The 137,200-nt window shown below is 36.9% G+C and overlaps 2 protein-coding genes across 2 annotated transcripts; one reads left to right on the top strand and one right to left on the bottom strand.

Annotated features, from left to right (window-relative positions):
* Positions 1–2,105: 2,105 nt before the first annotated feature.
* On the bottom strand, positions 2,106–101,953 carry LOC138326784 (amyloid beta precursor protein binding family B member 2-like). Its single transcript, XM_069272787.1, has 16 exons — positions 100,048–101,953; positions 71,467–72,004; positions 53,149–53,362; positions 43,031–43,082; positions 37,944–38,065; positions 29,941–29,984; positions 26,187–26,220; positions 25,352–25,479; positions 22,425–22,669; positions 14,784–14,870; positions 13,824–13,939; positions 12,794–12,867; positions 11,621–11,729; positions 11,243–11,308; positions 6,603–6,861; positions 2,106–4,929 (listed from the first exon to the last, which is right to left on the bottom strand). Exons 1-15 carry the CDS (start codon positions 100,295–100,297, stop codon positions 6,622–6,624), a joined length of 2,319 nt encoding a protein of 772 aa, XP_069128888.1. The 5' UTR covers positions 100,298–101,953; the 3' UTR covers positions 2,106–4,929; positions 6,603–6,621.
* An 11,772-nt stretch (positions 101,954–113,725) lies between these two features.
* On the top strand, positions 113,726–114,187 carry LOC138326785 (nipped-B-like protein). Its single transcript, XM_069272789.1, has one exon. It carries the CDS (start codon positions 113,726–113,728, stop codon positions 114,185–114,187), a length of 462 nt encoding a protein of 153 aa, XP_069128890.1.
* Positions 114,188–137,200: the final 23,013 nt, after the last annotated feature.

Genomic DNA, 137,200 nt, shown 5'->3' on the forward strand with positions numbered 1-137,200 from the left:
AGCGTTTCCATGAACACTATTAGCATGGCCGTGAAAACTGTCAGCATTTCTAAGAACACTCAGGATTTTCATGAACACTGTCAGCATTGCCATGAACGGCTGTCAGCATTTCCATGAACGCTGTCAGCATTTTCATGAACGCTGTCAGCATTTCCATGAACACTGTCAGCATTTTCATGAACGCTGTCAGCATTTCCATGAACACTGTCAGCATATTCATGAACGCTGTCAGCATTTCCATGAACACTATCAGCATTTCCATGAACACTGTCAGCATTTCCATGAATGGCTGTCAGTAATACTTAGTAAAAACTTTTGAAAAGTAAACAACCTTCATATCAATCTCACTAACAAATATGTATAAACAAAATGCCACAAATACATCAACTAAATTCATGTACAGAGTAATACTCATATATAAAATAATACACACAGTGCTAAACAGATCAACATCCTCAGTCATTATGTAACAGTAATACTCTTACAATAGGCAGTATAAATATGGAGTATCAACATATAACAATAAAATCAGATGATGATTATATCAACATATTAGTCACATGATTATATACTAATGTGTCATTAGTCACATGATTATATACTAATGTGTCATGTCTAGTCACATGATTATATACTAATGTGTCATATCTAGTCACATGATTATATACTAATGTGTCATGTCTAGTCACATGATTATATACTAATGTGTCATATCTAGTCACATGATTATATACTAATGTGTCATATCTAGTCACATGATTATTACTAATGTGTCATATCTAGTCACATGATTATATATAATGTGTCATTCTAGTCACATATTTATACTAATGTGTCATATCTAGTCACATGATTATACTAATGTGTCATATCTAGTCACATTATTATATACTAATGTGTTATATCTAGTCACATGATTATATACTAATGTGTCATGTCTAGTCACATGATTATATACTAATGTGTCATATCTAGTCACATGATTATACTAATGTGTCATATCTAGTCACATGATTATATACTAATGTGTTATATCTAGTCACATGATTATATACTAATGTGTCATGTCTAGTCACATGATTATATACTAATGTGTCATATCTAGTCACATGATTATATACTAATGTGTCATATCTAGTCACATGATTATATACTAATGTGTCATATCTAGTCACATGATTATATACTAATGTGTCATATCTAGTCACATGATTATATACTAATGTGTCATGTCTAGTCACATGATTATATACTAATGTGTCATGTCTAGTCACATGATCATATACTAATGTGTCATATCTAGTCACATGATTATATACTAATGTGTCATGTCTAGTCACATGATTATATACTAATGTGTCATGTCTAGTCACATGATTATATACTAATGTGTCATGTCTAGTCACATGATTATATACTAATGTGTCATGTCTAGTCACATGATTATATACTAATGTATCATGTCTAGTCACATGATTATATACTAATGTGTCATGTCTAGTCACATGATTATATACTAATGTGTCATGTCTAGTCACATGATTATATACTAATGTGTCATGTCTAGTCACATGATTATACTAATGTGTCATGTCTAGTCACATGATTATATACTAATGTGTCATGTCTAGTCACATGATTATATACTAATGTGTCATATCTAGTCACATGATTATACTAATGTGTCATGTCTAGTCACATGATTATACTAATGTGTCATATCTAGTCACATGATTATACTAATGTGTCATGTCTAGTCACATGATTATACTAATGTGTCATATCTAGTCACATGATTATATACTAATGTGTCATATCTAGTCACATGATTATATACTAATGTGTCATGTCTAGTCACATGATTATATACTAATGTGTCATGTCTAGTCACATGATTATATACTAATGTGTCATGTCTAGTCACATGATTATATACTAATGTGTCATGTCTAGTCACATGATTATATACTAATGTGTCATGTCTAGTCACATGATTATATACTAATGTGTCATGTCTAGTCACATGATTATATACTAATGTGTCATATCTAGTCACATGATTATATACTAATGTGTCATATCTAGTCACATGATCTATACTAATGTGTCATATCTAGTCACATGATTATATACTAATGTGTCATATCTAGTCACATGATTATATACTAATGTGTCATGTCTAGTCACATGATTATATACTAATGTGTCATATCTAGTCACATGATTATATACTAATGTGTCATATCTAGTCACATGATTATATACTAATGTGTCATGTCTAGTCACATGATTATATACTAATGTGTCATGTCTAGTCACATGATTATATACTAATGTGTCATGTCTAGTCACATGATTATACTAATGTGTCATGTCTAGTCACATGATTATATACTAATGTATCACCACATATCTATGTTACATGTGTATGTTAAATACCTTTACCCTAATCATATCTACTGCATACTTTCCCTTAACGTCTCAAGGGGTAAAAAGCATTTTAAGTTCTGGGCTGGTTTTGAAATGAAACAGTTTATATTTGACAGACATTCTAAAACTCAAATGAACAAACGTGATACCATTTTCTCCGGTTTAGAAATGAAGCATATCTGTTTAGATTTTAAACATATCTATTTTCTGCTTGTACAGAACATAGTTTAACATCAGACAAAACACATACAGATACACAACAACCAAAGAACCATTGGCTAGTATGTTATCATGTAAAATGCACATACCTAAGGCAACCTAAAAAAGCAGTAAATATGTATATAACAAGGATGTATGGCACAAGACAATCCTGGAAGAAATTAAGAGAAAATCGTAAAATATGGAAGAAATTTGTAGAAAATTAAGGGGAAACTTTGTGAATAGGAGGAACAAATATAAACGTTTGAAAAGTAACACCTCTTTTTAAAGGATCCTCTTATCAATACTAAGTTAAAGATTCAGCTTTTAATTCATATGGAAAGCTAAAAACATTTTATAACTCTTCAATTTAAATCAAGCTATTTTTCATAAAAGGTTAAATGTAATGTTAAGTACAAATGCTGATAAAGACCAATGCAACCTTATAAAACAACTCATTAATCTATCATAATCTGGAATGCAAATACAAATACATATTTTTATATGTAAGATGTAATGAGACTTTCAAGTGTAACTACAGAGGCAAGAAAGGGGAGATAACCTGGAGTCCTAATGTGTCAAGTGATTAAAGGGAAACAACTCATGCAGGTAAATCTGACTGAACGACTCTCTATCAGAAACTATTACATAGCCTGCTAATTTATCTACAACATTATCACAATATTTAATTCAGCTAGGTCAGCAAAGCAGTTGTAACTGGTTGTTCAAATTAAACGATAAGGTAAAAGTGAACTAACAAAGAAACCAATACACCTACAGTACAATTTGCTTGCATAAACATATGACTGACCTCAGAAAATGCACAGGATTCATTGGAGAGTAGTCACATGTTTCTGTACCGGGGCATATATCACTTATGACCAAAAAACATGGTAAGTTCTAGTTATAAACTTTAAAAGACGACAAATATTGATTTGATAAAAGTCTACTAAAGACTGTGCAGTTGAAGAGTAAAATCTGTATCAGTAATATGAAATATTTCATAGATGCTTTAAAAATCAAATAAATAGCCAAAGATGCGATAAAATGCCTCCATATTTAAAAGAAAAAGATATGCTGGTATGATGAAAACATCACAAGGTAAAAATCTATACACTTTATGGTAAGGCTACAGATCTTTATAAAAAATCTAAATATCCTTAGGATGTAAAATAATTCTACAGGATCATAAAGTTTAAAATAAAGATAATATTACAAGTGTGAATAAAATAGTGAATGATCACATATACTATCACAATCCTTGGGAAGCAGATCTCTATAATGTTACAACACTAACAGGTAATGAGGGTGGGATAGCCAGGTAAATGATGGATTATTCTACAAGAATCGCAAGGTAAATACTGCACAATAGGATGGCTACTTCTACAAGAATAGCAAGGTAAATATAATACAATATGATGGCTTATTCTACAGTAATCGCGAGGTAAATATACACGACATGGCGGCTAATTCTATAGATACCAGGAATTGGTATTTAACTAAATATTGCACAAAGACAGATGTAACCAACAGCTATTACTACACAATAAACCTGCTGTGTAACGGTTCATGTAACTGGTCACCATTATCTATCACGATCACTTTACAGTATATCTGAGTAACACATCATATCTTTATGTTTGCTCACGAATTACAATTCATATCAAATATTGCAATGTCCTAATCTATCCTGTCTATAACCAAGTAATGACGATAAGTTCATCAATGCTCTTAAATAAACACATCATAACAAACAGCATGATGATACAGATCATACAAAATGTCTCCACAACAAGGTTTACATGGTAAATATACTTCTGTATTTAGATGAAATGCATCAAGCTAATATGCATCAAAACAACAAATCAAAAGTTATTTAAATGTTTGGTCCATTTCATGTGAGAAATCAGTGTCATGTAAATGCTTTAAACATTAACATCCAATAATGGTGTCACTGAAATGCTTGTGATGTTCACAACGTCACATTAAAATCAAAAGCATTATCATACTTAGTTATTCCATGTATATAATACAATAATGGCATTTTGATTGGCATATGTCTGACTTATATTCACCTAGTGACTAATCACATGTCTAAAGCTATAAATAGTGTCACCTGACCACAAAAAACATGTGCATTACATGACTGGAACTCTATAAATAGTCTGATGTTCCCGCAAGACAGCTTGGCTGTATTTGGCAGGGTAACCACCCTAGCAGCCATCGTCATGGTTACTTGGTGGGAGACTTGAGAGTTTCAATCATATTCTGGACACTGTGTCTGAAGCAAGCACCGAACGTCTGAAAATCAGATAATCAAATCAATTAGTACAAATTCATCTTCTAGAATGCTAGGACATTTTACATTAAATTCAACTTTACTTGAAACAAGCATTTTCATTGGCTTAAAATGTTCTTATCAGCCTAAAAAGCAAAATATGTCATCACCGTTTGTAAAATTGCTTCTGATTGGTTCAGATAATAATATAATGGTTTCAAAGAAAAAAGTCCCAAAAAGTATTCTGAATTTTGAAAACATTATCTTCTTACTCTCATCATAAATCATGAAAGCTTGAGATTGAAATGTTATATCTACTCAAGTTAATCCTTACATAAATAAATGGAAGTGATAATTAGGTTCATAGTCTGATAACTTAACACTTCCTGAATTCACCTTTCATGCAAACCTAAATAACAACAAAACAATCAAATAAAAAATGATTGCAAAGCGTAATATTTCTAAATTTGGACTGTTTTAGACTTGACAACAGACATCATAAGAGTTTTGTAGCTGAATGATAGTACTGGAATGTCTTTGCAATCAGACAATCACAGACTATCTCCCCTTAATGAAACCTTGGATCAGACAATCACAAACAATGATGATGATCTCACCTTACTTTGTAAACAATCACAGTAAATGAAATTCTAAAGCTCAATTTTGTTAATATTGTTCAATTTTCTAAAGGCTGGTGGCCATTCTCAAAATAAGCACAAGCATATCAAAGATGGAGCCAGTTTAAAGTTAGATAAAACCACATCACCTTTGGTAACAACAAAGCTAATGTTTTCACCAGAGACATATGCTGGAAAAGGTGTTCCATGTAGATTAAAGTTCTGATAAAGCTATAGGCCTCATCTCTTTGTCCATTGGAGCAGTGATCCTCATATAAGATACTTTCAGGGACTATTACTTGTTAAGATGTTTAGAGATGACCGGTATAGGAGAAGTTTTATCTATATGGGAATATATTGCCAGGAAATGGAGGAAAATAAGGTAGAGGAAGGGATCTTTATCTAGGCACTAGTTAGAGAAAATACAATGAAGGATTATTGTTACATGTAACACAGGGTGTAAATACAATGAAGGATTATTGTTACATGTAACACAGGGTGTAAATACAATGAAGGATTATTGTTACATGTAACACAGGGTGTAAATACAATGAAGGATTATTGTTACATGTAACACAGGGTGTAAATACAATGAAGGATTATTGTTACATGTAACACAGGGTGTAAATACAATGAAAGATTATTGTTACATGTAACACAGGGTGTAAATACAATGAAGGATTATTGTTACATGTAACACAGGGTGTAAATACAATGAAGGATTATTGTTACATGTAACACAGGGTGTAAATACAATGAAGGATTATTGTTACATGTAACACAGGGTGTAAATACAATGAAGGATTATTGTTACATGTAACACAGGGTGTAAATACAATGAAGGATTATTGTTACATGTAACACAGGGTGTAAATACAATGAAGGATTATTGTTACATGTAACACAGGGTGTAAATGAAATAGGTACTCATTAGGATATCTTTGAATGTTTCATCGCTACAAGCATTAGATTCTATTTCATCAATGTTATTTTCACAATTAATCACTGTTGTGAAGTATAAATTGTTAATTCTAGAATGTTCATTTTATCTTACCATCCTAATTACTACCATGCCTTACATTTAGTATACATCTTGTCTCAGCTTCCTGACTGGGTCTCCTCCTTGGGACTCAGCGTTTTATTTTTTAACCGTGAAAACACACTATGTACACTTGATAGTCCTGCTTTGACCCCGGCCTGCACCGTTAGGGCACCTGTTTTGACCCCGGCCTGCACCGTTAGGGCGCCTGTTTTGACCCCGGCCTGCATCGACTGCGCCCCTACTTTGACACTAGCCTGCACTGTCTGGGCGCTGGATTTGAGAGCTTCACTTATTGTCTATATGGGTAGAGGATATCAAACAGAGAATACAACACAATAAATCATACAAAATAAAGTAGAAAATCACAAATAAATGATACAAAACAAAACGTTTTACAGAAAAGAAGAATGATAAAAAGAAAGAAAATAAAACTAATTACAAAGATGAATATAATTTTCATAAAATAAAATAAAATATGCATCAAAATAATGTCAGAAAGAAATCACAAAAGATAAGATAACGGAATCCTGTCCTTTGTAAATGCAGAATTATCCCCACTTGTTCATATATTCTTATTATGATATTTCATATTTCTGAGAATAGTGACATCTGTGAAATTATTTTCTCATCCAAACTGATGACTTAAGCCAGCGTGAGTAGATAACTCTTCACCTAAACTGATGACTTAAGCCAACCAGAGTAGATAACTCTTCACCCAAACTGATGACTTAAGCCTACAAGAGTAGATAACTCTCACCCAAACTGATGACTTAAGCCTACAAGAGTAGATAACTCTCACCCAAACTGATGATTTAAGTCTACAAGAGTAGATAACTCTCACCCAAACTGATGATTTAAGTCTACAAGAGTAGATAACTCTCACCCAAACTGATGATTTAAGTCTACAAGAGTAGATAACTCTCACCCAAACTGATGATTTAAGTCTACAAGAGTAGATAACTCTCACCCAAACTGATGATTTAAGTCTACAAGAGTAGATAACTCTCACCCAAACTGATGATTTAAGTCTACAAGAGTAGATAACTCTTCATCCAAACTGATGATTTAAGTCTACAAGAGTAGATAACTCTCACCCAAACTGATGACTTAAGCCTACAAGAGTAGATAACTCTCACCACTGTACTAGACTTAAGCCTACAAGAGTAGAGATAGTAACTCTCATCCAAACTGATGATTTAAGTCTACAAGAGTAGATAACTCTCACCCAAACTGATGACTTAAGCCTACAAGAGTAGATAACTCTTCATCCAAACTGATGACTTAAGTCTACAAGAGTAGATAACTCTCACCCAAACTGATGACTTAAGCCTACAAGAGTAGATAACTCTCACCCAAACTGATGACTTAAGCCTACAAGAGTAGATAACTCTCACCCAAACTGATGACTTAAGCCTACAAGAGTAGATAACTCTCACCCAAACTGATGACTTAAGCCTACAAGAGTAGATAACTCTCACCCAAACTGATGACTTAAGCCTACAAGAGTAGATAACTCTCACCCAAACTGATGACTTAAGCCTACAAGAGTAGATAACTCTCACCCAAACTGATGACTTAAGCCTACAAGAGTAGATAACTCTCACCCAAACTGATGACTTAAGCCTAAAAGAGTAGATAACTCTCACCCAAACTGATGACTTAAGCCTACAAGAGTAGGATAACTCTCACCCAAACTGATGACTTAAGCCTACAAGAGTAGATAACTCTCACCCAAACTGATGACTTAAGCCTACAAGAGTAGATAACTCTCACCCAAACTGATGACTTAAGCCTACAAGAGTAGATAACTCTCACCCAAACTGATGACTTAAGCCTACAAGAGTAGATAACTCTCACCCAAACTGATGACTTAAGCCTACAAGAGTAGATAACTCTCACCCAAACTGATGACTTAAGCCTACAAGAGTAGATAACTCTCACCCAAACTGATGACTTAAGCCTACAAGAGTAGATAACTCTCACCCAAACTGATGACTTAAGCCTACAAGAGTAGATAACTCTCACCCAAACTGATGACTTAAGCCTACAAGAGTAGATATCTCTTCATCCAAACTGATGACTTAAGCCTACAAGAGTAGATAACTCTCACCCAAACTGATGACTTAAGCCTACAAGAGTAGATAACTCTCACCCAAACTGATGACTTAAGCCTACAAGAGTAGATAACTCTCACCCAAACTGATGACTTAAGCCTACAAGAGTAGGTAACTCTCACCCAAACTGATGACTTAAGCCTACAAGAGTAGATAACTCTCACTCAAACTGATGACTTAAGCCTACAAGAGTAGATAACTCTCACCCAAACTGATGACTTAAGCCTACAAGAGTAGATAACTCTCACCCAAACTGATGACTTAAGCCTACAAGAGTAGATAAATCTCATCCAAACTGATGACTTAAGCCTACAAGAGTAGATAACTCTCATCCAAACTGATGACTAAAGTCTACAAGAGTAGGTAACTCTCACCCAAACTGATGACTTAAGCCTACAAGAGAGGATAACTCTCATCCAAACTGATAACTTAAGCCTGCAAGAGAGGATAACTCTCACCCAAACTGATAACTTAAGCCTACAAGAGAGGATAACTCTCACCCAAACTGATAACTTAAGCCTGCAAGAGAGGATAACTCTCACCCAAACTGATAACTTAAGCCTGCAAGAGAGGATAACTCTCACCCAAACTGATAACTTAAGCCTACAAGAGAGGATAACTCTCACCCAAACTGATAACTTAAGCCTACAAGAGAGGATAACTCTCACCCAAACTGATAACTTAAGCCTACAAGAGAGGATAACTCTCACCCAAACTGATAACTTAAGCCTACAAGAGAGGATAACTCTCATCCAAACTGATGACTTAAGCCTACAAGAGAGGATAACTCTCACCCAAACTGATAACTTAAGCCTACAAGAGAGGATAACTCTCACCCAAACTGATAACTTAAGCCTACAAGAGAGGATAACTCTCACCCAAACTGATAACTTAAGCCTACAAGAGAGGATAACTCTCATCCAAACTGTGATGACTTAAGCCTACAAGAGAGGATAACTCTCATCCAAACTGATGACTTAAGCCTACAAGAGGAGATAACTCTCATCCAAACTGATGACTTAAGCCTACAAGAGAGGATAACTCTCATCCAAACTGATGACTTAAGCCTACAAGAGAGGATAACTCTCATCCAAACTGATAACTTAAGCCTACAAGAGAGGATAACTCTCATCCAAACTGATGACTTAAGCCTACAAGAGAGGATAACTCTCATCCAAACTGATGACTTAAGCCTACAAGAGAGGATAACTCTCATCCAAACTGATGACTTAAGCCTACAAGAGAGGATAACTCTCATCCAAACTGATGACTTAAGCCTACAAGAGAGGATAACTCTCTCATCCAAACTGATGACTTAAGCCTACAAGAGAGGATAACTCTCATCCAAACTGATGACTTAAGCCTACAAGAGAGGATAACTCTCATCCAAACTGATGACTTAAGCCTACAAGAGAGGATAACTCTCACCCAAACTGATGACTTAAGCCTACAAGAGAGGATAACTCTCATCCAAACTGATGACTTAAGCCTACAAGAGAGGATAACTCTCATCCAAACTGATGACTTAAGCCTACAAGAGAGGATAACTCTCATCCAAACTGATGACTTAAGCCTACAAGAGAGGATAACTCTCACCCAAACTGATGACTTAAGCCTACAAGAGAGGATAACTCTCACCCAAACTGATAACTTAAGCCTACAAGAGAGGATAACTCTCACCCAAACTGATGACTTAAGCCTACAAGAGAGGATAACTCTCATCCAAACTGATGACTTAAGCCTACAAGAGAGGATAACTCTCATCCAAACTGATGACTTAAGCCTACAAGAGAGGATAACTCTCACCCAAACTGATGACTTAAGCCTACAAGAGAGGATAACTCTCACCCAAACTGATGACTTAAGCCTACAAGAGAGGATAACTCTCATCCAAACTGATGACTTAAGCCTACAAGAGAGGATAACTCTCACCCAAACTGATGACTTAAGCCTACAAGAGAGGATAACTCTCATCCAAACTGATGACTTAAGCCTACAAGAGAGGATAACTCTCATCCAAACTGATGACTTAAGCCTACAAGAGAGGATAACTCTCATCCAAACTGATGACTTAAGCCTACAAGAGAGGATAACTCTCACCCAAACTGATGACTTAAGCCTACAAGAGAGGATAACTCTCACCCAAACTGATGACTTAAGCCTACAAGAGAGGATAACTCTCATCCAAACTGATGACTTAAGCCTACAAGGTAGATAACTCTCACCCAAACTGATGACTTAAGCCTACAAGAGAGGATAACTCTCATCCAAACTGATGACTTAAGCCTACAAGAGAGGATAACTCTCATCCAAACTGATGACTTAAGCCTACAAGGTAGATAACTCTCACCCAAACTGATGACTTAAGCCTACAAGAGAGGATAACTCTCACCCAAACTGATGACTTAAGCCTACAAGAGAGGATTACTCTGTAGTATGTATAGATTTTTTATGTGTTAATTCATAACACTCTAGCTACAAAACTGCAGAATTCACAAAATAAAATATGTATCTGAAATCAACAGAATCAGAAGTGCTTTTGTACCCCGGGTATCTGTCTTACCTTGCCTGTGGGTTGTTTGGGGGTAGGGGTAGTTGGGTGGGCATCCAAACATTTCTGGTACCTCAGCTAAATCAAGCAAAAATTCTCAATTTAAACATTTTAAAACTTTAGTTTCAGGGATAAATTAAAGCTATGGTCACTGACAGATTACTACCTCTAAATTAGTGTTTCTAATACATGTATTCTACATGTTTTAACAGATCAATTTACAAAACAGAGCTAACAGAGCCAAATACATTCATGTGGGTATATAACCTTGAAAACATCCAAAATGTATTGGATAATCAAGTATGGTTTTACATGGAAACTTTTACTCTATAACATGAACTGCTTATTGGTACTTACAGGCGTCCTTGATGATTTTTATAAATACCTTACCTTACATGCTGCCTCAATGGTTTTACACAATGGTCCAGCGGTCGGTTCACAGTGGAACACTTGGGCATAGAACTGATCCTCAGCACCATGGTTAATGAATGCACACACCCTACAAATATAGGTCACAAATAAGGTCACTAAAACCTCCAAATATAGGTCATAAATAAGGTAACTAAAACCTACAAATATAGGTCACAAAAAGTCATTACACCCTACAAATATAGGTCACAAATAAGGTCACTAAAACCTACAAATATAGGTCACAAATAAGGTCATTACAACCTACAAATACAGGTCACAAATAAGGTCACTGCAACCTACATATATAGGTTATAAATAAGGTCATTACAACCTACAAATACAGGTCACAAATAAGGTCACTGCAACCTACATATATAGGTTATAAATAAGGTCATTACAACCTACAAATATAGTCATTACAAAATACAAATAAAGACACAAATAAAGTTACTACAGCCTAGGTATATAGGTCACAAATAAGGTCACTATGACTTAGAAATATAGTTTAATAGAAAAAAACAATATAGTAAAACACAATCTACAAGTATTCTGTATTAGCATATTTGAGAGTTATATATATCTGCCCTTGTAGGTATTGGGTAGATATTGATTGTGATGTCGTGTGTTTTCCAGTGTAATACCATACTTTTCAGAGAAAACGATGTGAATTTTGCTCTCAAAATAATGATATCTACTTGCAATGGAGCTCGTAATTTTGTTAAAATGTATACAATGACGGAATAGGCAAAATTTTACCAAAAGTTAAATACAGTAGAACCTGCCTTAGCGGCCACATCAGTATAAAGACCACCTTTTTAATAAGGTCCCAAATATAAAGTTCATTTGTTGTGTAAAAGGACCATTTGGTTACAAGTGGTCCCAGAGGGATTTTTTTATTTTATTTTACAGCCGAGGGATCTTGGCTCCTACCATTGAATGATTAATGTGCGTTGATGGAGACAGACCTTTTCTCTGCTTTTCCCCTATTTCCTATGAGTCGGCCATCTTGTCTCCTAATTGGTCCCAAAATGCAATGTGTATGATAACTTAAGACACCAAGGGGAACCTTCATATGAAATTTTTTGAGAGAGATCTTTTAGTGTTTTCTGAGAAATAGTGATAACAAATTTCATTTGTCATGATCCGACTTACTTTGGGTTGGTTACAGATATCCCCATGAAGGAAAGGTATCTCACACGGCATTCATCTATTTTATTCTCAGGTTTCTGAAATAGAAGAATGTTACAATATATATTACAAGGTTTCTATGACAATTCTGATAAAGAAAAAACACATTTTGTGATGAGATAAAAATTAAATGTCTGTCACCACATGATTATAAGTCATCCTGTGTCTATCACACATCACATTCAGGGTTAGTGTATTTATAAACAGATACTGCCTATCACACATCACATTCAGGGTTAGTGTATTTATAAACAGATACTGCCTATCACACATCACATTCAGGGTTAGTGTATTTATCACACATCACATTCAGGGTTAGTGTATTTATAAACAGGTACTGCCTATCACACATCACATTCAGGGTTAGTGTATTTATAAACAGATACTGCCTATCACACATCACATTCAGGGTTAGTGTATTTATAAACAGGTACTGCCTATCACACATCACATTCAGGGTTAGTGTATTTATAAACAGATACTGCCTATCACACATCACATTCAGGGTTAGTGTATTTATAAACAGATACTGCCTATCACACATCACATTCAGGGTTAGTGTATTTATAAACAGATACTGCCTATCACACATCACATTCAGGGTTAGTGTATTTATAAACAGATACTGCCTATCACACATCACATTCAGGGTTAGTGTATTTATAAACAGGTACTGCCTATCACAAAGGTGTAAGACTTCATTTCAATGATAAGACAAACTCAGCCAAACCTTATGACAAACTGCTTTATAATCTCTGATGAGCAGACTCTGTTTCTGGGTGTCAAGTCGCAGAATCGTGAGGTTTATCAATGTATACTCACCCGGCTTCACCTGAATATATAATATCCAAATGACCTCTAGTGGTAATATGCACCTGAACCACTCAGCCAGCGTAGCCCCTGTATATACCTACATTGAACTGGACGTAGATTTTCCCCTTAGTTTTATGGAGTGTTTGACTGAGATAAAGCATACATTACAGATAACACTAACCCCATGTTCTGAGATCGTGATTGTGGAGGGAGCAATATTCACGTTGACAAAAAGCCATTTCTCCGGTGGAACCCTCATGAGAGCGGCGTCAATAGCACTGTTGATTATCTCCGTCCCTGTAAACATAGTGTGTCATTTTATAAGACTTTAGAAAATCTTTGGCCAAGGAAATCCCTCAAGCTATTTCCTTTTTCAATTTTGTTCCTTGATGGAATCAGTTGAATTTACATTGTACATGATTTAAGAATTCAGTAATTTCTGTTTTTTTCCTGAGAAATGTAAAGGGAGAACATGTTAACCTAAACCTATCTTGAAAAGTTAAAGAATATGAAATTTATCTGTGAATCATAAAATCAGTAATTTACCTGTGAACTATAATATCAGAGATTTACCTGTGAACAATGATATCAGAGATTTACCTGTGAACTATGATATCAGAGATTTACCTGTGAACTATGATATCAGAGATTTACCTGTGAACTATGATATCAGAGATTTACCTGTGAACTATGATATCAACAATTTACCTGTGAACTATGATATCAGAGATTTACCTGTGAACTATGATATCAGAGATTTACCTGTGAACTATGATATCAGAGATTTACCTGTGAACTATGATATCAGAGATTTACCTGTGAACTATGATATCAGAGATTTACCTGTGAACTATGATATCAGGAGATTTACCTGTGAACTATGATATCAGAGATTTACCTGTGAACTATGATATCAGAGATTTACCTGTGAACTATGATATCAGAGATTTACCTGTGAACTATGATATCAGAGATTTACCTGTGAACTATGATATCAGAGATTTACCTGTGAACTATGATATCAGAGATTTACCTGTGAACTATGATATCAGAGATTTACCTGTGAACTATGATATCAATAATTTACCTGTGAACAATGATATCTAAGATTTACCTGTGAACTATGATATCAACAATTTACCTGTAGGTCGTGTGACACACTCCAGCCCAATGTAGTGACAACGGATGATCTTCTTCGGCTCTTCCATTGGGGTGGGGAACGAGGCATCTAGAAATAGTAGAGGCATTGTTGAAACTTCGGACATTTCTCTATAAAAGTTATACATAGATTGATTTACATCATACTACACCAGTGTATGGCTATACTGGTCTACACTGGAAAGTTTTCTACAGCCAAAACCTTGTTTTATCACTTCAATTTTTTTCAATATATCTAAAGTTTATCAATTGTAATACATGGAATGTATCTCAAGCCTTCCTCCCCCATAGAGAGTATACATAGTCCCTTATCTAATAGAAAGGTATATTCCATTTTATAAAACAGGGCATGTTAGGTTAGAGTACCCAGGGGACTAGACTAGGTTACTGTGAATACAATATCAGTCAAACACAATGAAACGTATTACAGCAGCATTAATGTATCATCAGATAATAGAACACCGTACACATAATTCTGCACTAATTCTACTCCAAGTTCTTTGTGAGAATCAATAAATAATCAAAAATAAAATGATGTTTGAAAATATGTGATGTGTCTCGTAAACGGGGCCCTTAAAACATGCAGAAAGAAATAAGTTAGATGTTCTCACTTTTACAGATTGAGAACCAGTATCAGGATGTGATCATGGCTTTCACATTGAGAGAATACCACTGGCCCTTGTACATATTGAGGAAATACCACAGAGTCTTGTACACATTGAGGAAATACCACAGGGCTTTTACACATTGAGAGAATACCACTGACCCTTGTACACATTGAGGGAATACCACAGAGCCTTGTACACATTTGAGGGAATACCACAGAGACTTGTACACATTGAGAGAATACCACAGGCCCTTGTACACATTGAGGGAATACCACAGGCCCTTGTACATATTGAGAGAATACCACAGAGACTTGTACACATTGAGAGAATACCACAGGCCCTAGTACACATTGAGCGAATACCACAGGCCCTTGTACACATTGAGAGAATACCAGAGTCTTGTACACATTGAGAGAATACCACAGGCCCTTGTAAACGTTGAGGGAATACCACAGGGTCTTGTTCACATTGAGCGAATACCACAGGGTCTTGTACACATTGAGAGAATACCACTGACCATTGTACACATTGAGGGAATACCACAGGGTCTTGTACACATTGAGAGAATACCACAGGACCTTGTACACATTGAGAAAATACCACTGACCATTATACACATTGAGGGAATACCACAGGGTTTTGTACACATTGAGAGAATACCACAGGCCCTTGTAAACATTGAGGGAATACCACAGGGTCTTGTACACATTGAGAGAATACCACAGGCCCTTGTACACATTGAGGAATACACAGAGTCTTGTACACATTGAGGAATACCCTTGTACACATTGAGGGAATACCACTGGGTCTTGTACACATTGAGAGAATACCACAGGCCCTTGTAAACATTGAGGGAATACCACAGGGTCTTGTACACATTGAGGGAATACCACTGGGTCTTGTACACATTGAGCAAATACCACAGACCCTTGTACACATTGAGCGAATACCACAGGACCTTGTACACATTGAGAGAATACCACAGGGTCTTGTACACATTGAGAGAATACCACAGGGTCTTGTACACATTGAGGAAATTCCCCAGGCCCTTGAACACATTGAGCGAATACCACAGGACCTTGTACACATTGAGAGAATACCACTGACCATTGTACACATTGAGGGAATACCAAAGGGTCTTGTTCACATTGAGCGAATACCACAGGACCTTGTACACATTGAGAAAATACCACTGACCATTATACACATTGAGGGAATACCACAGGGTTTTGTACACATTGAGAGAATACCACAGGCCCTTGTAAACATTGAGAGGGAATACCACAGGGTCTTGTACACATTGAGAGAATACCACTGACCATTGTACACATTGAGAGAATACCACAGGCCCTTGTACACATTGAGGGAATACCACAGGGTCTTGTACACATTGAGAGAATACCACATTGTACACATTAGAATACACATTGTACCATTGAGGAATACCACAGGGTTTTGTACACATTGAGAGAATACCACAGGGTCTTGTAACATTGAGAGAATACCACAGGGTTCTTGTACACATTGTGAGAATACCACAGGCCCTTGTACACATTGAGGGAATACCACAGGCCCTTGTACACATTGAGAGAATACCACAGGCCCTTGTACACATTGAGGGAATACCACAGGGTCTTGTACACATTGAGGGAATACCACTGGGTCTTGTACACATTGAGCAAATACCACAGACCCTTGTACACATTGAGCGAATACCACTGACCATTGTACACATTGAGGAATACCACAGGGTCTTGTACACATTGAGAGAATACCACAGGGTCTTGTTCACATTGAGGAAATTCCCCAGGCCCTTGAACACATTGAGCGAATACCACAGGACCTTGTACACATTGAGAGAATACCACTGACCATTGTACACATTGAGGGAATACCAAAGGGTCTTGTTCACATTGAGCGAATACCACAGGACCTTGTACACATTGAGAAAAAAACCACTGACCATTATACACATTGAGGGAATACCACAGGGTTTTGTACACATTGAGAGAATACCACAAGCCCTTGTCACATTGAGGGAATACCACAGGGTCTTGTACACATTGGGGAATACCACTGGGTCTTGTACACATTGAGCAAATACCACAGACCCTTGTACACATTGAGAGAATACCACAGGACCTTGTACACATTGAGAGAATACCACAGGGTCTTGTACACATTGAGAGAATACCACGGTCTTGTACACATTGAGGAAATTCCCCAGGCCCTTGAACACATTGAGGAATACCACAGAGTCTTGTACACATTGAGAGAATACCACAGGCCCTTGTAAACATTGAGGGAATACCACAGGGTCTTGTACACATTGAGGGAATACCACTGGGTCTTGTACACATTGAGCAAATACCACAGACCCTTGTACACATTGAGAGAATACCACAGGACCTTGTACACATTGAGAGAATACCACAGGGTCTTGTAAACATTGAGAGAATACACAGGTTCTTGTACACATTGTGAGAATACCACAGGCCCTTGTACACATGGAGGGAATACCACAGAGTCTTGTACACATTGAGAGAATACCACAGGCCTTGTAAACATTGAGGAATACCACAGGGTCTTGTACACATTGAGGGAATACCACTGGTCTTGTACACATTGAGCAAATACCATAGACCCTTGTACACATTGAGCGAATACCACAGGACCTTGTACACATTGAGAGAATACCACAGGGTCTTGTACACATTGAGAGAATACCACAGGTCTTGTTCACATTTGAACACATGAGCGAATACCACAGGACTTGTACACATTGAGAAAATACCACATTGGGGTCTTGTACACATTGAGCAAATACCACAGACCCTTGTACACATTGAGAAAATACCACAGGACCTTGTACACATTGAGAGAATACCACAGGGTCTTGTACACATTGAGAGAATACCACAGGGTCTTGTACACATTGAGGGAATACCACAGGCCCTTGTACACATTGAGGGAATACCACAGGGTCTTGTACACATTGAGAGAATACCACAGGGTCTTGTACACATTGAGGAAATTCCCCAGGCCCTTGAACACATTGAGCGAATACCACAGGGTCTTGTACACATTGAGAGAATACCACTGACCATTGTACACATTGAGGGAATACCAAAGGGTCTTGTTCACATTGAGCGAATACCACAGGACCTTGTACACATTGAGAAAATACCACTGACCATTATACACATTGAGGGAATACCACAGGGTTTTGTACACATTGAGAGAATACCACAGGGTCTTGTAAACATTGAGAGAATAACACAGGTTCTTGTACACATTGAGAGAATACCACAGGCCCTTGTACACATTGAGGGAATACCACAGAGTCTTGTACACATTGAGAGAATACCACAGGCCCTTGTACACATTGAGGGAATACCACAGGGTCTTGTACACATTGAGGGAATACCACAGGGTCTTGTACACATTGAGCAAATACCACAGACCCTTGTACACATTGAGCGAATACCACAGGACCTTGTACACATTGAGAGAATACCACAGGGTCTTGTACACATTGAGAGAATACCACAGGGTCTTGTACACATTGAGGAAATTCCCCAGGCCCTTGAACACATTGAGCGAATACCACAGGACCTTGTACACATTGAGAGAATACCACTGACCATTGTACACATTGAGAGAATACCACAGGCCCTTATACACATTGAGGGAATACCACAGGGTCTTGTACACATTGAGCAAATACCACAGGCCCTTGTACACATTGAGCGAATACCACAGGATCTTGTAAACATTGAGAGAATACCACAATGTCTTGTACATATTGAGGGAATACCACAGGCCCTTGTACTCATTGAGGGAATATACCACAGGGTCTTGTACACATTGTGAGAATACCACAGGCCATTGTACACATTGAGGGAATACCACAGTGTCTTGTATACATTGAGAGAATACCACAATGTCTTGTATATATTGAGGGAATACCACAGGCCCTTGTACTCATTGAGGGAATATACCACAGGGTCTTGTACACATTGTGAGTATACCACAGGCCCTTGTTCACATTGAGGTAATACCACAGTGTCTTGTATACATTGAGAGAATACCACAGGCCCTTGTACACATTGAGAGAATACCACAGGCCCTTGTAAACATTGAGAGAATACCACAGGGTCTTGTACACATTGAAGGAATACCACTGACCCTCATACACATTGAGAGAATACCACAGGGTCTTGTACACATTGAGGGAATACCACAGGCCCTTGTACACATTGAGGGAATACCACAGGCCCTTGTACACATTGAAGGAATACCACAGAGTCTTGTACATATAGAGACAAGAGATCCCAGAGGGATCTTGGCGCCCACCAAAGAATGATCTATGTCTGACAATGGAAAGATGGATCTTTTCTCTGCTTTTCAAACTTTTTCAAACATTCTACAAACAAAATTTGAGACAGATCACTTCAGTACTTTCTGAGAAATAGCAGTAACAAACTTCAACTAGCAAAATTTATGATGGCTCCTTGGTGGCCATCTTGTTGATGGATCGGTCCCAAATCGCAATATGCCTAAATAGGGCCCTAGGGAAACCTACATATAAAATTTGAGACAGATCCCTTCAGTACTTTCTGAGAAATAGCGATAACAAACTTCAACTATCAAAATCCAAGATGGCTGCCTGGCGGCCATCTTGTTGATCTATCGGTCCCAACATATGAAATTTGTGACAGAACCCATCAGCACTTTCTGAGAAATAGCGATAACAAACTTTAATTATCAATATCCAAGATGGCTGCCTGGCGGCCATCTTGTTGTTCGATCGGTCCCAAAATGCATTATGCACAACTAGGGCCCTAAGGGAACCTACATATGAAATTTGAGACAGATCCCTTCTGTACTTTCTGAGAAATAGCGATAACAAACTTTAACTATCAAAATCCAAGATGGCTGCCTGACGGCAAACTTGTTTAATGATCAGTCCAAAAATGCAATATGTACAACTAGGGCCCTAGGGGAACTTGCATATGAAATTTGAGACAGATCCCTTCAGTACTTTGTGAGAAATAGCAGTAACAAACTTTTACTATCAAAATCCAAGATGGCTGCCTGGTGGCCATCTTGTTGATCGATCGGTCCCAAAACACAATATGCACAACTAAGGCAATAGGGGAACTTTCATATGAAATTTGAGACAGATCCCTTCAGTACTTTGTGAGAAATAGCGATAACAAACTTTAACTATCAAAATCCAAGATGGCTGCCTGGCGGCCATCTTGTTGATCGATCGGTCCCAAAACGCAATATGCACAACTGGAGCCCTAGGGGAACCTACATATGAAATTTGAGACAGATCCCTTCAGTACTTTCTGAGAAAAAGCGATAACAAACTTTGAATATCAAAATCCAAGATGGCTGCCTGGTGGCCATCTTGTTGGTTGATCAGTCTCAATATGCAATATGCACAACTAGGGCCCTAGGGGAACCTACATATGAAATTTGAGACAGATCCCTTCAGTACTTTGTGAGAAATAGCGATAACAAACTTTAACTATCAAAATCCAAGATGGCTGCCTGGCGGCCATCTTGTTGACCGATCGGTCCCAAAACGCAATATGCACAACAAGAGCCCTAGGGGAACCTACATATGAAATTTGAGACAGATCCCTTCAGTACTTTCTGAGAAAAAGCGATAACAAACTTTGACTATCAAAATCCAAGATGGCTGCCTGGCGGCCATCTTGTTGATCCATCGGTCCAGAAACACAATATGCACAACTAGAGCCCTAGGGGAACTTTCGTATGAAATTTGAGACAGATCCCTTCAGTACTTTGTGAGAAATAGCGATAACAAACTTTAACTATCAAAATCCAAGATGGCTGCCTGGCAGCAATTTTGTTGACCGATCGGTCCCAAATCACAATATGCACAACTAGGGCCCTAGGGGAACCTACATATGAATTTTGAGACAGATCCCTTCAGTACTTTCTGAGAAATAGCGATAACAAACTTTGAATAACAAAATCCAAGATGGCTGCCTGGCGGCCATCTTGTTAACCGATCGGTTCCAAAATGCAATATGCACAACTAGGTCAATAGGGGAACCTACATATGAAATTTGAGACAGATCCCTTCAGTACTATCTGAGAAATAGCCATAACAAACTTCAACTATCGAAATCCAAGATGGCAGCCTGGCGGCCATCTTGTTCACCGATTGATCCAAAAATGCAATATGGACAACAAGGGCCCTAGGGGAACATACATATCAAATTTGAGAAAGATCCCTTCAGCACTTTTTGAGAAATGGGGATATCAAACCTTAACTATCAAAATCCAAGATGGCCGCCTGGTGGCCATCTTGTTTTTCCTATCAGCCTCAAAATCTGTATGGCACAACTAGGGACCAAGGGTAACCTCCATGTGTGAAGTTTGAACAAAATCCCTTCAGTTGTTCTCAAGAAATATCAATAACAAACTTCAAACTGCCAAAAATCAATGATGGCTGCCTGGCGGCCATCTTGTTTTTCCGATCAGCCTCAAAATCTGTATGGCACAACTAAGGACCAAGGGTAACCTCCATGTGAAGTTTGAACAAAATCCCTTCAGTTGTTCTCAAGAAATATCAATAACAAACTTCAACTGCCAAAATCAATGATGGCTGCCTGGCGGCCATCTTGTTTTTCCGATCAGCCTCAATATCTGTATGGCACAAATATGGACCAAGGGGACCCTCCATGTGAAGTTTGAACAAAATCCCTGCAGCAGTTTTTAAGAAATAGTGATAACAAGCATTGTTTACGGACGGACGACGGACGACGGACGACAGACCAAGGACGCAGGGCGATTTGAATAGCCCACCATCTGATGATGGTGGGCTAAAAAATACCATACGGTCCTGTACACATTTAGAAAATACCGCAGGACCATGTGCCCACAAAATATTTAAGGAATAACACAGGACCTTGTACATATTTAGGAAATAACACAGGGTCTATTAAACAGAAATATTTGTGACTGTGACTCACTGTTGTACAGGGACTGGAAGGACAGTTTTTGTCCATTAGGTTCTGTAGATTTGCCGAGGTTAGGTAGGTCTGTGGGTCGACTGAGGCGCTGTACGACGGCGTTCTCCTGTAGGCGTCGCTCCATCATTATCTTTTTACAGATATCACGCAGACAGTTGGCTATTTGTCGTGCAGGTGTGTCACATCGGAACACATGACACATGTGTTTCTTTGTCTGTTTCTCTCGGGCCACGTAAGCAAAGTCTCTGGAAGTTTTCAAATCAAAATTAGGACCAAATATGTCAGATGTCCAAAACAAAACTTTAATAAATCTTTATATATTAAGTGCAAACGCAAACCTGGTTAACCATTTACTACAGAAAATCACACATTTTATCTTGACAGATCAACCCAGACAATAGTTTTATTCTATTTTGTATAAAAGACAATCTCACAGACTGTTTAAAGTTTAACTGGTTATGGATATAGTCACATTAATTTACAGACACTAATTAGAGACATAAGCATAATAGACCAAAAACTGAAATCAGAGCCAAAACAAAAACAAAAGATGAAAAACAAATGTAAACTGAAAGAGAAAACAACACCGATAACCGAGTGTACATGTATATATTGAATATCAACATTTCATTGTTCAGCCTTCAGTTAGATTGTCTGAGAAAATCATTTTCCAAAATTAAATCTTGACATTAATATTATAGAAATCCATTTAATTTTTGTGCAGTCAGAATAATTTGATCTGTTTAAGGTAAATGCTTTACCACAAAAATCAATATTATCTAATTTCACATAATGTTTAGCAAAATTCACATGAAATTTACACCATTTCTCCTCCATGAGATTATAACATTTCAGAAACATTTCAGAACCAAACTAGCCCTCGGCTAAACCATATTTTATCAAATAACTTCACATTTTATTTAGTGTTCAAAGTATTTACGGGATTGGATGTTGATAGACCACTGGACATATATGATATCACAACATGATTACACTGCCTCCAGACATATATATATGATATCACAACATGATTACACTGCCTCCAGACAGACCAACCCTCCCCATTACCTCTTCCAATCTAAAACCAACAGTTTTATAGGACTGTATGATATAAATACCTTACACCAAATTCTAGCCACGCACGATGATGAAATTTCTAATTACATAAAATGCCTGAAAACATCTGTATTGGAAACTTTTGTTTTATACTTGGAGCTGAAAGAACAATATGAGATAGCCTATAGCTAGGTTAACTATGATAGTCTGTATATTACTGACACATCATGCAGAAACCACATTCTAATAATGAATAGCTAAAATATTTAGTAAAAACTGTGGTCTAAACTAAATATTTCAGATTATTTTACCTAATAACGTCATTAAGGCCATAAATACATTCTGATAATCAAAATAACTGTTTATAAGATCCACTTTATTTGTATTTTCTCCCGATCTAACAAGTCTCATCACAACAACTGAGAACAGAACAGTAATTACTATAAATGCCTCCTGATAAAATTGTAATAAAGAGAAAATTTCAACAAGGCTGAGCAGTGAAATGACATTAATATTTTGTGTGAAAACGAACAGATCTTGGAAAAAAGATTTTAAAATATTTAATAGAATAATCAAAAGTAAAACTGCACTAAAATTGAACACATTTATTGAATTTCAAGACAAGGTCTTTCATACAAAAAACAAAAATGAGAGAACAAACAGAATTGTGTCGTAAGCGATACATTCAGTCGAAGCATTCAAAATTGAATTTCTTCAAAACATGTCTGTAATAAATTGAATTTAGTATGTGAAAATGTGTGTCCGATGAGGCTGATTAAATTCCCCTGGTAGTTGTGCTAACATGATAAGAGATATGAGAATCTGAGGGTACAGAACAAACAACAGGTGACACACACTGACGACAATAAAAACAGGATCATGCTGCCTATTTTACCTTTCCCTGTCAACGGAAAGCACAAAATTGGAGATAAAAACAAATATAACAATTTAGTCAACAATGTATTGTTAGTCAACAATGTATGGCCCCTAGTAACAGTGAGGCTGGCACCAAGGGAGACAAATCATGTTATTTATACATTACAATCAAATTAGAGTAATTCATGTTCTGAACATAACACAAAGGTGATGTTTTCCTAGACTTGGAAGACGCCAAAGGTTTGTGTTTTCTCCTTCCTTTATCCAATCAAATCCTAGCCTGAAGAATTTCTAGTGAAAATTTAATGTGTCTGTGATCACTCTATACTTAAATCAATTATCTAAATAATGTTACTGTTTTTAATGTTAACTCTAGAGACATGAAATTGATTTATAAAAAAATTATAAAAAAAATATTTCTTCTAAGACAAAACTGATATTTCAAAATTATTTCCAATCAATCATTTTTACAATTAAAATCGTTTCTGATGCTCTAAGCTGTCACTATCATAGCTGAACCTCCGACTCCCCCCAATTCATTATCACACCTGAACCTCCGATTCCCCCCAATTCACTATCATAGCTGAACCTCCGACTCCCCCCAATTCACTATCACAGCTGAGCCTCCGATTCCCCCCAATTCACTATCATAGCTGAACCTCCGACTCCCCCCAATTCACTATCACAGCTGAACCCCCAACTCCCCCCAATTCACTATCATAGCTGAACCCCCAACTCCCCCCCCCTCCCCTAATTCCTTTGCCTCTTTCTTCTTCCACTTAAGCTTTGAAAAATTGTAATACATGCATGTAGTTTACCATTATCATGGTTGATCCCCCCAGACCCTGATGGACTAGAGAGGTTGTGCTGCTTACCTGCCATTATCACGGCTGACCCCCCAGACCCTGATGGACTAGAGTGGTTGTACTGCTTACCTGCCATAATCATGGCCAACCCCCCAGACCCTGATGGACTAGAGTAGTTGTACTGCTTACCTGCCATTATCACGGCCGACCCCCCAGACCCTGATGGACTGGATCGGTTGTGAGTTAAGCGTGGAGAAGTCCTGGGTGTCCACCAGCCGGAGACTGTGTCTGTCCAGATCCAGGTATAGATCCTTACCCTGTCAACAATATCAAAGTTCTGGCTCTAACATCATATTACCAACATTTAATTTGACTTTAGACATTCCCTAAAATTCATGACCTTGACATTAAGTTTCTGATGATGACCTTGACATTGATTCTGGCTATAACCTTAACACTTATTATAACCCTCAAAATTCCGAAGAGTCCATTTGTATATCTTAAACTCAAAGTCAATTGTTCAAAACACTTTATTACAATTCCAAGTGCTTTAATTGACAGTTTCCTGAATTTATTTTTATTATTTACAATTTTCAGTGCTGTATAATAATCTTTTTGCATTGTACTCATTTCAAAGCTCAGTAATATAGGAATTCAATTAAAAATTAAAAACTTTTTACCATATTCACTGTAATTAGCACCCTTCTCCTATAAGCGCCCTTCCCTTTTCTAGGGAAGAGTTCAGTTGTATATATACTCCCCTTTTCCATGAATTAAACAATCATTATCTTTTTCAGCATGTGATACTTCTAACATTAGCATTGTACATGTGAATCATGACACAATAATGAACTCAGAGGATAAAAAGGCATATGCATGTTTACTGCAACAGATTAATGTACCATGTGTACAGTAAGATTTTAAATATTGCTGACTTTTTTCCTTCACAACTTACATTTGGTTCACTTAAGTCATAAAAGACTATCACTTACATCTCCCTAGCGTCCCAGCACATCATACTTACATCTCCCCAGCGTTCCACCACATCGTACTTACACCTCAACAGCAACCCCTAACTTTGTACTTACATCTCCCTAGCATTCCACCACATCATACTTACATCTCCCCAGCGTTCCACCACATCGTACTTACACCTCAACAGCAACCCCTAACTTTGTACTTACATCTCCCTAGCGTCCCACCACATCATACTTACATCTCCCCAGCGTTCCACCACATCGTACTTACACCTCACCAGCAACCCCTAACTTTGTACTTACATCTCCCTAGCGTCCCACCACATCATACTTACATCTCCCCAGCGTTCCACCACATCGTACTTACACCTCACCAGCAACCCCTAACTTTGTACTTACATCTCCCTAGCGTCCCACCACATCATACTTACATCTCCCCAGCGTTCCACCACATCGTACTTACACCTCACCAGCAACCCCTAACTTTGTACTTACATCTCCCTAGCGTCCCACCACATCATACTTACATCTCCCCAGCGTTCCACCACATCGTACTTACACCTCACCAGCAACCCCTAACTTTGTACTTACATCTCCCTAGCTCCACACATCATACTTACATCTCCCAGGTTCCACCACATCGTACTTACACCTCACAGCAACCCTAACTTTGTACTACATCTCCCCAGCTTCCACCACATCACAGCAACCCCTAACTTGTACTTACATCTCCCTAGCGTCCACCACATCATACTTACATCTCGCCACGTTCCACCACATCGTACTTACACCCACAGCAACCCTTACTTTGTACTTACATCTCCCTAGCGTCCCACCACATCATACTTACATCTCCCCAGCGTTCCACACACATCGTACTTACACCTCACCAGCAACCCCTAACTTTGTACTTACATCTCCCTAGCGTCCCACCACATCATACTTACATCTCCCCAGCGTTCCACCACATCGTACTTACACCTCACCAGCAACCCCTAACTTTGTACTTACATCTCCCTAGCATCCCAGCACATCATACTTACATCTCCCCAGTGTTCCACCACATCGTACTTACACCTCACCAGCAACCCCTAACTTTGTATCTACATCTCCCCAGCTTTTCGCACACACATCGTCCATCAAATATACTACATATACAGTTTAATACTGAGGGACACTACACATCAACTGTCCGTTGGCCATCCATGCTCTGTTAGATAGCGTCCCAAACACCTATTTACATCGTACTTACTAGAGGGTTACCACTACAGAACTTACATCCTCGACAGGGTGCTCTATTAGATAGAAATAGTCCATCAAATATACTAATATACAGTTAATACTAAGGGAAGGGAGAAACAAATAACTGGTACTGGTCCCTACAGGGTGCTCTGTTAGATAGAAATAGTCCATCAAATATACTAATATACATAATCCCAAGGACACTACATAGAACTGGTACTGGTCCCTGATCCCAGGGTGCTCTGTTAGATAAAATAGTCCATCAAATACATAATAATTACAGCAACCTAGCCCTGGGGAACCTAATCAGAACTGGTACTGGTCCCTGACAGGGTGCTCTGTTAGATAGAAATAGTCCATAAAATATACTAATATACAGTTAATCCTGAAGTTCCCACTGGAACTGGTACATCTGGCTACTGGTTCTTACATCCGACAGGGTGCTCTGTTGATAGAAATAGGCCCATCAAATATACTAATATGTAATACTGAAGGGACATATAGAGAACTGGATCCCCAGTACTTTCTGGTGCAAATAGCGATAACAAATTAAGTATATAAAAATAGTCCATCAAGATCAAATATACTGCCTGGCCACATCTTGTTAACCATTATCCCACTGGTCCCTGACAGGGTATATGAAATATGCACAACTAGGCAATATTATTCCTAATATGAAATTTGAGAAATTGAGTTAATAGAAATCAGTCCAAAATCTGAGAAATAGCGATAACAAACAAAAGTATCAAAATCCAAGATGGCACTGGCGGCCATCTTGTTCATCCGATTGGTGCTGGTGTCAAGATATGCATATGCACAACTAGGGCCCTAGGGGAACCTACATATGAAATTTGAGAAAGGGAAATGTGAAAGTGCTTGTTGAATAGAAATTGTCTTCATCAAACTTTAAGTATCAAAATCACCAGGGTGGCTGCTGGCGGGATCAGAGAAATATGGTCCCCATGCAAATATCACAACTAGGGCCCTAGAATACATATCCCCAAATACATATGGAAATATGAACAGAACTATGCAGTCTTTCTGAGAATGAAATAGCGATAACAAAGTTAAGTATGAATAAAGACGTATCTGATATAATAACAGAAACCGATTGGTCCCTGGACATCGATATTGAAAGCCCAAATAACTTTTTATAGAAATAGTCCATATAAATATATAATATACAGTAAATACTGAGATGACCTATAGTTAACTGGTACTGAAGGAAATGTCACTGACAGGCGGACACGGTTGAATGTCCATTTGAATGAAATAGTCCATCATCTATTAATGGTAAGTTAATACTGGAGGCACATCTACAGAATGGAAATGGTTACTGGTATGACAGGGGCTTGTTGATTAGTCCCATAGAAATAATAACATTACATGGTAATCTCTGAAAATGGTACTGGTCCCCGACACTGGTGCTCTCTGTTAGATAGAAATAGTCCATCAAATATACTAATATACAGGTGATACTGGGGAACACTACAGAACTGGTACTGGTCCCTGACAGGGTGCTCTGTTTAGATAGAAATAGTCCATCAAATATACTAATATACAGGTAATACTACAGAACTGGTACTGGTCCCTGACATGGTGCTCTGTTAGATAAGAAATAGTCCCATCAAATATACTAATATACAGTTAATACTGGATGGACACTACTGGGTCCCTGACAGGGTGCTCTGTTAGATAGAAATAGTCCATCAAATATACTAAAATACAGTTAATACTGGAGGGACACTACAGAACTGGTACTGGTCCCTGACAGGGTGCTCTGTTAGATAGAAATAGTCCATCAATATACTAATATACTAAATAACTGGAGGGACACTGTACTGGTCCCTGATACAGGGTGCTCATGTTAGATAGGTCCATCAATATATACGAAATATACAGTTAAATACTGGGAGGGACCCTACAGAACTGGTACTGGTCCCTGACAGGTGCTCTGTTAGATAGAAATAGTCCATCAAATATACTAATATACAGGTAATACTGGAGGGAACACTACAGAACTGGTACTGGTCCCCGACAGGGTGCTCTGTTAGATAGAAATAGTCCATCAAATATACTAATATACAGTTAATACTGGAGGGACACTACAGAACTGGTACTGGTCCCTGACAGGGTGCTCTGTTAGATAGAAATAGTCCATCAAATATACTAATATACAGTTAATACTGAAGGGACACTACAGAACTGGTACTGGTCCCTGACAGGGTGCTCTGTTAGATAGAAATAGTCCATCAAATATACTAATATACAGTTAATACTGAAGGGACACTACAGAACTGGTACTGGTCCCTGACAGCAGGGTGCTCTGTTAGATAGAAATAGTCCATCAAATATACTAATATACAGGTAATACTGAAGGGACACTACAGAACTGGTACTGGTCCCTGACAGGGTGCTCTGTTAGATAGAAATAGTCCATCAAATATACTAATATACAGGTAATACTGGAGGGACACTACAGAACTGGTACTGGTCCCCTGACAGGGTGCTCTGTTAGATAGAAATAGTCCATCAAATATACTAATATACAGTTAATACTGAAGGGACAATATAGAACTGGTACTGGTCCCCGACAGGGTGCTCTGTTAGATAGAAATAGTCCATCAAATATACTAATATACAGGTAATACTGAAGGGACACTACAGAACTGGTACTGGTCCCTGACAGGGTGCTCTGTATAGATAGAACTAGTCCCATCAAATATAAAATAGATACAGGGTAAATACACTGGAGGGACACTACAGAACTGGATAACTGGTCCCTGACAGGGTGCTCTGTTAGATAGAAATAGTCCATCAAATATACTAATATACAGTTAATACTGAAGGGACAATATAGAACTGGTACTGGTCCCTGACAGGGTGCTCTGTTAGATAGAAATAGTCCATCAAATATACTAATATACAGTTAATACTGAAGGGACACTACAGAACTGGTACTGGTCCCTGACAGGGTGCTCTGTTAGATAGAAATAGTCCATCAAATATACTAATATACAGTTAATACTGAAGGGACAATATAGAACTGGTACTGGTCCCTGACAGGGTGCTCTGTTAGATAGAAATAGTCCATCAAATATACTAATATACAGTTAATACTGAAGGGACAATATAGAACTGGTACTGGTCCCTGACAGGGTGCTCTGTTAGATAGAAATAGTCCATCAAATATACTAATATACAGGTAATACTGAAGGGACAATATAGAACTGGTACTGGTCCCTGACAGGGTGCTCTGTTAGATAGAAATAGTCCATCAAAAATACTAATATACAGGTAATACTGAAGGGACAATATAGAACTGGTACTGGTCCCTGACAGGGTGCTCTGTTAGATAGAAATAGTCCATCAAATATACGAATATAATATATACTAATATACAGGTTAATACTGAAGGGACAATATACAGGGTAATACTGAAGAACTGGTACTGGTCCCTGACAGGGTGCTCTGTTAGATAGAAATAGTCAATCAAATCCATACTAATATACACGTTAATACTGGAGGGATAAATAGAAACAGGTAAATCTATTGTAGGGTGCTATGTTAGATAGAAATAGACAAATATACTAATATGGGGTGGAACTCAGGGTAGAATGGTTCTGGTCCCCGACAGGGTGCTCTGTTAGATAGAAATAGTCCATCAAATATACTAATTACAGGAATAATACTGAAGGGAAAATATAGAACTGGTTCTGGTCCCTGCGACAGGGTTGCTCTAGTATAGAGCTGGAAATAGTCCATCAATCACCCGTATACAGAGTATACTAATACACACAGGTATAATACTGAAGGGACAATATATAGAACTGGCACTGGTCCCCAACAGGGTGCTCTACATTACATGAACATAAAACTGAAATAAAAATAATACAGAAAGATACATAGGGAAATGACAAAAGAAACTTTTGTCCATTCAACATGAATGGGAAATGTCACACTGACTTTTGACACAAAAAAGGAAATGTCACATACATGACAAGGGAAATGTCACATTACATGACAAGGGAAATGTCACATTACATGACAAGGGAAATGTCACATTACATGACAAGGGAAATGTCACATTACATGACAAGGGAAATGTCACATTACATGACAAGGGAAATGTCACATTACATGACAAGGGAAATGAAATTTATGACTAGGGAAATGGTCACATTACAAGGGAAATGTCACATTATTGGTAAGGGAAATGGTATGACAAGGGAAATGTCACATTACATGACAAAAAAATGTCACAAAATGACAAGGAAATGTCACATTACATGACTAGGGCACAACATTGCACTTGTCTGATGGAAAGTCCAAAGTTTCAGGACAAGGGAAATGTCAATATTACATGACAAGGGAAATGTCACATTACATGAAGGGAAATGTCACATTATGGACAAGAAAAAAAAATTTTAAAACTGGAAATGTCCCATGACAAAGGGAAACTCAAATTATAGGGAAATGTCATTCAAATTACTAATATAATGTACAATATCAATGGAATGGTCATGAAAAGGTTGACATGCACAACAAATTAAAAAACATCACATGACAAGAGAAATGTCACATTACATGACACATGACAACAAGGGAAATGTCACATTACATGACAAGGGAAATGTCACATTACATGACAAGGGAAATGTCACATTACATGACAAGGGAAATGTCACATTACATGACAAGGGAAATGTCACATTACATGACAAGGGAAATGTCACATTACATGACAAGGGAAATGTCACATTACATGACAAGGGAAATGTCACATTACATGACAAGGGAAATGTCACATTACATGACAAGGGAAATGTCACATTACATGACAAGGGAAATGTCACATTACATGACAAGGGAAATGTCACATTATGTCACTTTACAAGGGAAATGACAAGGGAAATGTCACATTATTATGACAAGGGAAATGTCACATTACATGACAAGGGAAATGTCACATTACATGACAAGGGAAATGTCACATTATATGACAAGGGAAATGTCACATTACATGACAAGGGAAATGTCACATTACATGACAAGGGAAATGATGGAACATGTACATTACAATGAACATAAGGTGTAAAAATCATTGACTTAACAATAATGCAAAAAGTCAATACATGACAAGAGATTATCATTGGGGTACAAGGAAATGTCAAAAAAGGGAAATGTTAAATTAATGACTAAGGGAAATGTCAAAATCATGTAAACATTATGACAAATTATCAGTCATGAAGAAAATTCAGTTAATGGTACAAGAGAAAGTCACATTACACAAGGAAGAAAATTTTACATACACAAAATCATTTTATGCTGGATCTTTAATTCGATATTAGATAATCCTTATTAACAAGCCAAGATTTTAATAATTTTTTTACATGACAAAGTGAAATTATTTCAATACAGACAACAAATGTCACATTATCATAAGTTAAATTTCACATTACATGACAAGGAATATCTCATTGTACAAAAAAAAGGATACACTCACATGAATCAAGGGAAATGTCACAAATATAGACTGTCATGGTAACAGAAATGTCACATTTTGACAACTGGGAAACTCTGTAATTCAAGACATGTCAATTATGAAAAAATTAAATGACATATTGGATAATTCACACATCATTTCTAAAGTTCTGTAGTTGAATTACATGACAAAGGAAATGCAATATTCAATGTGAACTGTCATAACTAATGACAATCTCCTCACATTACACATGGACAGATCTAAAGTCACTTTTACATAAGTTCTGTCACAATTAATGACAGTGTAATTTAAACATTAACAGACAAGGGAAAGTCTGATCTTATTGAGGGAAGGGATATCTCCAAAGATAAATGTACATATGACAAGGGAAAAAGTGTAACTGAACATGACATTGCAAAACTTTCAATTGGTCATTGAACTGAGGGAAATGTCACTACAAACTGTAAATGGTACAGAAATGTCACATTATTGAGGTGAAATGGGCAGACCATTAGAATGGACTGAGGGAAATAGTACTAAAGTTCTGTAAGACCATTGGAAGACAGAAATGTAAATTGAAGTGGTCAGGTGGGCAGAAATGACCATTGAAAGTGGGATAAGTGGACTGAGGGAAGAGTATCTAAAGTTCTGTAAAATAGACAGTGTAACTGAAGTGGGCAAGTGGAGACCATTGGAGTGGACTGAGGGAAGAGTATCTAAAGTTCTGTAAAATAGACAGTGTAACTGAAGTGGGGTGGGCAGACCATTGGAGTAGACTGAGGGAAGACTACCTAAAGTTCTGTAAGATAGACAGTGTAATTGAAGTGGGGTGGGCAGACCATTGGAGTGGACTGAGGGAAGGGTACCTAAAGTTCTGTAAGATAGACAGTGTAACTGAAGTGGGGTGGGCAGACCATTGGAGTGGACTGAGGGAAGAGTATCTAAAGTTCTGTAAGACAGACAGTGTAACTGAAGTGGGGTGGGCAGACCATTGGAGTGGACTGAGGGAAGAGTATCTAAAGTTCTGTAAGATAGACTGTGTAACTGAAGTGGGGTGGGCAGACCATTGGAGTGGACTGAGGGAAGAGTATCTAAAGTTCTGTAAGATAGACAGTGTAACTGAAGTGGGGTGGGCAGACCATTGGAGTGGACTGAGGGGAAGAGTACCTAAAGTTCTGTAAGATAGACTGTGTAACTGAAGTGGGGTGGGCAGACCATTGGAGTGGACTGAGGGAAGGGTACCTAAAGTTCTGTAAGATAGACTGTGTAACTGAAGTGGGGTGGGCAGACCATTGGAGTGGACTGAGGGAAGACTACCTAAAGTTCTGTAAGATAGACTGTGTAACTGAAGTGGGGTGGGCAGACCATTGGAGTGGACTGAGGGAAGACTACCTAAAGTTCTGTAAGATAGACTGTGTAACTGAAGTGGGGTGGGCAGACCATTGGAATGGACTGAGGGAAGGTACCTAAAGTTCTGTAAGATAGACTGTGTAACTGAAGTGGGGTGGGCAGACCATTGGAGTGGACTGAGGGAAGACTACCTAAAGTTCTGTAAGATAGACTGTGTAACTGAAGTGGGGTGGGCAGACCATTGGAGTGGACTGAGGGAAGGGTACCTAAAGTTCTGTAAGTAAGTAACTGAAGTGGGGTGCAGACCATTGATGGACTGTAAAGTTCTGTAAGATAACTGAACTGAAGGGGTGGGCAGACCATTGGAATGGACTGAGGGAAGGGTACCTAAAGTTCTGTAAGATAGTCTGTGTAACTGAAGTGGGGTGGGCAGACCATTGGAGTGCACTGAGGGAAGACTACCTAAAGTTCTGTAAGATAGACTGTGTAACTGAAGTGGGGCGGGCAGACCATTGGAATGGACTGAGGGAAGGGTACCTAAAGTTCTGTAAGATAGTCTGTGTGTAACTGAAGTGGGGTGGGCAGACCATTGGAGTGGACTGAGGGAAGACTACCTAAAGTTCTGTAAGACAGACAGTGTAACTGAAGTGGGGTGGGCAGACCATTGGAATGGACTGAGGGAAGAGTACCTAAAGTTCTGTAAGATAGACTGTGTAACTGAAGTGGGGTGGGCAGACCATTGGAGTGGACTGAGGGAAGACTACCTAAAGTTCTGTAAGATAGACTGTGTAACTGAAGTGGGGTGGGCAGACCATTGGAGTGGACTGAGGGAAGGGTACCTAAAGTTCTGTAAGATAGACTGTGTAACTGAAGTGGGGTGGGGGTGGCAGACCATTGGAGTGGACTGAGGGAAGACTACCTAAAGTTCTGTAAGATAGACTGTGTAACTGAAGTGGGGTGGGCAGACCATTGGAATGGACTGAGGGAAGAGTACCTAAAGTTCTGTAAGATAGACTGTGTAACTGAAGTGGGGTGGGCAGACCATTGGAGTGGACTGAGGGAAGACTACCTAAAGTTCTGTAAGATAGACTGTGTAACTGAAGTGGGGTGGGCAGACCATTGGAGTGGACTGAGGGAAGACTACCTAAAGTTCTGTAAGATAGACTGTGTAACTGAAGTGGGGTGGGCAGACCATTGGAAGTGGACTGAGGGAAGACTACCTAAAGTTCTGTAAGATAGACTGTGTAACTGAAGTGGGGTGGGCAGACCATTGGAATGGACTGAGGGAAGAGTACCTAAAGTTCTGTAAGATAGACTGTGTAACTGAAGTGGGGTGGGCAGACCATTGGAGTGGACTGAGGGAAGACTACCTAAAGTTCTGTAAGATAGACTGTGTAACTGAAGTGGGGTGGGCAGACCATTGGAGTGGACTGAGGGAAGACTACCTAAAGTTCTGTAAGATAGACTGTGTAACTGAAGTGGGGTGGGCAGACCATTGGAGTGGACTGAGGGAAGACTACCTATAGTTCTGTAAGATAGACTGTGTAACTGAAGTGGGGTGGACAGACCATTGGAGTGGACTGAGGGAAGACTACCTAAAGTTCTGTAAGATAGACAGTGTAACTGAAGTGGGGTGGGCAGACCATTGGAGTGGACTGAGGGAAGAGTATCTAAAGTTCTGTAAGATAGACAGTGTAACTGAAGTGGGGTGGACAGACCATTGGAAGTGGACTGAGGGAAGACTACCTAAAGTTCTGTAAGACAGACAGTGTAACTGAAGTGGGGTGGGCAGACCATTGAAGTGGACTGAGGGAAGACTACCTAAAGTTCTGTAAGATAGACTGTGTAACTGAAGTGGGGTGGGCAGACCATTGAAGTGGACTGAGGGAAGACTACCTAAAGTTCTGTAAGATAGACTGTGTAACTGAAGTGGGGTGGGCAGACCATTGAAGTGGACTGAGGGAAGGGTACCTAAAGTTCTGTAAGACAGACAGTGTAACTGAAGTGGGGTGGGCAGACCATTGGAGTGGACTGAGGGAAGACTACCTAAAGTTCTGTAAGATAGACTGTGTAACTGAAGTGGGGTGGGCAGACCATTGAAGTGGACTGAGGGAAGACTACCTAAAGTTCTGTAAGATAGACTGTGTAACTGAAGTGGGGTGGGCAGACCATTGAAGTGGACTGAGGGAAGAGTACCTAAAGTTCTGTAAGATAGACTGTGTAACTGAAGTGGGGTGGGCAGACCATTTGAGTGGACTGAGGGAAGACTACCTAAAGTTCTGTAAGATAGACTGTGTAACTGAAGTGGGGTGGGCAGACCATTGGAGTGGACTGAGGGAAGACTACCTAAAGTTCTGTAAGATAGACTGTGTAACTGAAGTGGGGTGGGCAGACCATTGGAGTGCACTGAGGGAAGACTACCTCAAGTTCTGTAAGATAAACTGTGTAACTGAAGTGGGGTGGACAGACCATTGAAGTGGACTGAGGGAAGACTACCTAAAGTTCTGTAAGATAGACTGTGTAACTGAAGTGGGGTGGGCAGACCATTGGAGTGGACTGAGGGAAGAGTACCTAAAGTTCTGTAAGATAGACTGTGTAACTGAATGGGGGTGGGCAGACCACTGAAGTGGACTGAAGGAAGACTACCTAAAGTTCTGTAAGATAGACAATGTAACTGAAGTGGGGTGGACAGACCATTGGAGTGGACTGAGGGAAGGGTACCTAAAGTTCTGTAAGATAGACAGTGTAATTGAAGTGGGGTGGGCAGACCATTGGAGTGGACTGAGGGAAGACTACCTAAAGTTCTGTAAGATAGACTGTGTAACTGAAGTGGGGTGGGCAGACCATTGGAGTGGACTGAGGGAAGACTACCTAAAGTTCTGTAAGATAGACTGTGTAACTGAAGTGGGGTGGGCAGACCATTGGAGTGGACTGAGGGAAGACTACCTAAAGTTCTGTAAGATAGACTGTGTAACTGAAGTGGGGTGGGCAGACCATTGGAGTGGACTGAGGGAAGACTACCTAAAGTTCTGTAAGATAGACTGTGTAACTGAAGTGGGGTGGGCAGACCATTGGAGTGCACTGAGGGAAGACTACCTCAAGTTCTGTAAGATAGACTGTGTAACTGAAGTGGGGTGGGCAGACCATTGAAGTGGACTGAGGGAAGACTACCTAAAGTTCTGTAAGATAGACTGTGTAACTGAAGTGGGGTGGGCAGACCATTGGAGTGCACTGAGGGAAGACTACCTCAAGTTCTGTAAGATAGACTGTGTAACTGAATTGGGGTGGGCAGACCACTGAAGTGGACTGAGGGAAGACTACCTAAAGTTCTGTAAGATAGACTGTGTAACTGAAGTGGGGTGGGCAGACCATTGGAGTGCACTGAGGGAAGACTACCTAAAGTTCTGTAAGATAGACAGTGTAATTGAAGTGGGGTGGACAGACCATTGGAGTGCACTGAGGGAAGACTACCTCAAGTTCTGTAAGATAGACTGTGTAACTGAAGTGGGGTGGGCAAACCATTGGAGTGCACTGAGGGAAGACTACCTCAAGTTCTGTAAGATAGACTGTGTAACTGAATATAATATCAGCTACCAATAATGTAAGAATAACGCAACCTTAAAAAAAAATTGAAATTTTTTTTGTTGTTTCTTTTTTTTTTTTTTTTTTTCCAAACGGATAAAAATAATTTCACATCGGAACCGTTTACAAATATTGACATACTCACACTATCACTGTTGACAGATATCGATCTAAGAGTCGTCGGTTTGGTCTCCGGAGGTGCTGGCGACGGTGGCTCCCTCTGGATGGTTCCACTCTTGACGTGCCAATAGTACGGTCCGTCTTCATCTGTCAATCAAAACACAAGTGACGTGAAACATATGAACCACTAAAAGCTAATTGCATTTCAATGTCGGTGGCCCGCCTGAGGACTGAGCGGGGAGTACAGACCTATAGCCTGTGTACTCGTGACGAATTCATCAATGGAAACATTTCCTCCCATTACCAGCCCATTATCAGCTTTACGGCAGGGTAATGTTTCTTGGAAAATACTACAAGATGCTATCACTGTCCAAGAAACTCACAGGAATGCCTGGTAACAGATTTTTTGTTCCAGAATTTCCAAGGAAAAACTTTGGAAAAGTAACTATAGATGAAGCTTTCCTCTGAAGTCTGATCAGCATATCAATCGTTCCTATAGGTGTATTTAGTTGGTATCAATTCCATGGAGCTCGAACTGCCACTATATACATAGTACAGCAAGGAAGATTTTCATAGGGAAAACACAATCAATATGTAAACCTAACTTGAATATTTGATAAACCAGAACTAATACTTATACAAAAATAATGCTTACATTCAGCAGTAGTGCCAACTAACACCAGTTTTTTGTTTCAATGAGAACGACTTTATTTGCCCTTTAATCGAGAATCAGCTGCTGACTGGAGGCCTCTAGACATTTCCATTTCAACCATCTTCTTATTTTATATGTATTATAGATTTACAAATAGTATAAAGGACAATGGGAGTCCTTATACACATTCTGGGGTGGCCATATTGGCTCTAATGCATGGTATTATAAAAACCTCTTACAAGGAGCCATTACATGGATCTTGTCACGTGATCCACCACAGGTAGCCATAGTTACAGCATTAACTGATGTGCTATTTTGACCATGACTAAAGCATTATGGAAACATCAGATTTGGAAAATTTCACATCAAGCTATCAATCTCATTGGAAAATATCAAACTAATTGAAAGAGGAGCCTAAATGTTACACTAATTATCTGTGTTTAATACTCTTCTTTACATGGATAAATTATATATATCAAGTGACGTCTCTACTTAAAAGTTCAGATTTGCTCTTTAAAATTTTCGTTCAGTCAAGGGCCATAATTCTTGACCACACACAACAGGTAAAAACTTTAATTCTCTTGGTTATAAAACAGACCTAATTATTCTCGTACCTCGGACAGGGTAATCTCATATGATACCCAGTGCTAGTTTTTCTATCTTGTCCGATTTGTCTGGTACCTTTAAGCGATTTTTGGCGGAATTTTACCCAGTTCGCGCATGCAACGTCATACTCTTGAATCGGTGACATCACATACTTCAGAAAATCATTATTATTAGAAATAGGTACGTTCAGTCATTCCCATGAATTGTTTGGTTATTGTTTTTAATTATAAAAACAGTATGTACCCATTGATTAACATATATAGCCAAACTAGAGTTTTACGCTGAATGACTTAATTCAAAGTGCAGATGAAATGGTTAATCAGCTTTGAATCAGGAGGCCGAAGATGGGATGATTTTACACTCTGAACGCTTACTGTATATAGATGAGTTTTATTACATATTTGAGGAGCGAAAAAAAAATCTATTACCTTTAAGTGATCTAGATCAGGTATCTCAGTCGAGGGCTAAGACTTTAAGTGATCTAGATCAGGTATCTCAGTCGAGGGCTAAGACTTTAAGTGATCTAGATCAGGTATCTCAGTCGAGGGCTAAGACTTTAAGTGATCTAGATCAGGTATCTCAGTCGAGGGCTAAGACTTTAAGTGATCTAGATCAGGTATCTCAGTCGAGGGCTAAGACTTTAAGTGATCTAGATCAGGTATCTCAGTCGAGGGCTAAAATTTTGTAACATAATCACAACCAAGGTGACTGAGATAACTTGATCCCTTACAGGTAACAGATTTTATTAATTACTAATCAGTAGATACATTACAACTTATCTTGATCCCTTACAGGTAACAGATTTTATTAATTACTAATCAGTAGATACATTACAACTTAACATTTTATCTGGTCATATTAGCACCTACTATTTCAGAATGCTGGTAAAAATAAATTTTGATTCCCTAGAAGTTCTGCAGTTTAACACTAGTGTAGCCACGCCTCCTCATCTGACCAGTAAAGGGATGTAACTCATGTAAGATAGTAACAAATGTGTAAAGGACTTTTTATAGTGAGTGGTCTGATTTTAAGAAGGAATTAATTCAACTGTGATATATTGACATGAACAGCGAGTTTTTACATAGAGGTTTCTCTCCAAGACTGTTTAAATCCTACAGCACAGCTATATAATAACCCACTGGGGACTAATGGAATCTGTTCCTAAAGTACATCTATGTAGACCTTTTTTGTGTAATAATCACTTATCCTAATCAGAAAAACGTATCAGGACCAGTTTTATCCTCAACAATTCCATTTTCTCCCTTATATGACAATCTTTCTTTGATGACTTTGAACTCAGTCCTATTTCTCTGAACCTTTGTCTTATATATCAATACATACTACATTATTTTCCAAACTTTTCTCTCGAATCTGATCAATGAACATTTACATGAATATGATACTGATAGTATCAATAAAAATTCAAGGAAAAATTACATCATATAAAATTGAGGTTTGTTTTTTTATGAATTATGCAGAGATGTTCCTTAAAGAGATTCTATCTGATGAAACAGTCTTTTGAGGATATGCAGAGAAGCCATTTAACCAGGTCAATAATTCATTGTATGGAGGGTGTGTGGAGCGTGCTATCATTTCTGTAGGTTAGACAATGTTACCATGCAGACATATCAATGCCAGGTTAGACAACTCTGTAATGTTTTACAAACAAACATAATTGAATCATTATTGATGGCACAGAATGTATAAAACTGACAAAAAATGAAGATCTGTAATCTTTAATAAAATATTGAAAAATTAACAGGAGAATATAGACTAGGCACACATATTTGGCAGTAAACTATGTAGGTGTCCTGGGCTAGACACACATATTTGGCTGTAAACTATGTAGGTGTTCTGGGCTAGACACACATATTTGGCTGTGAACTATGAAGGTGTCCTGGGCTAGGCACACATATTAGGCTGTAAACTATGAAGGTGTCCTGGGCTAGACACACATATTTGGCTGTGAACTATGAAGGTGTCCTGGGCTAGGCACACATATTAGGCTGTAAACTATGAAGGTGTCCTGGGCTAGACACACATATTTGGCTGTGAACTATGAAGGTGTCCTGGGCTAGGCACACATATTAGGCTGTAAACTATGAAGGTGTCCTGGGCTAGACACACATATTTGGCTGTAAACTATGTAGGTGTCCTGGGCTAGGCACACATATTTGGCTGTGAACTATGAAGGTGTCCTGGGCTAGGCACACATATTAGGCTGTAAACTATGAATCCTGGGCTAGACACACATATTTGGCTGTGAACTATGAAGGTGTCCTGGGCTAGGCACACATATTTGGCTGTGAACTATGAAGGTGTCCTGGGCTAGACACACATATTTGGCTGTGAACTATGAAGGTGTCCTGGGCTAGGCACACACATATTAGGCTGTAAACTATGAAGGTGTCCTGGGCTAGACACACATATTAGGCTGTGAACTATGAAGGTGTCCTGGGCTAGACACACATATTTGGCTGTGAACTATGAAGGTGTCCTGGCTAGGCACACATATTAGGCTCTAAACTATGAAGGTTCTGGGCTAGACACACATATTAGGCTGTGAACTATGAAGGTGTCCTGGGCTAGACACACATATTTGGCTGTGAACTATGAAGGTGTCCTGGGCTAGGCACACATATTAGGCTCTAAACTATGAAGGTGGTCTGGGCTAGACACACATATTTGGCTGTGAACTATGAAGGTGTCCTGGGTTAGACACACATATTAGGCTGTGAACTATGAAGGTGTCCTGGGCTACGCACACATATTAGGCTGTGAACTATGTAGGTGTCCTGGGCTAGGCACACATATTTGGCTGTGAATTATGTAGGTGTCCTGGGCTAGACACACATATTTGGCTGTAAACTATGTAGGTGTCCTGGGCTAGACACACATATTTGTCTGTATTACCATGTAGGTCTCCTGGGCTAGACACACCTATTTGGCTGTGAACTATGTAGGTGTCCTGGGCTAGGCACACATATTTGGCTGTAAACTATGTAGGTTTGCTGGGCTAGACACACATATTTGGCTGTAAACTATGTAGGTGTCCTGGGCTAGGCACACATATTTGGCTGTAAAACTATGTATGAAGGTCTCCTGGGCTAGACACTCCTGGGCTAGACACACATATTTGGCTGTAAACTATGTAGGTGTCCTGGGCTAGACACACATATTTGGCTGTAAACTATGTAGGTGTCCTTGGCTAGACACACACATTTGGCTGTAAACTATGTAGGTGTCCTTGGCTAGACACACATATTTGGCTGTGAACTATGTAGGTGCCCCTGGAGGTGATTAGAGGACTCTCTATACATCCAATATCAAGGTTCTACATACAAAACAATGTTTACAATAAACCTCTTTGTTTACTTCTAAAACAATGAGTGTTTATTACCTAAAAATTTGAAATTTAATAACGTTAACAATTGGCAGTCTTAACTCCAACAAAAATGTCCAAAATGTTTAATCAATTTGTGAGATGAGCTGATGGGCGTCAGCTAGATCACATTGGTTGTCAGGTTTTCAATAAACAACTCCTGATGGAAGAAGAGCAACAGGAAATTCAAACGAATTGATAGATGAAGAGACAATGTGAGTGACTTTGTATTCTCTTGGGGAAAACATCTGGGACCAAATAATGAAGTCAGCAAAACAACAAGCGTATGGACCAGGCCTGGCTACAGAATAGATTGCTTCCTTTACTTACAGGTCGAGTTACTTCTTCCTAGACATAGAGTAGAATATACAGTATATTTGAATTCCTAAGAAGATGAGAACTGGTCAGTAGATGTCTCTGTCCAGTACAAAATACCCTGACTGTAAAGCCCTTATCCTGACAAGTCGCTCACCTTCACATTTCTCCCAGCCAGCAGGTAACACTGTTGTGTCCTTGTCGTTTTCCTGCCAAACACAAAAATATCTGTTCTAACATGGACATCAGAAACATATTAATGCCAACTTTACAAACTAATCAATTCACAATACAAATGTACAAAAGTGGTTTCTTAATAAGGACATCTGTTTTGGATCAAACACATGATTGTAATTTTTTTCTTGAATGTAAGAATACTGTAGTGTTTTTGGTAGATGCTGTATTGTTGTGGTGTTTTAACACATGCTGTAGTGTTGTTTAGTGCTGTGCTGTGTTGGTACATGTTGTAGTGTTGTTTAGTGCTGTGCTGTGTTGGTACATGTTGTAGTGTTGTTTAGTGCTGTGCTGTGTTGGTACATGCTGTAGTGTAGTTTAGTGCTGTGCTGTGTTGGTACATGTTGTAGTGTTGTTTAGTGCTGTGCTGTGTTGGTACATGTTGTAGTGTTGTTTAGTGCTGTGCTGTGTTGGTACATGCTGTAGTGTAGTTTAGTGCTGTGCTGTGTTGGTACATGTTGTAGTGTTGTTTAGTGCTGTGCTGTGTTGGTACATGTTGTAGTGTTGTTTAGTGCTGCGCTGTGTTATTACATGCTGTAGTATTGTTTAGTATTGTACTGTGTTGGTACATGTTGTAGTGTTGTTTAGTGCTGTGCTGTGTTGGTACATGTTGTAGTGTTGTTAAGCAGTGTGCTGTGTTGGTACATGCTGTAGTGTAGTTTAGTGCTGTGCTGTGTTGGTACATGTTGTAGTGTTGCTAAGCAGTGTGCTGTGTTGGTACATGTTGTAGTGTTGTTTAGTGCTGTGCTGTGTTGGTACATGCTGTAGTGTTGTTTAGTGCTGTGCTGTGTTGGTACATGTTGTAGTGTTGTTTAGTGCTGTGCTGTGTTGGTACATGTTGTAGTGTTGTTTAGTGCTGTGCTGTGTTGGTACATGTTGTAGTGTTGTTTAGTGCTGTGCTGTGTTGGTACATGTTGTAGTGTTGTTTAGTGCTGTGCTGTGTTGGTACATGCTGTAGTGTTGTTTAGTGCTGTGCTGTGTTATTACATGCTGTAGTTTTGTTTAGTATTGTACTGTGTTGGTACATGTTGTAGTGTTGTTTAGTGCTGTGCTGTGTTGGTACATGTTGTAGTGTTGTTAAGCAGTGTGCTGTGTTGGTACATGCTGTAGTGTAGTTTAGTGCTGTGCTGTGTTGGTACATGTTGTAGTGTTGCTAAGCAGTGTGCTGTGTTGGTACATGTTGTAGTGTTGTTTAGTGCTGTGCTGTGTTGGTACATGCTGTAGTGTTGTTTAGTGCTGTGCTGTGTTGGTACATGTTGTAGTGTTGTTTAGTGCTGTGCTGTGTTGGTACATGTTGTAGTGTTGTTTAGTGCTGTGCTGTGTTGGTACATGTTGTAGTGTTGTTTAGTGCTGCGCTGTGTTATTACATGCTGTAGTATTGTTTAGTATTGTACTGTGTTGGTACATGTTGTAGTGTTGTTTAGTGCTGTGCTGTGTTGGTACATGCTGTAGTGTTGTTAAGTGCTGTGCTGTGTCGGTACATGTTGTAGTGTTGCTAAGCAGTGTGCTGTGTTGGTACATGCTGTAGTGTTGTTTAGTGCTGTGCTGTGTTGGTACATGTTGTAGTGTTGTTTATTGCTGTGCTGTGTTGGTACATGTTGTAGTGTTGTTTAGTGCTGTGCTGTGTTGTTACATGTTGTAGTGTTGTTTAGTGCTGCGCTGTGTTATTACATGCTGTAGTGTTGTTTAGTGTTTGGTACATGTTGTAGTGTTGTTTAGTGCTGTACATGCTGTGTTGGTACATGTTGTAGTGTTGTTTATTGCTGCTGTGCTGTGTTGGTACATGTTGTAGTGTTGTTTAGTGGTGTGCTGTGTTGGTACATGTTGTAGTGTTGTTTAGTGCTGTGCTGTGTTGTTACATGTTGTAGTGTTGTTTAGTGCTGCGCTGTGTTATTACATGCTGTAGTGTTGTTTAGTGCTGCGCTGTGTTGGTACATGTTGTAGTGTTGTTTAGTGTTGTACTGTGTTGTTGGTACATGCTGCTGTGTATTTTAGTGCTGTGTACTGTGTTGGTACATGTGTAGTGTTGTTTAGTGCTGCGCTTGTGTTTACATGCTGTAGTTGTTTAGTATTGTACTGTGTTGGTACATGCTGTAGTGTTGTTAAGTGCTGCGCTGTGTTATTACATGTTGTAGTGTTGTTTAGTATTGTGCTGTGTTGGTACATGTTGTAGTGTTGTTTAGTGCTGTGCTGTGTTGGTACATGTTGTAGTGTTGTTTAGTGCTGTGCTGTGTTGGTACATGTTGTAGTGTTGTTTATTGCTGTGCTGTGTTGGTACATGTTGTAGTGTTGTTTAGTGTTGTGCTATGTTGGTACATGCTGTAGTGTTGTTTAGTGCTGTGCTGTGTTGTTACATGCTGTAGTGTTGTTTAGTGTTGGTACATGTTGTAGTGTTGTTTAGTGCTGTGCTGTGTTGGTACATGTTGTAGTGTTGTTTAGTGGTGTGTTGTGTTGGTACATGTTGTAGTGTTGTTTTTAGTGCTGTGCTGTGTTGGTACATGTTGTAGTGTTGTTTAGTGCTGCGCTGTGTTATTACATGCTGTAGTGTTGTTTAATTGTGCTGTGTTGGTACATGTTGTAGTGTTGTTTAGTGCTGTGCTGTGTTGGTACATGTTGTAGTGTTGTTTAGTGCTGTGCTGTGTTGGTACATGTTGTAGTGTTGTTTAGTGCTGTGCTGTGTTGGTACATGTTGTAGTGTTGTTTAGTGGTGTGCTGTGTTGGTACATGTTGTAGTGTTGTTTAGTGCTGTGCTGTGTTGGTACATGTTGTAGTGTTGTTTAGTGCTGTGCTGTGTTGGTACATGTTGTAGTGTTGTTTACTGCTGCGCTGTGTTATTACATGCTGTAGTGTTGTTTAGTGGTGTGCTGTGTTGGTACATGTTGTAGTGTTGTTTAGTGTTGTGCTATGTTGGTACATGTTGTAGTGTTGTTTAGTGCTGTGCTGTGTTGGTACATGCTGTAGTGTTGTTTAGTGCTGTGCTGTGTTGGTACATGTTGTAGTGTTGTTTAGTGCTGTGCTGTGTTGGTACATGTTGTAGTGTTGTTTAGTGCTGTGCTGTGTTGGTACATGTTGTAGTGTTGTTTAGTGCTTCGCTGTGTTGGTACATGCTGTAGTGTTGTTAAGTGCTGTGCTGTGTTGGTACATGTTGTAGTGTTGTTTAGTGCTGTGCTGTGTTGGTACATGTTGTAGTGTTGTTTAGTGCTGTGCTGTGTTGGTACATGCTGTAGTGTTGTTAAGTGCTGTGCTGTGTTGGTACATGTTGTAGTGTTGTTTAGTGCTGCGCTGTGTTGGTACATGTTGTAGTGTTGTTTAGTGCTTTGCTGTGTTGGTACATGTTGTAGTGTTGTTTAGTGCTGTGCTGTGTTGTTACATGTTGTAGTGTTGTTTAGTGCTGTGCTGTGTTGGTACATGTTGTAGTGTTGTTTAGTGCTGTGCTGTGTTGGTACATGTTGTAGTGTTGTTTAGTGCTGTGCTGTGTTGGTACATGTTGTAGTATTGTTTAGTGCTGTGCTGTGTTGGTACATGTTGTAGTGTTGTTTAGTGCTGTGCTGTGTTGGTACATGTTGTTCTGTTTTAGTGTTGTGCTGTGTTGGTAAATGTTGTAGTGTTGTTTAGTGTTGTGCTGTGTTGGTACATGTTGTAGTGTTGTTTAGTGCTGTGCTGTGTTGGTACATGTTGTAGTGTTGTTTAGTGCTGCGCTGTTTTATTACATGCTGTAGTATTGTTTAGTGGTGTGCTGTGTTGTTACATGCTGTAGTGTTGTTTAGTGGTGTGCTGTTTTATTACATGCTGTAGTATTGTTTAGTATTGTACTGTGTTGGTACATGTTGTTCTGTTTAGTGTTGTGCTGTGTTGGTAAATGTTGTAGTGTTGTTTAGTGGTGTGTTGTGTTGGTACATGTTGTAGTGTTGTTTAGTGGTGTGTTGTGTTGGTACATGTTGTAGTGTTGTTTAGTGTTGTGCTGTGTTGGTACATGTTGTAGTGTTGTTTAGTGCTGTGCTGTGTTGGTACATGTTGTAGTGTTGTTTATTGCTGTGCTGTGTTGGTACATGTTGTAGTGTTGTTTAGTGTTGTGCTATGTTGGTACATGCTGTAGTGTTGTTTAGTGCTGTGCTGTGTTGTTACATGCTGTAGTGTTGTTTTAGTGTTGGTACATGTTGTAGTGTTGTTTAGTGCTGTGCTGTGTCGGTACATGTTGTAGTGTTGTTTAGTGGTGTGTTGTGTTGGTACATGTTGTAGTGTTGTTTAGTGCTGTGCTGTGTTGGTACATGTTGTAGTGTTGTTTAGTGCTGCGCTGTGTTATTACATGCTGTAGTATTGTTTAGTGCTATGCTGTGTTGGTACATGCTGTAGTGTTGTTTAGTGCTGCGCTGTGTTATTACATGCTGTAGTGTTGTTTAGTGCTGCGCTGTGTTGGTACATGCTGTAGTGTTGTTAAGTGCTGTGCTGTGTTGGTACATGTTGTAGTGTTGTTTAGTGCTTCGCTGTGTTGGTACATGCTGTAGTGTAGTTTAGTGCTGTGCTGTGTTGGTACATGTTGTAGTGTTGTTTAGTGCTGTGCTGTGTTGGTACATGTTGTAGTGTTGTTTAGTGCTGCGCTGTGTTATTACATGCTGTAGTGTTGTTTAGTGGTGTGCTGTGTTGGTACATGTTGTAGTGTTGTTTAGTGTTGTGCTATGTTGGTACATGTTGTAGTGTTGTCTAGTGCTGTGCTGTGTTGTTACATGCTGTAGTGTTGTTTAGTGGTGTGCTGTGTTGGTACATGTTGTAGTATTGTTTAGTGCTATGCTGTGTTGGTACATGCTGTAGTGTTGTTAAGTGCTGTGCTGTGTTGGTACATGTTGTAGTGTTGTTTTAGTGCTTCGCTGTGTTGGTACATGCTGTAGTGTAGTTTAGTGCTGTGCTGTGTTGGTACATGTTGTAGTGTTGTTTAGTGCTTCGCTGTGTTGGTACATGCTGTAGTGTAGTTTAGTGCTGTGCTGTGTTGGTACATGCTGTAGTATTGTTTAGTGCTGTGCTGTGTTGGTACATGTTGTAGTGTTGTTAGTGCTGTGCTGTGTTGGTACATGTTGTTCTGTTTAGTGTTGTGCTGTGTTGGTAAATGTTGTAGTGTTGTTTAGTGTTGTGCTGTGTTGGTACATGTTGTAGTGTTGTTTAGTGCTGTGCTGTGTTATTACATGCTGTAGTGTTGTTTAGTGCTGTGCTGTGTTATTACATGTTGTAGTGTTGTTTAGTGGTGTGCTGTGTTGTTGTACATGCTGTAGTGTTGTTTAGTGGTGTGCTGTTTTATTACATGCTGTAGTATTGTTTAGTATTTTACTGTGTTGTACATGTTGTTCTGTTTAGTGTTGTGCTGTGTTTTAAATGTTGTAGTGTTGTTTACAGTGGTGTGTGCTGTGTTGGTACATGTTGTAGTGTGTTTAGTGGTGTGTTGTGTTGGTACATGTTGTAGTGTTGTTTAGTGGTGTGCTGTGTTGGTACATGTTGTAGTGTTGTTTAGTGATGTGCTGTGTTGGTACATGTTGTAGTGTTGTTTAGTGATGTGCTGTGTTGGTACATGTTGTAGTGTTGTTTAGTGATGTGCTGTGTTATTACATGTTGTAGTGTTGTTTAGTGGTGTGCTGTGTTGGTACATGTTGTAGTGTTGTTTAGTGGTGTGCTGTGTTGGTACATGTTGTAGTGTTGTTTAGTGGTGTGCTGTGTTGGTACATGTTGTAGTGTTGTTTAGTGGTGTGCTGTGTTGGTACATGTTGTAGTGTTGTTAGTGATGTGCTGTGTTGGTACATGTTGTAGTGTTGTTTAGTGATGTGCTGTGTTATTGTAGTGTTGTTTAGTGATGTGCTGTGTGTGTACATGTTTAGTGTTGTTATGCATTGTGTTGGTACATGCTGTAGTTTTGTTTAGTGCTGTGCTGTGTTGTTACATGCTGTAGTGTTGTCTAGTGGTGTGCTGTGTTGGTACATGTTGTAGTGTTGTTTAGTGGTGTGCTGTGTTGGTACATGTTGTAGTGTTGTTTAGTGGTGTGCTGTGTTGGTACATGTTGTAGTGTTGTTTAGTGATGTGCTGTGTGGGTACATGCTGTAGTGTTGTTTAGTGCTGTGCTGTGTTGGTACATGCTGTAGTGTTGTCTAGTGCTGTGCTGTGTTGTTACATGCTGTAGTGTTGTTTAGTGCCGTGCTGTGTTGGTACATGTTGGTTCATGCCATATCTAGCAAGAACTTGTTAAAACACTTTAGTCTATTTGACCTTTGACAAGCTAATTTTCTCTGCGGCCATCTAATGTGAACATGGTAATGTATAAAAACATGGAAAGTAATTATTCATCAACTTACAACCATGAGTCGAATCATTATGTAATCACTTCATTACCATACTGAACACAAAAGTAGCATCAGTGGTCAAGTAATGAAATTTTTTACTGGCCGACCATTATATCCTCACCTAAAATATATGGTAGCAGACATTACTGGGATAGATCAGTGTCTTACTTATAACGGTCATTTGATGATGCACACTTAGCGTTTTAGATGGTTTTTTCTAGACTAATGGTACCCATGCTTCCCTGTTCTAAGACAGCGACCAGACGAGACGCGGTCTATAGAATGGTCTCCCCGTCATTAAAGGCTTAGTTTAACATGGTTTTTGGTGATTTGAAATTTAGATGTGAGTTAGAGTAATATGACTGGATGTAGGTAAGTAGGGGTATGTGGATTGGTCGTCTCACAGGATTCTATCACTACCAAGATCTTCTAAAATAAAACACATTAAAATCCGGGTTTAAGTGTGGTTTCTTTTTAGTTTTTTTTGAAAGATTGATTACTCTAGTTCTCCAATTCAAGACAAAGGCCAAGAACTGAAGAGAGTTTTGCAGAAATCAAACTATCATTTACATTGTATTGCTATATATACATGCTGACAGGACAGATTTGTAGATATATTTAAACAAGAGGCCCAAGAGGCCTTGACGGTCACCTGTGTGCTACTACAGAAAAGCATTGCAAAGTTGGTTCAAATCTGTAAAAAGTAATTATGAATTAGATTAAACTTTAAAGTTGAACCTTTTAGAATTTTTTATTTTTTGTTTTTCATTTTGATAGTGTATTATGTTACCAAAGCTTATGCTTAAAATTCCAATTTGCTTTGCCAATGTTAAACAACAAAACCAAATAAGAAGTCAGTCAATGTCAGTCATTTCATAAATTTCACTTTTTAATCTATGAAGATTTTTTGGTTCCATCAAATCTGTGTGAATTCAGAATAAGATTTTTGAAGTTTTAGCCTATTTGACCCCTTTTGGCCCCGCCCCTCTGGCCCCTGGGGGTCGGCCTGAGGCTGGACAAATATGGATATGGGTGTTAAATTCTATTTCAGGCTAATAATTCTAACCCAGTTTGACTAATTTCCAATTGAAAACAAAGCAAATAATGTTCATAAATGTGTTTTTCCTATATAAACTATACTAAATTTGATGCCCTACCCAGGGGAAAATCTGAGATCCCAGGGCGATGAGATTCACAATTTTTGTAAAGGGCCTTAAGACCTTCCAATCTATGAAGAGTATCAGGTTCCATCAAATCTGTGAATTCAGAAGAAGGTTTTTGAAATTTTAGCCTATTTGACCCTTTTTTGGCCCCGCCCCTAAGGCCCCTGGAGGTCAGCTGGACCAATACGGTTATGACGATAAAATGCTATCTCAGGATAAACATTCTAACCCAGTTTTACTAAATTCCTATGAAAAATAAGCAAAAAACATTCATATATGTGTTTTTTCCTATATAAACTATAGTTAACTTGACCTCCTCCCCAAGGGGAAACATGAGACCCAGGGTCATATAATTCACAATTTTTGTAAATGACCTCAAGACCTTTCCATGTATGAAGAGTATTTGATTCTACCCATTCCAGAATTTTAGAAGAAGAGTTTTGAAGTTTTAGCCTATTTGACCCTTTTTGGCCCCGCCCCTAAGGCCCCTGGGAGTCAGTCATGGAAAATTTGTTAATATAATTCAATGGCAATTTCATAAGGATAATTCTGACAACATTTGACTAATTTTCTATTATAAATGACCAAGTAATGCTCCAAAATGTGTTTTCACTATATAAACTATAGTAAACTTAACCCCCTCCCCAGGGGGAAACCTGAGACCCCAGGGTCATATAATTCACAATTTTTGTAGAGGGCCTTGAGACCTTTCTATCTATATGAAGAGTATTTCATTCTACCACATCTGTGAGTGGAGGAGAAGATTTTTGAAATTTTAGTCAATTTTACCCCTTTTGGCCCCTCCCACAGCCCCCTGGGGGGTGGGGGTCATATAATTCACAATTTTGATTGGCCTTATGCCTTAGAAGGTTTGTGCAAAATTTCATTGAAATTGCTTCAGCGGTTTTTGAGAAGAAGTCGAAAATGTAAATTGTTTACGAACACACGACGGACGACGGAAAAGGTCACTTGAGACTTCATCTCTGGTGACCTAAAAACTTGTCTCATGCATTTAAACAGACTTTCTGAAATAATCTTTGATATTCCTTTAAATAAATCTGGATTGTTTTTCAAAAGCGATGAAGTTTTATGCACCTATTACTTGTTTTACTTATATTGATTGCACTCTCAAAAATCTGTTAACATATATATCTATTAAGTTAACTAAATCTATCCTAAACCTGGCTTTGTTTTCAGTGATTTTGTTAGAAACTTGATCCTGATTTTTCATGCAGTGAACTTGACCTTATCTGATGTTTACTGTGTGGATTTGTTTCCATATTGTGACAATGATTTTGATTCTTTCTTATGTCTGGTGACCTTGATTTTGATTTTCTTTTCTTTTGTGTCTTATGACCTTGATTTTTTTCTATGACCTTGATTTTGAATTTTATTAGTGTCTTATGACCTTGATTTTGATTTTTCTTGTGTCTAGTGGCCTTGATTTAGATTTTTTCTTGTGTCTAATGACCTTGATTTAGATTTTTTGTTTTTACTTGTGTCTTATGACATTGATTTTGATTTTTCTTGTGTCTTGTGACTTTGATTTTGATTTTTTCTTGTGTCTAATAACCTTGGTTTTGATTTTTCTTGTGTCTTTTGACCTTGCTTTTGATTTTTCTTCTGTCTAGTGACTTTGATTTAGATTTTTCTTGTGTCTTTTGACTTTGATTTTAATTTTTCTTGTCTAGTGACCTTGATTTTGATTTTTCTTTTGTCTTATAACCTTGATTTTGATTTTTCTTGTGTCTAGTGACCTTGATTTTGATTTTTCTTGTGTCTAGTGACCTTGTTTTGGTTTTTTCTTGTGTCTAGTGACCTTGATTTTGATTTTTTTGTCTATCACCTTGATTTTAATTTTTCTTGTGTCAAGTGACCTTGATTTTTGTGTGTCTGGTGACCTTGATTTTTGATTTTCTGGTGTCTAGTGACCTTGATTTTGATTTTTTTTTGTGTCTTATGACTTAGTTTTGATTTTTTTTTGTCTATGAGCTTGATTTTCAATTTTTTGTGTCTCTAGTGACCTTGTTTTTTAATTTTTTCTGGTGTCTAGTGACCTTGATTTTGATTTTTTATTGTGTATTTTGACCTTGATTTTAATTTTTCTTGTGTTTGGTGACATTTTTTATTTTTATTTGTTTTGTGTGTGTCTGGTGACCTTGACTGTTTGTTGTGACCTTGAATGTTTGTTGTTACCTTGAATGTTTGTTGAGACCTTGACGCTGTATATGTATTTATTTATTCAATATTCTAGAACTGTTGTGTACGTCACTATGAAGTTTCCCCTACCAACTGTACATGTGGGTGCTGTTAATTGTGTTTCTATTTTGGCCTATAAATTTGTCACAATCTGGTCCCCGTGCTCCAATAAAGGTTCCTACTATATAGTACCAGCCAAACAACAATACGTTATTTCACAAACAGGGTGCACCCAAAATATCACTGTCTATAGATCTAGGCAATTTACCACTCTCATTTCTCCCTTTATTTAACACTACTGTACAGAAATTAGTGCATTACACTAGAACTACAAACGTAGGTTATAGAGGACAACCTACCCCTGTTGGTGTTTGTTCGTCGTCCTTGCTGTCCTCTTTCTCCTCGATGGAGCTCGAGGTACTGGCAGACATAGAAGAACTAGAGGACAATGGGGTCTTGTTGGACAGGCTATACAGATTGTCGTTAACAGAGCCATGATGATGGGAGCCATCATCAGATCGAGCATCTGACTGGATTCCACTGTCGTTAGAATCAGGCGAGTTCAAATCAAACCTGACAAATGAAAAAACAAATAGAAATATTGAGTGCAGAGTGTAGAGGAAGAGACTTCCAACCCGATGACTTAGGTATAAATATATATATTCATGCTTTAAATCTACACCAACACAACATTTTACAGTTTATCTAGAACGTTCAAGGAAGCTGTGCACCATACACCTTAAATCAGAGGACTTCTAAACCCTGGAGAATCAGCAGTTAGACTGCCAGGAAAATACTCTGTTTTCTAACAATTTATGACATCTAACAATAAGGCATCATGACACTGAATGATGCAACAAATGATTTGTGATCAGGAGGGTATACAAAGTGACAGAAGTGCCACCTGGTGGTATCATTGGTCAGGAGGGTAAACAGAGTGACAGAAGTGCCACCTGGTGGTATCATTGGTCAGGAGGGTAAACAGAGTGACAGAAGTGCCACCTGGTGGTATCATTGGTCAGGAGGGTATACAGAGTGACAGAAGTGCCACCTGGTGGTATCATTGGTCAGGAGGGTAAACAGAGTGACAGAAGTGCCACCTGGTGGTATCATTGGTCAGGAGGGTAAACAGAGTGACAGAAGTGCCACCTGGTGGTATCATTGGTCAGGAGGGTATACAGAGTGACAGAAGTGCCACCCAGTGGTATCATTGGTCAGGAGGGTAAACAGAGTGACAGAAGTGCCACCCAGTGGTATCATTGGTCAGGAGGGTATACAGAGTGACAGAAGTGCCACCTGGTGGTATCATTGGTCAGGAGGGTATACAGAGTGACAGAAGTGCCACCTGGTGGTATCATTGGTCAGGAGGGTAAACAGAGTGACAGAAGTGCCACCTGGTAGTATTATTGGTAAGGAGGGTAAACAGAGTGACAGAAGTGCCACCTGGTGGTATTATTGGTAAGGAGGGTAAACAGAGTGACAGAAGTGCCACCTGGTAGTATTATTGGTAAGGAGGGTATACAGAGTGACAGAAGTGCCACCTGGTGGTATCATTGGTCAGGAGGGTAAACAGAGTGACAGAAGTACCACCCAGTGGTATCATTGGTCAGTATTATTGGTCAGGAGGGTATACAGAGTGACAGAAGTGCCACCTGGTGGTATTATTGGTCAGGAGGGTATACAGAGTGACAGAAGTGCCACCTGGTGGTACCATTGGTCAGGAGGGTAAACAGAGTGACAGAAGTGCCACCTGGTGGTATTATTGGTAAGGAGGGTATACAGAGTGACAGAAGTGCCACCCAGTGGTATCATTGGTCAGGAGGGTAAACAGAGTGACGGAAGTACCACCCAGTGGTATCATTGGTCAGGAGGGTAAACAGAGTGACAGAAGTGCCACCTGGTGGTATCATTGGTCAGGAGGGTATACAGAGTGACAGAAGTGCCACCTGGTGGTATCATTGGTCAGGAGGGTATACAGAGTGACAGAAGTGCCACCTGGTGGTATCATTGGTCAGGAGGGTATACAGAGTGACAGAAGTGCCACCTGGTGGTATCATTGGTCAGGAGGGTATACAGAGTGACAGAAGTGCCACCTGGTGGTATCATTGGTCAGGAGGGTAAAACAGTGTGACAGAAGTGCCACCTGGTGGTATCATTGGTCAGGAGGGTATACAGAGTGACAGAAGTGCCACCTGGTGGTATCATTGGTCAGGAGGGTATACAGAGTGACAGAAGTGCCACCTGGTGGTATCATTGGTCAGGAGGGTATACAGAGTGACAGAAGTGCCACCTGGTGGTATCATTGGTCAGGAGGGTATACAGAGTGACAGAAGTGCCACCTGGTGGTATCATTGGTCAGGAGGGTATACAGAGTGACAGAAGTGCCACCTGGTGGTATCATTGGTCAGGAGGGTATACAGAGTGACAGAAGTACCACCCAGTGGTATCATTGGTAGGAGGGTATACAGAGTGACAGAAGTGCCACCTGGTGGTATCATTGGTCAGGAGGGTATACAGAGTGACAGAAGTGCCACCTGGTGGTATCATTGGTCAGGAGGGTATACAGAGTGACAGAAGTGTGCACACCCTGGTGGTATCATTGGTCAGGAGGGTATACAGAGTGACAGAAGTGCCACCTGGTGGTATCATTGGTCAGGAGGGTATACAGAGTGACAGAAGTGCCACCTGGTGGTATCATTGGTCAGGAGGGTATACAGAGTGACAGAAGTGCCACCTGGTGGTATCATTGGTCAGGAGGGTATACAGAGTGACAGAAGTGCCACCTGGTGTATCATTGGTCAGGAGGGTATACAGAGTGACAGAAGTGCCACCTGGTGGTATCATTGGTCAGGAGGGTATACAGAGTGACAGAAGTGCCACCTGGTGGTATCATTGGTCAGGAGGGTATACAGAGTGACAGAAGTGCCACTGGTGGTATCATTGGTCAGGAGGGTATACAGAGTGACAGAAGTGCCACCTGGTGGTATCATTGGTCAGGAGGGTATACAGAGTGACAGAAGTGCCACCTGGTGGTATCATTGGTCAGGAGGGTAAACAGAGTGACAGAAGTGCCACCTTGGTGGTATATTATTGGTCAGGAGGGTATACAGAGTGACAGAAGTCTGGTGGTATCATTGGTCAGGAGGGTATACAGAGTGACAGAAGTGCCACCTGGTGGTTATTGGTCAGGAGGGTATACAGAGTGACAGAAGTGCCACCTCGTGGTGGTATCATTGGTCAGGAGGGTTGTAAACAGAGTGACAGAAGTGCCACCGTGGTATCATTGGTCAGGAGGGTATACAGAGTGACAGAAGTGCCACCTTGGTGTATCATTGGTCAGGAGGGTATAACAGAGTGACAGAAGTGCCACCTGGTGGTAATATTGGTCAGGAAGGGTAAACAGAGTGACAGAAGTGCCACCTGGTGGTATTATATTGGTCAGGAGGGTATACAGAGTGACAGAAGTGCCACCTGGTGGTGTATCATTGGTCAGGAGGGTTATACAGAGTGACAGAAGTGCCACCTGGTGGTATTATTGGTCAGAAGGGTAAACAGAGTGACAGAAGTGCCACCTGGTGGTATTATTGGTCAGGAGGGTATACAGAGTGACAGAAGGGCCACTGGTGGATCATTCAGAGTGGTAAGAAGTCATTGGTCAGGAGTCAGGGTATACAGAGTGACAGAAGTGCCACCTGGTGGTATCATCAGAGTCAGGAGGGTATACAGAGTGACAGATGTGCCACCTGGTGTGGTATTCTTTACTGATGTGTCAGAATGTGCCCACCTTTGTATATTATACAGAGTGACAGAAGTGGCCACTTGGTGGGTATCATACAGAGTGACAGAAGTGCCACCTTTTGGTATATCATACAGAGTGACAGAAGTGCCACCTGGTGGTATATCATACAGAGTGACAGAAGTGCCACCTGGTGGTATCATTGGTCAGGTGGGTATACAGAGTGACAGAAGAGCCACCTGGTGGTATCATACAGAGTGACAGAAGTGCCACCTGGTGGTATATCATACAGAGTGACAGAAGAGCCACCTGGTGGTATCATACAGAGTGACAGAAGTGCCACCTGGTGGTATATCATACAGAGTGACAGAAGAGCCACCAGAGTGACAGGTGCCACCCTGGTGGTATATATACAGAGTGACAGAAGAGCCACCCTGGTGGTATCATACAGAGTGACAGAAGTGCCACCTGGTGGTATCATACAGAGTGACAGAAGTGCCACCTTTTGGTATATCATACAGAGTGACAGAAGAGCCACCTGGTGGTATCATACAGAGTGACAGAAGTGCCACCTGGTGGTATATCATACAGAGTGACAGAAGTGCCACCTGGTGGTATATCATACAGAGTGACAGAAGAGCCACCTGGTGGTATCATACAGAGTGACAGAAGTGCCACCTGGTGGTATATCATACAGAGTGACAGAAGTGCCACCTTTTGGTATATCATACAGAGTGACAGAAGTGCCACCTGGTGGTATCATACAGAGTGACAGAAGTGCCACCTTTTGGTATATCATACAGAGTGACAGAAGAGCCACCTGGTGGTATATCATACAGAGTGACAGATGAGCCAACTGGTGGTGGTATCATACAGAGTGACAGAAGTGCCACCTCTGGTGGTATATCATACAGAGTGGACTGAAGAGCCACCTGGTAGGTATATCATACAGAGTGACAGAAGTGACCCACCTGGTGGTATATCATTACAGAGTGACTGAAGAGCCACCTGGTGGTATAAATACAGAGTGACAGGACAGCCTCTTTTGGATATCATACAGAGGACAGGAAGAGCCAGTGACAGACAGTGGTTTATACATACAGAGTGACAGAAGGAGCCAACCTGGTGGTATCAATACAGATGACAGAAGTGACACCTTTTGGTATATCATACAGAGTGACAGAAGTGCCACCTGGTAGGTATCATACAGAGTGACAGAAGTGACACCCTTTTGGTATACTCCTACAGATGACAGAAGTGCCACCTGGTGAGTATATACAGATACAGAGTGACAGAAGAGCCACTGGTGGTTATTATCATACAGAAGAGTGGTATATCATACAGAGTGACAGAAGAGCCACCTGGTGGTATATCATACAGAGTGACAGAAGTGCCACCTGGTGGTATATCATACAGAGTGACAGAAGTGCCACCTGGTGGTATATCATACAGAGTGACAGAAGTGCCACCTGGTGGTATATCATACAGAGTGACAGAAGTGCCACCTGGTGGTATATCATACAGAGTGACAGAAGAGCCACCTGGTGGTATATCATACAGAGTGACAGAAGTGCCACCTGGTGGTATATCATACAGAAGTGACAGAGTCATACAGAGTGACAGAAGTGCCACCTGGTGGTATATCATACAGAGTGACAGAAGTGCCACCTGGTGGTTATCATACAGAGTGACAGAAGTGCCACCTTTTGGTATATCATACAGAGTGACAGAAGTGCCACCTGGTGGTATATCATACAGAGTGACAGAAGTGCCACCTGGTGGTATATCATACAGAGTGACAGAAGTGCCACCTGGTGGTATATCATACAGAGTGACAGAAGTGCCACCTGGTGGTATTTCATACAGAGTGACAGACAGAAGTGCCACCTGGTGGTATATCATACAGAGTGACAGAAGTGCCACCTGGTGGTATATCATACAGAGTGACAGAAGTGCCACCTGGTGGTATATCATACAGAGTGACAGAAGTGCCACCTGGTGGTATAATCATACAGAGTGACAGAAGTGCCACCTATTTGGAGTATCATACAGAGTGACAGAAGAAGAAGTGCCACCTGGTTGGTATATCATACAGAGTGACAGAAGAGCCACCTGGTGGTATATCATACAGAGTGACAGAAGTGCCACCTGGTGGTATATCATACAGAGTGACAGAAGTGCCACCTGGTGGTATATCATACAGAGTGACAGAAGTGCCACCTGGTGGTATATCATACAGAGTGACAGAAGTGCCATCATGGTGGTATCATACAGAGTGACAGAAGTGCCACCTGGTTGTTATATCATACAGAGTGACAGAAGATCATACAGAGTGCCACCTGGTGGTATATCATACAGAGTGACAGAAGTGCCACCTGGTGGTATATAATACATTACAGAGTGACAGAAGTGCCACCTGGTGGTATATCATACAGAGTGACAGAAGAGCCACCTGGTGGTATATCATACAGAGTGACAGAAGTGCCACCTGGTGGTATATCATACAGAGTGACAGAAGAGCCACCTGGTGGTATCATACAGAGTGACAGAAGTGCCACCTGGTGGTATATCATACAGAGTGACAGACAGAGCCACCATTGGTGTATATCATAACAGAGTGACTGAAGTGAGCCACCTGGTCGTTATATCATACAGAGTGACAACGATGTGCCACCTTTTGGTATATCCATACAGAGTGACAGAAGAGCCACCTGGTATTATATACAGAGAGACAGAAGTGCCATCTGGTGTTATATCATACTCAGAGTTGACAGAAGAGCACCTGGTGGTATTTTCATACATAGCCAGAGTTATATCATACAGAGATGACAGAAGTGCCACCTGGTGGTATATCATACAGAGTGACAGAAGAGCCACCTGGTGGTATCATACAGAGTGACAGAAGTGCCACCTGGTGGTATATCATACAGAGTGACAGAAGTGCCACCTGGTGGTATATCATACAGAGTGACAGAAGAGCCACCTGGTGGTATATCATACAGAGTGACAGAAGTGCCACCTGGTGGTATCATACAGAGTGACAGAAGTGCCATCTGGTGTTATATCATACAGAGTGACAGAAGAGCCACCTGGTGGTATCATACAGAGTGACAGAAGTGCCACCTGGTGGTATATCATACAGAGTGACAGAAGTGCCACCTTTTGGTATATCATACAGAGTGACAGAAGTGCCACCTGGTGGTATCATACAGAGTGACAGAAGTGCCACCTTTTGGTATATCATACAGAGTGACAGAAGAGCCACCTGGTGGTATCATACAGAGTGACAGAAGTGCCACCTGGTGGTATATCATACAGAGTGACAGAAGTGCCACCTGGTGGTATATCATACAGAGTGACAGAAGTGCCACCTGGTGGTATATCATACAGAGTGACAGAAGTGCCACCTGGTGGTATATCATACAGAGTGACAGAAGAGCCACCTGGTGGTATATCATACAGAGTGACAGAAGTGCCACCTGGTGGTATATCATACAGAGTGACAGAAGTGCCACCTTTTGGTATATCATACAGAGTGACAGAAGAGCCACCTGGTGGTATCATACAGAGTGACAGAAGTGCCACCTGGTGGTATATCATACAGAGTGACAGAAGTGACACCTTTTGGTATATCATACAGAGTGACAGAAGAGCCACCTGGTGGTATCATACAGAGTGACAGAAGTGCCACCTGGTGGTATATCATACAGAGTGACAGAAGTGCCACCTGGTGGTATATCATACAGAGTGATAGAAGTGCCACCTGATGGTATCATATGTAAGTAAGTGTAACATAGATCTAAATTTTATATTTTTGTCCTGTGACCTTACACTTTGAATCCCTACTCCATTTTAGATTCCAAGTGTCGTAAACAAGTAGTGTCATAATCAAGGTTTTGTCCTAATGACCTACAGTACACTTCTGGTAAACATGTAACTTTGAGAAATATTCATGAGATACATGCTTTACATATGACCTTGAATTTTTATGTCTTGTCCTACATGTTATGCATTTGACCTTGAATTTTGATGTCTTGGTCTACATGTTATACATTTGACCTTGAACTTTGATGTCTTGGCCAAGATCTTTGATAATAAACTTTACAAGCATTCCCTTATATGAATGTCACAGAATAATCAGGAACCATTTTTAAAACCTTTCCTCTGTAAATGGAATCTAATATGAATATTAAACAAAAATTAGAAACAACACACACATAACACTAGCTTGTATCTAACATCCTCCAATATTAATCTAATCAAACTCTCTTTATTGACAATAAAATGTAGAGAGACAGCTTTCTGTCAGTGTTCTCCTCACTCAGCTGACTGGGTGATCAAGCGAAGCATTACCATATTATAAATCTATAGGCTGGGTATACCCTGGTTACTATATCTATAATACCCTGATACTTCCTAGCTCTGGTTACTATATCTGTAATACCCTGATACTCCCTGGTTACTCTATCTGTAATACCCTGATACTCCCTGGTTACTACATCTGTAATACCTTGATACTCCCTGGTTACTATATCTGTAATACCCTGATACTCCCTGGCTCTGGTTACTATATCTGTAATACCCTGATACTCCCTGGTTACTATATCTGTAATACCCTGATACTCCCTGGTTACTATATCTGTAATACCCTGATACTCCCTGGCTCTGGTTACTATATCTGTAATACCCTGATACTCCCTGGTTCTGGTTACTATATCTGTAATACCCTGATACTCCCTGGCTCTGGTTACTATATCTGTAATACCCTGATACTCCCTGGTTACTATATCTGTAATACCCTGATACTCCCTGGTTACTATATCTGTAATACCCTGATACTCCCTGGTTACTATATCTGTAATACCCTGATACTCTGGCTCTGGTTACTATATCTGTAATACCCTGATACTCCCTGGCTCTGGTTACTATATCTGTAATACCCTGATACTTACTCCCTGGTTGCCTATATCTGTAATACCCATGATACTCCATGGCTGGTTACTATATCTGAAATAATACCCTGATATCTAAAAACCCTGGCTCTGGCTCTGTTACTATAACTGTAATATATATGGTAAATACCCTGATACTCCCTGGCTCTGGTTACTATATCTGTAATACCCTGATACTCCCTGGTTACTATATCTGTAATACCCTGATACTCCCTGGTTACTATATCTGTAATACCCTGATACTCCCTGGCTCTGGTTACTATATCTGTAATACCCTGATACTCCCTGGCTCTGGTTACTATATCTGTAATACCCTGATACTCCCTGGCTCTGGTTACTATATCTGTAATACCCTGATACTCCCTGGCTCTGGTTACTATATCTGTAATACCCTGATACTCCCTGGCTCTGGTTACTATATCTGTAATACCCTGATACTCCCTGGCTCTGGTTACTATATCTGTAATACCCTGATACTCCCTGGCTCTGGTTACTATATCTGTAATACCCTGATACTCCCTGGCTCTGGTTACTATATCTGTAATACCCTGATACTCCCTGGCTCTGGTTACTATATCTGTAATACCCTGATACTCCCTGGTTACTATATCTGTAATACCCTGATACTCCCTGGTTACTATATCTGTAATACCCTGATACTCCCTGGTTACTATATCTGTAATACCCTGATACTCCCTGGCTCTGGTTACTATATCTGTAATACCCTGATACTCCCATGGCTCTGGTTACTATATCTGTAATACCCTGATACTCCCTGGTAACTATATCTGTTACTAATACCCTGATACTGCCCCTGGCTCTGGGTTACTACCTATCTGTAATACCCTGATACTCCCTGGTTACTATATCTGTAATACCCTGATACTCACTGGTTACTATATCTGTAATACCCTGATACTCCCTGGTTACTATATCTGTAATACCCTGATACTCCCTGGTTACTATATCTGTAATACCCTGATACTCCCTGGCTCTGGTTACTATATCTGTAATACCCTGATACTCCCTGGTTACTATATCTGTAATACCCTGATACTCCCTGGCTCTGGTTACTATATCTGTAATACCCTGATACTCCCTGGTTACTATATCTGTAATACCCTGATACTCCCTGGTTACTATATCTGTAATACCCTGATACTCCCTGGCTCTGGTTACTATATCTGTAATACCCTGATACTCCCTGGTTACTATATCTGTAATACCCTGATACTCCCTGGCTCTGGTTACTATATCTGTAATACCCTGATACTCCCTGGTTACTATATCTGTAATACCCTGATACTCCCTGGCTCTGGTTACTATATTTGTCCATACCCTGATACTTCCTAGCTCTGGGTTACTATATCTGTAATACCCTGTTTACTCCCTGGTACTACTATACTATATCTGTAATACCCTGATACTCCATGGCTCTGGTTACTATATCTGTAATACCCTGATACTCTGGGCCTGGTTACTATATCTGTAATACCCTGATACTCCATGGCTCTGGTTACTATATCTGTAATACCCTGATACTCCCTGGCTCTGGGTACTATATCTGTAATACCCTGATACTCCCTGCTCTGTTACTAATATCTGTAATACCCTGATACTTCCTGGCTCTGGTTACTATATCTGTAATACCCTGATACTCCCCTCTGGTTACTATATCTGTAATACCCCTGATACTTCCTGGCTCTGGTTACTATATCTGTAATACCCTGATACTCCCTGGTTACTATATCTGTAATACCCTGATACTTCCTGGCTCTGGTTACTATATCTGTAATACCCTGATACTCCCTGGCTCTGGTTACTTTATCTGTAATACCCTGATACTCCCTGTTACTATATCTGTAATACCCTGATACTCCCTGGCTCTGGTTACTATATCTGTAATACCCTGATACTCCCTGGCTCTGGTATACTATATCTGTAATACCCTGATACTCCCTGGTTACTATATCTGTAATACCCTGATACTCCCTGGTTACTATATCTGTAATACCCTGATACTCCCTGGCTCCGGTTACTATATCTGTAATACCCTGATACTCCCTCTGCTCTGGTTACTATATCTGTAATACCCTGATACTTCCTGGCTCTGGTTACTATATCTGTAATACCCTGATACTCCCTGGTTACTATATCTGTAATACCCTGATACTCCCCTCTGGTTCCTGTGTTACTATATCTGTAATACCCTGATACTCCCTGGCTCTGGTTACTATATCTGTAATACCCTGATACTCCTGGCTCTGGTTACTATATCTGTAATACCCTGATACTCCCTGGTTACTATACTCTGGTTATATTCCTGTAAATACCCTGTATAGGTTACTATATATGTAATCCCTGTAACTGGCTCAATATCTGTAAATACCCTGATACTCCCTGGTAACTTATATCTGTAATACCCTGATACTTCCCTGGTTACTATATATCTCCTGATACTACCTGGTACTATATCTGTATATCACTGTATCCTGGTTTAACTATATCTGTAATACCCTAATACTCCCTGGCTCTGGTTACTATATCTGTAATACCCTGATACTCCCTGGTTCTGGTTACTATATCTGTAATACCCTGATACTCCCTGGTTACTATATCTGTAATACCCTGATACTCTCTGGCTCTGGTTACTATATCTGTAATACCCTGATACTCCTGATACTCCTGGCTCTGGTTACTATATCTGTAATACCCTGATACTTCCTGGCTCTGGTCACTCTATCTGTAATACCCTGATACTCCCTGGCTCTGGTAACTGTATCTGTAATACCCTGATACTCCCTGGCTCTGGTTACTATATCTGTAATACCCTGATACTCCCTGGCTCTGGTAACTGTATCTGTAATACCCTGATACTCCCTGGCTCTGGTTACTTTATCTGTAATACCCTGATAACCCTGGTTTTATCTGTAATACCCGATAACTCCCCCTGGCTCTGGTAACTGTATCTGTAATACCCTGATTACTCCCTGGCTCTGGTAACTGTATCTGTAATACCCTGATACTCCCTGGCTCTGGTTACTATATCTGTAATACCCTGATACTCCCTGGTTACTATATCTGTAATACCCTGATACTCCCTGGTTACTATATCTGTAATACCCTGATACTCCCTGGCTCTGGTTACTATATCTGTAATACCCTGATACTCCCTGGCTCTGGTAACTGTATCTGTAATACCCTGATACTCTCTGGCTCTGGTTACTTTATCTGTAATACCTAAGATATTACCGTGAATCATCACTTGCCTCACAGCTCCGTACACAATAGCATGTGTGGCGGCGCTTATTTTTCTAATATTCCAAGTTTATTAAACACAAGAGGCTGTGGATATTTCTTGTTTGGTTATCAGTAGGCAAAGCTATTTACTCACTTTACCTTGCATGACCAAGCCCATATTTCTGTGGAATATTAAAAACTAATCTCAACCTGGACATATTTATTGTATCAAACCTGCATCATTATCTGGCTTATAACCTAGTGTGACAGAATCTTGTAAACATTGAGAGTGTAAGTGGGCCGCTACAGCCAATATATGTCTGTCTGGTCAATGGTCTTAGGTCTGTTTGTCATTGTCTGTCTGACACACATATTACACTGTACAACACGATGTCTACAGGAGATAAAACTGTATACAACATGCAATTCAGATAAAGGAGGAGACAATTTCTAGTTAGATGTGTTGTAGTCACATTCAAAATAATTCAGCAAGGTAGATATACTTTCTAAAATATATCAGACTGACTGATCACCAGACAGTATATATAACCATGCCTTAACCCATACCGAAATAAAGTACAAAAAAAGTACACTAAAAAAAGGTCAAAAAAAGCATGCTTTTTTTGACTCAATTTGGAACCGAACTTACCTCCCGGTTCCCAAAATGAGTCAAAAAAAGTACAAAAAGTACTAAACAGGCTCATAAAAGCCATGCTTTTAGTACACTCTATTGTTTTTACAACCATAACAGAAAAAGTACAAAAAAAGTACTCTGTGGGAGGAAAAAAGTACAAAAAAAGCACATAATGACCGTGGCATGTGTACTTTTTTTTGTACTTTTTTTCATCCAGAAAAAGTACTATAAAAGTACAGTACTTTAATAGTATTTTGAAGGTAGGCCAAAAAGTACTAAAATAGTACAAAAAGTACAAAAAAAGCACACTGTGTACTTTTTTTTTTTGACCTTTTTTTCATCTAGAAAAAGTACTAAAAAGTACAGTACTTTTTTTTGACCTTTTTTTTCCATCCAGAAAAAGTACTAAAAAGTACAGTACTTTTTTTTGACCTTTTTTATCCAGAAAAAAGTACTAAAAAAAAGTACAGTACTTTTATAGTACTTTTATAGGTAGGCCAAAAAGTACTAAAGCAGTACAAAAAAGTACTTTGTGGCGGAAAAAAAGTACAAAAAAAGCACACAGTGTACTTTTTTTGACCTTTTCTTTTGTCTAGAAAAAGTACAAAAAAAGTACAGTACTTTTTTTTAGTACTTTTCTTATGTAGACCAAAAAGTACTAAAAACAGTACAAAAAAAGTACAGTACATTTTTAGTACTTTTTATCAAGCTCAAAACAAATTATAAAACTGTATGAAAAATTTACTTCTGATTGTTGGTGGAAAAGTACCAAAATAATTAAGAATACAATATGAAAACCCAGGTGTACTCTTTCACTAATTTCAGAATACTATGATAGAAATCTTATTTATTGATGGTTATAGGTGCCTCAGCTCACCTACGATGGACCTAATTAGTATCTCTTATAACATAGAAAAAGATTAGCAATGTTTTTCTTAAATGAAGATGCAATTCCAAGGTTGGTTTTTTTTGTTCAAATAGACTTGTCTTAGTTAGTGCAGTGATTTTTATGTGACACACAATCCAACCAAGATGGACCCACACATCAAGTTTAAAGATAGTACCTGGACATGGTTAATGCACAGAAGAAACAAATAAATTAAGGGCCACACTCTGTTCAATATTTACAACACAGCATTGTATTCAGAGATAAAACATGTGTAAATTGTTGAACATTGGCATCAGGTTTTGTCACAATGTTGTCTACAATATAAATTTCAATATGTCAATGCAATGAAATCCTGTCCAAATCTTTTCGCCCCTTGATCACTGTCCAGTGCAATCCATTACATGCTGTTTTTTCATTCCATTTTCCTGGCAAGTGAAAGCCTGCAAAAAAGACAAAGACATTGTGCTGGAAACAATAATGTTTATGGATATATTAAAATGTCTTATGTTTTTTGTTTGGCTCAAATAAACTCTTTGCTTTAAATTTTATACCATGCCCATGTGTATGTTAAATGTAACAACGTAAATTCCTCCAATATATATTTTCAAAGCACCCGCCTAAAATGAACGCACACACTGAAGCCAGATACACTCCACCACAGGATTTACCATAGAGTTTTAGTGTCTAAAATGGCATCCATATTTTTACATAATTGCTAGTAATAGCAAATCTGAAACAAATAGGATAGATTGAAATATTTACCTGCAAAAGTGGCTATGATGACAGCAGTGGATTTTCAGTCTCTTTGAAGAGGTGTATTCATTTTCAGTCATCAGCTATTCATTTGTTTTTGTTGACTGTTTTTCTTCTTCATAATTACTGTATTCTGAAAAGAAAGAAAAAAAATAGGATTGTGCAATATGGATACAGTGTGAATGCATATGGTACAATATTAATACTCATAAAAAGTTCACACATGGCTAGATTAATTAATCAAAAATAAATTTACAGAACTAAATTATTTTAGTGTTTTTATGTGCGCATGGCGCACGCCGTGCCCTTTTTTACCTGACGCCATGGCCTCGATCTATAACCCAGCCCTGTTTGTCCCCCAGTACAGTTTTACTAAACATACCAAAATACCAGGCAGTCGCTAATAATTATGTAAACAAAAGAGGTGTGACCACTCCCTGACCCTGATCAACACCCCCCCAGTGACCCTACTGCCATTCTGATAAATGACATTTTTCTCAGAGTGTTAATTCACTTAAATTGTAAGTCTCAATGAAATATTACTTAACAAAAAAGGAATGCAAAGGTTATGTTTTATGATGGTAAAAAAATAACTCTTTTATAATGTTCATACATTGTGTATATTCACATGTTACCACCATCCTTTTATTAATATTTACCTGTTTAAATTAGGCATATTAATGTTTATATCTTTAACCAGTCTGCCCTCGATCATTATCACACACTGATCTGCAATTTGCCTGAAAGGAAAAATATGAGGTTATATATACATGACCTGATTGTATGGAAACACAGTATGAATGTGTATACACATTTAGATTTTAATTGCAGGACTTAATTGACTGATGGACAGCAAAATGTAAATATGATAGGATTACATCATTGAAACATCATACCTTCTTGTCAAAAGATGTCGTGAAAACAACGATATAATTGAATATGAGCATCCAAATCGACACTCACATATTTAAGTTAATAATGTTATTTCATTACCCATGTTTTCAAGAAAACAAATATTATTTCCCAATCTAATTAATCACGATGAATAAAATAAAGTTTAAAAAAAAAAAAAACATAAAATAAATTATGTACCACAAAACGAAATTGTGGGCGATAATGAAGTGAAAATGATATGGAAAGTTCCATAGTTTTTTTTAATACAACTTGTGTCCAGATACAATTGTTGGATGTTGAATTGATTATAACATTTAAACCCCCTGCCGTGTAAATGTTCTTGTGATTTGAAATTGGAAATGATGTTGAAATTTACAACTGAACGGCAATGAAATAATTGCCAAGCCCATTCAAAAAGAAAGCACAGCTATGTAAACAAAAAATGATGTCTAACTTATTTCATAAACTGGGTGTTTTAATTGCATCCAAATGCTTTCAGAACGAAGTAAACAAGTAAGAGAATTGAAACTTACCGTTAAACTCCATCCTCCATCGTTACTGTGTTCACCAGCTAGAGTTTGAGAGAGATCGATGGTATTGTAACAATAAACAAAAAAATAAATAACCTCGTGTCTCTGTGCAAACATCCTAACCTTCTTTCGATGTTGGCCCAGCAGCCAGTTATATTTTGTTTGTTTACATTCTGCAATCAGCTGACAGATGTAAACAAATATGGCCGCCAGCCAGCTGTTTCACATTCTGTGTTTCCCGCTCAAATAATCACGTGACAAACACATGTGGGGCCGCTTACGTCTTTCACAAAGGAATCTGTACTATAAATATTTCTAAACAAAATCTCTCTCAATTCCTCACGTTTTATTTTATTATTAACTTAGGACAAGGAATTAAAAAACCCAAAACAAATGAACTGGTGTGCTGATAAATCAACATTTTAGTGATGCTGTATTACAAATAGACACTCGCCTGTTGGCCTCTTACGTAGATTCAAAAGAAATGTTGTACGATCCTAACGTCCTAAACCAAACCTCTTAATTCCTAATTTTTTGTTGAATAGTTTTATATAATTTATCAAGAGACAAAGAAATATGCGAACTATTATATTAATAAATCCACCTTTTGACGACGAGGTAGGTAAACCAATTTAATAATCAATCACGACAACAAAGGAGTTATTGAAATAAGAACCATTTTCCGCATGTCGTGAAAAGATCGAGATTTTAAAAAAGATAAACAGAACCCTTGTTTTTGGCATGGTTTTGGAGAACTTTTTTAAAGTATCAATTTCATTATTTTGTGATGCTGGAAAGATTATATAGTCACAAGCTATTTATCATCGTATAAGACCTTGTGTCTGACCAGAAACATCCAGGCCTACGTAAGCATGAGCCCGTCGCGTGAGTGTTTTGTTGGTTAGCCAACTGTGATGTCCCGAGTCGGTGTAAACAAATGAGATGGATAAAATTCCATTGACAAATTCATCTATGATAGCTTGTATTTTCCTTTTAAATATAAATCAGACCGATAGCATATTTACGTCAACAGTGTGTGCAACGGCGTAATCCCCGGCATGTCCTATTTGTTTTGTTAGTTTGTTATGAGATTTTATACTGAAACCATATATAATGCATTATATGAGGATGGAAAAACTTTCACAAACTATTTAATATCGTATGGGACCATGAGTCTGACCCAGGGGGAGAGTTTTTTGTTAGTTCCGTGTCAGAACGACTAATGTACATGTGTTGGCTTGTTTACCTGGTTTGTAAATCGTTTATTGTGTGTGAAACCACTGGTCAGAGACAGGCGATTTGTGTGTCATTGTGCACGTGACTGATCGATAATTAAGACTCTAATTATACTGATCACATAGAGCATTGGTTTTATGTAACATATATGTACATGGGCCTAGTGTATACTACTACATTTTAACTCATTTAGAGAGAAAGGGGAATTGGAAACACATTTCAATAATATTTTAAGGTGAACACTTATATAAACACATTTCAACAATATTTTAAGGTGAACACTTAAGTGATTAGAAATAATTTAAACATTTATGGTAAAGGAAATGAGAAATAAAAACTTAGCATTAAGAATGTAAAATTATTCAAAACGTCATCTGCAACATTCACTTATTAAATAAACAGCCTTAATTACCGGTAGTTGAATTATATTTCTTTCTAATGTTCAGTTGTAAACAATTTTTAATTAAATATATAATTTTGTTTTAAAAAAACTCCCCCTAAAAAAATTGGAGTAGAAAAAAAAATCAAAATAAAAGTACACTGAAATGGTGATGCCTTATGAAAAATTCTAAGTCCCAAAAAAGTACAAAAAAAGTACTCTGAACATTTCCCATTCATCCTTTGAAAAATTCTAAGTCCAAAAAAAGTACAAAAAAAGTACTCTGAACATTTCTCATACCATGTGAATAATTCTAAGTCCAAGAAAAGTACAAAAAAAGTACTCTGCAAAATGACTGTATGTCCCAGAAAAGTACAAAAAAAGTACTCTGCAAAATGACTAAGTCCCAGAAAAGTACAAAAAAAGTACTCTGCAGAATGTTTAAGTCCAGAAAAGTACAAAAAAAGTACTCTGCAAAATTTCAGAGTCCCAAAAAAAGTACAAAAAAAGTACTCTGCAAAATTTCAGAGTCCAAAAAAAGTACAAAAAAAGTACTCTGCCCCTGATGGTGTGTCCGGAAAAAGTACTAAAAGAGCATGCTTTTTTTGTACTTTTTAGAAAAAGTACTAAAAAATGTCACTAAAAGCATCATAAAAGCATGCTTTATTTCGGTATATATAACCATGCCTTGTGCTCCCAAACACATGTGTACTCATTCAATGTTGTAGCATACAAAATGCAAAGTCACATGCGTTACCTTGACAGTTTGTTTGACAGCCAGCGATCTGTCAATTTGTTATCTATAAATCATAGCAATATGAGCTTGGTCATACGATCTGCATTCCCTTCTTAGAACAGTATCAAAATGGTACATAGCACTTCAAAATTCTGAGAAGCAAGGACAGTAAATAGGTTTTTATTGCATTCTTAATGAAGTCAATGCTACCTTTAAAAAACCAATAGAGAGTGAGTGATACTGGAACAGGATGATGGTTTTTTCCTGCTCAATTTTCACCCTTCCACAAACAAGAGACTTATTAAGTTGGACTTCCACCCATCCACAAACAATTCCAGAGTCTTATTTAGTTGGACTTCCACCTTTCCATAAACAAATCCAGAGACTTATTTAGTTGGACTTACTTAAGTTTAATTTCCACCTTTCCATAAACAATTCCAGAGACTTATTTAGTTGGACTTACTTACATTTAATTTCCACCATTCCACAAGCAATTCCAGAGCGTATTTAGTTGGACTTACTTAAGTTTAATTTCCACCATTCCACAAGCAATTCCAGAGACTTATTTAGTTGGACTTACTTACATTTAATTTCCACCATTCCACAAACAATTCCAGAGACTTATTTAGTTGGACTTACTTATGCTTAATTTCCACCCTTCCACAAACAATTCCAGAGACTTATTTAGTAAAACTTACTTGAGTTTGCGAAGGTTCTCCACGCTCGGAGTTGTCATGGCACTCTCCGGTTCATCTTCCGTATCAGGACTGAGAATATTGTTCACATGCTTTTCCCGAGCCTTTGACTCCAACATGCTATAGTATCCCAGAAATCCTCGGTTCTTCTTCCCAGTCTGATCATTGGCCTCCTTCTGAGCCGAGTCCTTTTCGTTTGCTCGGTTCAAATCTTCAGTCAGCTTTTTAGTTTCGTACATGGTGATGTACTCATTTTCATTGTCTTCATCACTAGACAAATCTTCCTCCCCTTCTGAAGAGCTCAGGTTTTCACTAGAAGAATCAGAAAGGAGACGTTTCTTCTCCGGGGTATAGTTTTTATTGGTCGTCGTTCCATTTTTGTTTGATTTCTGATCGAGCAGGGATAATGTACTGATGTCATCGACGTCGTCGTAGATACTGGGATCCCTGTCCTCACTCGACGTCTTCTTCATGTTGGAGTTCATACGGTCCTCAAACTGGTAATTCGGGTTGGCAAAACTAAGATAGGTGTTTTCGGAATCTGAAAATATACAAACATTTTACAACATTAGAACATCATATCATATAGATATTTGTCATGTTTGTACATAGGACAAGCATCTGACAAACAAAGGGGACAATTAATTATTCAGTTTAATGCAATGAAATGTAAAATAAAATAAATTGACCTTATCTTTTTTTTAGAATCGGTGAAGTAAACTGTAAATTACATCTATATTTTACGGCTATTTGTGCTGTCTTTGAAGCTCTAAACCATGTAAAGGGTATTAATTAAGGCGTCAATCTGTATTATTAGGATATAGAAGGGTTACATTATGGATGGTAGCCTGAATTCAACACTATATACAAGATACATTATAGTGATGGTGACATTACTAGAGGAATTCAACACTATATACAAGATACATTATAGTGATGGTGACATTACTAGAGGAATTCAACACTATATACAAGATACATTATAGTGATGGTGACATTACTAGAGGAATTCAACACTATATACAAGATACATTATAGTGATGGTGACATTACTAGAGGAATTCAACACTATATACAAGATACATTATAGTGATGGTGACATTACTAGAGGAATTCAACACTATATACAAGATACATTATAGTGATGGTGACATTACTAGAGGAATTCAACACTATATACAAGATACATTATAGTGATGGTGACATTACTAGAGGAATTCAACACTATATACAAGATACATTATAGTGATGGTGACATTACTAGAGGAATTCAACACTATATACAAGATACATTATAGTGATGGTGACATTACTAGAGGAATTTAACACTATATACAAGATACATTATAGTGATGGTGACATTACTAGAGATATTCAACACTATATACAAGATACATTATAGTGATGGTGACATTACTAGAGGAATTCAACACTATATACAAGATACATTATAGTGATGGTGACATTACTAGAGGAATTCAACACTATATACAAGATACATTATAGTGATGGTGACATTACTAGAGGAATTCAACACTATATACAAGATACATTATAGTGATGGTGACATTACTAGAGGAATTCAACACTATATACAAGATACATTATAGTGATGGTGACATTACTAGAGGAATTCAACACTATATACAAGATACATTATAGTGATGGTGACATTACTAGAGGAATTCAACACTATATACAAGATACATTATAGTGATGGTGACATTACTAGAGGAATTCAACACTATATACAAGATACATTATAGTGATGGTGACATTACTAGAGGAATTCAACACTATATACAAGATACATTATAGTGATGGTGACATTACTAGAGGAATTCAACACTATATACAAGATACATTATAGTGATGGTGACATTACTAGAGGAATTCAACACTATATACAAGATACATTATAGTGATGGTGACATTACTAGAGGAATTCAACACTATATACAAGATACATTATAGTGATGGTGACATTACTAGAGGAATTCAACACTATATACAAGATACATTATAGTGATGGTGACATTACTAGAGGAATTCAACACTATATACAAGATACATTATAGTGATGGTGACATTACTAGAGGAATTCAACACTATATACAAGATACATTATAGTGATGGTGACATTACTAGAGGAATTCAACACTATATACAATATACATTATAGTGATGGTGACATTACTAGAGGAATTCAACACTATATACAAGATACATTATAGTGATGGTGACATTACTAGAGGAATTCAACACTATATACAAGATACATTATAGTGATGGTGACATTACTAGAGGAATTCAACACTATATACAAGATACATTATAGTGATGGTGACATTACTAGAGGAATTCAACACTATATACAAGATACATTATAGTGATGGTGACATTACTAGAGGAATTCAACACTATATACAAGATACATTATAGTGATGGTGACATTACTAGAGGAATTCAACACTATATACAAGATACATTATAGTAGTGATGGTGACATTACTAGAGGAATTCAACACTATATACAAGATACATTATAGTGATGGTGACATTACTAGAGGAATTCAACACTATATACAATATACATTATAGTGATGGTGACATTACTAGAGATATTCAACACTATATACAATATACATTATAGTGATGGTGACATTACTAGAGATATTCAACACTATATACAAGATACATTATAGTGATGGTGACATTACTAGAGGAATTTAACACTATATACAAGATACATTATAGTGATGGTGACATTACTAGAGATATTCAACACTATATACAAGATACATTATAGTGATGGTGACATTACTAGAGGAATTTAACACTATATACAATATACATTATAGTGATAGTGACATTACTAGAGATATTCAACACTAAATACAATATACATTATAGTGATGGTGACATTACTAGAGGAATATGGCGACAGCCAAAGTTACTGATGATGTGTGTTTGTTTGCTGAACTTTTGTAATTAAATATTATTCTGGCTCTTGACAACAACATACCAGCATCTACATCCAACACAATGGATGCAGGCTAACGGAGCGTCGTAACCGAATTATCGTCAGTGACAATCTAATTCCTAGCTACTATGTTATTTTGTCTGTTGATTCTTCTACTGTTCTCAACAAAGTATAAAACTGTGGAGTCAGGACGATTACAAGGTTTGTTATACAAATTCTCACAAGTCGCAAACATTTTCTATTTTTTTTTTGCCCTATTAAAAATTAATTTGAAACCAAATATAAATTTTCTTTATAAAATACAACAGCACTAACCATGACTATTGTCCATCTTTTCAAACTAAGTTGATAATCAATATTCTTTCAAAACGTCTTTGATTTTCAATGTTAAAAATGCTTAGCGACATATCTTTACTATGAAATATATTGCTCTATTCATAATATAGAGGCAATGACTAACATATTTCCTAAAATGAAAATCGTGAATTTGATTTCCAATATTACGATATTAAGTACTGGATAATTATATCTCTGGCTGGTGGATGATGTAAAAATTCGAAAAAAAAAAAAAAATCCATATGCGATTTATATTCCTTTTAAAATGAATTGGAGTTAACCTCTTACATGTGGAAGGCTAGCATTAAGTGTGTGTTGGCTGAGTTACAAACAACAGCATATTGGTCATATCTCGATCCTTCGAATACTTCAACTCACAATAACATACTTAAGTATCAATAAAATGTGTTCTGGACTCGGCTCCTGAAATCTGAATAAGCCAGCAGACACTGAAAAGATCCGACCCATGGTGAGCAAATCACACCTGCAACTCCTCTATACTTTAATAGACTAGACTAGATCATTGACTAGAATGTGCCATTGTAAAATCCCAGGGGTGACTGCCATAAAATGACACACTTGAAGCAGTCAGACATTAAGTATTTCCAACCATTTTGTCATGGTGTTTTATGTTTGACTAGAATTGTACTTGGGGGCACAGCTGGAATGCTTGACATGTAGCAAGGTATTTCTAGGATTGGCTCAAAATCTACAACACTACATTGAGAACTTCGATTCCAGCAAAAATTCAACATTACACAGAAAAGTTCTTCAATTCCAGCAAAATCTATAACACTGCACTGAAAAGTTCTTCAATTTCAGCAAAATTGATTACTCAAATAATTTTAAACTATTTTATAAATAAATGTTCAGCTCTAAATTTTCAAATTTTAGCAAATGAAATGTTTGAAATCACGACTACTATAATTTCATCCCAATTCAAAGACAATAAATCTTGTTTTATAGTCAGAAAAAAACCACTGACAAATATTTCCATTACTCCTACACAGGGCTTCAAGTCACCCATGTTAATGAGTAACAATAAATATTCAATATGATAAATAGGTCTAGCTTTCCCTTCTTTCTCGGAATAATAAATCTATGATGAAAATATCTCAAAGACATAACTGACATATAAAATGTCCAAACTATGTGTCTATAAAATTAGACTTATTCAGAAAGCAACAATTCCTTTCAAGAAAATAAAAATAAATCTTGTAAATATCCAGCTGCCATGCTTGATGAAACTGTACAAATTCACTACAGTCTGATTACCATGTATTAAAGGGGTAAAACTGTCATTATTCTTTCTTAAATGAATCTCTAGGAAATGAAACACAAAACCCTTAATTAATGAGTGGTGTTAATTGCCTGTTGAGATTTAATGACCTGATGTCATTAGAAAACATATCGCTGATGATGAAAACACATCACCTAATGGGATCAACAGCCAAGAGACAGGCGGGGAAGTCCTTTAGGAGTAACGACTATAGCTCTAATTAATAGGATTTCATCCTCACAATCTATCACCGACTTAACCTCCTCATCAACACTGCAGGAGCAAATTCCACCATAGGAACACCAGCTAGTGAGCAAATCTTATTGTGTTTCTCACAGAAATCTAAACCTCCACAAACAACATCGTTTAATTAGTATATAATCTAAACCTCCAAAAACAACAGCGTTTAATTAGTATATAATCTAAACCTCCACAAACAACAGCGTTTAATTAGTATATAATCTAACCTCCACAAACAACAGCGTTTAATTAGTATATAATCTAAACCTCCACAAACAACAGCGTTTAATTAGTATATAATCTAAACCTACAAACAACAGTTTATGTAATAATCTAACAAACAACAGCGTTTAATTAGTATATAATCTAAACCTCCACAAACAACACGTTTAATTAGTATATTAATCTATAACCTCCACAAACAACAGCGTTTAATTAGTATATAATCTAAACCTCCACAAACAACAGCGTTTAATTAGTATATAATCTAACCTCCACAAACAACAGCGTAGTTATAATCTAACCTCCACAAACAACAGCGTTTAATTAGTAATAATCTAAACCTCCACAAACAACAGCGTTTAATTAGTATATAATCAAACCTCCACAAACAACAGCGTTTAATATAGTATATAATCTAAACCTCCACAAACAACAGCGTTTAATTAGTATATAATCTAAACCTCCACAAACAACAGCGTTTAATTAGTATATAATCTAAACCTCCACAAACAACAGCGTTTAATTAGTATATAATCTAACCTCCACAAACAACAGCGTTTAATTAGTATATAATCTAAACCTCCACAAACAACAGCGTTTAATTAGTATATAATCTAACCTCCACAAACAACAGCGTTTAATTAGTATATAATCTAACCTCCACAAACAACAGCGTTTAATTAGTATATAATCTAAACCTCCACAAACAACAGCGTTTAATTAGTAAATAATCTAAACCTCCACAAACAACAGCGTTTAAATTAGTATATAATCTAAACCTCCACAAACAACAGTGTTTAATTAGTATATAATCTAAACCTCCACAAACAACAGCGTTTAATTAGTATATAATCTAAACCTCCACAAACAACAGCGTTTAATTAGTATATAATCTAAACCTCCACAAACAACAGCGTTTAATTAGTATATAATCTAAACCTCCACAAACAACAGCGTTTAATTAGTATATAATCTAAACCTCCACAAACAACAGCGTTTAATTAGTATATAATCTAAACCTCCACAAACAACAGCGTTTAATTAGTATAATAACCTCCACAAACAACTCGTTTAATTAGTAATAATCTAAACCTCCACAAACAACACGTTTAATTAGTATATAATCTAAACCTCCACAAACAACAGCGTTTAATTAGTATATAATCTAAACCTCCACAAACAACAGCGTTTAATTAGTATATAATCTAAACCTCCACAAACAACATCGTTTAATTAGTATATAATCTAAACCTCCACAAACAACAGTGTTTAATTAGTATATAATCTAAACCTCCACAAACAACAGCGTTTAATTAGTATATAATCTAAACCTCCACAAACAACAGCGTTTAATTAGTATATAATCTAAACCTCCACAAACAACAGCGTTTAATTAGTATATAATCTAAACCTCCACAAACAACAGCGTTTAATTAGTAAATAATCTAAACCTCCACAAACAACAGCGTTTAATTAGTATATAATCTAGTGTTTAATTAGTATATAATCTAAACCTCCACAAACAACAGCGTTTAATTAGTATATAATCTAAACCTCCACAAACAACAGCGTTTAATTAGTATATAATCTAAACCTCCACAAACAACAGTGTTTAATTAGTATATAATCTAAACCTCCACAAACAACAGTGTTTAATTAGTATATAATCTAAACCTCCACAAACAACAGCGTTTAATTAGTATATAATCTAAACCTCCACAAACAACAGCGTTTAATTAGTATATAATCTAAACCTCCACAAACAACAGCGTTTAATTAGTATATAATCTAAACCTCCACAAACAACAGCGTTTAATTAGTATATAATCTAAACCTCCACAAACAACAGCGTTTAATTAGTATATAATCTAAACCTCCACAAACAACAGCGTTTAATTAGTATATAATCTAAACCTCCACAAACAACAGCGTTTAATTAGTATATAATCTAAACCTCCACAAACAACAGCGTTTAATTAGTAAATATAAACCTCCACAACAACAGTTTAATTAGTATATAATCTAAACCTCCACAAACAACAGCGTTTAATTAGTATAATAATCTAAACCTCCACAAACAACATCGTTTAATTAGTATATAATCTAAACCTCCCACAACACTTTTTAACAAACAACATCGTTTAATTAGTATATAATCTAAACCTCCACAAACAACATCGTTTAATTAGTATATAATCTAAACCTCCACAAACAACAGCGTTTAATTAGTATATAATCTAAACCTCCACAAACAACAGCGTTTAATTAGTATATAATCTAAACCTCCACAAACAACAGCGTTTAATTAGTATATAATCTAAACCTCCACAAACAACAGCGTTTAATTAGTATATAATCTAAACCTCCACAAACAACAGCGTTTAATTAGTATATAATCTAAACCTCCACAAACAACAGCGTTTAATTAGTATATAATCTAAACCTCCACAAACAAACAGCGTTTAATTAGTATATAATCTAAACCTCCACAAACAACATCGTTTAATTAGTATATAATCTAAACCTCCACAAACAACAGCGTTTAATTAGTATATAATCTAAACCTCCACAAACAACAGCGTTTAATTAGTATATAATCTAAACCTCCACAAACAACAGTGTTTAATTAGTATATAATCTAAACCTCCACAAACAACAGCGTTTAATTAGTATATAATCTAAACCTCCACAAACAACAGCGTTTAATTAGTATATAATCTAAACCTCCACAAACAACAGCGTTTAATTAGTATATAATCTAAACCTCCACAAACAACAGCGTTTAATTAGTAAATAATCTAAACTCCTCCACAAACAACAGCGTTTAATTAGTATATAATCTAAACCTCCACAAACAACAGCGTTTAATTAGTATATAATCTAAACCTCCACAAACAACAGAGGTTTAATTAGTATATAATCTAAACCTCCACAAACAACAGCGTTTAATTAGTATATAATCTAAACCTCCACAAACAACAGCGTTTAATTAGTATATAATCTAAACCTCCACAAACAACAGCGTTTAATTAGTATATAATCTAAACCTCCACAAACAACAGCGTTTAATTAGTATATAATCTAAACCTCCACAAACAACAGCGTTTAATTAGTATATAACTAGTATATAATCTAAACCTCCACAAACAACATCGTTTAATTAGTATATAATCTAAACCTCCACAAACAACAGCGTTTAATTAGTATATAATCTAAACCTCCACAAACAACAGCGTTTAATTAGTATATAATCTAAACCTCCACAAACAACAGCGTTTAATTAGTAAAATATCTAAACCTCCATAAACAACAGCGTTTAATTAGAGAACAAAGTTTATTGTAAAACTGATTGCCAGAAGGAACTATAGAGAGTTTACGACAAGTAGGGATGGAGGTTTACGGAAATCACAACACACCTTGTCTAGAACTGGTTTATATTTCCTGGTAACACTTTCACCATACTCACTTTGTGGGCGTACTTTTTTTTTTTGATTGATGATCGAGAAACACAATCGCAACATCACAAAGGTCCAAACTGATAGCTAATTATTAATGAACAAAATCGAATTAATCATAAATAACTCAATTATGAAATATATAGATATGTACAATATCCCATAATAGTTCTCACTCTAACATGACAGCTAAGGCATCAACAATTTCATTCAGATTCTGAATATTTTCTTTTTATGAATTAAGATTATTCATGTATACAAATGCTAGATCTTAATTACTTCTCCTTCTGAAAACACAAAATTAACCAAAAAAGGTTAACATAATGGCCGACATACAACAATGGTTGTACGAAAAATGTCTAAAATCAAAGCCAACATTGCTAAAGGCAACAATTATTTCAAAAACAATCAATGAATAGACCAAGGTGACCAATCATTAAGCAATGAGAACGAAATCAAAGGTCAAAGTCTTATAAATCCAAATCACCAATGAAGAGGTTCAAGAGTGAACGACGAACAAGGAAGGCCAAGGGTCAAAGGTTACATAAATGACCCAACTCCAAGTTCAATGGTAAAAGACAGTAATGTATTATCATGGTTCTGAATCAGAATGACAATGAACATCTGTTATTACTATCTTGAGTTAATTGAGATTCCTTACAATAGAATTCCTTGTTTCCGTGGCAGTGGACAGCTAAAGAGATGATTTTATACTGTTATTTAATTAATCACCTGGTCTGATCCTTTAGTAATCAACAGATACAAACACTCGGCTAGAAATGTGTTACCTAAAATAGATTGTCTTATATATCCACATAATCACGACCAAGTGTTATTAAATGGGATTAGGTAACAGCTAACAATCTTTATCAAAGTGTTGCACTGCAATATCAAACCCTGCCATGACAACCACTGCCAGGTGATATCGTCATAAAGTGGTTCGTCCACAAAAACTTGAATCACAGAAAGTGTTTTAGGAAGTGATGGAGAGAAAACCTGACAGGCGAGCTAAGCCACATTATTTACCACAACGGACAGAGAGGAAGTCAGCCCAGACAGACCTTCAACAGATCATATTTCTCTGATGTGATGAAAAACAGGCAAGATGGCTCTTCTGCAGTTCTTGCTTTTTGCACACACTGAACTATTGAAGGAACTTGTCTCTACTGGTGACCATGCATGGCTGATCGTGTGCAGTCTTTTATGTTTGGTTTTATCTCCATTAACTGCTAAGGTCATTTAAGGACTTTGGAGGAAGAAAAAATGCCAGACAGTAACCTAAAGCAAAAGCCTAGCATGGCCCAGTATAGTATAAGAACACTTTACCACCCAGTAAAACCACTATGGCACCAAGGTCTACCAAGGAGTGGTGAAATAGTGGTGACAGAACGTTGGACTCCCTAGTGAATGTCAACCACTAAAGCTCCTAAACTCTTGACCAAGTAGAGGTCTATCTAGTCCACCCTAAAATACCCAGATTACTAAACATTAAGGCCAAGGTTGCCTTACTTCCTTTGCCATTTCCAACTGATCCAGGAGTCTCTATTTTCAGTAAATTTCATTATTTTATTAAACAGTTTATAATCTAATTATTTTTTAAACTTTTCATCAACATCACAAATTTCAGTGGTAATTACCTTATAAAAGATGGCTGCATAATTTTCTGAGAATGGCCGACAAACCGGCACCCGAGAAAGTTTTAGTAGTCCTTATTTCATTATCCTGATGATTACAAACGTGACGTTATCAGGAACAAGAGCAATAGGCTTACCGACAATACAACCGTTTCTATGGGAATTCAGGTATCAAGTCACCAAATACACATTCAATTAGATTTCTAGTGGCTGCGATTCAGAGATGTTCCAGCCGAACAGATCAATGTTCTGTGATAACCTGTCGGCGGTTTTTAAAACTTTCATCATACCAAGACGATCCCCAAAGGCTTCAAACATTGTTCCAGGCAACCAAAACATGAAATTACAAATTTATAAGTAAGTGATTTTCATGTTGTTCAATATTAACTTGTCACAAACACTCGTTATTTCTAATTTTCTTTTTCAGACCCCAAGTCATATGAGAGGAAAGGAAACGAAATACAAAAATTAACAAACTTGTGAAGGCTTAAAATTATGTTTGAAACTCGAACCAATATTTCAATGGCAGCATTTAAATGGTAGAATTTCCACTTTCAAATTGTAATCACAAATATAATAACATTTTGTATAGCTGGCCAATATAGAGGACACAATACATAACACAAATCAAGTCCGTAACATTCTACGACAGATTACATCAAACACATTCTAATCAAAAATCAGAAATATTCTGATAGACCGGCTGAATAACAGCAGGTTTACTGTTAAAAGAAATAAAACATTCAAAGAAAAGATGTTAAGTTATTCTGACAAGTCTGGGATAAGAATATGAATGTTTAAAATGATTATTGAACAAAGTTTTATCTCCTTGTTGGGCTGGCCTTGTAACAGACAATGGTAATGACGCTGTCTATATCTACACTACTGTTATGTATCAACGTCAAAACACACGCCCCACAATGTAAAGTTACTTAAATGTTAAAATCAACAACATTCTCCACAGTATGCATTACATAAGACACTTTACATGTCTGGGGAATAAACCTCAATCATAAAACTCAGAAAATCTAACAAAAGTCACACCTTGTGATTCTTCTCAGATTCATTATTGACTACATCATATCAAAATATCATAAAACAAGATTTTAAATGGCCTGTTTTATCAATATTGAAAACTTTGATTTTGGATCGCACCAGTAGACAGTGTGATGTACCGGTGATATCAGTATGTATATGGGTATTATTACATGTTTTATCATATCCTTGAGTCTACACGGACAAGAATTAACGTCACACGCCAACCTGTCACAAATCTGCTTATCGAAACTAACATGTCATGGGATATTCTGTGGTCGTCATACAGTTTACATCTGAATGAGGTATTTTACTCCACGGATGATCCCCGGGGAATGCGTCTGACTGACAATAAAGCAAAACCAAGCAGGCTTCTGTACGTCCAATATTCCTAATGGTCTCGTAAAATGTTCATAGAAAGGCAAAACTTGATTCTCTTTTCACATGCGTCATAAACATGTCATGCTATTCTGGTCTCGTCTCTCGTCATTCAACATCAGCTACAAAGGACGATGACCTTGACCTTGTCGTAACATACTGGTGTCATTGTATCTCTGTCAGCATTAAACATTTACATGACAGTCCTATATATGCTGGTGTATTACCATGTCTTATGTAATATCTGTTTTGAACATCAATCCTACTGAAGGCCAGCGATCCCCTCACGAATCGTACACATTTCATATCTCATTCTTATCAAACTAAAATCATTTTGGTCTCTTGGTACTCCATGACCGGAAGGTCAGTATTTGACCTTGAATGTCACTGCTAAATCCACAAAATCAAACCAAATATATGTGGTACCCTAGAAGACTGTTGCCAATATACAGATTGTTGTGAACAGCCAATCTGGCCCCTGTGAGTTGGTGCAATGAACCTCCACTATGAATTGACAACCTCTACTATGAATTATACAATGTTTTATTCAGCATTAAGATGATAAATGATACCAATGTAACAGGATCCTTTACTGAAAAAAATCCATCATACACCGCATTAGCTTTTATTTTTATGCATAATATCATAAAAATATGTTATCACAAGATACCAACTAATCCTGTTTGTACAAGAATGGAGGGCTCCATTAGAATGAGGAAGACTGCCTTATAATGGTAAGCTATCTCCTGATTTATTGTAAGATAGACGTGGCGGTCCACGTCCGTACCAGATGATGTCGATGTGACTAGATCCACCCATTTAGCTGTATTAGCAGCACTCAGTAAGCAATAAAAGAAACTCGAGTGACAAATTTGTCGTCTACAAATACCCATAGGTTAGTCAATAATTGGAGGCAGAGATACGGGCGTGGGTAAACACTGTCACAATGTCTCCACAAAATATACATTTCTCTCAGGCATCTTCCTTCGTAAACATTCGCCTGCCACAATGGCGAAGTAGTTTGTGATCTTATAACTTGTTCTAGAGATTGATATTTAGCTAAGCCTACATCTCGGGATGAATGTTTAGCGATCAGATGAATTAGATTTTCCCCAAGTAAGATAAATCTTAGGCTGTTAATTACAGTTTTTCCTGGAATAAATCAATAAGGCTGTCTATTTCTTGATAAAGGCCCTAACATTAGTAGACCCAGCAATGACCTTGATGTTTAGGAAGAAATCATCATAGTACAATGGTTATCCATAAAATACGCAAGTTAGTAAAATATCCTTTCCAATGAGAATGTTAAACAACCCATGGAACTTGTGTCATCATCAGATATACACACATTCATAGCATTAGAGAGTGAACTGAATCTTGATCACACTCTACACAATACTGGAAATGGTTCCTTAGAGCACCTGCTCCATTCATTTTACATCTTGTTATCTGACAGCATCTAGCAATATTCCTAATATTTATGAGACAAAGTTCATGTGTTTGTGTCTCTTTGTTGTGTGGTAGTCTGGTTGGTAGATATACCCTTAAAACTGGTATCCCAAGTTACAGGTATTACAAAATTGATTGAGATGAAGATCAAGTTTTGTAATAATGAACAGTTTGCTATTGACATATTTTGATTGGGTAGAAAAGGCAATGATATAATCCTGTATACCCTGCCACTACACAGTCACGAACTTTTCCTGGCTCCCGAAACAGGTGATGTCTGCCATTCTAATTCTATATTATCTAAATCTATGATAAAACCAGAATTGTTGATTGGGTCATGGAGCTGTAGAGTTTATAGTTGAGCGACTGTAGCATGCTCAATGAGCTGTAGAGTTTATAGTTGAGTGACTGTAGCATGCTCAGTGAGCTGTAGAGTTTATAGTTGAGTGACTGTAGCATGCTCAGTGAGCTGTAGAGTTTATAGTTGAGTGACTGTAGCATGCTCAGTGAGCTGTAGAGTTTATAGTTGAGTGACTGTAGCATGCTCAATGAGCTGTAGAGTTTATAGTTGAGTGACTGTAGCATGCTCAGTGAGCTGTAGAGTTTATAGTTGAGTGACTGTAGCATGCTCAGTGAGCTGTAGAGTTTATAGTTGAGTGACTGTAGCATGCTCAGTGAGCTGTAGAGTTTATAGTTGAGTGACTGTAGCATGCTCAGTGAGCTGTAGAGTTTATAGTTGAGTGACTGTAGCATGCTCAGTGAGATGTAGAGTTTATAGTTGAGTGACTGTAGCATGCTCACTGAGGTGTAGAGTTTATAGTTGAGTGACTGTAGCATGCTCAGTGAGTGTAGAGTTTATAGTTGAGTGACTGTAGCATGCTCAGTGAGTGTAGAGTTTATAGTTGAGTGACTGTAGCATGCTCAGTGAGCTGTAGAGTTTATAGTTGAGTGACTGTAGCATGCTCAGTGAGCTGTAGAGTTTATAGTTGAGTGACTGTAGCATGCTCAGTGAGCTGTAGAGTTTATAGTTGAGTGCTGTAGCATGCTCACTGAGGTGTGGAGTTTATAGTTGAGTGACTGTAGCATGCTCAATGAGCTGTAGAGTTTATAGTTGAGTGACTGTAGCATGCTCATGAGGTGTAGAGTTTATAGTTGAGTGACTGTAGCATGCTCACTGAGGTGTAGAGTTTATAGTTGAGTGACTGTAGCATGCTCAGTGAGCTGTGTAGAGTTTATAGTTGAGTGACTGTAGCATGCTCAGTGAGGTGTAGAGTTTTTATAGTTGAGTGACTGTAGCATGCTCACTGAGGTGTAGAGTTTATAGTTGAGTGACTGTAGCATGCTCAGTGAGGTGTAGAGTTTATAGTTGAGTGACTGTAGCATGCTCAGTGAGCTGTAAAGTTTTTATAGTTGAGTGACTGTAGCATGCTCAGTGAGCTGTAGAGTTTATAGTTGAGTGACTGTAGCATGCTCAGTGAGCTGTAGAGTTTATAGTTGAGTGACTGTAGCATGCTCAGTGAGCTGTAGAGTTTATAGTTGAGTGACTGTAGCATGCTCAGTGAGCTGTAGAGTTTATAGTTGAGTGACTGTAGCATGCTCAGTGAGCTGTAGAGTTTATAGTTGAGTGACTGTAGCATGCTCAGTGAGCTGTAGAGTTTATAGTTGAGTGACTGTAGCATGCTCAGTGAGCTGTAGAGTTTATAGTTGAGTGACTGTAGCATGCTCACTGAGGTGTAGAGTTTATAGTTGAGTGACTGTAGCATGCTCAGTGAGGTGTAGAGTTTATAGTTGAGTGACTGTAGCATGCTCAGTGAGCTGTAGAGTTTATAGTTGAGTGACTGTAGCATGCTCAGTGAGGTGTGAGTTTATAGTTGAGTGACTGTAGCATGCTCACTGAGGTGTAGAGTTTTTAGTTGAGTGACTGTAGCATGCTCACTGAGGTGTAGAGTTTATAGTTGAGTGACTGTAGCATGCTCAGTGAGCTGTAGAGTTTATAGTTGAGTGACTGTAGCATGCTCACTGAGGTGTGGAGTTTATAGTTGAGTGACTGTAGCATGCTCACTGAGGTGTGGAGTTTATAGTTGAGTGACTGTAGCATGCTCAGTGAGGTGTAGAGTTTATAGTTGAGTGACTGTAGCATGCTCAGTGAGGTGTAGAGTTTATAGTTGAGTGACTGTAGCATGCTCAGTGAGCTGTAGAGTTTATAGTTGAGTGACTGTAGCATGCTCAGTGAGCTGTAGAGTTTATAGTTGAGTGACTGTAGCATGCTCAGTGAGGTGTAGAGTTTATAGTTGAGTGACTGTAGCATGCTCAGTGAGCTGTAGAGTTTATAGTTGAGTGACTGTAGCATGCTCAGTGAGCTGTAGAGTTTATAGTTGAGTGACTGTAGCATGCTCAGTGAGCTGTAGAGTTTATAGTTGAGTGACTGTAGCATGCTCACTGAGGTGTGGAGTTTATAGTTGAGTGACTGTAGCATGCTCAGTGAGGTGTAGAGTTTATAGTTGAGTGACTGTAGCATGCTCAGTGAGGTGTAGAGTTTATAGTTGAGTGACTGTAGCATGCTCAGTGAGGTGTGGAGTTTATAGTTGAGTGACTGTAGCTTGCTCACTGAGGTGTGGAGTTTATAGTTGAGTGACTGTAGCATGCTCACTGAGGTGTGGAGTTTATAGTTGAGTGACTGTAGCATGCTCACAAGTCATCTCATTAGTAGCTGGTGCAGTAAAAGGCATCCGAAAAAACAAGATGAAGCAGTAAAAAGCAGCCGATAAAACAAGATGAAGCAGTAAAAAGCAGCCGATAAAACAATGATAATAAGATGTTTTATCAACTAATAAAATTTAACATATTTACTGAATAACTATATTAGATTTTCCTTTAAAGAACTATTAAATATAGCAAACAATGTTTTCAATCTTCTGTTGAGAAAAAAAAGAGCTCAGCTATCAAATAAGATGTGCTCACTTCAAATGTTCAAAACTTACTATAGCCCATGCACCTGATTTTAAACTGTTTCTATCAGTAATGGAAAAGTCTTCTGTATGTCACCGTGACCTACTTTGATAAACCTGAGAGAATAAAAGTACTGGTCGGTCAGACTGAGGCACAATACAGACATTTCTGTAGAAACTGATCTTTACAGTAACTAACCCACATTAACATTAACACCAATCTTTATTCTGACCAAATGCTCTAAAAATTTGCCTATACTCCCTCTGGTAACTAGACAATGTCTCTGATTACAAGGAGAAGCTCCTGTTGTCCCTCCATTATACAAAGTTTAGCTGATCCAATGTCTGACTAATGTGTCCAGAAATACACCTAATACTCCCTCCGATAGTGAGTCTTTGTCTCTGTTTACAACAAAGGAACGTCTTGTTGTCCATCCATTACTAAGCTAAGTTTAACTGATGTATCTGACCAATGTGTCCAGAAATACGCCAAATACTCCCTCCGATAGCTATAGTGAGTCTTTGTCACTGTTTACAACAAAGGAACGTCTTGTTGTCCATCCATTACTAAGCTAAGTTTAACTGATGTATCTGACCAATGTGTCCAGAAATACGCCAAATACTCCCTCCGATAGCTATAGTGAGTCTTTGTCACTGTTTACAACGAAGGAACGTCTTGTTGTCCATCCATTACTAAGCTAAGTTTTAACTGATGTATCTGACCAATGTGTCCAGAAATACGCCAAATACTCCTCCTGATAGCAAGACGTTGTTTCTTTTTACAACGAAGGAACGTCTTGTTGTCCATCCATTACTAAGCTAAGTTTAACTGATGTATCTGACCAATGTGTCCAGAAATACACCTAATACTCCTCCTGATAGCAAGACGTTGTTTCTTTTTACAAATGAAGGAAGGTCTTGTTGTCCATCCATTAATTACCTAAGTTTTTCTTATTTACAAAAGTAATGTGATAGTGGGTTTTCTACATGACAGTTCTGATAGTGTCTAAGGGGGTCATCATTTAACCTTCTAAGATTTCACAGTTCTAAGATTATAGTTCATTAGTTTCATATTTAGTCATTTTTAGGCTGTGAAGATTGCAATGTTTAGAACTGCACTCACCAGTCCAATATAACATGCCCTCACCAATTCCATAACTAGTCATTTTAGGCTGGTTGGGGTTAAACAACTGCCTTTGTATGTACGGGTCATCGGTTTGTATAGAAATAGTATTGATTGGCCAATTTCAGCTCCATATCCCTTAATCCTCACCCAAGACCCATGATCCATCAGTTATAAAATATAAAACAGTAATGGAAAAGGATATTTATCAGCTAGACTTCTCTGATGCAAATAAAGCATAGCCATTTCCGCTGCAGACCTCCTTCTAAAGTCTTCGGGAAAGATGAGCAAGCTTACAGGTCAATATTGAGGGAACTATAGTCACAACTTCTACATTTTTTCTCCTGTCTGCCTACCATAAGGAGGCAAGTTAATACACAACCAATAGTCAATGATTATAGATACAAACTACTTTCCTATATAATGTTGTTGTCTTTAGGAGAATTTCCCCACTTTTCTTACAGACATAAAGGCCAATGGGTTTCTATAAGGGTCGTACACTTACTCGTAACGGTTTCCGTTCAAGGATCCAAGCTAATGGTTTTTGCCTAAACCAGGAAATTACTAAAACAGGGGGAGGTAACTCCATATCATTAAAGTAACATAATATTACTGAATCAGTCTATACACAAGTTATTAGCAAGTGAGACCGAAATAATTTAACTTTGTTTATTTTTACGTCCTATTAACAGCCAGGGTCATGAAAGGACGTGCCAGGTTTGTTGGTGGAGGAAAGCCGGAGTACCCGGAGAAAAACCACCGGCCAACGGTCAGTACCTGGCAACTGCCCCACATGGGATTCGAACCCGCTTCCCAGAGGTGGAGGGCTTGTGGTAATATGTCGGGACATCTTAACCACTCGGCCACCGCGTTATTAGCAAGTGAGACCGAAATAATTTAACTTAGTTACGGTATCATAGTTAAATGGGCTTTGTACCTTAATCATATCAACTTAAAACACTTTTTCTGAGAATCTCTTTCTTAATGTCAGTGATACAATTGATTTCTAATGTAGCTTGACGTTGACCGCTGTCCCTATAATATATATGAGACTGTGAACAGGAAACATTCTGGAGCTAAACGAAATGAATTTAGTGAAAAAACTGATAGAATCACAGATTTTAGGAAGATATAGATTTTTATTGAGAGAAACTGCCTGCAAGATTGTTTTACATAAAATAATGATGTTGTAAAGTTAAATCCCACCAATGTATTTCTGAGGAGGACCTACATCACTCAGAGGCTAGTCATTCTCAATTTATCTGCAAACAAATAAAGCAATCATACAATTTATACGGAGTATTAATCCTACAAACATGGATCACAGTGACTTTTTGAATCATTACTGTATATAAATCACGGAACAATTGTTCCACACGAACTCTCCGTTTGATGAAACTCGTGGACTGCTATTAATGCTTACCTACAGCTGATTAACTATACATAATGGTGGTAAATGTTTTAATTATCACACAAACTGAGCATTTCTACCAAACTAACATTAAGGAGTGTATGATACCAGGTGTATAACAGGGACAAGTTATCAAGTTGTCTGCCAATAATCATCGTCATTATGTGCTGAAAATATGGGCTTGATCATTAGAGTTTTGTATTGGTAGATTAAACAATTCATTAATTGTAACTTTATTCTAAATGTCACGATTCTCCGTCAGATTCCTTTTGACTGGGCTGTTGACCTTCTACAACTCTAGGAACAGTAAACAGTGCAGTATTTCGTAAATCTATGGAACAGCATGAAGTATCAACACAGATAATGATGGGGACGTGTCTATTGTACAGAGAGATATCTCCCCTACATACAATATCAACAAATATCACTTACATAATCTCTATACAGCTATGTATGACAAAATCAGCCTGTGTCAGCTAATATCTGTGACTATCAGTGATAAAGAGCCTACAGTTTTTGTATTCTGATAGTTACAAACCCAATACCAAAACAGAATCCTGCTAATTCACATATAAGTGATAAGTAATAATGAATACTCCCGAGGTTATGTTATCATTATATTAAATCAATGGCAGTTAACCTATATATTTTACGGAGGAAAATTGTTCAAATTTTGGAAACAGTTTGCTATCAAGGGAATAAGAAAATCAAGAAGAAAACAAGGAATCCGTAGGGGGAATAATGCTGTTAAATATCTTTAGGCTTTTGAAAACAAGAAAGTGTTATACTTGCATAACTCTTTGACAACACTGGTTTGCTTGATATTGAGGCTTGGCCATAAAATGTATGTTATCGACTGACAAAATAGGAATGTGCAATGTTTAGATTACCCAAAAAGAAAATTTTGCTATATTTAGATTCTTACAAAAAAATCTGTGCTATATTTAGATTTTTAGAACATTACTTCCTGATTAACCTCCATATCTTTACTTTCCTTGAATTTGACCTCTGGTGACGACCTTCATACACATTTAAACAAATAATCATCTAAAAGCAAATAGTGTGAAGGTGACCTTGACAATGGAATGGAGCTATCTAATTGGATTTAAAACAAAATTGTTCATTTGTAGAATTGACATCAAAAGCAATAAAGCCATGTATAATTTTATATCTTCATTAAATTTGTAAATTTGATTATACTTTAATCACATTAATAGAGCTATATAACATTAATCAATAGAATAGAGAGTTTTTAAATCACCACAATATAATTTGAATTTATGCCATTATTATTCCTGAATTCTAGAAATATCCATATACTAACTACCCTAGATAAAACTGGCTTTAATTGAAGTTTCTGAATTTAATGTTGTCTGATTTTCATGTATTTTCGTAATAATCAACTATTTTTATGATATCTATAAATGGTTACGCGTGACTACGACCAATTTTTAAACCTTACGCGAAGGCAGATGTAATGCTACAGATATAAATGATATATTTGATCATTTAGATACAGAAATATGAAGTTAATGTGAAACAATGAATGCTACAACATGAGAAATGCATTTGCTTACATATTTTATAGTTACAGGAAAATTTATATTAAAATTTATAGGACCATTTTAAAATAGCAATCAATCAAATGTTTAATTATCATGCTGACTTGCTGTGTGAAACAAAATCTTACTTTCCATGTAACACATACGGACTAAGTTGTATCAGTGTTGGGACTGAGCTTTGATAATCTTATGAAATATTTATAATAAAGACTGATAAGGAAGCATAGAAAATTTCTTCTCACCTCCGGGGACATGAACTTTGAGACGCCACGCAAGATTTAGTGATGGAAGTTAAAAATACCTTAATTTATCCCTAAATCTCCCAGAAGGCATAAGTTAAATTACTCTCCATTGTTCAGGAATCATGACACATATGGTACATAACTGCATTAAAAGTATGATTTTTTCACAGTTTACTTGAACGTTACTCCATCAGAACTACAACCTTTGACAGCTGTTTTTATAGTTCGAGTGTCACAACAGTATTTTTAATGGTGGTCCGTGCTGAGAACTAAAATCTCCTTCTAACAGTTGGCTAACAGCAGCCATAACTGGTAACAGAGACCGTAAACTTTTCTAAAAGGAAGGAAATCTGTGAGGAAGTGTTGTGTGAGATTCTTGTTTGGTGTGTAATACAGGTACAGATTATTGATTTAGAAGTTAGTGACAAAAGAAATCTGTGGTACTGTCATTTTACTAGGATCACAGCATTGTACCAGGGATAAGTATTTTAGAAAATCAGTCAGGGTCAAATGATTTAGGACCTAATTTTATTTTTATATATCTGATGGGTAAGTGATATCATACAAGGTAGGCAAACATTAACTTGGATGGGACAGGTGCCACAAAGACACATACTGTACAGGTTTTGTTTGTTATAAGGACAGTACCACAAAGACACATACTGTACAGGTTTTGTTTGTTATAAGGACAGTGCCACATACTGTACAGGTTTTGTTTGATAAGGACAGTGCCACAAAGACACATACTGTACAGGTTTTGTTTGTTATAAGGACAGTGCCACAAAGACACATACTGTACAGGTTTTGTTTGTTATAAGGACAGTACCACAAAGACACATACTGTACAGGTTTTGTTTGTTATAAGGACAGTGCCACAAAGACACATACTGTACAGGTTTTGTTTGTTATAAGGACAGTGCCACAAAGACACATACTGTACAGGTTTTGTTTGTTATAAGGACAGTGCCACAAAGACACATACTGTACAGGTTTTGTTTGTTATAAGGACAGTGCCACAAAGACACATACTGTACAGGTTTTGTTTGTTATAAGGACAGTGCCACAAAGACACATTAGACATACTGTACAGGTTTTGTTTGTTATAAGGACAGTACCACAAAGACACACACTGTACAGGTTTTGTTTGTTATAAGGACAGTACCACAAAGACACATACTGTACAGGTTTTGTTTGTTATAAGGACAGTACCACAAAGACACATACTGTACAGGTTTTGTTTGTTATAAGGACAGTGCCACAAAGACACATACTGTACAGGTTTTGTTTGTTATAAGGACAGTGCCACAAAGACACATACTGTACAGGTTTTGTTTGTTATAAGGACAGTACCACAAAGACACATACTGTACAGGTTTTGTTTGTTATAAGGACAGTACCACAAAGACACATACTGTACAGGTTTTGTTTGTTATAAGGACAGTGCCACAAAGACACATACTGTACAGGTTTTGTTTGTTATAAGGACAGTGCCACAAAGACACATACTGTACAGGTTTTGTTTGTTATAAGGACAGTGCCACAAAGACACATACTGTACAGGTTTTGTTTGTTATAAGGACAGTGCCACAAAGACACATACTGTACAGGTTTTGTTTGTTATAAGGACAGTACCACAAAGACACATACTGTACAGGTTTTGTTTGTTATAAGGACAGTACCACAAAGACACATACTGTACAGGTTTTGTTTGTTATAAGGACAGTACCACAAAGACACATACTGTACAGGTTTTGTTTGTTATAAGGACAGTGCCACAAAGACACATACTGTACAGGTTTTGTTTGTTATAAGGACAGTGCCACAAAGACACATACTGTACAGGTTTTGTTTGTTATAAGGACAGTGCCACAAAGACACATACTGTACAGGTTTTGTTTGTTATAAGGACAGTGCCACAAAGACACATACTGTACAGGTTTTGTTTGTTATAAGGACAGTACCACAAAGACACATACTGTACAGGTTTTGTTTGTTATAAGGACAGTGCCACAAAGACACATACTGTACAGGTTTTGTTTGTTATAAGGACAGTGCCACAAAGACACATACTGTACAGGTTTTGTTTGTTATAAGGACAGTGCCACAAAGACACATACTGTACAGGTTTTGTTTGTTATAAGGACAGTACCACAAAGACACATACTGTACAGGTTTTGTTTGTTATTAAGGACAGTGCCACAAAGACACATACTGTACAGGTTTTGTTTGTTATAAGGACAGTGCCACAAAGACACATACTGTACAGGTTTTGTTTGTTATAAGGACAGTGCCACAAAGACACATACTGTACAGGTTTTGTTTGTTATAAGGGACACATACTGTACAGGTTTTGTTTGTAAGGACAGTGCCACAAAGACACATACTGTACAGGTTTTGTTTGTTATAAGGACAGTGCCACAAAGACACATACTGTACAGGTTTTGTTTGTTATGTACTGTACAGGTTTTGTTTGTTATAAGGACAGTGCCACAAAGACACATACTGTACAGGTTTTGTTTGTTATAAGGACAGTGCCACAAAGACACATACTGTACAGGTTTTGTTTGTTATAAGGACAATGCTAAGGACAGTGCCACAAAGACACATACTGTACAGGTTTTGTTTGTTATAAGGACAGTGCCACAAAGACACATACTGTACAGGTTTTGTTTGTAAGGACAGTGCCACAAAGACACATACTGTACAGGTTTTGTTTGTTATAAGGACAGTGCCACAAAGACACACATACTGTACAGGTTTTGTTTGTTATAAGGACAGTGCCACAAAGACACATACTGTACAGGTTTTGTTTGTTATAAGGACAGTGCCACAAAGACACATACTGTACAGGTTTTGTTTGTTATAAGGACAGTGCCACAAAGACACATACTGTACAGGTTTTGTTTGTTATAAGGACAGTGCCACAAAGACACATACTGTACAGGTTTTGTTTGTTATAAGGACAGTGCCACAAAGACACATACTGTACAGGTTTTGTTTGTTATAAGGACAGTGCCACAAAGACACATACTGTACAGGTTTTGTTTGTTATAAGGACAGTACCACAAAGACACATACTGTACAGGTTTTGTTTGTTATAAGGACAGTACCACAAAGACACATACTGTACAGGTTTTGTTTGTTATAAGGACAGTACCACAAAGACACATACTGTACAGGTTTTGTTTGTTATAAGGACAGTGCCACAAAGACACATACTGTACAGGTTTTGTTTGTTATAAGGACAGTACACAAAGCACAGAACATACTGTACAGGTTTTGTTTGTTATAAGGACAGTACCACAAAGACACACTGTACTGTACAGGTTTTGTTTGTTATAAGGACAGTGCCACAAAGACACATACTGTACAGGTTTTGTTTGTTATAAGGACAGTGCCACAAAGACACATACTGTACAGGTTTTGTTTGTTATAAGGACAGTACCACAAAGACACATTAGACATACTGTACAGGTTTTGTTTGTTATAAGGACAGTACCACAAAGACACATACTGTACAGGTTTTGTTTGTTATAAGGACAGTACCACAAAGACACATACTGTACAGGTTTTGTTTGTTATAAGGACAGTACCACAAAGACACACATACTGTACAGGTTTTGTTTGTTATAAGGACAGTGCCACAAGACACATACTGTACAGGTTTTGTTTGTTATAAGGGACAGTACCACAAAGACACATTAGACATACTGTACAGGTTTTGTTTGTTATAAGGACAGTACCACAAAGACACATACTGTACAGGTTTTGTTTGTTATAAGGACAGTGCCACAAAGACACATACTGTACAGGTTTTGTTTGTTATAAGGACAGTACCACAAAGACACATACTGTACAGGTTTTGTTTGTTATAAGGACAGTGCCACAAAGACACATACTGTACAGGTTTTGTTTGTTATAAGGACAGTGCCACAAAGACACATACTGTACAGGTTTTGTTTGTTATAAGGACAGTGCCACAAAGACACATACTGTACAGGTTTTGTTTGTTATAAGGACAGTGCCACAAAGACACATACTGTACAGGTTTTGTTTGTTATAAGGACAGTGCCACAAAGACACATACTGTACAGGTTTTGTTTGTTATAAGGACAGTGCCACAAAGACACATACTGTACAGGTTTTGTTTGTTATAAGGACAGTGCCACAAAGACACATACTGTACAGGTTTTGTTTGTTATAAGGACAGTGCCACAAAGACACATACTGTACAGGTTTTGTTTGTTATAAGGACAGTGCCACAAAGACACATACTGTACAGGTTTTGTTTGTTATAAGGACAGTGCCACAAAGACACATACTGTACAGGTTTTGTTTGTTATAAGGACAGTGCCACAAAGACACATACTGTACAGGTTTTGTTTGTTACAAGGACAATGCCAGAGCATCCCAGATGAGGCTAAAGTATAGTTATATATACATTTTAAAACCACTTGACCAACAGGGACCAACTAAAGAGGTTAATGTTAGAATGTCACACATCTAACGGCCCACTGTAACCCCTATACAATCAATATTATCTTTATAACCATTTCAGATTTCCTCAACTGAACTTAGACCCCTATGGACCCAAAACTAAAATATTTATAAGGATACAAGTATACTAATCATGTTTGTAGCTATGGCCAACTGATCAAAGCTTAATTCTAATTTCAGACAAAACCCAGAGGTAGGGTTAATGTGATAGTAGGACCAGCCGAGTTATCATCTCCACAAAGTTACATTAATGTGATAGGAGATTCAGAAGAATACTATTTATCTATTATGTAATATCATTTATGATGTAATTGTGGTAAATCATTACATAATATTAATAAACTGGATCTACTGTCCCAAACCTGGTCTTTACGTTTGTTTCAGACCCGCGATTAATGTGATGGTAATCTACAGAGGTTATATAGAACCCACAGCGTTATCACCTCTACAATGTTACATAGAGTAAAAATACTGATTCTTAGGTTTGTCAAATCCTTTTAAGGTATTCTTTGTTTAAATATTGCCAATAATGTGACTGTATAAGGTTGATATCTATACTGGAAATCTGATTTTACATGAAAGAAGAACACTACCTATATGAAAATGAAGCCATAGAGTACTTTCAGTTACTGGAGACAGAAGTGGACAACACCGTCAATAAACACTATTGTCATGCAGTTTTAATTGGACTGCCATGTTGTTCTTTATTGATTTGATAATAAAATCTTATGTGAATTATCTCCCCTCCAAGTCTCAATATCTAACTTAAAATGCAATTTTGTCATATTTATTTTTTCCCATCTTCATTTCAGGATGTAACAGCAAAGCAGAGAATTCACCAGAAAGATTGTCTCACATATCTTATACTTCAAAAATGTCCCTAAGGTTTAACACTGATGAGAACAAAAAACATCCTTTAGATGTCCTTTACATATATATCAAGGTAATATTGGGGTATATATGGTACTCAGAATTATAATAACCATTATGTATAATTTATTTTTATTTCTACAATGTAATTCTGAGAAATCAAATCACCATAATCACTTTGTATGACAGAAAATATTGAAATGTTAAATTAGACACCACCAGGCCACGCCAACAAGCTTTTGATCTGTAGAGTGTATTGATTTAACATCATTGAACAAATATATAGACATTAATATCAATTAAATCTTTGACATTTAAACTAGTCAGTATCCATTAATATGATTACTGAAAAACATGTAACAGAAGAAAAAAACCTCATTTGATTCATAGTTTGTGTCTTTCTCAGGTCTTACTATATTTGGAGTTATAATGTATAACCAGATCTCACCATATATGGAATTAAAATAAATCTTACCATATATGGGGTTGTGATATTTCATTGTTTTTGAAACATAACAGATCTTACCATATATGAATGTAATGTTAATTAATATATCTTACCATGGTTTATGAAATATAACAGATCATACCATAAATGGGATTATGAAATATTACAGATCTTACCATATATGGGGTTATGAAAAATATATCAGATCATACCATATATGGGGTTATGATGTTTAACAGATCTTACCATATATAGGATTATGATGCATAACCGATCTTACCATATATTGGGTTATGATGTATAACAGATCTTACCATATATAGGGTTATGATGTATAACAGATCTTACCATATATAGGATTATGATGTATAACAGATCTTACCATATATCGGGTTATGATGTATAACAGATCTTACCATATATAGGGTTATGATGTATAACAGATCTTACCATATATAGAGTTATGATGTTAACTGATCTTACCATATATATGATGTTATAACAGATCTTACCATATATAGGATTATGATGTATAACTAGATCTTACCATATATAGGGTTATGATGTATAACAGATCTTACCATATATAGGGTTATGATGTATAACATATCTTACCATATATAGGATTATGATGTATAACAGATCTTACCATATATAGGGTTATAATGTATAACACTGATCTTACCATATATAGGGTTATGATGTATAAACAGATCTTACCATATATAGGGTTATGATGTATAAACTGATCTTACCATATATAGGGTTATGATGTATAACTGATCTTACCATATATAGGGTTATGATGTATAACTGATCTTACCATATATAGGGTTATGATGTATAACAGATCTTACCATATATAGGGTTATGATGTATAACAGATCTTACCATATATAGGGTTATGATGTATAACAGATCTTACCATATATAGGGTTATGATGTATAACAGATCTTACCATATATAGGGTTATGATGTATAACTGATCTTACCATATATAGGGTTATGATGTATAACAGATCTTACCATATATAGGGTTATGATGTATAACTGATCTTACCATATATAGGGTTATGATGTATAACAGATCTTACCATATATAGGGTTATGATGTATAACAGATCTTACCATATATAGGGTTATGATGTATAACAGATCTTACCATATATAGGGTTATGATGTATAACAGATCTTACCATATATAGGGTTATGATGTATAACAGATCTTACCATATATACAGGGTTATGATGTATAACAGATCTTACCATATATATAGGGTTATGATGTATAAACGGGTTATGATCTTACCATATATATGGGTTATGATGTATAACAGATCTTACCATATATAGGGTTATGATGTATAACAGATCTTACCATATACAGGGTTATGATGTATAACAGATCTTACCATATATAGGGTTATGATGTATAACAGATCTTACCATATATAGGGTTATGATGTATAACAGATCTTACCATATATAGGGTTATGATGTATAACTGATCTTACCATATATAGGGTTATGATGTATAACAGATCTTACCATATATAGGGGTTATGATGTTATAAACAGATCTTACCATATATAGGGTTTATATGTATAAACAGACCATATCATGTTATAACACGATCTTACCATATATAGGGTTATGATGTATAACAGATCTTACCATATATGGAGATTATAAAATATTACAGATCATACCATATATAGGGTTATGATGTATAACAGATCTTACCATATATAGGGTTTATGATGCATAACCGATCTTACCATATATAGGGTTATGATGTATAACAGATTTTACCATATATAGGGTTATGATGTATAACAGATCTTACCATAGGGTTATAGGATTATGATGTATAACAGATCTTACCATATATAGACCGTTATGATTTTTAACAGATCTTACCATATATGGGGTTATGATGTATATCAGATCTTACCATATATAGGGTTATGATGCATAACATATCTTACCATATATAGGGTTATGATGTATATAACTGATCTTACCATATATAGGGTTATGATGTATAACAGATCTTACCATATATAGGGTTATGATGTATAACAGATCTTACCATATATAGGGTTATGATGTATAACAGATCTTACCATATATGAGGTTATGATGTATAACATATCTTACCATATACAGGGTTATGATGTATAACTGATCTTACCATATATAGGGTAATGATGTATAACAGATCTTACCATATATAGGGTAATGATGTATAACAGATCTTACCATATTGGGTTTTATGGGGTTATATAATAACAGATCTTATCATATATGGGTTATGATGTAAACAGATCTTATCATATATAGGGTTATGATGTATAACAGATCTTACCATATATAGGGTTATGGTGTATAACTGATCTTACCATATATAGGGTTATGATGTATAACAGATCTTACCATATATGGGGTTATGGTGTATAACAGATCTTACCATATATAGGGTTATGATGTAAGCTCCATGTCCGTTCCCACCTGTTCAGTCGACGATATAGTGACCCATACCAGTACATATTAAGGTTGAACTTTCTAGTCCGAAACTTTTGATTACCATATCGCTTGAGAAAGTTTGCGGTACAGGACTCTGATGATTTCATAGAAGCACATTTTGAATGGATGTCACCTCGACCATTCATTGTAGAAAAATGCCGATGAGGCTTGTTTTCTTTTATCATTTTCACCATAAACACATTCACACAATATAAATATTCCAGGCAGACCTGATAGTGGCCTGTGTAGTGTTCCTCACCATAGACGTGTCTATATAAACCTGGGGACAAGTCAGATGTCCATGTTCTATCCTGTAGACGTGTCTATATAAACCTGGGGACAAGTCAGATGTCCATGTTCTATCCTGTAGACGTGTCTATATAAACCTGGGGACAAGTCAGATGTTCTATCCTGTATCTCATTGTTTGATGGCATAAAATATCACCCATCTGGATCCAATCATATCATACAATCAATTCTATATAGGCATCATCAGGCGCTACAATATTGGCACACAACTCACAGATCTTTAACTGACCATTTACACAAGAATCAAAGATATTTAGACACCAATCGGATATCTTAAACTGACCGTTACAGCCAAATGACCAGCTACGGTGACCATCACATGTTGCTTGTGTCAGATATGCACATTGTGTCCCAGTAGTGAGAACATACAACCAGCACTTGAGGGGCACAGACAGATTGAAATTGATTCATAATAGAATCATTGAAGAAGTGTGAGGTCTCGCTACCAACTTCATTTGTAAAACATCACATTGACTGCGACTCATTAGTCCAACACTAAGTGAATTCCGACATATTCTCCAATTGAATTCTTGTGTGTGGCTCGTTGGTCCACTTTGATGATCTCATCATACATTTCTAATGGTCAAGTATCACACATCACCCACCTCTGTCATTGCTATGTACTTTTAAATCAGAGGTAACAACTGGTCACTCTAAAACAGGTGCTTGACCGGTATTAAGGTGATGGATGACGGACAATATCAATCAGAACCATAAATCCTCTATAACATGTCCACAGGCTTAGTTTGTTAACAACCGGTACACGCCTCCAAACTCAGCTTTCACAACCTTTCTATTCAGTACCTGCACCAACTCTAAAACGACACTAAAGTTCACTCAGGCTTTCTACACAATTAAAGTAGCTGGGGTTATGACGTTCTAAGATCGGTGGCGAGCTGGTAAACCAGAGAGATCTGCCTCTATAAAAAGCAGCTGATGCTTGGAAATTACGACAGTTACCAGAGAAAGGATTCCTCTTAAGTAGAAAAGATGGAGAGAAAGGCGAGGATTACGAAGGTTCACAGAACACGACTCTGTAATGCCACTTGAGTAGACAACAAGAGAAACAATGAGCTTACAGGGACAAGCCGTCAACATGCTGACAAGTTTAAAACTAATCTAAAAAACAGCACTTGTTTTCTGATAGCCAGGTAAATCACTACAGGTAAGTGTAGCCTAGTGAGAGTAGAGAGGATCTCGGGAGACTGAGGATGTTGGTTATCTTACTGCGGGACACAAGACGACGATAGATCTTCATTACTGGTCCGGGTAATAGAGCAGACTCATGTGTCACTGAATGGAACTCTTCATCAACGAAGGTACAAAAGTACTGACATATAGCACAGAAAAGTTAATCATATCCAATCACTTCCAATCAGAATGTCGTAGGTTCAGTTCTAACTTAGGGAATGTCAAACAGGTATTATTTATTCCGGCAGATCAGACAAAATCAGAGTCATACAACCTCCTATTAGGCGATTCAGATCATACAACGTCCTATTAGGAGTAAATTGCTTATTCAGTCTATAGACACAACTTACAGTCTTACAGTCATGTTTCTTTAACTTTTATTGACTTACAAAGCATTATTCATATAATCTGCTTAGTCCTTTTAAGGTTTCCTACATACATCAACGTATTTAACAGTTCAAGCTTGATGTTTAATACTTTGAATTCAAAATAAAGTCTTAGTCATTCCACCTTGTATGCATTATATAAATCCCGCATACTATAGATATGACATTGATATATTTACTGGAAATATGACTTCACAGATTGGTACATTGTAAATCTAACTCGAGGAATCGATGAATCCTTCATATATCTGTCTTGATGAATCCTGAGATGACACCTTTCTTTTGTCCAGTTAAATATCCCTCTCAGACCCACACCAATATCACATGATTTTAATACCCCTTCCATTAATGGACAGAATTAATCTGTTGTCCCAGTCAGTCTACCTCCAGATTCCACGGCGACGATTCCACAGCATCAACGTTTCTGTTTCTCTCCCGATTCCACGGAGACGATTCAACACCATCAAGGTTTCTGTTTCTAAGTCAACACTGACTTTAATTACGATGGAATCTACACAGCGCTATCTCACCCTGAGATACAAATGACTCGAAGACCTCTGTCAATGGCATCGTTACTTACGGTAAACCTCGGTCCAATTTGTTCTCTTAAACGACCCGTACAGGCATCCATCAGCGGCCTGATAGGGTCAATTTTAAAGTTTCACTGCAAAGTGCTTTGGCCCGAGAAATTGAAATATTTTTTCGTGATGAAAGCCTGGTGCTATATCAATATTCCCCGAGCTTTAGACACATCCATCACTGCCAATAGGTTCTACTACACAGTGAAATTAATAACATTCCTACAAGATTTCAAATTAAAGACAAATTTCCAAATTCTCATTTATGTCATGACAGTACTGAAGATCGTTACAGAACTGCCACATTAAGAAAAACAAAAAAAATCTCAAAGAATGATATTTGTAAAGAGATCCAAAAATGGTAATGTCCATCCAACTACTTCAAAAATAGTGGGAGGTTTTGTATGAAATTGCTTTAAGGGAAAAGCCTCCGACCTGAAGTGGTGTGTGAGTAAATGAGTTAGCAGGCAGTGATGGATTGTAAGGTTACTACAACTGTTGATTGTTACGGCCAAACTTCAACAAGTGTGACTGGGGTAGCCTCCATCCATAGCCACACATGAATACTGATCAACAGCAATTGATTACAAGCTGAATGAGAAAATCAATCTATCCAATAAGATGCCTGCTATCCAAGCGATCCCGTTCATCTGAGGAGTACCAAGTAAGGCCCTGCTGTCTATGACACACACTGATACAACACACGGCAGATACAGGGTCGTGACTGCCTATCACTGACAAGTCACTGGGTATAGTATTGTCCTTGTGGTCCACTGTCAGGACTAAATAAGGCCCTTATCACTGACTCGTAGATACAGAAGCTGCCACCATTTCCTTAGTGCGACAAACCCTCCCAGCCAAGCTTACAATACCAGCAATGTAACATTGTCATCACAAGTTACCATCACAGACAATTAGAACGACCCTATATTACAAACTTGTATGCTGAAGTAACCATCCCTATATTACTAATTTGTTTGTAATGTAACCATCCCTTTATTACAAACTTGTTTACTGAAGTGACCATCCCTATCTTACAAACCTGTTATACTGTTTACTGAAGTTACCATCCCTATATTACAAACTTGTTTACTGAAGTTCAGTAACCATCCCTATATTACAAACCTGTTTGCTGAAGTTACCATCCTATATTACAAACTTGTTTACTGAAGTAACCATACCTATATTACAAATCCCTGTTTACAAATTGTTTAGTTAACCATCCCTATATTACAAACTTGTTTACTGAAGTTAACCATCCCTATATTACAAACTTGTTTACTGAAGTAACCATCCCTATATTACAAAGTCTGTTTACTGAAGTTACCATCCCTATATTACAAAACTGTTTGCTGAAGTCACCATCCCCCTATGAATTACCATCCCTATAACTTGTTTACTGAAGTTACCATCCCTATATTACAAACCTGTTTACTGAAGTAACCATCCCTATATTACAAACTTGTTTGCTGAAGTAACCATCCCTATATTACAAACTTGTTTGCTGAAGTAACCATCCCTATATTACAAACTTGTTTGCTGAAGTAACCATCCCTATATTACAAACTTGTTTGCTAAAGTAACCATCCCTATATTACAAACTTGTATGCTAAAGCCACGTCCCTATATTACAAACCTGTTTACTGAAGTTACCATCCCTATATTACAAACTTGTTTACTGAAGTTACCATCCCTATATTACAAACCTGTTTACTGAAGTAACCATCCCTATATTACAAACCTGTTAACTGAAGTAACCATCCCTATATTACAAAACTTGTATGCTGAAGTAACCATCCCTATATTACAAACTTGTTTGCTAAAGTAACCATCCCTATATTACAAACTTGTATGCTAAAGCCACGTCCCTATATTACAAAACCTGTTTACTGAAGTTACCTATATTACAAACTTGTTTACTGAAGTTACCATCCCTATTTTACAAACTTGTTTACTGAAGTTACCATCCCTATATTACAAACCTGTTTACTGAAGTTACCATCCCTATATTACAAACTTGTTTACTGAAGTGACCATCCCATTACAAAGTCCTACCCTATATTACAAACCTGTTTACTGAAGTTACCATCCCTATATTACAAACCTGTTTACTGAAGTTACCATCCCTATATTACAAACCTGTTTACTGAAGTAACCATCCCTATATTACAAACCTGTTTACTGAAGTAACCATCCCTATATTACAAACCTGTTTACTGAAGTTACCATCCCTATATTACAAACCTGTTTACTGAAGTAACCATCCCTATATTACAAACCTGTTTACTGAAGTAACCATCCCTATATTACAAACCTGTTTGCTGAAGTTACCATCCCTATATTACAAACTTGTTTACTGAAGTAACCATCCCTATATTACAAACCTGTTTACTGAAGTTACCATCCCTATATTACAAACTTGTTTACTGAAGTCACCATCCCTATATTACAAACTTGTTTGCTGAAGTTACCATCCCTATATTACAAACTTGTATTACTGAAGTGCCACGTCCCATATTACAAAACCTGTTTACTGAATGTTACCATCCCTATATTACAAACCTGTTTACTGAAGTAACCATCCCTATATTACAAACCTGTTTACTGAAGTTAACTATCCCTATATTACAAACTTGTTTGTTGAAGTGACCATCCCTATATTACAAACTTGTTTACTGAAGTCAGCATCCCTATCTTACAAACCTGTTAACTGAAGTAACCATCCCTATACTTACAAACCTGTTAACTGAAGTTACCATCCCTATATTACAAACTTGTTTACTGAAGTCAGCATCCCTACTTATCAAACCTGTTACAAACATCCCTGTTTGTTACAAACCTGTTAAGTGAACCATCCCTATATTACAAACTGTTTACTGAAGTTACCATCCCTATATTACAACCTGTTTACTGAAGTAACCATCCCTATCTTACAAACCTGTTAACTGAAGTTACCATCCCTATATTACAAACTGTTTACTGAAGTGAAGTTACCATCCCTATATTACAAACCTGTTTACTGAAGTAACCATCCCTATATTACAAACCTGTTTACTGAAGTTACCATCCCTATATTACAAACCTGTTTACTGAAGTCAGCATCCCTATCTTACAAACCTGTTAACTGAAGTAACCATCCCTATATTACAAACCTGTTTACTGAAGTTACCATCCCTATATTACAAACCTGTTTACTGAAGTAACCATCCCTATATTACAAACCTGTTTTACTGAAGTCAGCATCCCTTATTTACAACCATCCCATATATTACAAACCTGTTTACTGAAGTCAGCATCCCTATCTTACAAACCTGTTAACTGAAGTAACCATCCCTATATTACAAACCTGTTTACTGAAGTTACCATCCCTATTATTACAAACTGTTTACTGAAGTTACCATCCCTATTTTACAAACCTGTTTACTGAAGTTACCATCAAACCCTATATTACAAACCTGTTAACTGAAGTAACCATCCCATTACAAACTGTTACCTATATTACAAACCTGTTAACTGAAGTTACCATCCCTATATTACAAACCTGTTTACTGAAGTTACCATCCCTATATTACAAACCTGTTTACTGAAGTTACCATCCCTATATTACAAACCTGTTTACTGAAGTTACCATCCCTATATTACAAACTTGTTTACTGAAGTTACCATCCCTATATTACAAACATCCCTATATTACAAACTTGTTTGCTGAAGTGACCATCCCTATATTACAAACCTGTTTACTGAAGTAACCATCCCTATATTACAAACCTGTTAACTGAAGTTACCATCCTATATTACAAACTTGTTTAATGAAGTCACCATCCCTATATTACAAACCTGTTTACTGAAGTTACCATCCCTATACAAACTTGTTTGCTAAAGTAACCATCCCTATATTACAAACTTGTTTGCTAAAGTACCCATCCCTATATTACAAACTTGTATGCTGAAGTTACCATCCCTATATTACAAACCTGTTTACTGAAGTAACCATCCCTATATTACAAACCTGTTTACTGAAGTTACCATCCCTATATTACAAACTTGTTTGCTAAAGTTACCATCCCTATACAAACTTGTTTGCTAAAGTAACCATCCCTATATTACAAACTTGTTTGCTAAAGTAACCATCCCTATATTACAAACTTGTATGCTGAAGTTACCATCCCTATATTACAAACCTGTTTACTGAAGTTACCATCCCTATATCAATGCCTGCTATTTGCCTCACTGACACCAGCTTTATTTCTGCCACGACTTGTGTAAATATGTCGCCATTAAACAAGTAAGACCGACCAGACGTTTGTTTATATTTTGCAGTTTTCCGTGCTTTATGATGTAACAATAATATGGTTCATGTTTGATAACGGGCCTGTTGCTCCAACAACAATGATACCTAGATCAGCCCACAATTAGTCAGCTGTTCCCTGAGGGATTTCTGACATCAGCGACACTCAGAGATATACAGGTAGCTTACTGTGGATCAACATGGTTATAACATCAAACTAGGGTGTGTTATATCAACACACAGAATACTGCCAATGCATTGCTGACTACAGCAATCTATAGTTTACTGAATACAACAATTTATATTTCAGTTAATGTGAAAATTTGCATAATAAAAGGTTATTTTTTTGTAATATCTTAATTATCAAAGCAAAGTGCAGACTTAATCTAATTTAATCATGATTAACAGATAGATTGAGCTTATGTTTCAGACATATTTCTGAATACATAATTTTGCTTAAGACTTAAGCCCACACTCAAAACGTTAATGACAAGTATTTATTATTTAACTTAATAGCATTAACTGGGACATTTTTACAGAAATATCTGCAGGAACACTCGATGTATCCTGAAGACAAATTGAAATGAAAAAAATGTATTTAATTCCCATTTAGATTATTGAATTGATAACAGAAATCAAATTGCTATTTCTTTTATTAATTAGATATCCTAATGAACATACAGCAATTATACAACCTGGTTCAATGAGAATATAATACCAGCAGTACTCGTTATCTAAAACAATGAATTTCACGAACACTTGATAAGGACAGCAAATGTAGGAGAGCTTAGTTCTGGTGAACTGGTGAAATACAATTAAGACACAGGTTGCAATGATCAGACAGATCCTAAGTAATACAGAACACTTCCTATATAAAACATTCATATCTCGTTATACATTTTTTCCTGTGGGATGAGCCTCCTATTAACTCGTTAATTTTTAATCAACTCAATACACTTCAGGCTTTTTATATGCCTCAATATCAAAATGGAGTTTGTTTGACAGTAAGTGACATCAACCCATCTCTTATTCTCTTTGATCTGAAACATTTACTTCATTAAATGAGTTCTAAAATTTCTTTTTTGTAAATCTAAATTTCATCAAATGGAATACCTTAATTTGGCATTTTAACACGATTTGAATGTTGCAGTGATATCGTATGGATCTGATCCTTTGTATACTGAAGAAATGCTGCATTGACTGAGTAGTGTTCAGACATGTTACCATATTAGCCTTCCACCTCAGACGGGTCATGAGTTCCAAATTCATGTGTGCTAGGTACTGACTACTGCTCAGTCATTTTTCCCTTGGATTCTGACTTTCTTCCATCTTCTAAACCTAGCAAATCCTTAAATGATCTTGGCTGTTAATAGAATGTGGATAGGATGTTAAAAGCATGTTGATAGGATGTTAATAGGATGTGGATAGTATGTTAATAGGATGTGGATAGGATGTTAATAGGATGTGGATAGGATGTTAATAGGATGTGGATAGGATGTTAATAGGATGTGGATAGGATGTTAATAGAATGTGGATAGAATGTTAATAGGATGTTAATAGAATGTTAATAGAATGTTAATAGGATGTTAATAGGATGTTAATAGGATGTGGATAGAATGTTAATAGAATGTTAATAGGATGTTAATAGAATGTTGATAGAATGTTAATAGAATGTTAATAGGATGTTGATAGAATGTTAATAGGATGTTAATAGGATGTTAATAGAATGTTAATAGGATGTGGATAGAATGTTAATAGGATGTGGATAGGATGTTAATAGGATGTGGATAGGATGTTAATAGGATGTGGATAGAATGTTAATAGGATGTGGATAGAATGTTGATAGAATGTTAATAGGATGTTAATAGGATGTTAATAGGATGTTAATAGAATGTTGATAGAATGTTAATAGGATGTTAATAGAATGTTGATAGAATGTTAATAGGATGTTAATAGGATGGGGATAGAATGTTAATAGGATGTTAATAGGATGTGGATAGAATGTTAATAGGATGTTAATAGGATGTTAATAGGATGTTAATAGGATGTTGATAGAATGTTGATAGAATGTTAATAGGATGTTAATAGAATGTTGATAGGATGTGGATAGAACTTTAATAGGATGTGGATAGAACGTTAATAGGATGTTAATAGGATGTTAATAGGATGTTAATAGGATGTGGATAGAATGTTTAATAGGATGTTAATAGAATGTTAATAGGAATGTTAATAGGATGTTAATAGGATGTTAATAGGATGTTAATAGGATGTTAATAGGATGTGGATAGGATGTCAATAGGATGTTAATAGGATGTTAATAGAATGTTGATAGAATGTTAATAGGATGTTAATAGGATGTTAATAGGATGTTAATAGGATGGGATAGAATGTTAATAGGATGTTAATAGGATGTGGATAGAATGTTAATAGGATGTTAATAGAATGTTGATAGAATGTTAATAGGATGTTAATAGGATGTTAATAGGATGTTAATAGGATGTTAATAGGATGTTAATAGAATGTTAATAGAATGTTAATAGGATGTTAATAGAATGTTAATAGAATGTTAATAGGATGTTAATAGAATGTTAATAGGATGTTAATAGGATGTTAATAGGATGTTAATAGGATGTGGATAGGATGTTAATAGGATGTTAATAGGATGTTAATAGAATGTTAATAGGATGTTAATAGGATGTGGATAGGATGTTAATAGGATGTTAATAGGATGTTAATAGGATGTGGATAGGATGTTAATAGGATGTGGATAGGATGTTAATAGGATGTTAATAGGATGTTAATAGGATGTTAATAGGATGTGGATAGGATGTTAATAGGATGTTAATAGAATGTTAATAGGATGTTAATAGGATGTGGATAGAATGTTAATAGGATGTTAATAGGATGTTAATAGGATGTTAATAGGATGTTAATAGGATGTTAATAGGATGTGGATAGGATGTTAATAGGATGTTAATAGGATGTTAATAGGATGTTAATAGGATGTGGATAGAATGTTAATAGGATGTTAATAGGATGTTAATAGGATGTGGATAGGATGTTAATAGGGAATGTGGATAGAATGTTAATAGGATGTGGATAGGATGTTAATAGATGTGGATAGAATGTTAATAGGATGTTAATAGGATGTTAATAGGATGTGGATAGAATGTTAATAGGATGTTAATAGGATGTGGATAGGATGTTATAGATGTTAATAGGAGTGGATAGAATGTTAATAGGATGTGGATAGAATGTTAATAGGATGTTAATAGGATGTTAATAGGATGTTAATAGGATGTGGATAGTATGTTAATAGGATGTGGATAGGATGTTAATAGGATGTGGATAGAATGTTAATAGGATGTGGATAGGATGTTAATAGGATGTGGATAGAATGTTAATAGGATGTTAATAGGATGTTAATAGGATGTGGATAGAATGTTAATAGGATGTTAATAGGATGTTAATAGGATGTTAATAGAATGTTAATAGGATGTTAATAGGATGTGGATAGGATGTTAATAGGATGTGGATAGGATGTTAATAGGATGTGGATAGGATGTTAATAGGATGTGGATAGGATGTTAATAGGATGTGGATAGGATGTTAATAGGATGTGGATAGGATGTTAATAGGATGTGGATAGGATGTTAATAGGATGTTGGATAGGATGTTAATAGGATGTTAATAGATGATGTTGATAGGATGTGGATAGAATGTTAATAGGATGTTGATAGGATGTGGATAGAATGTTAATAGGATGTTAATAGGATGTTAATAGGATGTGGATAGAATGTTAATAGGATGTTAATAGGATGTTAATAGGATGTGGATAGAATGTTAATAGGATGTTAATAGGATGTTAATAGGATGTTGATAGAATGTTAATAGGATGTTAATAGGATGTTAATAGGATGTTAATAGGACGTGGATAGAATGTTAATAGGATGTTAATAGAATGTTGATAGAATGTTAATAGGATGTTAATAGGATGTTAATAGAATGTTAATAGGATGTTAATAGGATGTTAATAGAATGTTAATAGGATGTTAATAGAATGTTGATAGAATGTTAATAGAATGTTAATAGGATGTTAATAGGATGTGGATAGGATGTTAATAGAATGTTGATAGAATGTTAATAGGATGTTAATAGGATGTTAATAGGATGTGGATAGAATGTTAATAGGATGTTAATAGGATGTTAATAGGATGTTAATAGGATGTGGATAGTATGTTAATAGGATGTGGATAGGATGTTAATAGGATGTGGATAGGATGTTAATAGGATGTGGATAGGATGTTAATAGGATGTGGATAGGATGTTAATAGGATGTTAATAGGATGTGGATAGGATGTTAATAGGATGTGGATAGGATGTTAATAGGATGTTAATAGGATGTGGATAGGATGTTAATAGGATGTTAATAGGATGTTAATAGGATGTGGATAGGATGTTAATAGGATGTGGATAGGATGTTAATAGGATGTTAATAGGATGTGGATAGAATGTTAATAGGATGTTAATAGGATGTTAATAGGATGTGGATAGGATGTTAATAGGATGTGGATAGGATGTTAATAGGATGTGGATAGGATGTTAATAGGATGTGGATAGGATGTTAATAGGATGTTAATAGGATGTGGATAGGATGTTAATAGGATGTTAATAGGATGTTAATAGGATGTGGATAGGATGTTAATAGGATGTGGATAGGATGTTAATAGGATGTGGATAGGATGTTAATAGGATGTGGATAGGATGTGGATAGGATGTTAATAGGATGTGGATAGGATGTTAATAGGATGTGGATAGGATGTTAATAGGATGTGGATAGGATGTTAATAGGATGTGGATAGAATGTTAATAGGATGTGGATAGGATGTTAATAGGATGTGGATAGGATGTTAAAAGGATGTGGATAGGATGTTAATAGGATGTTAATAGGATGTTAATAGGATGGATGTTAATAGGATGTTAATAGGATGTGGATAGGATGTTAATAGGATGTGGATAGGATGTTAATAGGATGTGGATAGGATGTTAATAGCATGTGGATAGGATGTTAATAGGATGTTAATAGGATGTTAATAGGATGTGGATATTATGTGGATAGGATGTTAAAAGGATGTTGATAGGATGTTAATAGGATGTGGATAGGATGTTAATAGGATGTGGATAGGATGTTAATAGGATGTGGATAGGATGTTAATAGGATGTGGATAGAATGTTAATAGGATGTGGATAGGATGTTAATAGGATGTGGATAGGATGTTAATAGGATGTGGATAGGATGTTAATAGGATGTTAATAGGATAGGATGTTAATAGGATGTTAATAGGATGTGGATAGGATGTTAATAGGATGTGGATAGGATGTTAATAGGATGTGGATAGGATGTTAATAGAATGTTAATAGAATGTTGATAGTATGTTAAAAGAATTTTAAGAATGTTTGAAAATATTAATTACATATTGATTCATCAATAAGCATTACAAGACAATGTACATTAAAGATGTAGGTTTACAAATGTTCTTGAAAAGATGTAAAATTATATAAGTTCTAATTAAAGAATAAATGAACATCTCAAGAACGTGTCAGTTCTCGAACTGTTCTCAAAATATTCTTTAATTCAGTGCAAGAACATGTCAAGCACATTCTAAGAACAACATTATTCATGAACTGTATTTGAAAACGTTCAAAAATTATCTAAGACCGCTTATAAAAACAAATGAAGTTCCTAATCGGTTCTTGAACAGAGCAAGCTTTTCTAATTAAGACCAGTTTAGGAACAGCTCTCATAATTATTAAACTGTTCTTAAACTTAAGACATAGGTTTTACAGGGGACAAGTCATAATTTCTGACTGATCAAAAAAAACACTGCATATTTCAAAAGTATCATCAACAAAACTAAAATCCAACCACATTAATTAAGTCACTAATTGTACTTACTGTATTGTATAGCTACATTATTTAGAATGTGAAACCAAACAAACTGAACATTATCTTTGTGGAGACAGATCCCTTGTTTATGTTATTCTTTGTGACAGAATCAGTACAATTGTGGCCTAAATTTCTCAGTATCCTATTGTATGGCTTTAGGACCAAATATCCCTCTGACCATGTAACACACTGTTTTTACCAGAGGAAGCATTCCAACAAACCTTATCAAGTGTTATCCTGTTTATCTGAGCACCTAATCAGCTTACAGTCTCCAACAAAATCATTCCACAAAGTCATTATATCAAGATTTACCATATCTTTTAAACAAAACAGATACTTTTAATTGAAATAGTTATACAAACATACTAGCAGTTTAGCATCTCAAACCATAAGCAGGTTGTTCTGGACCAAAGCATTGAACCTTGCTGAAGCTGACAACTGTTGACTTGGATGTTAAGTGAATTGGTGTTCTTGTATTGTTATGGGGGTGTAGAGCTGGACAGGAGGATACACTGGTCAAGGGATCGATAATTCTGGCCATCAGACCCTGTCCACAACTTGATAAGGGAATGTCAGTAGAACAGGGCTTAATCAAGTTTATCACAGAATTCCTACAGTTACAAGACTTGAGCTGCTCTCTAATATTGGTCAAAACTGACCTCAATGTCCAGAGGTCAAAACATACCTCAACGTCCAGGGGTCAAAACAGACCTCAACATCCAAGGGTCAAAACAGACCTCAATGTCCAGAGGTCAAAACAGACCTCAACATCCAGGGGTCAAAACAGACCTCAGTGTCCAGAGGTCATAACAGACCTTAACATCCAGAGGTCAAAACAGACATCAACATCCAGGGGTCAAAACAGACCTTAACACCCAGAGGTCAAAACAGACCTCAATGTCCAGACGTCAAAACAGACCTCAATGTCAAGAGGTCAAAACAGACCTCAACATCCAGGGGTCAAAACAGACCTTAACATCCAGAGGTCAAAACAGACCTCAATGTCCAGGGGTCAAAACAGACCTCAGTGTCCAGAGGTCAAAACAGACCTCAACATCCAGGGGTCAAAACTGACCTCATCATCCAGGGGTCAGAACAGACCTCAATGTCCAGAGGTCAAAACAAACCTCAATGTCCAGAGGTCAAAACAGACCTCAATGTCCAGAGGTCAAAACCGACCTTTACATTCAGAGGTTAAAACAGACCTCAATGTCCAGAGGTCAAAACAGACCTCAACATCCAGGGGTCAAAACAGACCTCAGTGTCCAGAGGTCAAAACAGACCTCAACGTCCAGAGATCAAAACAGACCTCAGTGTCCAGAGGTCAAAACAGACCTCAACATCCAGAGGTCAAAACAGACCTCAATGTCCAGACGTCAAAATAGACCTTTACAACTAGAGGTCAAAACAGACCTCAATGTCCAGAGGTCAAAACAGACCTCAATGCCCAGAGGTCAAAACAGACCTTAACATCCAGCGGTCAAAACAGACCTCAACGTCCAGGGGTCAAAACAGACCTCAACATCCAGAGGTCAAAACAGACCTTAACATCCAGGGGTCAAAACAGACCTCAATGTCCAGAGGTCAAAACAGACCTCAACGTCCAGGGGTCAAAACAGACCTCAACATCCAGGGGTCAAAACAGACCTCAATGTCCAGAGGTCAAAACAGACCTCAAGTGTCCAGAGGTCAAAACAAACCTCAATGTCCAGAGGCCAAAACAGACCTCAATGTCCAGAGGTCAAAACCAACCTTTACATCTAGAGGTCAAAACAGACCTCAATGTCCAGTGGTCAAAACAGACCGAACGTCCAGAGGTCAAAACAGACCTTAACATCCAGAGGTCATAACAGACCTTAACATCCAGAGGTCAAAACAGACATCAACATCCAGAGGTCAAAACAGACCTCAACATCCAGGGGTCAAAACAGACCTCAATGTCCAGTGGTCAAAACAGACCTCAACGTCCAGGGGTCAAAACAGACCTCAACATCCAGAGGTCAAAACAGACCTCAATGTCCAGTTATAGACTTCTAGAGCTGTGTCTATAGTATACAACAGATTATCTCTCCACCAATACAGATATCTATAACCCTAGTATCCACCAATCATTTACCATAATCTAGAACCTACATAAATACCCCAATAAACACCATCAAACTTATCATCATTAGAGCTGCTGATTACAACAAATTGCGATCAGAGTAATCTCCCTTAGCAGACAAATTGTGAGTCACGATGTCCACATTGATTTTGGTAGATCTTTAACCAGAGAAAGCAGAGCATCGGACACACTATTACTACAATGTTGGCTTCCAATCACTTGTCGGTATTGCTATATCACTCTTTGTTAGTTTGACCAAATGAAACATCCTAGAAATCCAGTCAACAATCCCTATTGTTTTATTAAAATTCTCACAACTGTATCCTCAAACTTTATATCTCAAGCTTGTTCCATCATCAGCTACCTGTCTGGAAACAGATACACACACAAACCGTTTTTGTGAACTACATTAAGCGTACAACCTGAAGCTGTAAGTTTAGGCCAGTAAAGCCATGTGATCGAATCAAATAGATTTTCTGCCTCAACCAACGTTCTATTTAGTGGGTGTTCCGTGGTCGCTCAACCATAAAACAAATTTACAAGTGGAATCTGTCAGAAGGGCGGGAATGAATTCTGCCTGACAGACTAGTTTCTGGCCGAACTTGCCATATGAACAAACGAGAGTTAGTCTGTCCTGAAACAAGTCATAAAGCCAACAAGCACTTGAGTGACACTGATTTTTACAGCCATTTTACTGATTACTGTCGTTATAAATAAGATTTGGTGTGCAAGATTGATACAGAACGCCTCAGTTCAGTGGAATGATGGAGGACAATGAGACGAGTCCAGCACATTTCTTACCTATCCATAAAGTGTAGGCAATCTCAGAATTGATAACAAGAGTTGTCAAAATTTGATGGACTACCAGAAGCAGAAATTGCACCATCTAAAATCAAATTGAGGCCAAACTTGCCAGGATTTCGACTTTCCAAACCTTGTATTGATTGTGTTGTGGCTTAATACATATCAGATCAGTCCTCAGTGGGTAAAAAGGCAACATTTCCATTTCAAAAACAGCATACTGAGTTATGATATATTTGCTATATATTTACACAAAGATCCAGGTAACCTGTATGTTTTGTTTTATGTTATTGGAATGTTGTGTGAGTGTGTGTTCACCTCTTTTACAACTTAAATTAACTTTACGAATGTAAACTATGATTTGAGCAGTTTTAGATGTTATAGGTAGCTACAGAAATAAATGGTTAGTGTCAGCAGTCTATCAAGTTCCTACACCTATTCCTTCACCTATTCCTTAACCTATTCCTTCAAAACCTCATTCCTGTGTTTTATGTTTCTTGTTGTGGAGCCACAAGGGCCTAGTGGTTAATGTGTCTGACATTCTTACACTATAGCACTATCGACCTTGATTTTGAGACCACTAGAACAATAATACCAGGTAAGTTTATTTCTCGGGGATCTAGGAACACAGACTAATACATATGACTTTCTCAGGGATCTAGGAACACAGACTATTACATCTGACTTTCTCAGGGATCTAGGAACACAGACTATTACATCTGACTTTCTCAGGGATCTAGGAACACAGACTATTACATCTGACTTTCTCAGGGATCTAGGAACACAGACTATTACATCTGACTTTCTCAGGGATCTAGGAACACAGACTATTACATCTGACTTTCTCAGGGATCTAGGAACACAGACTATTACATCTGACTTTCTCAGGGATCTAGGAACACAGATCATTACATCTGACTTTCTCAGGGATCTTAAGCAACACAGATTATTACCTCAGACTTTCTCAGGGATCTAGGAACACAGACTATTACATCTGACTTTCTCAGGGATCTAGGAACACAGACTATTACATCTGACTTTCTCAGGGATCTAGGAACACAGATTAATATACCTCTACTTTATTTACACTATATAAAAGATACTTTGTTAAATTTACTAGCTCCCTGCTTTTTCCAAAAACCTCTCTCAGCTGTGTGCTAGTCATCGAACTAGCACACCCCTGGAAGCTAGCACACCCTTGCACTCGGATATTTCCGTTTAACCAATCAGATTTGAGGTGGGCGGGACTTGTTTCCGATCACGCCATCAGTTGCTAGGTGACGTAACAATTGGACAAAGCTAGTTTCCGATCACGCCATCTCCGTTGGCGTACTCAGACGACGTTAGTATCGATCGTAAACTGTTACCGAACACGTCGTCATGTTTATCTTGTAAGTGAGAGGCTTGTGATAAATGTAATGGGGTCAGAGGACAATACCTTTTACATGTACGTACAGTTGTTATGTATATATTTAGGCTACCTGTAAGTGGTTAACGTCTCGGAATTTCAACAATATTTATATATAAATTTAGAAGAATGCCTAACGTTAGTGGTATAAATGTTGAAATAGCGAGAAATCATAGCGGAATCAAATTTTAACCTGCGGTTTGAATAGAAGCAAAACAAAACGGACATGGAATCACAGTTATCATCTGGGAATAATTTGTATGTTTGAAGATAAGATTACGTAGATCGATTACAATGTAAAATTATCTCAATCTCCAATGGCCATTGCCGTACGCGACAGGAATATAAAAGGTATGAAAGAAATATATTTTTAGTGTAATCATAGCTTTTGTATGTATCGGTATATTAAAACAGTTAAAGTATGGGATTGAGTGATATATCAAGTTTCCCTCGAACTTGCCTATTTCCCTCGGCTCCGCCTCGGGAAATAGACAAGTCTCGGGAAACCAGAAACTTGCTATATCCCTCAACCCCATACTTTAACTGTATACTATTACATCTGACTTTCTCAGGGATCTAGGAACACAGACTATTACATCTGACTTTCTCAGGGATCTAGGAACACAGACTATTACATCTGACTTTCTCAGGGATCTAGGAACACACACTATTACCTCAGACTTTCTCAGGGATCTAGGAACACAGACTATTACATCTGACTTTCTCAGGGATCTTAAGCAACACAGACTATTACCTCAGACTTTCTCAGGGATCTAGGAACACAGACTATTACATCTGACTTTCTCAGGGATCTAGGAACACAGACTATTACATCTGACTTTCTCAGGGATCTAGGTACACAGACTATTACATCAGACTTTCTCAGGGATCTAGGAACACAGACTATTACATCTGACTTTCTCAGGGATCTAGGAACACAGACTATTACATCTGACTTTCTCAGGGATCTAGGAACACAGACTATTACATCTGACTTTCTCAGGGATCTAGGAATACACAGACTTTACATCTGACTTTCTCAGGGATCTAGGAACACAGACTATTACCTCTGACTTTCTCAGGGATCTAGGAACACAGACTATTACCTCAGACTTTCTCAGGGATCTAGGAACACAGACTATTACCTCAGACTTTCTCAGGGATCTAGGAACACAGACTATTACCTCGACTTTCTCAGGGATCTAGGACACAGACTATTACCTCAGACTTTCTCAGGGATCTAGGAACACAGACTATTACCTCAGACTTTCTCAGGGATCTAGGAACACAGACTATTCACTCTGACTTTCTCAGGGATCAGGAACACAGACTATTACCTCAGACTTTCTCAGGGATCTAGGAACACAGACTATTACATCTGACTTTCTCAGGGATCTAGGAACACAGACTATTACATCTGACTTTCTCAGGGATCTAGGAACACAGACTATTACATCTGACTTTCTCAGGGATCTAGGAACACAGACTATTACATCTGACTTTCTCAGGGATCTAGGAACACAGACTATTACATCTGACTTTCTCAGGGATCTAGGAACACAGACTATTACATCTGACTTTCTCAGGGATCTAGGAACACAGACACAGACTATTACCTCAGACTTTCTCAGGGATCTAGGAACACAGACTATTACATCTGACTTTCTCAGGGATCTAGGAACACAGACTATTACATCTGACTTTCTCAGGGATCTAGGTACACAGACTATTACATCTGACTTTCTCAGGGATCTAGGTACACAGACTATTACATCTGACTTTCTCAGGGATCTAGGACACAGACTATTACCTCAGACTTTCTCAGGGATCTAGGAACACAGACTATTTACCTGACTTTCTCAGGGATCTAGGAACACAGACTATTACTCAGACTTTCTCAGGGATCTAGGACACAGACTATTACATCTGACTTTCTCAGTGATCTAGGAACACAGACTATTACATCTGACTTTCTCAGGGATCTAGGAACACAGACTATTACATCTGACTTTCTCAGGGATCTAGGAACACAGACTATTACATCTGACTTTCTCAGGGATCTAGGAACACAGACTATTACATCTGACTTTCTCAGGGATCTAGGAACACAGACTATTACATCTGACTTTCTCAGGGATCTAGGAACACAGACTATTACATCTGACTTTCTCAGGGATCTAGGTACACAGACTATTACATCTGACTTTCTCAGGGATCTAGGTACACAGACTATTACATCTGACTTTCTCAGGGATCTAGGAACACAGACTATTACATCTGACTTTCTCAGGGATCTAGGAACACAGACTATTACATCTGACTTTCTCAGGGATCTAGGAACACAGACTATTACATCTGACTTTCTCAGGGATCTAGGAACACAGACTATTACCTCAGACTTTCTCAGGGATCTAGGAACACACACTATTACCTCAGACTTTCTCAGGGATCTAGGAACACACACTATTACATCTGACTTTGTATTTTATTTTACCTGATGAAATAATGCTTTTGAGAATTCGATGAGATATCAAAACAGAATTTATACTAATTACTGATAATTTGTTTTTGAATCTCATCTTCACTTGACATTGATATGAAACAAGAGAATTAAACATCTGCGACAGAATAAACAATAGTATATATGGTGACATATAATAAACAGTAGTATATATGTTTCTGCATCAAACAGCAACTCTAATTTGTCAAGATTACTGGATAAAATCTGACCAAATGAATTTATTTGACTTCTAGGATTTAAGAAGAATTTCCTATGTTAAGTTTATTTAATTATCCTGACACTTCCAAATTTTCATTAAAACTCCAGTAGATTTCTTTCTGCAGCAACGTAATTAAACTTGGTGTGTTTGCACCTAAATTGCACTTTTTTTTGGCACAAACCTGACACTGATCATGATCCAAGAGTAATATTAAACTCTGAGATCAAAGCAAGAGTTTTAATGATCCAGATTTTGTGTAATTCTTCCTCTAACTTCCAAAGCTTCCTTGACAACGTGCTACATGACATAAGACCATGTGACTAATTACAGACAATTTCCATTAATTAAACTTTATAAAACCACACAAACAAAGTTTTATTTACGAGAATGATTAATTACATTCCTAATATTCTGAGTTATAGAGATGTTTGTGGAATCAGCTACCCTAATCCTCAGATTCCTGCATGTTGTCATGCTATATCCCATGATGCACTTCTCTAGGGATTATGTGAAGGTTTACTTACCGAAGCCAATTTACATTTTACCAATTATACAATTTAGCCCTCACATCAAAATAAACCAAGATAATCTAATAAAAGTGGAATCTTTATTGAAAAATATATGGTATGTACTTTAACACTGACAAACTCTGCCCTCGTCAGCGAAGGACTGAAACAGAGGTCAAGAAACACGACAATAAAATACACAGGCGTATTGTTGGAGACTACAGTATGTTTGTACAGAAGTCTTGATAATAATATTTTACTGAAGCATGCCACTACAGACAAAGCTAGAACAATTAACCTAGTTCAGATGATGGAGGAAAGCTGGAGTACCTGGAGAAAAACCCTCGACCTACAGTCAGTATAATGTCAAAGACCTTACAAGGGTTCTCACAATAACCCAGAGTTGGAGGCCTCATGGTTACAAAACACCTAAACCAATCAGCTACTGCCCCCTAAATGTTAGCCGTTACACTTCAAGAATTATCTAATTATATTTGTCCTGTGAAGATGTTTTTCACCACTTTTCCCTGATTCAGTGTTGACCATGACTAAAGTCATATGAACGTTTCAGAGTAATAGTGTATTAATTGTACTATTGATAGACTCTTCCTTCAATGTATCCTCCCTGTAGGTTATATGTACCTATATATCTACCAATAATAGACACACAAGTAATATAAATATGCTCAGGCCTCCTAGATGTTGTGTCTGATTTATAATTTCTACAGGCCAATATATACAACACATAGCTGGACAGACTGCTATAGACCAGGACCAGGAACTAACACCGACTGTATTGTCCAGGCCTTCTTTGTCATCTCACCCTAAAACTCAGGGGATTTCGTGTCAAAATACCACGAACAACCAACACTAGAAAGCATTAGGTATATGTTGTAGCAAAATATATCATGACAGTCGCAAATCTCAGAATAAGTCACCAAAAGCTCAAAACTGATTCAACAGATTCTGGAATGTCATTTTTCAAATTACTGTTCAAACTACAATAAAAGTACTTTTCGTAACTGTGAAGAATGCTGTTTCCTTTTTGATCCAAGAGGTGTTGTCTCTTAAAAACAAAGTAAAAAAAAAATAAAGATATAAAAAAACAAGCAAAACAAAATCTCAGCCGATGATTGTAGACCAAATGTATTCCTGACAAGATTTCGGGCCTGTTTTCTGTGTCGTGTTCGCCCCTCTGGGTTTGGTTGTTCATACTATGTGCCCATTAATGACTGTTTGGTGAGGAAGAGATCCTTTGAATATCTATAAGGAATACAGTCCTGAATTTTACGACATGTCACATTTACTCTCCATACCCTGATTTCTGACTTCAGTATTCCAATACACCCCCAGGAACCATACACTCAGAGCTATACCTTATATCCAGGTTTTATATGACGACGGAGATAAAATGAGAAATTTATAAAGTTTACTCCAGATCAGTGCTGTTAAAAGCATCATTAGGGAAATATAAATCTAAACAGACTAAAACCTACCATATCATTGTGCTCCTTAAGGAATATCATTGTGCTCCTTAAGGAGCTACATTAACCAGGAGAGTTAACGAGAATAGAGCACAACTTCTATATACCATGTACATTCTCAAAATTTTACATACTTCTATATACCATGTACATTCTCAAAATTTTACATGTACACCAAAGTAATGACAAGAGATTTTAGTATAAAAGCAAAGCCTTAATGAGACCTGTACCACAAAAACAACAATTACATCTAAAAAATATTCTCAAAAAATTTATGATTTGAAAAAAAATTATAATAGCTTAGATTCTAGTTAAAACTCTTGAAATAATAATCTGAGATTATTTTCTGTAATGCTTGTGTTGTTTACATATTTATTTATAATTTTAGGTTATTTATTTACTGTTCAATATACCTATAAAATAAAATCAAAAATGAGAATTAATGCATTCCAAGTACATTATTTTGAATGCTGTAGCCATCTACACACAGATATGATGTAATGGTGCTACAAAATCTATCCTGTTTCTTTAGTACAATCAGTTCAATTTCATTGAAAGAAAACATGCTTTGATAAATCTCTGGCTAACTATCTTGTTTAAAGATCATGAAATTTTAAAGGAAAGACCTAAACAGCTCGTAAGGTAAATCCGAAAGGCTGTGATATGTGTGATGATAGAAGGACCCTGGGACCGGCTCTGTCTGACGATCAAATCTGTCGTCTCACGATCGTCAACCATGAGTGCTAACAAGTACTCAGCACTGGCGCCAAACAAAGCTCTACACTTTTCACACCTCTACACAGGAGAGTTCCCTCGCAATGATTGCTTTGGTTGCACCATGATCCTGTGTAAATCCTGTTTATTTCATTGGGGATTCATTTTCTCATAAATTTCTCCCAGTTTTTATATTGTAAGTATAATCAATGTTTTCTCTGTCTTCTACAGGTGTTACAAATCGTAGAACTGTAATTCTCCTCAAGCCTTCTCATTATCATATCACACAACATCTAAAGATCTTTATCAGCAACATCAGAAAACCAAATAACCTTCTACTGCTCTGTTAAATAGAAACTACACAATATTCTGTAGCTTAATTCCTAAAAACATTAAGATTTTTGTCTTAAAATTGGATCCATGTCTGAGTAACATAAAACAACAATTTAATACAAACTATAATCAAGAAATGATAATTTAAGTTCAATGAAAAAACAAATAACTACCAGGTCTTTGTTATGGGAGACCAGATTCCTGTATCATGAATGCACATAAACCATGCTTGAGATGATCTGGGAAGATCTGTCACAGTACAACAAGGAAGTGACGCAGGAGCTAATCAAATTACACATCAAAATCAAAAACATCATTTTATTTAGAAAAAAATATATCAAAAAATGATCTTTTCATCTATTTTTAAAGCTCTTCAAATGCATATCAATCCAAATCCATTTCAAGAATAGAACCTTAATTCCATTGTGGTTTTCGACCAGGATTCATTTCTTCAGTTATAACCAAATTACCACAAAAAAGTGTCCCCCTACCATTAACTCCTGTTTTAGCAATGAAGGCAGTAACATGTAATTAGCATTGGCAGATTACGCCTCCCCTCACATGGGGAGGAATCTATTTGGTAATATTTGTCAGTTTTTTCTATAAATTCATAATTATTTGACTGAAAAATTCCATGGTCTGAATTATGAGCCTAAATTGTACCCCATCACTTGAATCTGAAGCTTCCAAGTTACTAATGACCATACTGACCGAATAAATCAAAAGTTTGGGATAAATTACACGTAACCTACAGATATATAAACTGGAGCAGGAAGACTTAGGTATGGAGGTCAGGATCTAAATCTTCCATTACTACAGATATGCTATAGCCTCCTTGTGTCGTGAACTTGTGTTGAACCCGTCGTCAATGGTTACTTTATCACAGAACATGTATAGCATTGGCTTTGATTGAATTGTTGTGCCTCGTCAAATGACAGATTCATCAAATCAGAGACAAAAGTACAAAATATGTAAAACAATATCATATGAATTTGAAATAGAACTGATTTCTCATTCGTTCGTGACATCCATGTCAAGGAACGCCAAGCCTCTGATAAAGGTTCAGGGTTCCCTTCAGCCAATCAAATGGCTTGTTTATTAAACTAGATTGACATGTAAATGTTGGAGACTTATTAAATGAGCATGTCTTTGATCTTGTAAAATGACTAAACTACTCATCTGAATGAGGACATTTCCAAAGATACAACGAAATCAACACAGGAACAACGAAATCAACACAGGAACAACGAAATCAACACAGGAACAATGAAATCAACACAGGAACAACGAAATCAACACAGGAACAACAAAATCAACACAGGAACAACAAAATCAACACAGGAACAACAAAACCAACACAGGAACAATGAAATCAACACAGGAACAATGAAATCAACACAGGAACAACGAAATCAACACAGGAACAACGAAATCAACACAGGAACAACGAAATCAACACAGGAACAACAAAACCAACACAGGAACTTTTACATATTTTTTTTATATATATAAACATGTATAGTGTTAACCTTTTTAAATGATATTATTAATTGATTATAATTTAAATAACTATAAATAATTATCATGTATTTACATTCATAATTTAAAGATGTAAACAATTTGAACCAGTTCTTTATCAGAGATTTTAAAAGAAGAAAAATGAGAATTTGTCTTGGAAGTATTAAATTTGGTAAAGTATAAATTTGAAATGATTTTGTTCCTATTAGGAGAAAAATTGAAATTTCAATAAATTTTCAAATTATAAATTATTGATACATAGATGCAATCTGCACGGCCAGCCAATCTGACTAGAGTAACATGACTCACGGGTTAGACAACAGATAACTTAAACTCAATCCTTATACAGGCATATAAAACTCCCAGGAAAACCACACTACTTTAATGAAGCTGGTTACAGACTCAGCGCAGATCATCAATATTTGAAGAAATAAATTGTAATTTTGGAGAATACAAATGGATATCATGGGTTAAGTGCAGCTACTCACTGCCTGACTCACTCAAGTTTTTTTTTTTTTTTTTTTTGCATTTTATTTCATTTTATTTAAATTTTGTTTCTTTGGAAGATTTTGGTGTTTTTATATCGAATATTCCAGCAGATTGTATATAGTATTTCATTTGAATAAAATTCCTTTAATTATCTAAATAAAACATCAAAACAAGAAAACTACATTAACTTTATACAAAGTACAAAATTCAATTTGTTTATGGGGGATATGAATTTAGCATCCAAATTTGACTTTGAAAATTCATAATCTATAAAATTACTCTCATTGAAACAGCAACTTTTGATTTCCATTTTAAAGTTGTTTCTTTTTTGTAATTTAAGCATTTCCATTTCATGCTTCTAAAATATTTTAAATTCTCAAAATTAACTGTTATCAAAGATGAATGAATAATTCAATAAAACTGAACAAGCCCTGGGTTGTATTTCTAGCCTTATCTGCCAAGACTTTTTCTTGGTCTTCGTTCTTATTCTTAAATAAAAAAAAAGTCAAAACAGAATATACTTCACATTCAAATATCAATTTAAAAAAATGTTTTTACAGTGTTTCATTTCAAGTGAATAAGGTGAAGAGGATGTCTATATGAGACTGAAATTTTGAAATGCATGAAGCTAAACCAAAAATTCACATTAAAAAGCTTAACAAAGATTTAAGGATAAAATCAATGATATATTTATATCATTTTGCGTGACCTTAATAACAGAAAAATATACCGTAGCTAACTCTGTGGTGTACTTTATCAGTTGTATTTTCTCCTCTAAAACGATAAGATGAGAAGCAGCCTGAACACTCTTACTGACTATAATACACACATCAATACAGTCTCAAGTGCCAAGTTCATTTTCCTCACTAGTGATGCGGTAAAATTTTCATTAACAGTTTTGTATAAGCATTTGACAAGCTCTTTTCTAACACGTCCTGGTGCAGTTGATGTTGAATTCCCAAAGGTCAACCAATGAAAAATTTCTCTAAATTACTTGGACAGACGTCGTCACATGAAAGAGACACAGGACGCTGTACTCAAACCTGTTGGCCCACGGCACCTTCCCCATCCAGTGGAATCAAACACAAACCTCCCGACGGAGTATAAAACGCCTCACAATAAATTACAATATCTGAGACGGTAAAGAGGATATTCCGACTAGGACGGATTTCTGAAGTGATTCCGTCCCTTGGTAATTCACATCCTTTGATAATAATTCATACTTGTTTTATATTATTCCTGTTTTAACATGTTCCTACTGCTTTGTCATTGTTTGATACATTTTTAATTTCGCTATCAGTACAGCTCGAATTTCTACCCTCATTAAGCTCTTTATCCTGTCTTGAGCAGACACAAGATCAGCTCAATATCATCGTCTGGCCAGGATTGTTTTGTATTAAATGTACTTTTACAGATGAAGCAACAAAATCTGAAGTTATCTTTTATTAGAACAATTCAACAGAAAACTAGAAATGAAATGTCCCTGCACCCATACATTTAAAGTAAAATGGGACAGGATGTGTCTGACACGGGACGGGTCAGATACGGTAGCTAGCACCTACAGTGATGGTCCTATAAGGTATGGCATTCATAGCTCATAATTAAAGATGTTTTTTGTTTTGAATTTGATGGTAAATTACCAGTAGATAATTCTATGGTAAATTACCTGTATGAAGATATACTGACTCTGTGACCTGATGTCCTTCAGACATGTCATTCTTGGTATTATAACATCTGAAGCACTAAACAAATATTTCGTATTAATTCCAGGTGTACTGATAACAAAAACTGATAGGTGAGGCCGGCTCTTTTTTCAGATATCCTGCTAATTAAACACAGCCAGATTATATAACCAAAGCAAACAAAGTGAACCTCACAACAAAGGTCAGACGACAAGGAGGGCTGGACAAAGTAGCAATGATTATTCTGGTGTCAACAAGTGGCGATGGACAAATCATTTACAAAATCCTTGCTCAAAGTAAGTTGCAAATCAATTTGTAAAAGAAGTAAAATTAAAAACAGTACTCTGAATGCTACTTTCATTAATAAATGGGACCATGTAGTTACTTCACTGTGTTACTATAGCTATATAAAAAATTGACCTTCAAGATTTAAATAACTGTCGTCAAAGATACCGTATAACATAAAAATGGCCTTGGAGACGCCGCAACCCTGGAGACAAGCTAGCCCTTATGTCATTCTATAGAATTTTAATGATAAACACAAAATTTACTCTCGTCTGTGTGTATTGTTTGAGATGTTAAGCCTAAATCTGTAGTGTCCATGATGGCTGCTAATCTAGTTTGGATTTCAATAACTTACATAGATGTTTTATACAGTCATCTAAAGTATGGTACAGGGCATCAAAAAGCCAATCATGATATCTTAGGAATTACGTCTGAAATTGGATTTAGGAGAAGGATCCCAGATTACCAAACATTATGGTGATGGTATCACTATCATAGCTGCCATGTTTTTTTTCTGGGAATGACAGAGGAATTCCTACAAAAGCCTGGCCCTGTCAGTGAGGTTAGGACGGAGGAGGTTTTCAGATGAGAACAGGATAACAGGCACATTATTACATGATTCCCAGATACAATCTGACTCTGACATAGAACTGGGGGAGGTAACATTAATTATTCATCAAATCTGTAGGGTTTTTATTGGTTAAATCTGTTGTCATGGTAACCTATTGTGCTGATTTTTTATCAGGCATTACATGATAAAGTTTGATAAAGCATTGTTTTGTGACACATAAAACATTTTATTGTGATACTGTAATTATAGCCCTGGAAGGTCGCATCAAAAGGTCAAGGTCATCAATAACAAAGTCACATCAAAGTGGTAAAGGTCATAAATGTCATTTTAAGGTCACAGCAAATTGTCAAGGACACTTATATCATTTTCAAGTCACATTAATGTGTCAATGTCCCCATTCTCCATGTCAAACAGCAGCCTTCATAATCATCATGTCCAAAAAAAATCAAGGTCAATATCTCTCACCTCAAGGTCACTTGATATTTCATTCAGATTATTTTTATGAATGATCTACAAACAGCAAAGGATAATAGAGGTAACAGACAGGAAATAGTGGTTAACAACATGGTGAAAACCTACAACGCTGAACTACATGGTTAGTATGTAAGCTCACATGGGCAACTAAAATACCATTGGCTTAATTCACTCCACAAGTATTGATGACATCATAACAAACTATATAATATTCTGGTTCAATTGACTCCACAAGTATTGATGACATCATAACAAACTATCACAATCTGGTTTTATTGACTCCACAAGTATTGATGACATCATAACAAACTATATCATATTCTGGTTCAATTGACTCCACAAGTATTGATGACATCATAACAAACTATATCATATTCTGGTTCAATTGACTCCACAAGTATTGATGACATCATAACAAACTATCACATTCTGGTTTAATTGACTCCACAAGTATTGATGACATCATAACAAACTATCACAATCTGGTTTTATTGACTCCACAAGTAATGATGACATTATAACAAACTATCACAATCTGGTTCAATTGACTCCACAAGTATCATCACAAATCATATTCTGGTTTACTGCAATAAGAAATTGATCCCTTTATAATTGCTTGATTTTGTGTACAATAATAAACAATCCACAGGTTAAGAGTTATGGTTACATTGTATTCCTACTGTAGAAAAAGGGATAACATTTTTGTATTCCAATGTCATCTTATCTCTTCAATTCTTCAGAAGAAGGACTTTGTTCAAGATTTTTAAACAAACAATGAAGATATGTACAGGAAAACAAAAGGTATTATTTCTTAATAAGATACATTTATATAAAACAAATTAGCATGTATCTCTATGCAGTCACACAAACTCTTTTCCGTTAAAAGCTTTAGATGTGTACATCAGTAATAGAAGTCAATGGCCATATCTGTTAAATCGAGTACAGAACTCTAAAACAAGTAGCTAACATTTTATAGGCTACGATTCGCTGCAGACCGACATTTTAATTGTTCATAGCAACTTACACCTTTACTTTGGATGATTGATTGAAAAAAAACATATAATGAAATTGAATGGATTTTTTTTAGCAAAGTAACATGGAAAAACTGACTGACTATGATTTGATTGGTTAAATAGACTGTAAAACTGATGAACGGTAATAGTCGTTTTATAGTTCACGGGGGAAATACGACGTGGTACGGCTTGGTACAGTCGGGTATATTACAATGCATCATGGGAGTTAGATTGTCTGTGTGGTGCACTATGGGATTGGGTTTTTCCTCGCCGGAACAGTTGGAAGAACAGCAATTAATTAGAGGTCTAGACACCTTTCTCACTCTTACAGCCATGCCTAGGCTAACCACTAATCATACTTCTAATGCGATTGTGCTTTTTACAATAATTGTAGTCATTTATATTTCTTCTCCCTGTACTGTTTATCTTCATTAAAGCTATCATGTTACCTTCAGTTTCTGTCTGAAACACAACTATGGTACAATCAACACAGAAATATATACAAATATCTCAACATTTTTGTAAATATAACATAATTATTCTGCACTTATATTTCTATTCTTATAAAATTGATTTTTCAAATTATAATTATAACCATTCTTGATGTGGATGATATGCTCTCTAAGATACTTTCACTGATACATTTTTTTCAGTAAATTAATTTTAACAAGAAATATCTCTAAATAAGTGCATTAATCTTGTATAAGCTGTTTATTTAAAGGTTTACCATAAATTATATGTAGAAAGATTTACAGAACATTTTCGCCCACTATTTTTATATAGTTTTAGGCTAATCCACAGGAAGTTAAACCAATCCCATATATTACAATGGATGGCACCAGGAATTGGCCTCCAATTAAAACAGGATTGCATCTAAATGGCTGACATCGTTCTTCCTAAGGAGGAAGGGGTCGTTTCTCCGGAGAAAAGGATATTTATAACCAAGCAGTGCTCCGGAGACAAGCAGTCATTTAAATGATGTAAAACATCAAATCAATGTGTCCACCATTCATTAGTTAATAAAAGTGAACAGCAACCCTTGGCCGCCTTTATGCAAACACAAATATGAAAAGGCAATTAGATTTTAAGACCTGCATGTTTAGAAAATATTTTGGTCCCGTTTACTTGGGACAATGCCCTTTTTAGTAAAAATCATTCCAGAAAATAATGATTTCATTTGGATATAAAGGCTATCTATCACGATACGCCGGAGCCAGCAGGCAGAAAAGGGAGGATTCTCCGGAGGGTTGTCATGCCAAGTCTAAAGAAACTGGAACTACAATCATGGCCCAACAAAACAACTCTTACCATTGTATAACATTTCTGCTGCTATAGTAACAAAGACATTTCAACCCATTTTTTTTTCAATTTGCAATCTTGATTTTAACATATCAATGACATTTCACATTAGCACAACAGAATCAGAATGCAGCCAGCATTCCAATTTTTCATCAATACTTGACCTTTATTTAGGAAGCTACAACAAAAATATCTGTGATTTTCTATCAAAACTATTTTTTGTGTTAATTAAAACAAGGGTAAATTTACAGCATTGTGAAGGAGTTTCAGACAAATTATCCAGAAGCTCTATCTGTAGCTGAATGTCAATAACTAATAGGCTGTAGAACAACTTGTATTTCATAAAATCATACATTCCTGGAGTAATTACTCCTTCACTGTAGTCCACATTATTTAGCAAATCTATAATTACACCTTCAGACTAAAAGTAATTTTTCATTCAGTTATCTCCCTTCAAAGTTACTGCCCTTTGGAAGAAGTACATGTTTTAGAGAAAGTGATCAAGTTATAATAGTACAGCTGCTCGCAACCTTAAGAAATCTGAAATTTATATGTGTACAGATAAACTTACAAGTAGAACTGAGAAGACTTTGTAAATATCACATAATAATAAGTTATACTTCTAATATGGGAGTTTTAAGATTCCAAAAAGGCGTGGGTAAAGAAAAATTTGCCGTCGATTAGTCCCACCATCCGGTGATTATGACGTCATCATTTGACGTGAGTTTTGCAATAATCACTGGAAGGTGAGACTAATTGACGATAAATTGTACTTTACCCATGTCGTTTTGGGATCTTGAAACTTCCGTATTATAGCTTTCCAAGCCAACATCTCCATATCAAACCAACAAAAACATATCACACATACGATTCACCAAACTGAATATCCCTATCCCCAATCAGTGAACAATCAAAAACTGACCAATCACATTGTACAGACAAAAGGCGAGGCTGATTACAGAATGCACTGACTCAATGTAGAATGAGACAATTTCACCTGTTATTTCTATACCTGCTTTATAATTATAATCTGAGATTGAAATCATTCAGATACAATGAAAACTAATCATACTTTTATCATTCTGTTGGATAGAAAACTAAATGGACCATTATCATTCTGTTGGATAGAAAACTAAATGGACCATTATCATTCTGTTGGGTAGAAAACTAACTAGACCATTATCATTCTGTTGGGTAGAAAACTAACTAGACCATTATCATTCTGTTGGATAGAAAACTAAATGGACCATTATCATTCTGTTGGATAGAAAACTAACTAGATCTGCATTATCATTCTGTTGGATAGAAAACTAACTAGACCATTATCATTCTGTTGGATAGAAAACTAACTAGATCTGCATTATCATTCTGTTGGATAGAAAACTAACTAGACCATTATCATTCTGTTGGATAGAAAACTAACTAGATCTGCATTATCATTCTGTTGGATAGAAAACTAACTAGACCATTATCATTCTGTTGGATAGAAAACTAACTAGACCATTATCATTCTGTTGGATAGAAAACTAACTAGACCATTATCATTCTGTTGGATAGAAAACTAACTAGACCATTATCATTCTGTTGGATAGAAAACTAACTAGACCATTATCATTCTGTTGGATAGAAAACTAACTAGACCATTATCATTCTGTTGGATAGAAAACTAACTAGACCATTATCATTCTGTTGGATAGAAAACTAACTAGACCATTATCATTCTGTTGGATAGAAAACTAACTAGACCATTATCATTCTGTTGGATAGAAAACTAACTAGACCATTATCATTCTGTTGGATAGAAAACTAACTAGACCATTATCATTCTGTTGGATAGAAAACTAACTAGACCATTATCATTCTGTTGGATAGAAAACTAACTAGACCATTATCATTCTGTTGGATAGAAAACTAACTAGACCATTATCATTCTGTTGGATAGAAAACTAACTAGACCATTATCATTCTGTTGGATAGAAAACTAACTAGACCATTATCATTCTGTTGGATAGAAAACTAAATGGACCATTATCATTCTGTTGGATAGAAAACTAACTAGACCATTATCATTCTGTTGGATAGAAAACTAACTTATATTTCTGTTGGATAGAAAACTAACTAGACCATTATCATTCTGTTGGATAGAAAACTAACTAGACCATTATCATTCTGTTGGATAGAAAACTAACTAGACCATTATCATTCTGTTGGATAGAAAACTAACTAGACCATTATCATTCTGTTGGATAGAAAACTAACTAGACCATTATCATTCTGTTGGATAGAAAACTAACTAGACCATTATCATTCTGTTGGATAGAAAACTAACTAGACCATTATCATTCTGTTGGATAGAAAAACTAACTAGACCATTATCATTCTGTTGGATAGAAAACTAACTAGACCATTATCATTCTGTTGGATAGAAAACTAACTAGACCATTATCATTCTGTTGGATAGAAAACTAACTAGACCATTATCATTCTGTTGGATAGAAAACTAATTATATAACTAGACCATTATCATTCTGTTGGATAGAAAACTAACTAGGCCATTATCATTCTGTTGGATAGAAAACTAACTAGACCATTATCATTCTGTTGGATAGAAAACTAACTAGACCATTATCATTCTGTTGGATAGAAAACTAACTAGACCATTATCATTCTGTTGGATAGAAAACTAACTAGACCATTATCATTCTGTTGGATAGAAAACTAACTAGACCATTATCATTCTGTTGGATAGAAAACTAATTATATAACTAGACCATTATCATTCTGTTGGATAGAAAACTAACTAGACCATTATCATTCTGTTGGATAGAAAACTAACTAGACCATTATCATTCTGTTGGATAGAAAACTAACTAGACCATTATCATTCTGTTGGATAGAAAACTAACTAGACCATTATCATTCTGTTGGATAAAACACTAACTTATAAGACCATTATCATTCTGTTGGATAGAAAAAACTAACTAGACCATTATCATTCTGTTGGATAGAAAAACTAACTAGACCATTATCATTCTGTTGGATAGAAAACTAACTTATAGACCATTATCATTCTGTTGGATAGAAAACTAACTAGACCATTATCATTCTGTTGGATAGAAAACTAAACTAGACCATTATCATTCTGTTGGATAGAAAACTAACTTATAAGACCATTATCATTCTGTTGGATAGAAAACTAACTAGACCATTATCATTCTGTTGGATAGAAAACTAACTAGACCATTATCATTCTGTTGGATAGAAAACTAACTAGACCATTATCATTCTGTTGGATAGAAAACTAACTAGACCATTATCATTCTGTTGGATAGAAAACTAACTTAGAAGACCATTATCATTCTGTTAGATAGAAAACTATCATTCTAGAAACACTAGACCATTATCATTCTGTTGGATAGAAAACTAACTAGACCATTATCATTCTGTTGGATAGAAAACTAACTAGACCATTATCATTCTGTTGGATAGAAAAACTAACTAGACCATTATCATTCTGTTGGATAGAAAACTAACTAGACCATTATCATTCTGTTGGATAGAAAACTAACTAGACCATTATCATTCTGTTGGATAGAAAACTAAACTAGACCATTATCATTCTGTTGGATAGAAAACTAACTAGACCATTATCATTCTGTTGGATAGAAAACTAACTAGACCATTATCATTCTGTTGGATAGAAAACTAACTAGACCATTATCATTCTGTTGGATAGAAAACTAAATAGACCATTATCATTCTGTTGGATAGAAAACTAACTAGACCATTATCATTCTGTTGGATAAAACACTAACTTATAAGACCATTATCATTCTGTTGGATAGAAAACTAACTAGACCATTATCATTCTGTTGGATAGAAAACATTAACTAGACCATTATCATTCTGTTGGATAGAAAACTAACTAGACCATTATCATTCTGTTGGATAGAAAACTAACTAGACCATTATCATTCTGTTGGATAGAAAACTAACTAGACCATTATCATTCTGTTGGATAGAAAAAACTAACTAGACCATTATCATTCTGTTGGATAGAAAACTAACTAGACCATTATCATTCTGTTGGATAGAAAACTAACTAGACCATTATCATTCTGTTGGATAGAAAACTAACTTATAAGACCATTATCATTCTGTTGGATAGAAAACTAACTAGACCATTATCATTCTGTTGGATAGAAAACTAACTAGACCATTATCATTCTGTTGGATAGAAAACTAACTAGACCATTATCATTCTGTTGGATAGAAAACTAACTAGACCATTATCATTCTGTTGGATAGAAAACTAACTAGACCATTATCATTCTGTTGGATAGAAAACTAACTAGACCATTATCATTCTGTTGGATAGAAAAACTAACTAGACCATTATCATTCTGTTGGATAGAAAACTAAATGGACCATTATCATTCTGTTGGATAGAAAACTAACTAGACCATTATCATTCTGTTGGATAGAAAACTAACTAGACCATTATCATTCTGTTGGATAGAAAACTAACTAGACCATTATCATTCTGTTGGATAGAAAACTAACTAGACCATTATCATTCTGTTGGATAGAAAACTAACTAGACCATTATCATTCTGTTGGATAGAAAACTAAATGGACCATTATCATTCTGTTGGATAGAAAACTAACTAGACCATTATCATTCTGTTGGATAGAAAACTAACTAGACCATTATCATTCTGTTGGATAGAAAACTAACTAGACCATTATCATTCTGTTGGATAGAAAACTAACTAGACCATTATCATTCTGTTGGATAGAAAACTAACTAGACCATTATCATTCTGTTGGGTAGAAAACTAACTAGACCATTATCATTCTGTTGGATAGAAAACTAACTAGACCATTATCATTCTGTTGGATAGAAAACTAACTAGACCATTATCATTCTGTTGGATAGAAAACTAACTAGACCATTATCATTCTGTTGGATAAAACACTAACTTATAAGACCATTATCATTCTGTTGGATAGAAAACTAACTAGACCATTATCATTCTGTTGGATAGAAAACTAACTAGACCATTATCATTCTGTTGGATAGAAAACTAACTAGACCATTATCATTCTGTTGGATAGAAAAACTAACTAGACCATTATCATTCTGTTGGATAGAAAACTAACTAGACCATTATCATTCTGTTGGATAGAAAACTAACTAGACCATTATCATTCTGTTGGATAGAAAACTAACTAGACCATTATCATTCTGTTGGAAAAACACTAACTTATAAGACCATTATCATTCTGTTGGATAGAAAACTAACTAGGCCATTATCATTCTGTTGGAGAAAACACTAACTTATAAGACCATTATTATTCTGTTGGATAGAAAACTAACTAGACCATTATCATTCTGTTGGATAGAAAACTAACTAGGCCATTATCATTCTGTTGGATAAAACACTAACTTATAAGACCATTATTATTCTGTTGGATAGAAAACTAACTAGACCATTATCATTCTGTTGGATAGAAAACTAATTATATAACTAGACCATTATCATTCTGTTGGATAGAAAACTAACTAGACCATTATCATTCTGTTGGATAGAAAACTAATTATATAACTAGACCATTATCATTCTGTTGGATAGAAAACTAACTAGACCATTATCATTCTGTTGGATAGAAAACTAACTAGACCATTATCATTCTGTTGGATAGAAAACTAACTAGACCATTATCATTCTGTTGGATAGAAAACTAACTAGACCATTATCATTCTGTTGGATAGAAAACTAACTTATAAGACCATTATCATTCTGTTGGATAGAAAACTAAATGGACCATTATCATTCTGTTGGATAAAACACTAACTTAGAAGACCATTATCATTCTGTTGGATAGAAAACTAACTAGACCATTATCATTCTGTTGGTTAGAAAACTAACCATACATTGTATGATATGTAGAGATCATTAGGATTCTTCGTACGAGCGATATATTACTGATGAGACGTAATTCAAACTTGGCATTTCGTGTGGCCGTTTGTCAACAAGGAAAATGCTTTAGAATCACTGTCAGAATTGCATTTGCATATGGAATAAAGTAAATTTACAGTCAATTTCTGGGTAAATGTTCATTATCAGAAACGAGAGCGAATAGTGGTTACCATGACGATGTAAATTTGATAAAACTTGATATATAATACAAGTACATTTATATAGGGAAGGCAAACGACACCATAGAAAGAAAAAGTGCACTTCAAAGGATACCCGATAAAGATGCCAAATTCACCACACAAAATTCAATTAGTCTAGCGAACTTGTATTTTCTTACAATTTTCTCTGCTTTTACAGCTCGAAACAAAGCTAGATTTCTGAAGAGTATTTAAAGATAACCATATAGGCAGTTCCGAGTAACAGACTGACATGTGACTGGTCAAGTTTCCTTATCACTGGACATGGATGGACATGCTATAGCACACCAACATTGTTATCATGTCAACAATTCAATTTCTATGAAAGCAATCATGTAATCCATAATTAATGTTGAAACAACTAAATTCCATTATATTGAAATACTTAATTCAATCCCATTTTGTAACCTTACCAACACAACTTGCCGTGGTCAGTGTAAAAAGACCAGTCCCTTATTTGTATATCGGTCATTGTAAAAAGACCAGTGACTTATTTTGATATGGTAGAAGATGGCTGATAAAATGGCTGTTCCTTTATTAAGAGAACAAAAGATCTTATATATATATATGATATATATACATGTTCTGATTACCGTTATGAAATGTAGATGGTTTGTCATAGAACTACTTTCAATTGGCAGTTATGGGAAGATAAATGACATTTTTTTTGTCCTTTGTTCAGTTGGCATTCATTCATATATAACTGCCAATAGAAAACTGTTCATTGCTTGAATGTAACAATATAGAATTGGTCCCACTACTAAAGCTATATTTAAATTCTTTCTTTTTGTCTCTTGATAAATGAACATTTTTATC

The sequence above is a fragment of the Argopecten irradians genome, chromosome 7 (genome assembly GCF_041381155.1).
Source record: "Argopecten irradians isolate NY chromosome 7, Ai_NY, whole genome shotgun sequence".
Lineage (NCBI taxonomy): Eukaryota > Metazoa > Mollusca > Bivalvia > Pectinida > Pectinidae > Argopecten > Argopecten irradians.

Bases quoted from the DNA above. Each gene is read 5' to 3' on its own strand.
- LOC138326784 (XM_069272787.1), bottom strand. From the start codon at position 100,297: ATGGTGAAAATGATAAAAGAAAACAAGCCTCATCGGCATTTTTCTACA. The intron at 72,005-100,047 runs GTAAGATCTGTT...GTATATTTTCAG, and splicing joins ACATCATAACCCTATATATG to ATTCCGAAAACACCTATCTT. The intron at 12,868-13,823 runs GTTAGTGTTATC...CTTCTATTTCAG, and splicing joins TCACGATCTCAGAACATGGG to AAACCTGAGAATAAAATAGA.
- LOC138326785 (XM_069272789.1), top strand. From the start codon at position 113,726: ATGTCAAGAGGTCAAAACAGACCTCAACATCCAGGGGTCAAAACAGAC.